At 36.3% G+C, this 144,179-nt stretch overlaps 6 protein-coding genes across 16 annotated transcripts in view; 3 read left to right on the forward strand and 3 right to left on the reverse strand.

The window, feature by feature from the left end:
• Positions 1–1,158: 1,158 nt before the first annotated feature.
• On the forward strand, positions 1,159–4,835 carry LOC132119432 (26S proteasome non-ATPase regulatory subunit 6-like). Its single transcript, XM_059529383.1, has 8 exons — positions 1,159–1,419; positions 2,804–3,009; positions 3,213–3,358; positions 3,442–3,661; positions 3,926–4,034; positions 4,225–4,393; positions 4,473–4,550; positions 4,643–4,835. Exons 1-8 carry the CDS (start codon positions 1,275–1,277, stop codon positions 4,737–4,739), a joined length of 1,170 nt encoding a protein of 389 aa, XP_059385366.1. The 5' UTR covers positions 1,159–1,274; the 3' UTR covers positions 4,740–4,835.
• A 134-nt stretch (positions 4,836–4,969) lies between these two features.
• On the reverse strand, positions 4,970–40,850 carry LOC132119431 (ataxin-7-like). 2 transcript variants are annotated; one of them, XM_059529381.1, is made up of 14 exons: positions 40,624–40,850; positions 34,297–34,395; positions 32,219–32,431; positions 31,992–32,060; positions 17,329–17,433; positions 13,997–14,138; positions 13,588–13,847; positions 13,361–13,443; positions 12,224–12,486; positions 11,874–12,066; positions 11,356–11,477; positions 10,383–11,269; positions 8,001–8,143; positions 4,970–7,899 (listed from the first exon to the last, which is right to left on the reverse strand). In XM_059529381.1, exons 3-14 carry the CDS (start codon positions 32,421–32,423, stop codon positions 7,882–7,884), a joined length of 2,490 nt encoding a protein of 829 aa, XP_059385364.1. In that variant the 5' UTR covers positions 32,424–32,431; positions 34,297–34,395; positions 40,624–40,850; the 3' UTR covers positions 4,970–7,881. The 2 variants fall into 2 exon arrangements, with proteins under 2 accessions (XP_059385364.1, XP_059385365.1); XM_059529382.1 differs by lacking the exons at positions 34,297–34,395; positions 40,624–40,850 and having other exon boundaries at positions 32,219–32,666.
• Positions 40,851–42,022: 1,172 nt separating this feature from the next.
• On the forward strand, positions 42,023–43,780 carry LOC132119433 (THO complex subunit 7 homolog). Its single transcript, XM_059529384.1, has 8 exons — positions 42,023–42,174; positions 42,416–42,536; positions 42,658–42,785; positions 42,886–42,972; positions 43,088–43,145; positions 43,260–43,326; positions 43,410–43,479; positions 43,608–43,780. Exons 1-8 carry the CDS (start codon positions 42,156–42,158, stop codon positions 43,664–43,666), a joined length of 609 nt encoding a protein of 202 aa, XP_059385367.1. The 5' UTR covers positions 42,023–42,155; the 3' UTR covers positions 43,667–43,780.
• A 5,080-nt stretch (positions 43,781–48,860) lies between these two features.
• Positions 48,861–69,376, reverse strand: LOC132119435 (synaptoporin-like). Of its 2 annotated transcripts, XM_059529386.1 has the most exons (6): positions 69,246–69,376; positions 69,049–69,114; positions 52,974–53,098; positions 51,622–51,820; positions 51,142–51,333; positions 48,861–49,711 (listed from the first exon to the last, which is right to left on the reverse strand). In XM_059529386.1, exons 1-6 carry the CDS (start codon positions 69,261–69,263, stop codon positions 49,451–49,453), a joined length of 861 nt encoding a protein of 286 aa, XP_059385369.1. In that variant the 5' UTR covers positions 69,264–69,376; the 3' UTR covers positions 48,861–49,450. The 2 variants fall into 2 exon arrangements, with proteins under 2 accessions (XP_059385369.1, XP_059385370.1); XM_059529387.1 differs by lacking the exons at positions 69,049–69,114; positions 69,246–69,376 and adding an exon at positions 54,885–55,024.
• Positions 69,377–74,933: 5,557 nt separating this feature from the next.
• On the reverse strand, positions 74,934–93,740 carry LOC132119436 (nicotinamide phosphoribosyltransferase-like). Its single transcript, XM_059529388.1, has 11 exons — positions 93,463–93,740; positions 90,946–91,081; positions 87,821–87,924; positions 87,542–87,670; positions 85,051–85,209; positions 80,380–80,510; positions 78,748–78,973; positions 78,351–78,470; positions 77,257–77,397; positions 77,047–77,172; positions 74,934–76,636 (listed from the first exon to the last, which is right to left on the reverse strand). Exons 1-11 carry the CDS (start codon positions 93,511–93,513, stop codon positions 76,463–76,465), a joined length of 1,497 nt encoding a protein of 498 aa, XP_059385371.1. The 5' UTR covers positions 93,514–93,740; the 3' UTR covers positions 74,934–76,462.
• A 4,573-nt stretch (positions 93,741–98,313) lies between these two features.
• cadpsa (Ca2+-dependent activator protein for secretion a) overlaps positions 98,314–144,179 on the forward strand; it is a 119,458-nt gene continuing 73,592 nt past the window's right edge. For 3 of the 9 annotated variants that reach the window (XM_059529393.1, XM_059529394.1, XM_059529395.1), the window contains exons 1-6: positions 98,316–98,609; positions 98,750–99,107; positions 118,363–118,476; positions 123,111–123,443; positions 143,543–143,623; positions 143,769–144,002. In XM_059529393.1, the coding sequence (XP_059385376.1) occupies positions 98,772–99,107; positions 118,363–118,476; positions 123,111–123,443; positions 143,543–143,623; positions 143,769–144,002 (1,098 nt within the window). In that variant the 5' untranslated portion in view covers positions 98,316–98,609; positions 98,750–98,771. Of the gene's footprint in view, positions 98,610–98,749; positions 99,108–118,362; positions 118,477–123,110; positions 123,444–143,542; positions 143,624–143,768; positions 144,003–144,179 lie in introns of all 9 variants that reach the window. The other 6 variants (XM_059529398.1, XM_059529399.1, XM_059529400.1 and 3 more) reach the window with 3 other exon arrangements.

The raw sequence follows: 144,179 nt of genomic DNA on the forward strand, positions 1-144,179 counted from the left end.
TGTTTACAGATTTGAGACAAATCGTGGTCGATTGATTTATATATAGACTGTCCGTATGATAGAAAACGTGATACTTAAATGGCCTTCTGGTTACACTTGATGTTGTTGTTACAAGCAACTAAACTAAACCCTAACCCTATAGTGTGTACACTCTTAAAAATAAAGGTTCTTTAATGGCTTCTATGGTTCCATGAAGAACATTTAACATTCATGGAACATTCCTTTTGCACCAAAGTTTCTTTAGATTATTCAAATGCTCTTCACACAGAATGTTTTACTGAAAGGCTGTTTGAGGAACCACACTCTATGGCATCACAAAAAAAAACCTCCCTTTTGGACATCTTGTTACTCAGTATAATTACACTGCAACAAGCACACTTAAAATATAAAAAAATTACATAAAGTGTAACCTGCTTTCTTAAAGTACAGGAAAAGAATAAATGAAATTCTAGTGCACACTGGAGATGGAGAGCTGATCACTGTGAGATGAAATCCATTCTGAAAAGATCCTCCCATCCCAACACAACGATAAAGAAAAGTGCTTTACTAGCACCAACCTGAAAATACAGACACTGTTCATTGACTATTATTCAACAAAGTCAATACTTTAGATATTTCCCATTAAACTGCAAAACCAGCACAGAGGGGTTTCCTCTTGTTTAAGAAAGAATGACATAAAGCCACATCGTGGAATAATGAGTCAGTTTTGGTTAAAAGTTTAACTCTGCACTTTGTTGAAAGATAAAAAGAAAATATATGGGTTATTTTACTGAGAAATATTACCCAGTAATTTACCAAGTTTTACCATTATTTAGTTGAAATATAGTGAGACGACAATTCTTTAATTGTTCTATACAAATTTCAGATTTCATCTAATTTCTTAGATCTGGCAATATAATTCAATAACATGCTCCTACATATATATATATATATGTGTGTGTGTGTGTGTGTGTGTGAGAAGTAATAAATAATAAATAAAGTAGTAATAAATAAATGTGATTAAAAATACATTTTACCGTGGCATCTAAAAGATTAAAAACCCTTGTGGGTGCAATATAACACTTAGCCAGATGGGGGCAGTGTTATAGTTTTTAATACGTTGTTTGAATTCGATAGACTGTCTTTTCCCTGCGTCATCGTCTCGAGGAAGAGGAAGTGAATCTACACATTTCTTTGATTAGATTTCCCCCTAGTCATCGTTGTCACTGTCATTATCACTCCCAGCCATAACAAAGACTCCCGTCCTCCTGTAAATTGCGTTTAACTCTGCAAATATGCCTTTGGAAAACCTGGAGGAAGAGGGTTTACCTAAAAACCCCAACCTGAGAATAGCCCAGCTGAAGTTTTTACTGACTCTGGATGATCACAGACATGATGCTGAAGTGAAGCGCGAGCTGATGGACGCCATCAAACTCAACAGTGAGTTCATTCACTCGCTCACGCTGCTCGTTTAGCAGATATAATGTTATATTTAAACATTTCTATAGGTACTACCTCAATATATGCAGCTGTTTCATGCACGAGCTTTATAATTTCCCTGCATTTAGTTAGCTAAGCGGCTAAGCCAAGTAGCACATTAGCTAATTAGCTACTAATGTATTTGCTTGTTATCATGCACACACTTGGTCTTCTGGCGCATTTAAATGTTGATTATTCTATAATTTACAAGAGTATACTAATGATTATTGATAATCCATAGGTAAAACGCACTCTTAATGTAAAGAAATATGTTATAATAGAATATAAATCAAAAGGAGAAATGATGCCTCTTAAATGGTGTGCATATGACTCGTGAGTTTACACCAAACAGATTAGATACTGGATTTAAGGACTGGAGAGATAAGGGATGGACAGTTTTATGTAATATGTAATAGAAGATAATATTTTAACCAGCTTTGAAGCACTTAAAGGGACGCATTTACTAGAAACACTTCTACAGATACTTATAGATTCAACATTTTGTTAATATGAAGATGTGACTGAGACCAGGAGAGGCTCAATAGAATCGGTTAGAAATCATATAAATCAGATTTTCATAGAATTATTGTATGCATATCCAAATGTCTGTTAAATATTAAAACACCCATGACTTCTTATATGAAAATAAAATGGGAGAAGGAAGATTTCCTTATAGCGGAGGAGGAAAGGGAATGAATTATATATTAATATAAGAAATACATACTGCCTTACAAGATATCTTTACATGTGTGCTACCCTTTGATAGTAAAACTTCTTTTTTTTTGGATACATACCAAAGGAATGGTTACAAGGAGATAAATACCTATTAAATATACTGTTGGTGGCTGTTAAAAAGAGTTTTACCAAAGAAATTGGTTGTCATAGGAGAGTTCTACCTTAAATGCATGGATGGAAATTACAGTAAACATTTATAAAATGGAGAAAATAACTACATTTGTAAATTAAAAATTGGAACAATTTGTTTTGCACTGGGAAAAATTGACCAAATATGATACATCTCAAAGACCTGATTTTATTTTTTAATCAAAATTCCTATTTAAAGAAAAATCACTCCTATAATACATAGTTGTTTTCCTCTCTTCCTTAATATGTACACAACATATGTAATCTGTGCATATATTTATGAGCACATACAGGTATGTACATACGTGTGGATGTGCATGTGCTTACATATGAATGTATTCAGATATATAATGTCTGGCGTGCATTTTATAGCAGTGTCATGTTATTTAAGAAGCAGTAAATAATTTTTTTTTTTAAGTGAAAATATTTAAGTGAAGCACCTCAAATGTGCATGTCATGATGTTGTGATTGTGTTTTGTAGATATGGCCCCATACTATGAAGCCCTGTGTAAAGAGCTGAAATGGCAGACGGACACGGATCTGCTGAGCAAGATGAAGAAGGCCAATGAGGACGAGCTGAAACGGCTGGATGATGTTTTGGAAGATGCTGAGAAGAACCAGGGAGAGAGTGAGATCAGAGATGCCATGATGGCCAAAGCTGAATATCTCATACGCATCGGTGACAAGGTGCAAATCTGAACAGTTCACGCTAGATAATAAACGGTTTAATATTTTACATTTCTTTTAACTCTTACTGATTACAAACTTTTGAACTCTTATAGTTTGATTACATGTGACATTGGATTTTATTGCTTTTTTATCTGTCCAGCATCGAACATGTATATTTCATTCTTCTGTCCACACTGATAATATTTCTCTCTTTCATTTAGGAAGGGGCCTTGACTGCCTTCAGGAAGACGTATGACAAGACTGTTGCTCTTGGTCATCGCTTAGATATTGTTTTTTACTTGCTGAGGATCGGTCTGTTTTATATGGACAATGACCTCATCACCCGCAACACTGAGAAAGCCAAAAGGTACAGTATAGAGTGCAGACTGACTTAAATGCATCTCTCCCGGGAAGGTTGGCCTGATACTTGAACTCTGCATGTATGAACAGTTTGATTGAAGAAGGTGGTGACTGGGACCGGAGAAATCGGCTGAAGGTGTATCAGGGCCTCTACTGCGTGGCCATTCGGGACTTCAAGCAGGCAGCGGAGCTCTTTCTGGATACTGTCTCCACTTTCACCTCGTATGAGCTTATGGACTACAAGACTTTCGTCACATACACTGTGTATGTGTGTATGATCGCACTCAAGAGGCCAGACCTGAGAGAGAAGGTAAGAAGTAGCCTTAAAAAAAAAACAAAAAAAAAAAACAGCATGTATACACTGCGGTTTAAAGGTTTGGGGTCTGTAAGAGTTTTTTTTTTAAGAAATGAATGCTTTTATGTAGTAAGGAAGCGTAAAAGTGATAGCAAAGATGTTACAAAAGATTTCAAATTCAAATAAATGCTGTTATTTTGTGCTTTCTATTCATCCTAAAAGAATCCTTTAATCCTAATCCATTTTGCACAAAATATTAAGCAGGAACTGTTTTCTCAGGTGATTAAGGGTGCTGAGATCTTGGAGGTGTTGCACAGTTTACCTGCTGTCCGTCAGTACCTCTTCTCTCTCTACGAGTGCCGTTATTCCGTATTCTTTCAGTCAATGGGTAAGTAAAATATTGCTGGAGCATGCTAGTAGCTCATTTAGCCTTTAAAGGACAATTGAGGAAAATGTTATTGCTGAACTAGCCACAGTTTTAAGATTAATGTTATTGATTGAAAGTGCTTCTCCAACTTGGTTCTTGTTATCGTTTCAAAATGTGTGGGTCAGATGTTCCATCTGTTTCTCCTCTGTAGCTCGAGTTGAACAGGAGATGAAGCAAGACTGGTTGTTTGCTCCTCATTACCGTTACTATGTCCGAGAGATGCGCATCCTGGCCTATGGCCAGCTGCTGGAATCCTACCGCTCCCTCACACTGGGATACATGGCCGAAGCATTTGGAGTTAGCACAGAGTTCATCGACCAGTACGCTCCCACATTCATATAAACAAATATCTAAACATGAGGTATTTCTAGGCTTACCTTGGTCTTTTTCTTCCCTAAGGGAGCTGTCACGATTCATCGCCGCAGGACGTTTACATTGCAAGATTGACAAAGTTAATGAGATTGTGGAAACCAACAGGTGAAGACCTTAATATTTGTGTGTATTGGTTTAAATCTCTGTTGGATCTGTAAGCCTACTGTGTATTTCTTGTCTTTTTCTTTCCCCCTCAGACCCGATAGTAAGAACTGGCAGTACCAGGAAACCATAAAGAAGGGCGATCTTCTGCTGAACAGAGTGCAGAAGCTGTCCAGAGTGATCAACATGTAGTCCAACATGTGGCATTTGATCGATACCCATGTCTTTTTTTGTGAACAACCTGACTTTTGTTTTATGTACAGTATATAATAAAAATGAATTGCAGGACACGTTTGAGCTTGTCTTTGGTGTTTTAGCGAATGGGGAAAAAATGAGTCTGACACATTTTTCTTATAAATAACTGTATAAATTATTTTTTTTTAATATTTACAGAAACTTGTTACAAAACAAATATACTATACAATCTTTTCTTTAAATATTAAGTAAATCTACCCTACTGTGTTTGTTCATGAATTACATAGCAGCCAATGCACAAAAGTCCAGCTGATCAAATGATTTTTGAATACATATACAAAAAAAGACCAAAAAAAAAAATCTAAATATACACACTTGTACATAAGTTTATATGTAGAGGCTTCTTCCCCAAAAAGCAAACTGTTTTTATCTTCGATTCACATTCCAAATCTGTGGTGTAAAACCAAACATCTTCACAAAGCTTTCATTATCTGAAAACAGTGGAGTTACAATTTCAAGGTAAACAGTACATTTATCTGCCTAAAACATTGGTTGAAATCACAGACTTAGCCACCAAAATATCTATCCCTCTCGTTTTGAAATTTACTAATATCAAAAGTAGTCATAAAAGAATACAAGGGATAGACAGGAAGCTTTTCTCATGTCATTGTCAAGTAAGTGTTACTCCTCTGCCATGCATTTCCTCAATCAGAGTTACCGCTCTACTTGAAGGGGAAAAGGGCGATGTGTGAGATTGAGGCAGGTTTAAAAAGTTTCTAAACCTTTATATAACATTCAAGTACTGTGAAAAAAAAAGAATGCATGAAATAAAAAGCTCTGCCATAACAACAGTTGATGAGAAACTAATTCAGGCACTTTTTTTTTCTCGTTAAAAGCAAACGAACAAGTAATTAAAAAGCAATGTATCCAATTACAACGTTTGGCAACAATGGTGCACATTTTGCACTGTACAACTGTTTTGTTCCCTCTCCCAGTTAGAAAAGTCCTACAAAATACATCAGCCAGGCAGAGATCTTTTGCACAGTTAGCCAGGCCATTTTGATCCCATTCTCTGACCTCTTGGTTTGAGACGGGGAGGAACCTAAGGGGAAAGCACTACTGACACCTAAAAAATAATACATAATGATTCCCCACTACTGTGGCAACAATCTGTCCAGGTGAACTCGGTGTGTGATTAACTAGAAGCTGTGTTCAGATAGAGTGGCATATTGCATTATCGGCTTGGCAGTGAACCACTTCTAATAATCTTAGAATGTTTCCATTTACTAAATAAATAATAATGATCTCAATTGTACCAAAAATCGTTTACGAAAATGCCTGTGCAAAAATACATCTCCCTATGTACAATTCTTTAACAAAATATGTATTCTGAAATAGGGATAATTCAATATTTGTATTCGGTTTTGTGTACGAAAAAGCTGAAGGAGAAAATACACACACACGCACACACAAAAAAATAAAAAAACCATGCTCTACTCAGCGACCATTGCTGACTGACATCAGTGGAGTTCAGGAATTTACAGGAGTTTTAAAGAGAAGCCCCAACTTACACAACAAAATCCAGCTCAACGTCTCTTATGAAGATCAACGAGTCAAAATAGGATCTATTGCCTTTAGGTTGACAGACCCACATTAAAAATGAGATTTAAATCAGAATGTCCAGCTACCAACCTCTTTAGGGTCACAAAGAACAAAAGCTTGTGTCGGATCCATGCAGAAACGTTCAGTCGCGGTGTAAGGTCTCACTTGTTGAGATGGTGCTGACCAGACTACTATATATGTGTCTCACAGTATTGAGTGTTGTGTAGATGTCTACTCCATTGCTGAGATGATAGTGTGTCTGTAATGTTGGTCTATGGCTCAACATCAGCTAGCCACAAGCCCCTTTCTGAGACTGAAACGGCACATAACGATACCACAGCTAAGGCATCTTCACCAGGAAACACTCTTACAATCATATGAGAGCGAGACTGCAGATTTGAGTACATTAAGATTTCAGCACATGCTTCTTTATGGGTAATTGTAAGAGGTGAAACGTCACCTGCCAGAGAATGTGCTGAAAGGTTTAATGAATCGAGCCCTTAATGTACCTAAAACTAAATATCCGTATTGTCCAAGTTATGGTTTTTAAGAGGATTACAGTATTGTCTTGAGTTTTTTGGAGCTTCAAGAGATGACTGTTGCTCAGAGATTCAGTAAAAACATGCTAGGCTACTAACATAAACCTAAAATTATTCAAATTAAACATGTTGTATGATCAAGTGCTTTCACTAAAGAGCTTGATTTGGGGTTGGATTTTTCAGTAAAAAAAAGAAATTGCAATAATACAGCCTAAAAAAAAAAAAAAAACTAAAACAAATGAAAACTTGAACCCCCCCCCTAAAAAAAATATGGAAAATGGTATATGATAAATATTTTGTTCTGTTTGCTAACTTGTAAACAAAATGTGGTCTAAAAATATTTAGTTTGCATAATCTTTAAGTTTAGGTTGCTCATGTTGAAACTCCACTCCTGCAGTGAGTGGTTTAATCTAATACAGCCTTCCAGTGAGAGATCATGTGTATGATTAACTTAAGTTGATTGTGTGTATACTTTAGGGATGTTTCTCTCCTGTACACTTCCTCCAAGGCTGAGTGGGATTTCAGTTTCCAGTATTCCCATATGTCCACACGCTCAAACTAACATACCGGAGAACACCGGTAAAAGAAACTTATCTTGTTCGTGTCTCACATCCCTCCTATGCTTGGTAGTGTTGGTGAGGCTACGCACCAGCCAAAATCTGTACCCTCCGGCCCCAGCACAAGTGCTCAGGCTGGGCAGCTCATGCTCTACGTAGCAGGCTTTGTACCCAATGGTGCATTGTATAGATTCATCATAACCTCAGACAGTAGAACTATATCTCTCTGGCTTATTATCCTATCCCCGGAGAGTGCCCCTGCATGGCTTTGGGAGGAAATCCCCACGAAGGACATCAATGGGCCACCCAGTATGCATTCCACCCTGAGGATTGTGGGAAGAGTAAGAGAAAAAGAAGGCCTCGTGCAGATTGGCATGAGGGGGCTGAGGGAGCTCTGGGTCCAGCCTACTGCTCAGCACGCTCAGAGCCTCCACACCTGTGTCAGGGACGAGCCTTTGGCTGTGGGAATCACACACACAAGTACAGAAATGTAATGAGTGAGACGAAAGAGACAGTATTATATTCTAAACTAAAGGAATGAATCAGATGCTGTTACTAACCTGATGTATGAGTGAACTGTTAGGGAGCCCTGGTGGACCAGGTGTAGAGCGAGCTTGCTTGCTGTGGATGTTGTTGATTGATGGAGACTTGGACATTTTGAGCCTGCCAGGACCTTGTCCCCCTCCCCCTCCTGCTCCAGACGCTGTCAAAGTCATTGCAAAATGTAAATAGGAGACAGCAGTTTTTTATAATCAAGCAAACAGCATATAATAATTATTCCAAGTTTACAAATTAAATATTATTTAGTGTTATTTAGTATTTAGTGTTTCAGGACATTCTATAACGATGTAAAAAAAAAAGAGATTAGTCAGCCTGAGAGTTCTGTATGATCTGTATGATGAAGCAATAGCAAAATTCTATTTAATCTGAAATGAAAATGTAACAGGATCAAAGTAACAATAAATAATAAAGAAACTGGATCAACACTACAAAGAAATAAAATCTAAACTGGATCATAACTAAATTAAAATGAATCAGAAAACAAATTAAAACTAAAGTATAGAAATGGAAACTAGACTAAATTACAATTAGACCGAATGAAAAATGGACTGAAACCAAAATGAGATGAAATAGGAACTAGATCAAACTAAACTAGATCTAAACAAAGACAATTAAATTAAAAAAAATGGCAAAAAGGCATTAGCCAGCCTGGATTAAAACTAAACAGAAACTGGATCAAAGAAACTCATTTAAATCTGAAATCATATTAATAATAAAGCAAAACAGAAACTGATGGAATTAAAACTGAAATAAAACAGAAACCAAATTAACTGGAATGAAACAGAAACTGAATACTAAAAAAAGATTACTGTAGACAGAAATCTGGATTAAAACTAAACTAAAATTAAATATAAAATTAAGACTTGATCAAAGTTAAACTCAAAATGTAAAAATCTAACCAAATAAAAAAAACATGAAATGAAATAGAAACTGCATTTAATACTAAAATGAAACCGAACCTCAACTAAAACCAAAGTGACATTAGATTCTCAATTACAACTAAACTGAAATTAAACGAACTGGACTGCAACCAAGATAGGATGAAACAGAAACTAGATTCAAATGAAAACTAAATTAAACAGAAACCAAATAAATCTGAAATAAACTAAAATGAAACCACATCTAGATCAAAACCAAAATGAACCTAGGGTTGGGCCGGTAGACGATCCCATCATCCATCCCCGATGGCTGATAGACAACATGATGTTAAGCCAGCATCGTGATTACCCCCCGACCCGTTTTAGAATTCACAATCGCTTTTTAATTTCACTTTCGCGATCACACGTACTCTCTGTTTATAATACGGAGCACACATTTTACAAGATTATATGTTTGTCAGTGGTACTGAGGATCAGTGTTAATTTTAACAGGGATTTTTGATTTAGTCTTAGTCTTTATCTTGAGACGAAAATGCTTAATATCACATTTTAGTCATATTAGTCTTATATAGTTTAAGTCTAGTTTTAGTCGACAAAAGGTCATTGCATTTTTAGTCATTACTTTTAGTCAAGCTGCAGTTAGCAACATTTATTTTAGTAGTTGTTTTCTATGTCTTCAAACAAAAACCGTCATTAATTGTTCTCTCTTTAGACCAAATCAATTAAAAATCATTAACTTGAATCAAGGATTGATTGAATTTGGAAAAACTTGAATAAATGATGACAATGATAATTTTTGGGTTAACTATTCCTTTAACAGTAGTGAAAAGGGAGCAACTTATAAAAATTATAGTTGCTCATATACAATATATTTAATTTACAATTTTTGAAAAAATTATAACAAATATTTTTTTCAGATACATTAGATTTACTTAAAATGGTTGGTTAAAATTGTAATGACACGGATAGGTAGGAATGCTGTCCCTTTTAAAACAAAAGGCATGCGATACTGACACACTTTCAGTTTCCACCCACCTGTTCACCATCACTTAATCCATAAACTGTATTTATGTGAGATATTCTACATGAAAGACATTTGAACTGCTGTGTGTGTATTTGTCTAAGCTTCAGACATTACAGCTATACATCTGATCACTGATTATAATGACTATTGACTGATCTATAGATAAATTAATCTATATTATAGATCAGTGGTTCTGCAGTATTTTGTCGCGTCGCACCATGTCGCTCGCACGGTGTAGATACAGTGTTAGGATTCGTTAGTTGTTTTCTCTTATAAGGATTCATGCTTTGGGCACACCTGCTAACGCCACATCCACCCCCCGACCCCCGCCGTGCTCGCCCCCGCTGATGTCATCGTCCATCACAATGTTTCACTGTAGACATCGCCCGATGCCAAATTTGTAGACATCGCCCAACCCTAAATGACACAGGAATCTGAATAAAAACAAATAAATAAAACCGAACACAAGGTTTTTGCACCTGTGCTGTTGAGGCTACTTGAGCCAGGTGAGCCCTTCCTCCTTTTTGCTTCCAGACGTGCATCTGAGTGGTGATCGCTGCTCTGGTGAACAAATGGCCCGAGGGAGAGGGTGGAGTCGCTGCTGTTCATCACCACGCTCATGCGTTTAATGGACTCGGCCGGGCTGCCTGAAGGAGGGCCACGTCCTGTCGACTCCTGCTTCAGGCTCAAAGAGTTGGCCCTGCCTGGGGTACAGTTTACCCCCACACTGTACACCCCACTGTGGGATGACGACAGCGTTGTTGACGATGAAGATGAAGAAGGGGTGGAGGCGAGCGAGGTGTGGTAGGCACTGCCAAGACTTGAGGAGTTTATCGCACAGTTCTTTTTAGAAGATAAGGAGGAGGAGGATTCAGAGGTGTAAGTGCTGTGGGTGGTAAACAGGGAACTGTTTTTCCGCTTCTTTCCTGAACTGAGGCTACTGCTTGCACTACCGCTGACGCTAACACTGCTGTTAGTACTGCCCTTGACCATAGAGTTATTTAGGCTGGAGGATGGCTCCCGCGCCTTAAAGGACTTTGTACCAGATCGAGATTTGAGGGGTCGGTTGGAGCCCAACGAGGGTAGCGAGGACGAGTGGGCTGAAGGCATCTGGGGTGATGAGGCCGACACGTGTCTAGAAGCGCCACTGTAGGCAGGCTGCTCGGTGGCGGATGCTTGCGGAGAAGAGCGGGCGTTCAGGGTGGTGCCATACGACAGGACCGGCTTGCTGTCATAAGGTGGTGGTGAGGACAGGCTGAGAAACCCTGCAGAAATGGAGGAGGATGAGGAAGAATGGGAGTTTGTGCTTGTCCGGTGAGAGGCTGTCAGTGTTGTTGCAGAGTTCTCTGAGGCCAGAGGGATTTTCCTACAAATTAAATGCAAGAAATCACAATTAGGATTCTGTTTAATGGAAAAACAGCTGATTGTGGGAATGGTGTCACACACACTTACTTCCACATTTGTGAGTTGACATGTTTGTCCAACATGGTGGTGAGAGTAAAACGTACTTGATCCCAGCGCCGGTCGAACGCGTAACAACCTCTACCGTACAACCGACTTCCAAAAGAGCAGTACTGGTAAGAGACACAACACAGACGTGATTAAAATGCAATGGTTGCCTTTGATTGTATTATTTATTGATTTATTTGGATTTGTAAAAATTTCATGTTAGTTTTATTATTTGATAGATTTCAATTTCACAAAGAAATGTGCAGAATCAAACTGAAACCCACTTTAAAGAAGTTGGCTCGACACAAAATTGGATTCAAATGAGGCCATGGATATTCATTTAAACTCCTTTTAAAACAGCTTACTGATTCAAAAATGGGAAATAAATGCAAGTGACTTTCTAAGCAGGCACTTCAGATTGAAAAATTCACTACTTAAAAAAAAAAAAAAAAAAAAAACAACAACAACAACAACAACAAAAAACTCCCTAACACTAAGATCACAAGGTTTCTTGTACTTACAGCTGCTGGCCGTGGGTGGTAACCTGAATAATGGCAGTCCAGTTTCTCCATGGCCTCCTCTCTCTCCTCGTTCTCCCCTTCGTCACTGGAGAGGCGGCTGGTCTCGGGACCAACAGGGGCCGAGTGAGAGTGGTGGGCCTGGTCGTGTGCCACGGCTGGGTTTCCTCCACTGTGAGAGTTACTGCTGTTGAGTCTGAAGATACAGAAGAGCACCTTAACCTTTGCCATGGTTATCGACCACCCGAACAAAGAACAAAAAAAACACAACTGGAGATCTATAATAAATTTGGCGAATGAATCAACAGGAAGCCAGTTTAGAGTAAGTAGTGAGGCAGGAGGAAGCAACTCACCTTGGAAGCCCAGAATTATGAGGTTTGGGTTTGCTGAGGGGCAAAGGCTTGGTGGCATCGGCAGTGCCATTGCCATGGGACACCGGATGAAGGTCTTGCGAGAGGCGGGAGGGGGGAGGGTCCCTGAGAGGGGGTGCTGCGTGTGAGGGGTCCAACCTGAACTGCAGCTCCTTGTCGCGAGCTTTGCTCTTGTGCTCAGCAAGCAGCGTGTCAAAGAGTTGCCGCCGTCCGAGCACCGCCCTCCTCTGACTAATGGAATGTGTCTGTGGTCGAATTGAGGGGATATTTAACAGTTCAGTCCAACAATTAAATGATTGGTTCACATATTCAAAGAAATTTGAACATTAGGGACATCCTATATAGAATACACTGATGGTGACCATATTGATATAGGTCAGGATCATTCTGTTTAAGAAGATATTTAGAAATTATATAAATCTGGGATAATATTTGAACTTTTGTTGGTATAACATTAAAGTTGTATTGGTATATTATTATATTAGAACCAAATACAAAAATAAAATGCAATCTCAACTGAATATTTTGCTGTATTATTACTTCTATATTGCAATAATACTATATTCAAAATAATTATTTACAACATAATATCTTATTATTTTTGCTATATTATTAATGCTATATTGGCATTATTATATATATATATATATATATATATATATATATATATATATATATATATATATTTGTTTATTAATGCTATATTGCTATATTATATTAGGACGAAAATTAAAAAATGAAATAAAATATTGGCGCCATTACAGTGTTTAGTAATCTTTGTTAATTTTAATGTAAATACAGTTGTTCACTGTTAGTTCATGTTAATTCACAGTGCGTTAACTAACGTTAACAAGCACAATTTTTGAGTTTTATAATGTATTGATAAATGTTAGAATCAACATCAACTAAGATCAATAAATGCTGTAGAAGTATTGCTCATTCTTAGTTGATGTTAACTGAAGTAGTCAACTAATGAACCTTATTGTAAAGTGTTTAACAATTCTTCAATACTTATTATTGGTAATAACATTTTAACTTCCTATTTGTGAGGACCATAATGTCCAAAGTGCATTCCTAATTCCAACTAAAAACATGTTTCAAAGTGTAGAAGATACATACCTTGCATGTTAAGGATCTCGTGCATGGCTTACTTGCTGTCATATCCATAACCCCACAGTGGATATCTGGATTAAACTCTCGCTCTGATTTAAGGAAAATAACAGAACAGAACAAACACAGAGTTAAAAAAAGAAAAGAAAAAAAAAAGTTCGATAATTTTTTTTATTATAATTTTTTTTTTTCTGTGACATAAATATAAAGTAGCAGCAGTGAGTATTGGCATTCACCTGGTCTCTTGTACAGTCTTCTGCTACTGTCTTGTTTCTTGTCTTGGGATGAGAGGTGGCCCTTTCCATTAAGGGTTTGACCTGAGGCCAGCTGTGGAACCTTTGGTATGGAGGGGAAGTTATGGCCTGACTTCAAGGTAAAGGGGCTCACAGTATTTAAGGGCGAGGAGGAAGTGGAAGAAGAGGCGGGCACATGGGGAAGTTTGGGTGAGGGTTCCACCTTCAGAAGGTCCTTCTCTCCTTTAGCTGCAGGGATGGGACTGGGAGGCACAGAAATAAAGAGTCTCATACTGTACCAAATGTGGGTGTGTTTCAGATTACATCTTTTGTATTAAGCAAGAATGGGCTGCTTATCTTAACACATTTATCCATTAAATTCACTTACACTCCATCAAACACACATACACACCTCTCTTCTTGCGGCACCCTATAGGGGAAGGGAGGCTTCCAGTGAGGCGGCTTCTCTTTGGCTGATTTGCTGCTCTTATTTCGAGAGTTTGCGAACGCTGCAAAGCTGGATGGGGGCTTGCTGCTGGAGCTGTGTCTTCTCTCTGAGGGGCAAGAAATTTGCACGGTTTTACTCTTTGAATGCTTAAAATGTTGATGGCAAAAGTAAATAAACGCTTAACTTTTGAGGATTTTTGACTACAAAAATCTTCATCTGGCTTTGCATTTTGTCCAAGACATCTATTTTAATGGGAAGCTGACCAAACTTGCATTTAAGCTAAGATGATTACTACTTAGACACACACATTCAGACACTCTCCGCTTCTAAATACACAAATTTGCTTTCTCTCAGTAGTAAATACCAGACACAAATGTGCTAGAGCATTTAGTCAAATGAGTGAACCGCTGTGCTGAACTAACAAATGCTCTGGTCTCTCTGTACTTGCCTGTCAACACCACACACACACACACACACACACACACACTCCTGCTACTTCTGCCTAGCATTCGTCACTAAGCCCTCCAGCAAACACACACTCCCACACACATACTAGCCTGATGTCTCGCCTGTGTTTATCTGTGCTGATAAAACTACAGCAAAAACACACACGACACACTTACAAAATAAAAAATGAAGGACACCAGGAAGAAATCCTTGACTTATTTATTTCTCACAGATGCTTGCAGCTATTTGCTGGGTTGTTGGCACTGCTCTAAGAAAGTGAGCCAACAGTAATTTGAGTAACCAAAGACCCAATCAACAAAGCCCCAATTACAACAAAACAATCTACAATATCATTCCACACAATCTGAGATTAGTGTAAGGAAACTGAACACCAAATACTGCAACCTGACAAATGACTACAAGGAACTACAGACATAAAAACAAGAGCCTTGGCAAAAGAAGGATGATCAGTGTGGATGAAATCAGTGTAGAAATGTACCATTTTGAGCTTTTTTTTTTTTTTTTTTTTTTTTTTAAATGGAGAACAAATCAAGAAGCCAGCATCTCTTCAAAACTTTTTGTGTCTCTAAAATAGTTTGTCAAGATCTTTCATCAGTGATGTCATTTTGCAGTACTAAAAAATATATTTCTAAAATGCATTTGAAAAATGGCAGATGCCACAATCTAAGCACTCTAACATCGTGTATGAGAGTACACATTGTGATGATGATGATGCTCATTTATGATGACAAAGAAATACTGTAACGCAAATATCCCCACTTTTTAAATGAGCTCTTTATAACTGCAAATTTAAATGTCGCTATCATCAATAAACTTTAAATACTACCAATAAAGTGGGCAAAGTATGTCAAGCAGATCCCAGAGAAAGGGAGTGCAATCTTTCTATATACAAGAATATCTGTGCATCCTGAGGTTCAGTGTCACTGCACAATCCAGAAATAACCACAGAAGCATAATTTAGTGAAAGATGATATATAGTCAGTTGATCAATTCAAGCACAGGGGATGTTTTGAGACCATTTTAAACTGATGATCACTAAAGAGGATACAAATTTGTTTCTTATTTAAGAAGGTAATAAAATACTCATAATAACTGTGCAAAAGTCTCCTGCAAAATGTTTAACATGCAAATGTTCAACAAGCAGATCTAAACCACCCAACAGAAATGATGGCAAGATTTAAACACACACACACAAAAAAGGACTTAAAATTGTTACCAATCCTCTTAGAAATCGCTTTTAAAATATACTTAACTTTCTGACTGCAGATTCATATGTTGTTTGCAATACATATCCCTTAGCACCACAGCTTGTTTCAGCTCATTATGATTTATTAATCCTCATGCTGGATAAGCACTTGCCAGAACTAGATTCTTCCCTACGCTATTAGTCAAGCACTTGAGTATGTAAAAGTTTCATGGTCGGTGTAGTAAAACTGCTCATTAATCTTTCTAGAATAAAAGAGTCCCAGTGTTCATAACATTTGTGTGTTTGTGTAAATTGATCACACACAAAAAACAAAAAAAAAAAAACGGCAGAACTGGCTAAGTCGGAGTGCAATAAACAGATCATACTGTAGAATATTAAACCATCAATGCCGTCCTGAAAAACTGATCTTCTGGAAGCTGAACAGAGCGTCAAGCGCACTGATGTCAACATGTTTTGGCTCTTTTGCAACTTTCGCAATCTGCACAAATTCTCAGTCCTGTGACATGTTTTTGGATTCAATTATGGCCACAGGAAATCTTCCAATCACATAACGGTTTAATTTTGGGTCCAGATAGCCTGACAACCGGTGCACAGTGTCATTAATAATTCTTTTTAAAAGAATTGTTAAATTTTTTATTAATAAAAAAAAAATTAATCATGTTTTGAACTGACAGTAATAAAAATATAAAAAACTACCATATGCACTTCACATTAGAAAGGTGTAGATTTTTTTTTTGTATTCATTTATTTATTCGTTCATTCTTTCTGTTGCACTACTTTACAGCATGAAAAAAAGCACCAAATAATTTACCACTGGGATTTAAAGACATTTTGTCTCCCCCTTGTGGTTAATTCTGAAATAATGAGTCCACGTGAACAGCTACTATCACTACAGTATCTTAAAAACGAATTGATTCATCATCTGGTAATGGAGACTTCGTTCAAGCTTAATTATCATGTTCAGAGCAGGAACAAAGCAAGACCTTGACTGGGCCAAGCATTTTCTATATCAAAACGAGAATAAAACTTAACACAGATTTCAGCACATAAGAAAAAGATCCCAGCTCCATTAAGAGTTCTCTCCCACAATACATCCATACGATTAACAGCGCTTTCTTGAAATTTGTAAAAATGCTCAAATTTGAGCATTTTGGCAGAATAATGTGTCACGTTCATATGCTAAAACAAATGCTATAGTATAAAACCACGGCTGACAAGTTTTAAATAGCTTAAAAATAAATAAATCCTCAAGTTATTTTCCTCAAAATATAGATCAGAGTTCTGTTAAAGTGGGAGTGATTTTATTTTTTATTCCCGAAAACTTCTGACGGCTATGGGAGGTTTTACGTGATCTAGATTGGATAAAACAGCACAGACGTGCCAACTAAAAAGAGCACATCAAATATTAACTTGAGGATAGTAAACAGAACTCTGGCGGTGGGTATCAAAGGCTTGTGTTCTTCCCTCTTCATGTTATGATAGTTGAGGGAGAGCAGAGGTGGGTGCAGGAGGGATTTCTGTCTTAGGAGTTTACTAAAACACCTCCATTGAAGACGGCAGAGAGAGCAGAGTTGGAGAAACAGAGAGTGAATCAGCTGTGGAGAGCAGGTGATGTTCTTACCGTAGTGTGCTTGGAAGGCCTGGGGTTTGACTACCTGACTGCAGTGGCTGCACATGACCAGGTAGAAGTCATCCTGGGCAGGACACTGGCCAAAGATGGGCATGTCTGCGAAAACACACACAGACACTCATTAGCCAGTCAAAATGTCTTGTGCTCTTCTGACACAGCATGAGGCCATTGTAGCAATGCAGTTAGACGTAGCTACTTTCAGCTATGCACCACTGTAGAAGTCAATATTATTCATTAGCTCATTAGAAAAAAAGTTCTCTCTCATCTCTCTACAATGCTAATAAAGTCTTTACATGTAAAAAAAAAAGAAAAAAAAAAAGAAAAATAAAATCAATATAACAGAGGAACTCAAATATCTACCGATTCGTTCAAAATAAACTGTAAATAAAACAAATATTTTTTAATGTATTCATTTAAATATAAAAATGTAAATAAAACACAAACCTACAAATAGATAAACATCTAATACTGTTTATTTATTTATTTATTTTTAAATGTAGTTTAGCTAATGAGTTTAAATGTTTAACACACAAATGGACGAAGAAAAGCTATTTGTAAATGCGTCATGAAAATGTAGAAATTTCTTGTTTCGTGTATTAAATGCATTGTTTGTTACACTACCACTAAAACGTTTGGGGTCAGTAAGATTTTTTTTTATTTTTCTAGAAAATAATGAATACTATTATTCAGCAAGGACGTATTTAATTGATCAAAAGTGACAGGAAAGATATTTACACTGTTACAAAAGATTTCTGTTTCAATGAAATGCTGTTCATTATAAATTTATTTTCAGCAAAGACTAGAATGATTTCTGAAGGATCGTGACAATCCCAAAAAAAAAAAAAATCTGTTTTGTCATTACAGGAATAACTTACATTTTAAAATATATCAAAATAGAAAATATATATTTTAAATTGTAATAATATTACAGAATATTGCTGTTTTACTGTATTTTTGATCTTATAAATGCAGCCTTGGTGAGCATAAGAAACTTCATTCAACAAAATAGAAAAATTTGAATGGTAATTGTACAATTAACAACCGGTTTAAACATGAATTAAATAAAACATCAAAATCACACTGCACATTTTTATAGTGTATATTATAGAGCAAATTAGTTCGGGTAACATGTTCTTGTGCAGCGTTCTCTTTCATTGTGAACAGATAAATTACTTCTTGCTAGAATCATGTCACTCCTGATTAAGGTACACAGTGTAATCGAGTGTAAATTGCCTGTAGAATCTGCCCTAACCAGTGAATGGAGCCTGAATTGAAACTTCCTAATCTGCCATCAGATCATACACACACAAAATACCTAAGCACACTTGTTTACACAGTGCACAGACTTAATGAACTGTCTCTATCCGCTACACTTTATCAACAGCCCGGTTCAGGTGAGGCCACCCAGACCATGACGAGGATGTTCCGGGAAAAGTGCCTGGGTGAGTTCATGTGGTGCAGGGTTCACCCGCAGCAGCGCTACTGTTTTCATAAGAAAGGAAACAAAAGCCGCTTTTCCACTGAAATTACCTGGAACAATTTGTCCCAAAAACTTTTTTCCCCCAGACCTGTTGCTGTCAGCATTTGCATCACGGTCTAAAGTACCAAGAAGATTAGGCAAATAGTCTGGACGCAAGTCTGTGCACGTTTCTCAATACAAAGTAACTTGCGCAAATTTTGGACCTGCATCATCGGTAGTTTGGACTGCGAAAGTGTGAACTCCCGTGGCCAGAACGACGCAATTTCGGTAATTCTGCAAAGATAACATCAGTCAGCTCACCTTGGCTACTGCAATTTACCTCAATAAATTTACAATTACTGGTCGACCGATATATCTCCAAGGCCGATATATTGCCACGGCCGATATATTGGCCGATATTTGGCATTTTTCAAATATCACCTGTTAAGTTTTTCTGCTTGACCGATGTGTTCGAGGTGGGACATTTATTTTGACGGCGCTGAGAAAGGCAGCACTTGTTCGCTGTTGTTGTTAACAGTTCTGTCTAATACGAATATAAGTCTGTCTAATAATCAGATAGAACAGTTAAACAAAGGAATTAATGTATACAGAAAGTATTATAACAATTGCTTTTATATTATTAGTAATAGAAAGGCAAACATTATAATACTTTCTCTTTTGTCATCAGCATTAAGCAAATATGCATTTAATTTCACAAACCTTGCAAACTTAGTCAAATCCAGCTGTGAGATCTTGTGAAGTGTGCATTTTTATTCAGCATGATCACGTGGTCTATGTGTGATGATCGGTCCGTGTTGATTGAATGCTTTAAACTTTAAACATGATTTTAAATTATGTTGCGCTTTATGCATTCACCCACTGTCATTTTCATGTCATTTTCACTGTGTGCTGTGTGTAAAATAAGTGTTACCTTGGCTTTATTTGAAAATATGATTCCCAATGCACACAAACTTCCCAGAATAATGAGTGCCCTATTGGTTACAGTGGTTACTTCCTTTTTAATTAAATTTTTCTAAAATATTTATTTATTAGTGAAAAATACTTTGTCATCTAAAGTATGTTTATTTTACACATTTATTTTTTAATCCATTGTCAAATGATTTCAAATTTCTTAATGTGAAAATAGATTTCTTAATATGAATAAAAAATTTATATACATATATACACACATATCGGCTATCAGACTCCCTGCTTTACAAGATATCGGCATCAGCTTCAGCTGTCAAAAAACAATATAGGTCGACCACTATTTAAAATAAGACAAAATATGATATAAACACCACTGCCTCTTTTCAGTTTCATTTAAACATATTAATAGCCGCAGAATGTAGTTCAGGGAACATACATACATTACAATGAAACAAAATATTATATCAAACAGTATTTTTTAATTCTCTTAATTTTCCTTTTAACAAATTTAATAGATTAATTGAATAATACAATAAAGATCAAAGATTACCTGTTAGATTTACCCAAAATGAATTACATCTTTCGCTTAACCACTACAGAGACATCAGAGCCGGGGGCAAATGTCAGAAGGACTAGCCGAGGTGAGGCTGCTCTCATCGGGATACATGAGCACCGAGTGCCCAGTGCCTGGAGCTCACGTCTCCGAAATCAGGAAGCACAATTTCAAATAGGCACGGTCTTTATAAATAAACCACAGATTTGAGTTTAAAACAACTACATTCTCACCTGAAATACTCTTAAAATTACATTTCCTGACAAAATAACAAATTCTTTTTTACAAATTATGCGAATATGGTGGCTGAAATACAAAGAAGCGTGAAATCAACCAATCAGCATGCTCAGTGCCCAAATCCCATCCCCGAAAGTTCCGGACCTTTGAAAAGATACTACCTAGCGAGCAGGTACTTTCTGAGGGGTAAATTTTTTTACACCAGAACTTCATTTAGATCCTGGTTCCTGTGGTGGAAACACACCTAGTACCGGCCCTAGTTCCAGGGGGAAGTTCCTACGGTGGAAACGGGGCTAAATAAGTGATAAGGGATAGCCAGCCACTGCGCCAGCATTTCAAAAGGTTGTATGGGGAGGGGATCCTCCACCGAACGAAGTGTGTGGGAGAGCCAGTGAGGAAAAGAGTAATTGAGTGGGAGAACGAGGAGAAGAAGAAAGCGAGATTGCAGATTAAGAATGGCAGTTGTAAAGTTGTGAAATATCTGCAAGGCCGAATGATTAAAAACAAGCGTGCGGTGGAGAGCAGTGTAGAAAGTGTCATTTGGCTTTCAAAATGTATACTTTCAGAGAGTGCTCTGAATTGACAGCAGAGTTTGTGGAAAACAGTCTACCCAAAATAGATGAAAGCTGAGAAAAAAATATCTGCACATAAAAAAAAAAAAAAGAAGAAGAACAAATTCACTCTTAGTCTCTGCTTTTTAGCAAGGCTTAATGCGGGCTTTGCTACAAATGCAAGTGCAAGTGACAAACCGTCAACTGTCCCGAGCATCTTTCAAGCTGGCCCCGGGCCATCCTTATTGTCGAGCCCTGTTAAGTGAGGGGAAAGAAGGAGCACTATGGTCGTCGTTTCACTGAAGCTCATTCACGCAGAGACACAAGGACACTCCAAAAACATCACTGCCTGAAAAGATGTCATTGAATCGTCAGCATTAGGCCTGTCACGATAACAACTTTTTGTCATGTGATATACTGCCTCATTAAAAAATAAATAAGATAAACAATATCATTGTCATTTTAAAGACCATTTTATGCCACTGAACATATAATATAACAGCATAATAATGCAAGAAGGCCAAAACACTTTCAAATGACAACACATTTTTAATTCCTAAGAATATTTAGATCATGGAAATTCATGGGAATTAAGTCAAAATATGAAACACCTTAAACAACTTGAATAAATAGTAAAACATTTTCTAACAAAAAATGAAAAGAAACAAGTAGAAAAAAAGACCATATTTTCTCTGTAAATTAAGGGTGCACTGTATTACTGAATAATTGATATGAATCACTACATATCAATCAGATGTCCGTATTCAAACAGCATCCCAAGCTTGTAACATACATAATATCAGTCACAGCATATCCTACATGAGTCATGAGTACTAAAAAATACTAAATGTGTATAATTATTTCAAATAAAAGGAAAATAAAGCAAGTTGAATTCAAGCAGCTCTAAAAGATTTGATATTATCCTAGCATCCTTCTGAAGGTGCTCTGTCTGTGTTTGCAGTGTTGCTTTGACTACTTAAACGTTAATTACACAAACAAAATGTTTAACGTTTATGTTTAGCTGTCTCTGGAAGAAATATCAACAGTGACTGATTAGCCTTTATGTACTGTAGACGTTAATACTAAGAGAAGCAAAATTTGCAGAAATATCCATAATACACAGTAAGAGCTCACGGTTTATCTGTCTTGTTATAGTCTGTTACTATAGCAACAGTAGATCAAACAAATCAAACATTGTAAACTTTAGTTATGTCGAGATAACTAGAAAATGAAGTCGTGATCACAAAAAAAAAAAAAAACTTTCATTATGTCGAGATAATGAGAAAATATTCATTATAACAAGAAAACAACTTTAATTATGGTGAGATAATGAGAAAATTAAGTCGTGATGAAAGAAAAATATTAATAATCGATGGACTCTTAGGACTTCTGTAGCATAAAGTAAGGACTTATGATCATCAGAACCAGTATACATTTGCAGAAAAGCTGATAAAGATCAAAATACTGAGATCAGAGGTCTTGTTCATGTCACCCTATTAGCTCATGGAGGCGCGTTAAGCGTCGTTGGGGAATTCGGGAGTGTGATGTAAGAGGGAAACCTCAGTATTACAACTCAGAGTCAGCCAAGCAATGATATAAAAGTTAAGAAAAAAACAAAGCAACCAAAAACAACACGTCTTAGACGTAATGTTAGTTCTTTATATCAGCGTCGGGCAAGATAGCATTATAATCTCCTTTGGAGCTGCTTACATGTGGCTTTACGTCGAAAGGAGTAACAGCGAAGATGCTGAATTTAACGTAAACACAGCTTTTGAGTCTCAAATAGCTTTTTCATATATATATATACTGATCCTGATAATCACAGATTCTGCTTAGTCCTTGCTCCATTTCTGCAGATCGGTTTGTGTGAATGAATTACTTGCTCTATCTGTTGCTTTGGTCTCCATCAACACCCGCTTGCGCCACCTGCTGGTGAGCGACTAACAGCAGATGCAGATCATGCATCGGTACTCTATTGCTATTCCTGCAGTTCCCGGGTGTCACATGCTGAATTTTCTGCCAAATTTGAACCACTGAATTAGTTAAAGCAAACTTGTAAAGTGAAATGAAATGGACTGAAAATTGCCTGTTGATTATTATACATCATAGTTTTTTAAACAGATATTTAACATTACATTATTTATCAAACTAAATTTGACAGCATCTCTCTTGTAATGTCATAGCTGCGCCCTAATGACTAAACAATTCAGTAATGTTCAATGAATTATTTACATAATTATAACATTACATAACATTACTTTTTAATCTCTAAAACAACGCCTTTTCTTTTGTGAGTCCAACTGAATTGTGTTCCTTTTCAAACAAAACAATTAAAAAGAAAGGTAAAAAACAAAAGGAAAGGTCAAAAAGGCAAAATAAATATCACTCATTACACATATCGGTCATGTATATGTAAAAAAATAAAATAAATTTTATGTCAATGGATGAAATATTAAATTATCAATATTCTCACCAAGGCCACATATGCTTGATAATACAAAAAAGAGGTTTAAATAATAATAAATAAATAATAAACATACATACATATATATATATATATATATATGTGTATGTATGTATGTATGTATAATATTGTATACAGTACAGACCAAAAGTTTGGACACACCTTCTCATTCAAAGAGTTTTCTTTATTTTCATGACTATGAAATTTGTAGAGTGACACTGAAGGCATCAAGGGCTATTTGACCAAGAAGGAGGGTGATGGGGTGCTGCGCCAGATGACCTGGCCTCCACAGTCACTGGACCTGAACCCAATCGAGATGGTTTAGGGGTGAGCTGGACCGCAGACTGAAGGCAAAAGGGCCAACAAGTGCTAAGCATCTCTCAGGGAACTCCTTCAAGACTGTTGGAAGACCATTTCAGGTGACTACCTCTTGAAGCTCATCAAGAGAATGCCAAGAGTGTGCAAAGCAGTAATCAAAGCAAAAGGTGGCTACTTTGAAGAACCTAGAATATGACATATTTTCAGTTGTTTCACACTTTTTTGTTATGTATATAATTCCATATATAATTCCACATGTGTTAATTCATAGTTTTGATGCCTTCAGCATGAATCTACAATTTTCATAGTCATGAAAATAAAGAAAACTCTTTGCATGAGAAGGTGTGTCCAAACTTTTGGTCTGTACTGTATATATATATATATATATATATATATATATATATATATATATATATATATATATATATACATATATATATATATATATAATTAGTATTCATTTTACATATTAAAACTAGTGTGTGAAATGACAAATGTAATTTAATTTTCATTTTCATTTTGCACCAAATGTTGCACAAATGTATTGGAAAATGTAAATGTAAATACAGAAATGCGTTGTCATTTTGCATATTACATTCCAAATTGAATATTGCTACCCATATGTTTCCATAATAAACACTGCATTATATTAGAAATAGGGCTGCAAGTTTAACTCATTAATTTGATACAACCAATTATATAAAAAATGGTTACGTTTTTGACATGCCATCGTACAAACAATTAAAACACGACAAAACAACCAAACAAAGATGTCCATCTGATTCATACATACATAGACCTGACTTTTTTGTATGATTTACCAAGAAATTAAAATATTCATAACATGCAGATGTTGATGTAAAGCTGAGTCATCAGTTGGCAAGGTATATTTAAATTGTCAGTAAGTCACTTCTAGACCAGACAGCACAATCTCAACAAGAAAAGGCAGACAAATTTCACACACATTCGAAGTATACAAATGCAAACGGATCATACAAACAAAGATTTATTGGGCCTAAGGACCTATTTTCAGGAGTAGCCTTAAAGGTTACATGCTATATTTTTAACTAAAGCTTTGAGGGATTCCCACAGAAGGAAACATCCATTTCAAAGAACATGAGGAGAATGTGTCCTTTAAAAATTACAAATGAGCTTTCCAGCTTAACAGCGAAACTAAATCTGAGCCTTAGAGCTCCTCCGGATATCAATCCCAACATTAGACAACAACATGCTTATGACAGCATATCAGAGATGCAGACAGGATACGCTCACTCCATCAGAGCCGGGTTGGCTTGACATGAAAACCACGGATATTCTAGTGTCTTCTAATGATGTGTCTCAGGTCTGAGAGGAAGTAGAGGACAGACAGATTGTGCTGAAATAGAGAGAATGGAGATGGGGATGGAAGCGATGGATAAGAAAAGGAAGGAGGGAGAAAAGAGGGAGAGAAAAAGAGACTGTGACAAAGCGAGAGAGACAGAGAGATGGCGATAAGGTGAGAGTAAGAGACAGCGAGAGAGTGAAAGAGAGAGAGAGACTGCGAGCGGATAATTTGACCATCCCATTCATTGTCATTGATAAACGATCTAAGTAGAGAAGCTCTTAGAAGCCCAGCACACGAACACACTCGCAGGTTTAACTCCACGCCTGGTGTGTCTGTGTCTCCTCCCCGCTCGCTTTTCCCCATCTGATGAAGAGCTACAAGATCCTCTCCACACATCTCTCCATATAGTCACCTTTCACTGATCACCCTACAGCAATCGTGCAAGTGCAAGGTTTGGTAATCACTCTTCAGTCACTGATGACAATGAGGACTGGTAATATATTAATGTTATACACCCTCTTCAAAAACTGGCACTGAAACTAATTATCAAAACTTATCTTTTCCATCTTTTTCATATTCAGCAGGGATACATTATACTGATCAAAAGTAAAGTGACAGTGACAGTAAAGACATTTACAATGTTGCAAAAAGTTATTTATTTTCAATTTTATTTTCATTAATTTATGCTTATCAAAGAATCCTGAAAAAAAATTATGTAATGATGCTGAAAATTATGGAAGGCATTTTCTGCCAAATTTAAATAAATAAATGAAATGATTAAAATTAAAATTAAAACCAGATAAACTATTTCATTACAGAAAACTGTACGCAAAATATGTGACAAAATTGAGAATGAAATTAAATGATTTCATTTTCACGGTGACATACCTGTCAAATTGAAAAATAAAATGCAATTGGTGATTTCACATTTCATTTTCAATACAGTCTCGAGGCAAGACTGCCAATATTAAAATGAAAAGCAAACGTGAAAAAGAAACTACACATACAGTTTTAACAAAGCTCTTTATTAACGCTCACGCAATAATAGTGACAATTCAAATTTAAATGTAAATTTTACTTGTCATTTTAATTCCTCTTTTATTTCACTGTTTTCATTTTCGTTTTCATTTTCAAAGACAACCTGCATTCAAATTATATGTTAATGAGTGGGTGTGGCTTATTCAAGTAACGGCGCTAGAGAAAATCGTCGAAGTCTCGTGTTCATGAGTTGAATGGTGGTTGAAACAATGTGTGAAACGACATTAAAATGTGAATATATTGTAATCGAGACATGGCGAATCTGTTAGTGAGCTTTTGCGGGAAGCTGCTGCAGCATTAGAACGTGGAAGAAACAACCAGCCTGACCAGCAAGCGTCAAACCCTCGACCCAATGCAGTTCCTCGGCCTGAGCCTCCACGAGACTCCCCGGAAAATCTGCTGTCTGCTGAGTTTGTGACGGCTGCAAAATGTCCAAGTGTATCCAAGATTAGGGGTGCTCCGGTCGGCCGATCGTTAATGCGCATCTCGTCAGTAAAGCCCAGCGGTTAATTCCATCAGGTGCGTGCTTTCACATATGCTGTTACTACACAGAGCCATTGTTAACTGAGAAGATGCGCCAATAAACGCTGAAAATGAACGTGGATTTGCGCATCTTCTCAGTTAACAATGGCTCTGTGTAGTAACAGCTGCTCTATGTGAAATCACGCACCTGATGGAATTAACCGCTGATTAGAGAACCGGCTTTACTGACGAGATGCGCATTAACGATCGGCCGATCTGATCGGAGCACCCCTATCCAAGATAGATTCAACTCGTAGCAAAATGAAGTCATTATCATCCGAAATGTTTGCTAGCTGGTTTAATTCTGCTGCTATACTGGCCATAACCGCCATTATAGCTCCTCCACGTAACAACGTAATTGAGCCACACCCACTCATTAACATATAATTTGCATGCAGGTTGTCTTTGAAAATGAAAACGAAAATGAAAACAGTGAAATAAAAGAGGAATTAAAATGACAAGTAAAATTTACATTTAAATTTGAATTGTGTCACTATTATTGCGTGAGCGTTAATAAAGAGCTTTGTTAAAACTGTACGTGTAGTTTCTTTTTCATGTTTGGCTTTTCATTTTAATATTGGCAGTCTTGCCTCGAGACTCTATTGAAAATGAAATGTGAAATCACCAATTGCATTTTATTTTTCAATTTGACAGGTATGTCACCGTGAAAATGAAATCATTTAATTTCATTCTCAATTTTGTCACATATTTTGCGTACAGTTTTCTGTAATGAAATCGTTAATCTGGTTTTAATTTTAATTTTAATCATTTCATTTATTTATTTAAATTTGGCAGAAAATGCCTTCCATAGAAAATTCAGCTTTGCCATCACATAAATAAATATTTACAATAGAATAAGTTATTTTAAATTGTAATTTTTCACAATGATTCTGTTTTTACTGTATTTTTTACTAAATAAATGTAGATTTGGTGAGCATGAGAGACTTCTTTCGAAAAGATCTTACCAACCCCAAATGTTAGTGTCTGTGCATGAATTGACTAAATAATCAGTTTTAAATATAATAGAATCTAAATAACAGGTATGTATAAGTCAGTTACCATTGTATGCCACTGAATATATAATCATAATGTAATAGCATAATAATACAAGAAGGCCTACAAACTTCCAAACTTTTAATTATTATTTTTAGAATATTTAGATCATGGAAATTAAGTATCAAAATATTAGATATCTTTAACTTGAATAAATAGTAAATAATTATATTTTCTAACAAAGAGTGCAAAGTAAAAAGTAGAAAAAAGAAAAATGCACAAACAAATGGTATGGAGATTAGTCCTTCTACAGATTTTTCCCTGACCTTCTTTTCTCTGTAAATTAAGGGTGCACAGTTCACTTTTGCTGAAAAACACAATCACTACATAGCAGTCAGATGTCCGTATGCACAAAGGCACAGATCCCTAAACAAGATTATATCTGCAGATGAAACTTTTGTTGTAGAAGCATTTTTTTTTTTATTTGAACTAGCACCAACTACACAATGCTATGTACAAGAAGCTGCAAAAGACACAGGGGAAAGTGGAATGTACAAAACAGTGACAAATTTTGAAGTAAATATAATCTACAACTTATTGCGTCACCAAAAGTTATTGAGGTCATGAACATATATTGCGCGATAAGTCGATATATTGATTATTGAGACAGGCCTAAGTTATGTGGTCAGACATGTCATCGTTCAGGCTTTTTTTTTTCATCTCAGGGCCCTTTTGCAAGAACAGGAGTTAAGCATGCTGGTCAGATTCGTGCATGAAGGCAACATCTATCTGACACACAATTCAAATATACATTTTTTATTTGTTGCATGGTAATGATCAATTAGCTATTCTGGACTTTCTAAAGTTCAGAATCATTTTTGGGGTTCTTTAATAACCAATACTTTCGCCTTCAGAACTGCCTTAATTCTACGTGGCATTGATTCAACAAGGTGCTAAAAGCGTTCTTTAGAAATGTTGGCCCATATTGATAAGATAGCATCTTGCAGTTGATGGAGATTTGTGGGATGCACATCCAGGGCACGAAGCTCCCGTTCCACCACATCCCAAAGATGCTCTATCGGGTTGAGATCTGGTGACTGTGGGGGGCATTTTAGTACAGTGAACTCATTGTCATGTTCAAGAAACCAATTTGAAATGATTTGAGCTTTGTAACATGGTGCATTATACTTCTGGAAGTAGCCATCAGAGGATGGGTACATGGTGGTCATAAAGGGATGGACATGGGCAGAAACAATGCTCAGGTAGGCTGTGGCATTTAAACGATGCACAATTGGCACTAAGGGGCCTAAAGTGTGCCAAGAAAACATCCCCCACACTATTACACCACCACCACCAGCCTGCACAGTGGTAACAAGGCATGATGGATCCATGTTCTCATTCTGTTTACGCCAAATTCTGACTCTACCATCTGAATATCTCAACAGAAATCGAGACTCATCAGACCAGGCAACATTTTTCCAGTCTTCAACTGTCCAATTTTGGTGAGCTTGTGCAAATTATAGCCTCTTTTTCCTATTTGTAGTGGAGATGAGTGGTACCCGGTGGGGTCTTCTGCTGTTGTAGCCCATCCGCCTCAAGGTTGTGCGTGTTGTGGCTTCACAAATGCTTTGCTGCATACCTCGGTTGTAATGAGTGGTTATTTCAGTCAAAGTTGCTCTTCTATCAGCTTGAATCAGTCGTCCCATTCTCCTCTGACCTCTAGATTCAACGAGGCATTGTCGCCCACAGGACTGCTGCATACTGGATGTTTTTCCCTTTTCACACCATTCTTTGTAAACCCTAGAAATGGTTGTGCGTGCAAATTCCAGTAACTGAGCAGATTGTGGAATACTCAGACCGGCCCGTCTGGCACCTACAACCATGCCACGCTCACAATTTCTTAAATCACCTTTCTTTCCCATTCTGACATTCAGTTTGGAGTTCAGGAGATTGTCTTGACCAGGACCACACCCCTAAATGCATTGAAGCAACTGCCATGTGATTGGTTGATTAGATAATTGCATTAATGAGAAATTGAACAGGTGTTCATAATTATCCTTTAGGTGAGTGTAAATACACAATTGTTAATTAGGAAATATTAGTCAAATATTGATCATATCATTTTGGCGAGAAAAAGTACAACTCACTCACTGCAATTGGCTAGATAGCTTTAGTTTGTTATTTTTAAAACTGAACATTAACCTGCGATGATAAACTAGTATTAATATACCTCTAAAAATCAATCAGGGAATACTTAAAGGTGAAATTCTCTTTTCACCTCTAATAGTCTCCCATGTACCTGTCTGTATTTATATGGTTTCAGTTTCAGATGATAACCAAGAGCTGTACAAATTTTAAAATGAGAGTTCACCAGAAAAACATTCTGCTATCATTCACGCACCTTCATGTTGTATCAAACCTGTCTGATTTTCCTTCTTTTGTTGAACACAATAAGATATTTTGAGAAATGTGTTTTTGTCCATACAGTCAATTGTCATTAAAATGGTTTGGTTACCAACATCCTTCAACTTTGAAGTTTGCGTTTCACAGAAGAAAGAATGTCAAAGAGGTTTGTAACACCATGAGAGTGAATAAATGGCTTTCATTTTTAAATGAACTTTCTTTTTAATCAGTATGAATATATTATATTATATATTATACAATACATAGAAGTGAATGTTTTAAAGATATTTTTTTCACCCCCCCCCCCCCCTCAATCATCCTGCAGGCCAGACTGACAACCCTTTCCTGACTATACAATAACATAGTAGAGCACAAGAGTGCTCTTAAGCTAAGGTATAGAAGCAATAAAGTCCACATATAAAGCACAACATATGCTGCTTTCAATACATCCTCACACATAAATATTTTAGGAGTAGACAAAGCTGAAACTGAAACTTAAATCTTAATAAAGATGTGTTCGAAGCTTTGGCTTCTACTCTGACCTGAGAACAGTCCTGCTTAATTAATTCTGGATTTAAATAAAAAAATAATAAAAAAACAAAAACACTGACAACAGCTCAACAGAAAACCAGCAATGATTAAAGTCCACACAGGCAAAAAGGTGTTGTTTTTCATTTTATGTAACCCTAGGGGTTGACATATCTGACAGATTCCTGTGCGACGACTTTGGTCTTTCAAGACGTAACCAATTTACTCTAAATTGTTCAATGGTTTCAATAGTTGATAAATGCCCTGACAGGTACAGTATCTGGTGCTTCCTATACTAACAGAAAAGAGCTATAAAGACGCCTGGCGATGACATTTTTATAAACCTCACGGCAACTAAGTATAAAGATAAGATCTGTTAGAATAATCTATTGTCAATTAAAGAAATCCAAATGTATTTAAAAACAGCCGTGATGGTCACTGTAAGACGTCACCTGCTTTGTTGGGGTTACTAAAATGCTAGTTACACATTTAATTTACAAAAGGTGGGTTAATCTTACTGACAAGTACCTAGATCATCAGTCACATAAAAAATACAGCTGAGTCACTTATATTCATTTAAATCGAAGTAAGATCTAACATTCAGCCAGCTCGCTAAATAAAAATAGGGTGATGAGAACTTTAACATAAAAGACCTAGTTAACAAATATTTAATAAATATAAATGAAATACTGATTTGAGCGTAAATTATTTTATTATAGGAGATGAAAAAAGTCGCTGAGGTGTCCAGGAACACTAAAAAAAATCTCTACATGAACGTGTTTAAAATTAGACTGTATTTCCCTATTTATTAAAAGGATAGAAAATGAGCAAATACTTGGACATTAAACACTTAATTTGAATTTATATATAAGTATTTCAGAGAGTCATGTTATAATATAGTTCTACATATGGTTAAGATTTTATATGTCTGTATCATAAAATGTGTGACTTCAATAAACGTAACCAAAAATATTATGCTTGTTTATTTAAGTTCAAATGTCATTTCAGTGTTTGAACATATTTAAGACATTTCAAACATGACGATTTAATATATATAGCATGTATTATATTCGTACTACTTTCATTTCAATTCAAATTCACAAGTTCCGACATGCAACCCAGACTTGTACAGTAACAAATGTTTCTACAAACAGTGTAAACAGGCATACAAGAGCTTGTTTTTAACGCTTGTAAGTGTCGTAATAGCAGAGTTTTCAGGGCTAGTAATCAAAAATCAGCTGCACTTGTTTCACGGTGAGCCGGTGCGTGAAAAGTGTGCAACACAGCACCAAAACAAAAACACACCTTTGACCAGAGAAAGCAACATTACTTACCGTCTCTGCAGAGTCTCATGGCTTCGCGATTTTTCCCGCACTCTTTCAAACTTTCTTCCAATTCTGTACCTGAGGAAGCGATTTGGATCGTGTTACATAAATTGTTACACTTGCTGGCTTGTTCTCGCGTTTCTTAGTATTTCAAAACTGCACGCAATCGGGCAAACGCTCGCGATCTGACGCGGCTTGCCCGCTGAAACGCAATGGCCGACGGCCGATCAACTCACCGTCGCTCCCGTAGAGTTTCACAGCATCGACCCAGCTGCTCCAAGGCTGTCCCAGCATTAATTCAGGACTAGGCAGGGATCTGCGCTCCGCAACAGTCGCCATTGCTGTGGAGGCTTCTCCCCGCTGCTTCAGCTGCCTGGCCGCTCTGCGCTGCTGCTGTTGCTGCTGCTCCCCCCTGACGTCATCATCGGCCCTTTCCGACATTCTTTCCGCTACAATGTAACAAACACAGCAGTGAGCTCGCGCTTAGGTGGCCGAGCGGATTCCTTCAATGAATGACATCGAACCGAATACGCGGTTCACTCACTAGAGAGCGAGCTTGGCTGTCTCTCGTTCCCCGATGCGTGCCGCACGAGGCAGCGTGTCACGAAACACACGTTAAGAGCAGATTACGGAGATAAAAGTTTAAGGACGACCTCAAAACTTCCTTTCCCTGAAGCGAATTTGCGAAATTTTTACTTTATTATGCTGTCACACACACATTAAAACGAATATCTTAATATGTTTTGATCAAAAAGTTGAATCAATCGGCTTGGGAATTCCCTCATTACATGAAAATACATTTTCTGAGGAATAATAATAATAATAATTATTATTATTATTATACCTACTCCTTTGTATGACTTTGTTTGACCTAGAACAAATGTAACCCATTTAATCCCACTAGTAATATTTGAAAACAACTGAATATAAAGGGTCTAGAATATGTTGCCTATGTGTTTTTATACAGTTATCAAATAGAAATAAAAATGCAGGCTGTCTTGATTCCACGTTAACATTTTTGCTTGGCGAATGTAAATCGTTACAAGACTAGAGCTGTTTCATTTCAGTTTGTCCCTCTGAAAGGAAGCATGTAAAACCATTCATATAGATTAAATGACCCTATCTGAAACATGTTTACAAGTTATATTATATTTAAATGATCTATTATTATTTTTATTATTATTGTATCATTAAAGGGATAGTTCCCCCAAAAATGAGTAAGTCAATGGTTTAGTTACATTCTTCAAAATAACTTCTTTTGAAAAGAACTTAATGTTCAGCAGAAGAAATTCAGAAATTCATACAGATTTGGAACAACATGAGGGTGACTAAAATGATGATAATATTTTAACTTTTCACTGCCACTTTAAGATTACCCTTTCATATTACACTTTTTCATTTTAAACATAGGTTATGTCTGTAAGATATGCAGGGGTTGGTCTACTGAGAAAATTGACAGCAAAAAAATTTTGATATTAGGATTTAATATTTTTTTTTTCACTCCTTTAGTTTATTTTAGTCCTTAAACTGTTTTTTTTTTTTTTTGGACCACTTTTATAATATGGACCTATTCGTAATTTACCACTATAACCTTTTAAAGGAATAGTTCACTCAAAAATATAATTTTTCTGAAAGTGTACTCACCCTTAGGCCATACAAGATGAAGAGTTTGTTTGCTTTTTGGAACAGATTTGGAGAAATGTATGATTGCATTACTTGCTCACCAATGGATCCTCTACTACTTCTATGTAAATTCCTAGAGGAGTCCTCTACCCATAATATAGTTTTCTCTAACAGTCGAAACAAATACATAGTTGGATTTTGATGTGGGAGGACAACAGGGGATGGACTTTTTTTTTACTAAAGGAAGCACTGTTATGAAATATGGACTGAAATTACTTTCAAAAGCAACCGTTTAAAGTTAAAACGCTGGATGGATTTATTTTTCTTAAAAACAGGCAGCTTTTTGCTTCACAAGACATTAACAGATGGACCGGAGTCTCTCATTCTCACGGCACCCATTCACTACAGACGATCCATTGGTGAGCAAGTGATGTAATGCTAAATTTCTCCAAATCCGCTCTGAAGAAACAAAATTGGATGCCCTGAAGGTGAGTACATTTTCAGCAAATTTTCATTTGTGGGTGAACTATTCTTTTAAAGACATAGTAACACCTGTGAGGGACTAAAAAATAATGAGTTGTTAAAAAGGAATATGTTTAGAAACCGCAAAATTAATCTAATATTCCCTTTTTTTTTGAGAAAATAAAAAAATAAATAAAAAACCTGGAGTGATTTTGTTATTATTTCATACCTCGTCAAAAGTAAAAAAATTGTAAACTAAACTGGTCAAGTCAGTAGATCCTCATCGGCTATGGTGATTCCAGACTGCCACACAAGCTGGGAAGGGAATCTGCAGAAAGGAAACAGATGAAGGGACGGATTAATGTTAGCAGCATTATTTAAGTAGTCAGTGTATAATAATCAGAATTTCGGGAAATAGCCGTTTGTTTTTTGACAAAGGAGCCTGTGGATTTCTTCTCTACAGTTTTTTACTAGTTCAAGATCTACTTATGAAGGAGCCCGTCGCTACAGAGTAATCCAATCCAATAACGACTATCCCCGGCTAACCATCTGAGAGCCCTTCAGTTGACAGCCTGATAATCCGTCTCAGGGATATAAGGAACCAGTGAAAACATTTTGACTTTCCAGCATATGCTTAGTGTAACGTCAAATTCATAACCTAATAAACTAACATAATACTAAGCAACATTTTCACTGTATGACTTCATCCATTTAAGACGAAAAATATTTCCGGTATGAATTTTCAAAATAAGGCATTGCAATACATGTCTGAATAAATTATAATTGACTTAAAGGGTTACTCCACCCTAAAATGAAAATGTTGTCATTAATTTACTTAGCCCCATGTCGTTCCAAACTCGTAAAAGCTTTGTTCGTCTTCGGAACACAATTTAAGATATTTTGGATGAAAACCAGGAGGCTTGTGACTGTCCCATAGACTGCCAAATAAATAACAGTGTCTCGGTCCAGGAAAGTATGAAAAGTACTGTTTGTAGACGAAAAAAACAAAAATAACTACTTTATTCAACAATTTGTCTCCTCTGTTTCTCTCCACATCACTGTAGCACCATTTTGGAGATTATGAGCTGAACGCAGGCAGCATATGCTCTTCTGAGTCAGCCGCGCCACAAGGTTGCGCTGTTTTCTTTCAAATCAAACCGTAAATATACGTACGTAAAAAAATTATCCTTGTGGCACTACTGATACAGAAGAGCGTACACTGCCTGCCTTCAGCTCATAATCTACAAAATGGGACTACGGTTAAGTGAAGAGAAACAGAGGAAATGAATTGTAGTAGTTATTTTTTTTTCTTCACGTAGAAAAAGTATTCTCGTCGCTTCATAACGTTTCAGTTGAATCACTGATGGCAGATGGACTATTCTGATGATGCATTTCATACCTTTTATGGACCTTGACAGTGTTATTTACTTGGCAGTCTATGGGACAGTCACAAGCCTACCGGTTTTCATCCAAAATATCTTAAATTGTGTTCCAAAGATGAACGAAGCTTTCACAGCTTTGGAACGACATGGGGGAATAATGACAAAAATTTTCATTTTGGGATGGAGTATCCCTTTAAAACTAATTTCAAAACAGAGGGGAAATAACAGATATACATGAAAAGCATCATTCTGATGTTAATTGGATGACTGTCAGCCTGTTGCTTGTGTCAATGGAAAGTGATGAATGCATTACGCATCAAGCATTGGCATGAGTGAAACGGGAGGCTAATTTATGACTTATGATGTGATGTTCTTTGTGGTGTCAAAGATTTCCCCTTCAGTCTGCGATCATTCTGCAAAACTATATAAGCATTTCAGTTTGCAGCACAAACACCCACTCTTGATCAACACCTTACAGGAGGTGCATATTAGTTAAACTGAAAACAATTAATATTCTAAATTTAGCATGCACAGCTGAAGCCATGATGTACAAAGCTTGCTTATTACAATTTCTTTGAAGAACTGTGAAAACAGCATGACACATTAGATTTTAATTTGAAGGAATAGTCAGTTTTATATGTAAAATGATTTTTAAAAATATACAATCAAGTTATTATACATAATATAAAATTTTATACATAACATGCTTAAAAATATGTATGTGTATGGATGTCTATACAGTGGTGTGAAAAAAGTGTTGGCCCCCTTCCTGATTTCTTTTTTTTTTTTTTGCATGTTTGTCACACTTTAATGATTCAGATCATCAAACACATTTAAATATTTAAATACTTATATCAAAGATAACACAAGTAAACACAACATGCCGTTTTTAAATGAAGGTTTTTATTATTAAGGGAAAGCTAAATCCAAAACTACATGGCCCTGTGTGAAGAAGTGTTTGCCCCCTGTTAAAACTGTGGTTTATCACACCCGAGTTAAATTTCTCTTGCCACACCCAGGCCTGATTACTGCCACACCTGTTGTAAAAAATCAAGAAATCTCTTAAATAGGACCTGCCTGACAAAGTGAAGATGACCAAAAGATCCCTTAAAAGCAAAATAAGAAAGAAAGTAATTGAGATCTATCAGTCTGGAAAAGGTTATAAATCCATTTCTAAAGCTTTGGGACTCCAGTGAACCACAGTGAGAAACATTATTCACAAATGGCAAAAACATGGAACAGAGGAGAACCTTCCCAGGAGTGGTCGGCTGACCAAAATTACCCCAAGAGCACAGCAACAACTCATCTAAGAGGTCACAAAAGACCGCACAACAACAGCAAAAAGATCAGAAAGGCTTGTCTCAGTTTTGCCAGAAAACATCTTGATGATCCCCAAGACTTTTGGGAAAATACTCTGTGGACTGACGAGACAAAAGTTAAACTTTTTGGAAGGTGTGTGTCCCATTACGTCTGACATAAAAGTAACACCGCATTTCAGAAAAAGAACATCATACCAACAGTAAGATATGGTGGTGGTAGTGTGATGGTCTGCTTCAGGACCTGGAAGACTTGCTGTGAGAAATGGAACCATGAATTCAGCTGTTTACCAAAAAATCCTGAAGGAGAATGTCCGGCCATCTAGTCGCGACCTCAAGCTGAGGCGAACTTGGGTTCTGCAGCAGGACAATGATCCAAAACACAACAACAAGTCCACCTCTTAATGGCTGAAGAAAAACAAAATGAAGACTTTGGAGTGGCCTAGTCAAAGTCCTGACCTGAATCCTTTTGAGATGCTGTGGCATGACCTTAAAAAGGCAAATTTTGCTGAGTGTGTTGCACTGCAGGACTGCCATGGACAGCGGATTCTGTGTGCTGGTCAGTTCACAAGGATTGACAGAAAGTAATCTTTTCCAACAAGTTTTAAATTATTTTTACCCTTCTTAGGCATGTTTACATGTGTCAAATTCTTACATTTAATCAATAAAGTCAATTACAAAAATAAAATATTTGGGGCTGTTACCAAACAAATAAAATCATCATCAACTAAATTCATGCAATGCAGAGGAAACACAGAAGCTGCATCTGAAGTAGCATTTAGATGCATGCACGGTTTAATGCAGGCATGAATGCTTTAACCTGCAGTTACAAATTCATAAATAATGTTTTGATATTTTAATCCTAAAATGCTGAATAGGCCTACTGATATTTGAAATGATTTTAAATAAATAACTAAAAAAAAATATATATATATATATATATATATATATATATATACATATATAAAAGGTTACTTCAAAATGTGAAATTAAAAACTGCCAGTAGGTGGCAGCAAGTCACTGTTAATAAGTGAGTCATTGCGATTGAATTGAATCATTCAAACAGTTGAATCATTCAGGAACGTAACACTGGTAATGTTTTTCAGAGACGCAAAACAGGGGCCCGTTCTTCGTACGTCGCTTATTACATCCGAGATCAAATGACACATCCAAGATGATATCATCGTGCTAATCATGATCCGGCTAATTGGGTTCTTCGAACACACCTGTTGTGTATGATTAGTATCGCTGGATTGAGTAATCTGAGATAATTGCGCGTTCATGTGTTGGCTTAAAAGGGGATATGTATAGATACTCGAAACTATGATCAGCAGTGCAGCGATTGGCTGGTGGCAAGACGGCAATGTAATGACGTCATAAAATTTAAAACGACACCCGACGAAAAACTTGACAAATTTCTGGACTTTTATAAGGAAACAGCCAAGCAAACAAAACTACATAAATGTTATAATAGATACATGAAACAGATAATAGATGCATGTTTTTATTTTATTAGAATTGTTTTCATGATTCCCAATTATTTATATTCACAATTTATAATAGTTGTACAGTCTTTACATTTTTATTTCAATGTAGAAATTATCTATTCATTTCATTTTATATTTGGACAGATTTGTTACGTGACGGCATTAATGAAAGTTTCTTAAGGGTCAATATCATGTTATCTGCATCTCCTGCGCTCCATCAAGCCACTCTTATAATAGCAGTCATCACTCAAAATAATGCACGACTCTATTATCTGTATAGCATGTGTGTAAGACTCTAATACAATTATGAAGTAATAATTTTATGACAAATAAATAATAAATATTTCAGTGAGTAAAACTGGCTGTGTCTATAGTAGGCTGTTATGGACTACACAGCATTTTTATATTATTTTTAAATAATTTTTTTAATGATTATTATTTTAAATTATTGTCCCTGGATCAGTACGATACACTTGTAATAAAGTAGCGGTGGTAGCAGACATATTTTGAGTATCAGTTCTGGTTGAAAAGAAGCGATCTAATCCTGTTTACATTAAATAAGCCTGCTCCCGAGCAGGTTTAAGCTTATGGACCTGTTGCTATGACAGCAGCTCTGGGATGAGCTTCGAAGAACCAAATGATCCAAGACCATGCCAAATCGTCAACATTCAAATCCAGCTAACTGAGTTAGCGACGTACGAAGAACGGGCCCCAGTGCTGTGACTTTGTTTGGAACCATTTTGTTGGCGAAATAGAGCAAAAATAAATAAATATTGGCAATGTGGTGACTAAAACATAAGTCTCTTAATATTAACTTTTTGTTTATTGAACTGCTGTTTAAAATCAATTTCACATTTGTGATTTATGCGAAAAAAATTGCACTTTTCATGTGATATTCAACTTTTCTAAATTATATATATATATGTGTATGTGTGTGTGTTTTGCCCCAATATCTTGAATTTTAGGAGCATTCTAAATGCATTTTATTATACTGAAATCATGCAGTGAAAGAACACTAAATTAGTATTTAGTCTAGCTAGTGTTTAAGCACTCATAACTCCTCTTATAATCAGTGAAGCTGTCCATACAAGGTATGACAAATTAATCTCTAACTTACATCATACAAACTAGGGCTGCATGATGTGTCGTTTAAGCATCGATATCGCGATGTACGAATCCACGATAGTCACATCGCAGGATGTGCGATGTAGGCAGTCGTAGTTGATCCGTTATTCATTAACTGTACGGGCCAGCTGCTCCCCGGCCCTTTATGAATGTGATTCGCGGAGAACGCGAAAGAGAAAGAGAGCGCTAGAGACTTAGAGAGAGCGTGCGAGAGAGAGAGCGAGAGAGAGTGAGAGAGCCCCGGCAGCACGCTCACCGTCTTCAAACAACACGAGCGCTGTCTTGCTCTCTCTCCCTCGCGCACATTAATCAATTGACACGATGGTGTCAATGTTTAAATCATTTAAAATGAGAATGTAAGTGTGCTCACCCCATTTTTGTTTGTAAGAAAAAATTTGATCAGATTTCATATCGCAATATATATCGCAGAAAAATAAAATATCGCAATGTCATTTTTTCCCAATATCGTGCAGCCCTAGTACCAACATCTGCTCTTTGTTGTTTATGATGAGGGAATTTGCGAGTTTCACTCTGAACAAAACTCTGGTGTTTCAGTGATGACACATCTGAACGCCTCTGATTGGCTACTGCATTCACAACCTCAACAGAGTCGTGTGTGATTGGTTATAATGAGCAACCCTGTAAAACGTTAAAAATAAAATATGTAGGCTAACATAGCCAGGTCTAACTATAATACAGCAATCGAAACTTCTTCTGAAGAATTCAAAATTTTTTGAAGAACCAAGGGACCACCCAAGTATTATTATTATTTTTATTAGTATTATTATTATTTGGGAGGTGGGGGGGGGGGGGGGGGTGTTATGGGGGAGACCCTTAATGCTTATGTGCAGTCCGGGACATCCCCCCCCCCCCAAATTCGTAAGACATTCATTTCTAGCGTTGTCCACTTGTTTGCATCCACTAGTTAACTTCAACTAACCAAGTGCACTTGGGAAAGTGAAAGCAATAATGGCAAGATCCACAATGGCTTCTACAATAACTTTTCCTTAAGGTCTAAACATAGCGGGTTTGTCACAAAGCGAAACGGACAAAGTAAACTTGAGTATTGCGTCACCAAAATAAAATGTTAGACACATAAGAGGGGGAGGGGGACGACAGCACGTTTAGCTTCCTCGCTAACTGAGCAGCTCAAACCAGCCATTGGTGGCACTGCTGTAGCATGCAACTGGCTAACTGGCAGAACAGACATTAGCAGCTGATCTCGATGTCATCGTTGTTCTCTTACCAATGCCCTGGACTTCAGAGGTCCTGGTTGAGCTCCAGAGAGAACAAAAGCGCAGGCTTTAGAGTGTATTGAAAATTCAGTTCAATCAGTTCAAAGAGCGAGTGCAGTGCTCAGTGACTGTGGAGGTCTTCACCAGGTGCTTCCATGTCTGTTTACCAGGCAGCATTCTGGGACAAGAACGTCACTGGCTGATTCCAGCAGCACGCATGCACCGAGCACGCCTGTCAATGCACAGTATGGTGGTGTGTCATAAACGAGTTCGCTGCCTGTCTGGGCAGCATTCCTGGGCGTAGTTCGCGGGCTTGTTACGCTCCAGTGCGTTTTTTTTAGTCATTTAGTTGGGACGCTTTCACAACAGCTTTTCGAGCGTCCCAGACGCGCCCTCTGAGCCCAAATAGACTGTCTAGGTAACGTTAGGCGGCTCAGTGGGTTTTGAAACACAACCTGCTGCTACTGCACTTCGGTTATAACGCTATTGCGTCTGCTGAACTAAAACGTACTAATCAAAGCCACGCGCAGCCGTTACAACTTTGAAATGACTTTGGCGATTTAATAATGAGGGGGGAAACCTTGTCGTTCAGGGATGTACTTTCAGATTTGTGAATCTGAGTCGGGTTTTCAATGAATAAGTTTACTAAGCCGCTCCGACTCGCAGTGCAACCGACACTTTGAACATGAATATGAACATATGTTCGAAAATGTCAAATTCGTAATGAGCCAAGAGTCGATGAGTGACTGAGCTGATATAATTACATTTCTTAATGTGAATGCATATTTTTATCGATGTTCTAAATTACTTCATGCTTTATGAGCTGACTCGTGGCTACAGAAAACGGAACTTCTGATACGGACTAAAAGAAAGGCTGAATCGGTGTTTAAAACGGTTCTTTAAAATAAATTAATTTGAATGAACCGATTCGCATAGCTATACGACGTTCAAAAACTGAAGCGAATATTTGAGTCGGATCTTGATTAACAATGGAACCGACACTTTGAACCGAGAACAGTAGATTCTACGTCAAATTCGTAATAAGTCAAGACCCGTTAAGTAACAGGCTGTACTAAAACATGACAAACAATCTTTGTCAATAAATTTTAATATTTTTAATGTGAATACATATTATATTTATGTTTAATGACTTTCATTTTATATAAATGACTATGTTTTTTCTAAGCTAAATCGTGTTTTTATTTTTTAAACTGTTCTTTGAAACGAATTGTTCTAATGAACCGATTCTCATAAATGAGTCAGACTTCTCACCACTGTCAAAAACTAATGAATTGTTTACTTATACTGGAAGTCACGCGAGTAGTTTAAACGTTTGAAAGAGTAATTTACCCACAACTTCTAAATGACTTGAATAACGATGAAACAAAACTTTATAATTTAGTAAACTGCTGTGAATCGCACTGTGGCGGTCGGCGGCTTCGGCTCATTTGCTTCGCAACAGAGGCGGGGCTCTGATGCTCTCGTGTGTCCGTGTGCGCATGTCAATAAAGTTTTTCAAATAGCCCAGTTAGCTTGTTGGATAATGGGTAGCATCACTGATGGTAAGGATTTCCTTGTTTTGGTGTATATTTAGTTTGTGTTTGTTATTTATGTGGCATATCAGAGTGATTCATTACAATGGTGGCCGACTATGTGTTTTTGTAAACTAAAGAAACTCACTTTAAATGAGATCAATATGAGGAGTCATAGCTAGTTAGCCATGCGATATGCTTCATATGGTTTATGTGTAGGTAGCTTCAACAATACTTCTGAAATGGCATCTGTGTCTGTATCGTTTCACAGATGAGGTCATCCGGAAGCGTCTACTCATCGATGGAGATGGAGCTGGAGATGACAGGCGCATTAATGTGCTCATGAAGAGCTTTACCAAATGGTGCCATTCCAGTTTCTCACCAGAGGAAGGGTAATTTTAACTATTATTATAATTTGTGATCTGTCTAATTCATTATGATGTACCTTATTTCACTGATTAGTTACCATAGCCTTATGTGTAATGACTTGCATGCGCGTCTCTGTTGCTGCAGGTTCTCACAATATCAGAGGATGGTGACCTCTTTGGCTCAGTGTGAGTTCTCCATGGGGAAAACCCTGCTTGTGTATGACATGAACCTGAAAGAAATGGAGAATTATGAAGCAATCTATGCAGATATTGGTAAGACCTCCAGTGGATGTGCATGTGGGACTTTGTCGGGTTTCATTACCGTTAGTTCATTTACTAAGCAAAATATTCTTGTTTCTTCTCTTCAATGTAGAGAAAAGTATAACATCAGCCCATGATAAAATTGCAGAGTGCAAAAAGGAAATCCAGAGAGCAAAAAGGATACGAAAAAACCGCCAAGGTTCAGTACAGCTCCTTTGAAAAAAAAAAAACGGACATTTTGTACTTTTAAGGTTTTTTTATTTTATTTTTTTATCACTAATTTCTGCTCTCTAATTTAACGCTCTTATTTATAGAGTATGATGCTTTGGCCAGAGTTATCAAGCAACATCCAGACAGACATGAGACCTTAAAGTAGGTTTAGGTCAAATCGCATATATATTAACATTTATTTATTACCTGGTTGACTGTGTATTAAATCTGTATTCTGTACATTCTGTAATTCCTTTTGTGATCTTATTTCTACAGGCAGCTTGAGGCTTTAGAAAAAGAGCTTCAGCAGCTTTCACACATCAAGGAGAATGTGGAGGACAAGGTAAGGGAATGCAGTATTTCTTGATCATTCTGTATACTTCGATATTCCCTCTGATCTTCTCTTTTCTTTTTAACCATGTTTAGTTGGAACTTCGTAAGAAACAGTTCCACGTCCTTCTCACCACGATTCAGGAACTTCAGCAGACTTTGGAGAGTAAGAAGTTTAACTGAATAAAGAGTAAAGGATCTGCTTTGCAGTTGCCAAAATTAGTTTTCGTCCTGATCAGGTTGTAATCTTATGCCTGTGTAATGGTCTAAATTTGTGTTTGGTCATCTTTTTAGATGATGAGAAGATGGAAAGTGATGATACCCAGGACAGCCCGATGGAAAATGGAGACTAGATTTACATTTGTCCAGTTTTTCCTGAAGATTTACGTACTACCCTCTTCTCTCATTTTAGTCTCTTTTTTTCTTTAAGTTGATTATGTACAGAATTAAAGTGATTTCTTTACCAACTGAATCTAAGTTGTTTAATTTTAGCATATGGCACTTTCTATATGTGGTTTTGTTCTTAGATGAGGTAAATGTTCAGACTAAAATGAATTAGAATAAAGATGCAACATTAAATCATTTATTTATTCATTATTTAACTATTTTTTTATTGTTGAGTAAATAAATCAAGACACTCATAAAATGTAAAAAAAAAAAAAAAAAAAAAACACTTGCAATAATGGTAAATCTAAATGTATTTCAACACCTATGCAATACTTGGAAATAACTAAATATGATAAAACATCAAACCAAGAAGCGTTTATTTTAAGGAAAGTTGGCACAACACTTTTTAAGGCAAGATATTTGTGCCGCTTAACCAGCAGATGTCGCTGTTGATACAATGTTTGACATTACTCACTGAAACTACACAACTTTGAGTCCATAGAAAATGTATCAATCTGTCCGTAAATGTTGTAGTGTTCAACTCTACTGTATGTATTGACAGCATGGGATAAATGCTCAGAGCTGCAATATATCCCTCATAAATGCAAGGTCAGCGTGAGCAGATCTTGCAGGAGGACTCTAAAGTGCAGTGTGTGAGTGAGTTTGATGACTTCAGACATGCAGTGAGGGAACAGTGTGGACACTGAGGCTGTTATTATGCTGTGCAGATGTATTCCACTTCTCTGACAGCAGATCAGAAGTGACATATAGGCAAAGAGTAGAGAAAGAGCTGCGCTGCTGTCGTCATTCACAGAGCTCCCACTCAAGTCAGAAGACTAGCATGGAGTCACATTATCAGTCAGAAGTAATGCAAATATAAAAAAGAATACTGCATGTTTTAACTTGAAGGTCAAGTTTAGATTTTAGAAATAAATATAGACCAAACTCCTAATTATTAAAGTAGCTATGTACTGTGCTTTTGGCATGCATTTTGTATTTTAAAGGTTTCAAATAGCATGCTAGAGGAAAGGTTATTCTTTCCACCAGTTTGGGGTTGTTTTAATCAGCAGTGTGGTGGTGCACACTGAAAGACAACATTTTACATATATGCAGTAAGCAGATACTTTTCTCCAAAGCAACTTATAGCGCATTCAGGATATACTTTTCTTTATTTTACCAGTATGCATGTTTCTTGGGAATTGAACCTACAACCTTTTGCACTGCTAACACAATGCTCTACCACTGAGCCACAAGAACAACACGTGCACCAAGGTCATTTGTGTTGTGCCCTCAAATCAGCTTCACTGACAAATAGCAGAACTATTGTGCCTGCGACTGAGAGGATACTTACAAAATCACACACTTATTTACCATTTGAATCAAGAGTTAAAAAATTCAAGAGTAAGCAAAACCAGAATATTTGAAAGGTTACAAAAAAGGTCACATTTGGCATATTAACACTACAGACATCACAATGGTTTTACGCTTCCAAATCACTGATATTGGGTGCATCTAAGAAAAATAGTTAGGGATGCAAATTAGATTTTTTAAAAATATTTTCTTTTGTTTTTAGGATCGATAAGAAAAAGAAGAGACAACTGGATTTATTATTATTTTATAGAGGGTATTGCCTGAATACAGGCATTGAATACCGGATAATTCAGTTAGTCATGCAGTTATTAAAGATGGTAATTTTTTGACATTAATTACATGAATACCAGAATCACTGGACAGAAATATGAATTTTTTCACACTGCAAATATAATTTTCATGATTTTGTGTTAAAGGAATCTGGTAACAGAAAAAATACTGTATCTGTGTTTTCATATCCTTAGATTGTTTATCTAACCAAATACATATGACATTATATTGACTCATCTGCAGTTTTACTGTAAGAGCCAAATCTCCGTTATTCGGTTTATTCTACACAGGTAAAGGCTTCCCTGCACATGATGTCTGATTATTGCCACTGACTACAGCTGATTACAGCTGAGCTGTGCTGCTCTGAATGCACACAGTGAGATGTGAAGAACAGCAGAGTATTACGCATTCTGCCACATCCTATGAACAGTCTTGAGGAATCCCAGCAGTCAGCTGCAGTGATTCTAATTGGGTCACTGGTTTAAAACGTCTACAGTCAAATTCCCTTTGGAAAGGAGATGACACAATGTGAAAATCTGCATTTGCATCCTGAGATAAACTACATATGCTGATAGAAATGTGTTAAAGCGGCACAACTTTTTGTAGTCAGTTATTTTAAAGTAATTTAAATGGCTAGAGGTCACAGAACTAATCTATCTTGTGTCTGTGTTTCTGCATGTGTTTCACTGTCTACTTTTCTCCCAGTAAATGCAACTCCAGGTAGCCCTATTCTTCCTTTTCTGAGAGATAGAGCTTGTCTCCCTGAGAGTGACTATAACATGCCATGACACATCTTTCCATCACTATGGTAACGGCACTGAGGTGTACATGAAAAGAAGTCAAACCAATGTGCTGTAACACAAGAACATTAGATCAGGACTAGGTCAGAATGGCCCGCTATTGGTGATCCATTCACTCACCAAGGCAGTCCGATGGACAATGACACTCACTTTAAGTTGTCTCTCTGAATAAGTCACATTTCTGAGCTCGAAATGTTGCAGCCTGCATCTTTTGCGAGTAAACTTCTCAATTCGCTTTTTTTACTAGTTGATAGCAAGGTGATTGACGTAAGAGTGTCCACTAAAAGATTGTAATTTTTTTTTTTAAACACATGAGGAAATTTCTAAGAAATGTGCTTGTTGTAGTCATTTTAGTTTTATACTGATTTGTCTTTTATGGCATTTTCAAGAAAAGGTAATAGTAGATTTAAAAGATGTTATGAATTAGTTTATAAATATAATTTGGTTATAAGGGTGTCACACCACATCACATCTGATATATATCACAAACACACACACACACACACACACACACACACAGTGATTAATGTGATACATTTTTTTCTCTAAGAAATAATAAAATATTGTGCCTAAGCAATTAATAACTAGTCAGTTTTTTTTCAAGATTTTCATTCTTTTTAATGAGCTTTTCTCTTCACTTTTATAGCATGACAGTTGTATCACCCTGATATTTTGACTTCAATCTGACCCCCCAAAATATACAAATATATTTGATTAAGAATTAAAAACACGTTTATCATAGAACCATGCACTGCATATATAAACTGAATACTTAACATATTTTTTAAAGACATTAATAGATCCTGGCTAAAAAAAACCTAGGGATCTATTCATCCTGAATGCATGGATTTTAGAAGACTGTGCAGTCGCAAGCTGTCCAATTTCTTATCCAGTGAATATTTCTCAGTATAGGTTTAGTTTTGAATGTCAATTTCTGTATAGACATAAACCTGGCTAGAAAAAAAAGAACTGTGATCACAAATCTTATATAAGCAAGGTCAGTGAGAAATCAGACACTTTTATACTGCACTTTCTGAGCAATTGTCTGCTCGTGATAAATTTAGATTTGATTACTGCCGTTGTCTATTAACTTAATGGAAGTCAGAAAGTCATCAGATTCTTTTGTATAACTCCATATTATTGAAACAGCTGATTCATTGTTGAGGACTGAGGATTCATCAATACGATAATGGCTCCTAGAACAGAAAACACTGCAGTGCGTTCAGTCTAGAGGAATGTACAATAACTTTATTGCCTTGCACAAAATGCATCAAAGCATTCACACCCACTGATTGAAAATGCAATTACTGTATATCAAGACAGAAACCCATTCACATTAAAATGCAACAGCAATCAGAACATTAACGTATTGACATTTTTTTGTTTGTTTGTTTTGCTCTATAGCCTTTGTGGTTAATAAAGCCTCATGCATTTAAAAAGACCAGTCGAGGAAGAAGAAAATACATAAAAATGTAAGATAATTAAGTGTTGATTGTATTTCAATCACCTTGTGATCATAATAAAGGTCACAGAACAGATGATATGACCCTGTTAGTGAGGAGAGAAATTATATACAAACTTAAACCAGATTAATATGGCACAACTTCATGCAGTTCATCAATACAGTGCAAACATTAAAGAGCCATATAAATGTGGAAACACAGTAGTGCAAACACCAAGCCAACGAGCACTAGCATGACATTATTCTGGGGAAACCAGACAAACAGTAACTTAACATCTATACTGACAAATGAAAACAGAAATCTGTTATATACTGTCAATTACAAACACCTGCGTCATACCATTAGGACAGGTACACTTAAAGGAACAGGTCACCCAAAAATGGAACATTTCTGAAAACTTACCCTCAGGCAATCTCAGATGTAGATGAATCTGTTTCTTGATCGGAAAAGATTTGAAGAAATTTAGCATTACATCACTTAATCACCAATGTATATGAATGGGTGCCGTCAGCCGTCAGACAGCTGATAAAAACATCACAATAATCCACTAGTGATACACACAACTCAAGTCCATTAATTAATATCTCGGAAAGCGAAAAGCTATGTGTAAACATTGTGTAAGTTATAAATCCATCAATGAGCTGGTTTAACTTTAAAGCATTGATTCTGGCCAAAATACCAGTCCATAATCCATAATAAAACTTGAAAAAGTCAATCCCTTGTTGTCATCTCACATCAAAATTTCACTTGTAAGCGGTGGTTGATCTGTGCATATTTCTCTCCTGATTTTTCCTTTTCATTTAATTTCATAAGACGTTAATTCAGTCGTGTGGATTACTTGTTGATTACTGTGACGTTTTTTTATCAGCTGTTTGAACTCTCATTGTGACGGCACCCATTCACTTCTAAATAATGCTACATTTCTCCAAATCTGTTCCGATAAAAAACAAACTCGTCGACATCTTGGATGGCCCGAGGATGAGTTTTTTGCTTGAGCTATTCCTTTAAAAATCAACATGAAATCAAAACAGACCGTATTTACTTTCTTAATGCACAATTATGCTCTTATTATGAATGATTAATCTGTAAATGTTATTTAAAAAAATAGTTTGAAAAGGTTCGTCTTAGTAACTTGGATGAAAATGGATGAAAATGTTATTGCCTCTGAAACGACTTTCCGTGTTGCTCAGTAGTGGATGGGTTTAGCCAGTGACTGAATAGCTGTTATTTTAGCAACTTCATATTCGTCATGGCTCCATTATGTCAAATATGTCACATTCTGGAAGTAAATTAGGTTGCAAACATCAATTCATGTTGATTCTAAGGGCGCCTACACACTTGAAAAAGCTCTGACGAATAGGAATCATTTTAAAGTTGTGGAAAGATACGGTCCAGCAGGATCACTATTTAAATTACATATGGAGTGTCTCTTAATACGTTTGGTCTAAGTTATGTTATGTCACTTTTGTAAACTCTTCATTATTTCTCGTCCTTCAGGAGCACCATTTCCATTAAAACCAATGGATTTGCAGTGTTCTTTGCAAGAACTATTGCATTGCGTCTCACATTTGGATGTAATGACTTTTGTTCAGTAAAGTGATATTTCAGTGACATTTACAGACAGTTAAATTAAAAAACCATACATATGAAGATCCTTGTCATTCGTTTTATAAACATTAATATTCTGGACAAACAAGCCTTTATTTATTTATATAATCAGGAATAAAGGATGCTTATTGATCTATCAATTAAACTAATCTTTTCCTTCTTCTCATGTGCTCAGTGTTGAACTTTGCCCTAAGATATGGGTCCCCTGTATTAAGGGATTACAAAGAGGCAGAGGTTGTTACTGATTGGTGTAGGAGATGGGCCCACCATAATTTCCCACCTGGCTGTACTCTGATTGGGCGAAATCCCCTGTTCCAGTAAAAGCACCTCCTGATTGATCAAAGCTTCCCTGATTGTAGACCTGTTGGTTGAAGGCCGTGGCTTGTTTTTCTGAGGATGAGGCAGGGTATCTTACTGCACCTCCCTTGTGCCATCCAGTCTCTTTAAACACAAACCAGATGTTTCCAGCCCAAAGCACGAAGTTCAAATAACCGAATACCTGTGCAAAAAAAAAATGTCTTGATGAATACAAGATGAACATAGTTTTATTCCAAAGCCTTTTGAATAAAATTGAAGCACTTCAGCAGTTTTGCAAAATGTTAAATATTTAAATATTATTCAAATGTATTAAATTATTAAATGTGTTAAAGATTAAAATGTTAATATTGCATATGATCATTACAATTTACATTTAATATTTAAAGTTTTTAAATATATTTTTCACACAAGCGTTCAGAAATCATTCTATTGCACTGATTTGGTTCTGTTAAATTCTGTTACAAACAGTACATATATGGACAGTACAGACCAAAAGTTTGGAAACATTACTATTTTTTATGTTTTTGAAAGAAGTTTCTTCTGCTCATCAAGCCTGCATTTATTTGATCAAAAATACAGAAAAAACTGTAATATTGTGAAATATTATTAGAACTTAAAATAATAGTTTTCTATTTGAATATACTATAAAAAATGTATTCCTGTGATGCAAAGCTGAATTCTCAGCATCATTACTCCAGCCTTCAGTGTCACATGTAACATCCAGTCTATCACATGATCATTTAGAAATCATTCTAATATTCTGATTTATTATGAGTGTTGGAAACAGTTCTGCTGTCTAATATATTTGATGAATAAAAGGTTAAAAAGAACTGCATTTATTTAAAAAAAAAATTCTAATAATATATATTCTAATAATATATTTTCTTTACTATCACTTTTTATCAATTTCACACATCCTTGCTGAATAAAAGTATTGATTTTATTTAAAAAGAAGAAAAAAAAAATTACTGACCCCAAATTACTGACCAGTAGTGTATATTGTTATTACAAAATATTTATATTTTTAAAAAATAGCTTCTTTTTTTTTACTTTTTATTCATCAAAGTATCCTAAAAAAGTATCACATGTTCTGAAAAAATATTAAGCAGCAGAACTGTTTCCAACTTTGATAATGAATCATCATATTAGAATGATTTCTAGAGGATCAAGTGATAATGATCCTAAAAATTCAGCTTTGCATCATAGAAATAAATGATAATTTAAAGTATAATACATTTAAAAACAATTATTTTTAATTATAATAATATATCACAATATTTTAAAAAAATTCTGTAATTTTGATCAAATAAATGCAGGCTTGATGAGCAGAAGAAACTTCTTTCAAAAACATTAAAAATAGTAATGTTTCCAAACTTTTGGTCTGTATTGTATATATACATATATAATTGTTTGTAACAATGTAAACGTCTTTACCGTCACTTTTAATCAATTTAATGCATCCTTGATACAAAGACATACTTTTTTTTTTTGTCAAATAGTTTAACACATGAAGCATGTGGTTATTACAGGGTAGCAAATGAAAGATTAGACACTGAAATACAACTGATATATGTGGCTCGGTTGGTGTAATCTGAGTATCTCATGCCTTACCACAGATGTATTCAGGCCAGACCATCTGGGTCCATAAACTGAGCTGCACTTGTTGGTCTGCACCTTACATGCAGACATGAGCAGAACCACCTCATCTGGATCAGTTGCCGCCTTTACATCTGAAAGACCTTTTGCCCAGGCAGAGGAGCTCACCAGCCACATGAATGAGAACACCACCGTCACTATGAAGTCCTGCAGAGCATCAAGATGTACATGTGTTGCATGTATTTCTGGTCAAATGTATATATGAAGAATAATATGAAGAAGAACTTTTTTAACATTTAAAGAATTACACACTTCAGCTCAATTACACTCAATTACAATGATTTGCATGCAAGGATGAATTGCTCTATGCTGAGTAGGACTACATTTAATGTGAGTGTTTTACAGTACTAATAGCTCATCATCTCTAATTTCGAGGCTTTGACAGTCCACAAAGACTCAAGCATTTAGCTCGTCTAAAATAACACCAGGGCTCACAATGAGAGGTCCACGGTTGTTTTCGCGGTACTTGTTCTGGAAAAAGATGTAGACCACAGTGGCCATCAGGGAGTACAGAAATGAAAACACAGCGATGGTGACGAAGAACTCGGCAGAGGAGGAAAAGTCTCCAATCAGGTATAGCCGCTCTTGCCTCCTTCCCTCACACATCGGTACGTCAAAATCCACCCGGTTCAACCTGTTTCATGTCAGGCACAAAAACATCATACTTTTTAAAACAATTTGCAGTTAGGTAAGCTACTCTTCAGTGTCAGTCTAGCATAATGTTATAAGAATAAGCACACTGGATAGTAAGATATTTAGTTTCTGTCATAAGGTTACTTTAGTCCCTGTCTATTTCTGCCTTATCCTCCTTTGATAACTATGAAGTTGAAGCTCAGCTCTAGAATACAGTGAGACCTAAGGGCTATTCAAAGCATCACATTGTTGTGGGCATCTTGTGTGTGTGTGTGCGTGACCTTTAAGGGCAAAACAACAACAGCAACTTGGACACATAGAATTTGAGACTAAAAAAAGATCCAGTCGGTCAAAAACATTTCCAGTGTACGCAAAATTATATTGGTGGTCCGTTCCAGAACTCTATTGTCTTCTGTTCTTTAGATTGACAACATATGACTGTATGTAACTTTATTGCCACAATGGATAACAATGAAGACAGACCTGATGTGTGATTCTGGTGTATGTGTCAGCCATTTCATTTATTGAGCACAAATGGGTGAGTGTGATTCTGTCACTCAGAAATAATTTATCATCTCTGACATTGCTGAATAAAATGTATATTTAAAACAGTACTGTAAGAGAATGCTGTGAGATACTTGAACTGGAAGAAAATATGATGTCAAGAAAACGCTGATTGAACCACTCGATTGACTGATTCACTGCAAGAACTGATTCAATATTGTTTCCTTTTTTATTTGATAACTCTCTCTCTCTCTCTCTCTCTCTCTATAATGTACCAGTAAATATGATTACATCAGGACAGAATGTCACACATAGCAACAGAGGTGAATCAGCTTTGACATGTGTAAGAAATTATGGCGAATTAAACAATATCTAAATATTATACTGAACCTGAACATCTGTCCAGTTAGCACAATCAACTAATAAAAAAAATAGCTCTGATGCTGAGAGTTTCCATTTAAAACACTGAATCCAATGGTGCTTACCAAGAAGCAAACTTGTAACTGATAGCACACATAGAGAATATAAAGATAAACCATTACCACATATTCAAATGCTCCTGCCTATTAGAGTATTGAATTAAAGACAGGTAATTAACTCTCTCTATTGCTCTGCAGAGAATATGCAGGGGTGCTTTAAATAAGCCTTACCTGAATGGGTAAGCGAAGTCGATGCCAATACTGAGGTTGCTGTCGGACTTGTTGATGCAGTCCACACTAACCCGCAGTTGCCCAGAGTAGCCTCCACATGTTGCAAATGCAAAGATGGCAAAAAGCTGAGGGGATATAATATGCACAACTGTTATTATTTGTAAGAATGGTGATATTTTTGTTTTTCATCAACTTATGAAATTTGCGGTGCATGAAAAATGCAGGTTTCTGCGGGTTACATTAATACGTCAGTAGGTGGCGCCAAGTGACTGTCTTAAGTGAGTCGTTGGTCGGTTAATTCATTCATTCAACCGATTCTTTCAAAACCACTGATTCATTCAGGAGCAAAACAAGTGACTGTATTTGAGTTTTATTTAGAAACTGTATTAGCTGCATTAGTGTGAAATTGATCCATTTCAATTTAGTCTGAGCCACTGTAAACAACTGATTAATTCTCATTCGGTGTCAAGCAAAGGGTGCAAAAGATGTTTGCCAACACTGAGTGAAACTATGATGCCTGAACAGTTTTCTCTTTCTTTCTGTGTCATTTATCTCTTTTAAACAACCTCTCCCGATACCTTTATACCCCCTGCATCTGTCCCATTCCTTCTCACTATTTTTCTCTCTATATGTCCATTACCCCTTTTTATTTAAGCCATGGATCTATTGTGAAGTCTTATTAAGCACATGCTCAAGCTGTCTGAGAGCTAAACGGACTAGCATAAAACACATTTCTGTGATACCGATATGAGAATGGGCTTTCTGTAGGAGGTAATACATCTCAGTGAACCCATATAGGCTCCTACAAGTCATTCTGCAGATATGCAATAATGAAAGCCAGAAATAAAGAAAAAAAAAAAATCAATGATGAGAATATATTCAAAATTCAAGACAGAGCATAATGTGAAGGAATGAATGCACACATCGATATAGCACTCAAAATTCATTATTTATTTATTTATTTGTTGTAATAGCATTCTAAGATTCCTGTGACAAAAATACCTTAATGATGCAATGACAGTGTCAGTCGATGTAATAATAATAAAAAAGAAAATCCAGAATACAAACTTTTGTGAAATGTGTAACTTATCGCCATTACTAACATCTGTTTTCAGACAGGTTTCCTCAAATACTCTGCACAATCTGTCATTGGTCATCTAAAAAGGCGGTCCTGTAAACTCAACTGGTTGTTTCTATATCAGGCCACTCAAATAAATAGAGCAAAAGTGTAGGATATCAACATTCAAATGGCATACAAAAGTGACAGGGAAGGGACATTTATGATGTTACAAATTTATTCCTTTATTAGTATAGTTTTTCATATTTTTACATTTTAGCTTATTATTTTAAAAGTCTATTCGGGGTACAGGTTTCAAACATCATATCTTCATAACAAATAATAGCCAGAATGTCACCATGTGACATAAAGATAGATATACAGTGATTCTCCTCAACCTGATCACTATTCAATTACAGTTATACATTTTTTTTTCTAGTAAGCCTAAAAAAGCTCACAATAGCATAGATTCAGTGTGAGTTCAACGACCTCTAAACATCTACTATGTGAAAAACAGTGCAAACCAAATCGCCTTTATGCACCACTATCATTGATCGTAAATAATGACTCATTCATAAGCTACCAGAAATAGACATTTTTACTCATTTGGAATTACAAATGATTCAGTGGAATGATGAGAGCAATGTCGGCACCTAAAGGTCTGATGAATGGGATTTTGGGAGATCTGGAGCCTTACTGTTGAAGAAACTGCACCACAAAACTCATAAACCTCCCACATCTTACAACAAAAACTGCCATAGAATATTACTAATATAAAGTCAGTTTAACTCTATGAATATGTACCACCTGATGACTGCTACCAGACATACAGAGATTCTGAAGCCAGGACTTACCGGAGCAAATATGACCATACACATTTAAAAGCAAAAGAGATATCCAGCTTCAGAACATATTAGATGTATCTTGTCGTCGTTTCTCTCTGCTCTGTCTGCTCGTCTTATAGAGGTGAAGGGGGGAATGTGAGCTCAGGAGAGGGCTGGTGCTTCTGTGTGGCTCTCTAAGTATAACCCTGCACTCCCTCTTTTGCTCGGAGGATGGGGGCTGCTTCACAGTCACAGACACACATGCCTGAACACTGAGGGTCTCCCCAACTTCATATCACTTCACAATGAAGTCACGTGTCATACTTTTACATTTAATTCAATATCAGTGACAAAAGATACCAATGTTTAACAAATAGATAAATGTTTAAGAAAGTAAATCATTTTAGAGTCCATATATCGATTTTGCTCATGTATAATAATCACCAATAGTCTCAGCTACATAGATTCGCTATATAGATTTTATGTAGGTCTACTTATCAGAAATGTCTTTAAAAAAAATAATAATTATGCTAATATAGTGAACGCTATTTTGTTTAAATGTTTAGTCCTGCACCTTCCCAAATGTTTTTTGTTGTTGTTCTTTTTCAGTTCATTTGTTCTATCCATCCTGTTATGCAGGAGTTTTTCAATCACAGTTTGATAATATCAACAATTATTAAGAATATTTCTGGTATGAATTAGGGTTAAGTTTGTCCCTCAAAAAGGTTGTGCACATTTGCACTTTTATCTTTAAGGGTAAACTGTAAAAATGTGATTTGTATGTTATGAAGCTGTTAGATGGCATACAGATAATAGTTTTAGAGTTTATTGTCAAAGCCAGTGTCATGATGTAAATGCTTATTTCAGATCTATGAAAAATGCCAGCTCTGCTAATAAACAACATGATTAATTGCAGCACTGGCCTTTCATTATAGCAAAAAAAGATGCAGTCTCAAGGCTAACCACAAAATGCCTTCTCACATATCAGGCCAAAGCAACTTGGAAAAACTACAACCCTTGACAATGAAGCTTATGTCTAGATAATGGGAATACGAATTAGAATCTCATGATGTGCATTAGAACATCTCAACATAACAGAACTGGTGCTGAATTTCACACATTCAGGATGTTTTATCCCAGCGAAAACTTTCCAACTTTCCATAATAAGATGAAGTATTTCGCAAGCTTTAATACTTTTAGTATCATTAATATAATGTTTATTGTTAGATAAACATATTGTTAAAACTGCTGTGTGTTTCTGTACTTTTTTATTAAAAAAATATGTTTATATATAATTTTTATTGTCTTTTAATTTTCAAAAAGCTTTTAGTTTATTTTGTGTTAGGTTATTTTAGTTTTGCTTTATATATTTTATTTTATGTAATTGCTTTAGTTATAGGTTCATTAGAAAAAACATTTATTAATTAAAAAGAATGTATTTATTAATGTGTGTAAAAAATAAAATACAAATGAACTTATACGCTTATACATTTATGTTCAATAAATGCTGTTTTCACTGGGCAGTAAGATCACTCAAGTTCTGAAAGCTACAGTATGTTTTCATAAAAGTTAAAGGAAAACTTTATTCCCTTTATTTTCCCTTCCAGTGTTCAACAAGTTTTAAGTATGAGGACACCCCAGTGTGGGTGTCCAGTCCAAAAGCTGAGATCCTATTGTGACGGATTTATACACTCACCACAAGGAGTCCAAACCTGTGCTGATGCAATCGAATGAAAGTGTGTCTGACAGCAGTAGAATCACATTCCACTTTAGCTGAATCTAATGGACAGGTGTGAGAAACCCATGGGAAACCGCTGAGCAGTGCGTGGGAGCTCGACAGCCAATAGAAAAGATGCTTCTCTCTCAGTGACCCATATGTGCATAGCACCTGTTGAGCTGGTAATGAGGAGAGGTGTCCCCTGTTTGTCTTTCCCTACCAGAACAGTTTCTAACCAACAGAGTAACGAGACGACTTCAAACTGTGTCAAACAGAAACTGTGTCATGCTTCCATCTTCAGTGGAGGCTGTGGGTGACCTGGGGTTTGGGGAATGCCTCACTTCAATTTTAAGATGAAGAGCTTCCACAGAAATAGAAGACCTTCTTGTGAGGTAAAAGTTGTGGGTACCAAATAGTATGTGCCTGTGGCTTACTATATACAACCCGAATTCCGAAAAAGTTGGGACGTTTTTTAAATTTTAATAAAATGAAAACTAAAGGAATTTCAAATCACATGAGCCAATATTTTATTCACAATAGAACATAGATAACGTAGCAAATGTTTAAACTGAGAAATTTTACACTTTTATCCACTTAATTAGCTCATTTAAAATTTAATGCCTGCTACAGCTCTCAAAAAAGTTGGCACGGGGGCAACAAATGGCTAAAAAAGCAAGCAGTTTTGAAAAGATTCAGCTGGGAGAACATCTAGTGATTAATTAAGTTAATTGATATCAGGTCTGTAACATGATTAGCTATAAAAGCTTTGTCTTAGAGAAGCAGAGTCTCTCAGAAGTAAAGATGGGCAGAGGCTCTCCAATCTGTGAAAGACTGCGTAAAAAAATTGTGGAAAACTTTAAAAACAATGTTCCTCAACGTCAAATTGCAAAGGCTTTGCAAATCTCATCATCTACAGTGCATAACATCATCAAAAGATTCAGAGAAACTGGAGAAATCTCTGTGCGTAAGGGACAAGGCCGGAGACCTTTATTGGATGTCCGTGGTCTTCGGGCTCTCAGACGACACTGCATCACTCATCGGCATGATTGTGTCAATGACATTACTAAATGGGCCCAGGAATACTTTCAGAAACCACTGTCGGTAAACACAATCCGCCGTGCCATCAGCAGATGCCAACTAAAGCTCTATCATGCAAAAAGGAAGCCATATGTGAACATGGTCCAGAAGCGCCGTCGTGTCCTGTGGGCCAAGGCTCATTTAAAATGGACTATTTCAAAGTGGAATAGTGTTTTATGGTCAGACGAGTCGAGGCGAGGAGGGAGACCTTCCAGCATGTTATCAGCGTTCAGTTCAAAAGCCAGCATCTCTGATGGTATGGGGGTGCATAAGTGCATACGGTATGGGCAGCTTGCATGTTTTGGAAGGCTCTGTGAATGCTGAAAGGTATATAAAGGTTTTAGAGCAACATATGCTTCCCTCCAAACAACGTCTATTTCAGGGAAGGCCTTGTTTATTTCAGCAGGACAATGCAAAACCACATACTGCAGCTATAACAACAGCATGGCTTCGTCGTAGAAGAGTCCGGGTGCTAACCTGGCCTGCCTGCAGTCCAGATCTTTCACCTATAGAGAACATTTTGCGCATCATTAAACGAAAAATACGTCAAAGACGACCACGAACTCTTCAGCAGCTGGAAATCTATATAAGGAAAGAATGGGACCAAATTCCAACAGCAAAACTCCAGCAACTCATAGCCTCAATGCCCAGACGTCTTCAAACTGTTTTGAAAAGAAAAGGAGATGCTACACCATGGTAAACATGCCCCGTCCCAACTATTTTGAGACCTGTAGCAGAAATCAAAATTGAAATGAGCTCATTTTGTGCATAAAATTGTAAACTTTCTCAGTTTAAACATTTGCTATGTTATCTATGTTCTATTGTGAATAAAATATTGGCTCATGTGATTTGAAAGTCTTTTAGTTTTCATTTTATTAAAATTTAAAAAACGTCCCACTTTTCCGGAATTAGGGTTGTAGGTCTTCAAATCCCTAGAGAAACTCAGATTTAAAAAATTGATAATAAGTTCTGGTGTCTATCCACAAAACAATGAAACCTAATTTTCTGTAACATTCTTTTCAGGTCATTTCTATTGCAATCATTATGCAAAATGCTTACATTTTTGGTAGTCCTAGAACGGCTGTAAAATAAAATTAAATATTTAAACATGTTTTAAAATAATTAAACACTTTAATTGAACCTAAAACATGCAATATTATTTAAGACATAATTTATAAAGAACAGAACAAATAGACATTTAGGTTATGACCTACTGTATATCAGGATAACTCATCTCAGATCAATGGTAACAGATGCATTTCAATGAAGAACTCATAAAGATATAGTATGTGCACCTACGCCACAGTGTAACTGCAAAGAGCTCTCACAATCCCTTATTGGTCATTCAGTTTCACTGCACCAGAACTGGGGCTGTTAAACACCTTCAGATACTTACTTGACTCTCACACAACCACAGGCACAGATATCCAGAATCAAACAGACTCCCAGAAAGCAACAGAACAAACTGAGCACTGGACTGATTTCGCTGACAATGATCCATATCATTGAAATCTATTGCAGGGATGCAGAAAATCTACTTCTACATTTAGAGATGCTACATGCCGGAATGGACATAAAACTACCTGCTGTTATGTAGTGTACAGTAAATCATTATGAACAAAACCTGTCTGATGGTTTGTGGTGTGATTGAAATGTTACATGACAGAGCTATATTACAGCAGCATTGGATTCGAATGAGAGGGATCTATGACATGAACACACTGCACTGCACTGAGTAACTCCATCAAACTCTGTCATTCTTCATTCCTCCCTCTTATTCACACTTTTTTGAGATTTACATGTATGTATTTATGGATATGGATGCTTCCAAGGATAATTGGTGGATTCTTAATTGAAAAAATTGATCATTGGATGGCTTTAAAAATGAATAAATGAATGAATTATAATAGATTATAGATTATATAGTATATAAACATTATATATAATAGTTTTAAACATTAAAAAAGAATGTTAAAATATCAAATTTTCCCAAAAATTGCTTTTGGCCCCAAACCAGGATTTTTACTTCTCCATAATACATTTTATCTTAAAATCTTTTATAATATTTTACTGTATCAGGAAAGGCCTACTTTAAATTTTTCCCTATGGACCTTTATTATTATTAAAATTATTTAAATCATTATTTGTAATGACATGTTTCCAGTTTATGGACTGGAAATTGTTGGGCTTGCTAACACAACTGTTAAATTATATTTAAATAAATTTAACTAAAAAAAATAAAAAAAATGTATTACAATTATAATACTTAATACTACAAAATACCATTATTATGAAACAACATTACCATTATCAAACACAATAGCAAACATCCCAATACTAAAAACCAGGTTTAACATATCTTTATTCCAACACATGTAATACTTGTTTATTGAAAAAATTATTTGAAATCAAATTTTCCATGATTTCAATTAGTCAAAAATTAATAAAATTGTGTTGCCTGAATTTACAGTCGAGCTTGGCTGGTGTTTTATTGTTAGAGCTTTGGAATCACACAGCCTTTATATTTCACAGCTGAGTGTAGGAAAAGCCCTTTGAAACCGTGCTTGAAATTAATATCTCCTGTGGTTAGTATTGAGTTACATAGGGAAGTATTTATTTAAACCTTAGCCTGAGAGACTCAGGGAATCCAATATCTCATTTATGGGAATCGGTAGAGCATGGCAGAAGAAGTGGCCCTGTATCGACAGCGCACTGATGGTCATCAGAGAACTCATTTGTTTTGAATGTGGCTTCAACATTGAGCTCACTGTAATGGAGGCCACTAGAAAGGGGCTACAGCTCTCTGTCTAAGCAGTGTAAAACAGGTTGAAATGTGTCATGGATTACTTTTATGGTACTTTTTTGATGATTTGAAACCTGACCACCCCAGTCACTATTTTGTTGTACAGAAAAGAGACATTTTGATATCATATAGGTTTGGAGCAGGATTCTAAAAGTAAAAATAATTTGAATAAATAAATAAATAAATAAATAAAATTTGAAATAAACATTAAGTGAAATAAAATAAAATATAAACATCTTTTTATTTTATGTCAGCTAATTATCAAGGCATTTCTCAGTTTCATTTAGTTTAAATGTAAGTATGACATAACTAAAACTAAATGAACTTAAATGAATAAAAAATATTTTTAAATAGACTAACAAATGTATCTAAAATAAAACAAATAAAAAAACTGACTAAAATAAACATAAAATAAACAGGCTGGACACATTCACACACATTACATATTAACAAATACCACAAAAGATATGATTTGAAAAGTTACTTTTTCTTTTTTGCTATTCTGACATTGTCATTTCTTTAAGGCCTCTTCAAATGAGCCCTTCTGGTGCCCTCATCTGTTTTAGTTAGGAAATACAAGCCTGTAAAAAGAATCTCCATCATAAATATTATAAAATAAATAATAAACAATATCATCGCATTTGGGTGCCTTACACTTACACTTTAACATTTTAAGAGACTATAACATTTAAACCATTTCCATTCTAAGCAACAAAGTAATATTTGTTAAATGGGTAATAGCACCAGCATAAGAAGTTTTAAACTTTAACCCTGTAATAATTAACATAACCTTAAAATTTCTAGAAAAACAAGCTATATCGTAACTAGTATTCTGCCTTTTTGTCTTTCTGCCATTTAGATTGTACTGTAAATGAAAGAGGATGCTTATGTAACTGGATGTGATAACTTGAAATGAAAATGAAGCAATAAGCTCCATCTGGTGGCAGCACAAAGATGAGCATCTAATAAAACGCTTTGATTGAGCAATTACACAGTCACCAGGGGCGTAGCCATCTTTTCAGAAGTGAGGGGGACAGAAATTACAATACTATATATATATAATGTTTCTATCTATATAACCTGTCAGCGGTTTTTAAACAGTACGATTTTTAATGTTTTCAAAGAAGTCTCTTCTGCTCACCAAGCCTGCATTTATTTGAAATATTTTTACTATTTAAAATTACAAAATAACAAAATAATAAAATGTATAGTTAAAGCTGAATTTTCAGCATCGTAACTCCAGTCCTCAGTGTCACATCCTTCAGAAATCATTCTAATATGCTGATTTTCTGATTATCAATATTTAAAACAGACGAGTAAATTTTTTTCAGCATTCTTTAATGAATAGAAGGATCCAAAGTTCAGCATTTATGTGAAATAAAAGCTTTCGCAACATTATACACTATTACATTCAAAAGCTTTGAGTCAGTATAATATTTATTTATTTTTGGAAAATAAATTATAGAAATTAATACTTTTATTTAGCAAGGATTCTTTCAATTGAACAAAAGTGATGATAAAGGCATCATTTTACAAAATATTTCTATTTCAGATAAATGCTGTTCTTCTGAACTTTTTTATTAATCAAAGAAACCTGAAAAAAATTATACTCAGCTTTCAACATGATCATAAGTTCAAAAAAACTGTTCAAAACTTTTGACTGGTAATGGATACTATAGGCAACTTTAATTTTTCTCTAATTTCTAGCTTTTAATTGGCTTATAAATCTATAAATGCGGGACAATTACAAATAATAATGATTTGTTTATATACTACAAACACTTTATCACATAATAAGGCAGAATAGTTTGTATACTGTAATAATAGCATTTTTCATATATTTAATTATCACCTGCTGGAGAAAAAAACACATATTGTCGCAATCGTATGTTTAATCTCTTCGTGTTTCCAAAAGTGTCTGTTTTTCTCATTGAAGGTTTTTCTGTGAAAACAACTCGGGGACAGGTCCCCCGCGTAATCTACGCCCCTGACAGTCACAGTGATAAGTTTGTAGGTGATCTTCACTACAGTTCATTCTTACTGTTGCTTAGAAATAACTTGTCAAATATTCTGGTAAATTATACTCAAAATACCAAGTCAATAAGTGTGGACTGTTCACATAACTGTATTAGAGAGTTTGCACTACAGAAAATTTGGACTTGTGGGATCTAGTCAAGACCCAGAAGGGGCAGGTGAGTCACAATGATGATGCTTCAGTCTGTTCCTGCTTAAGCTACTGTCACTTACTCATTTATCTCATCAGCAGTAATTTAAGCAGAGGAACTCAGCTCACATTTGGTAATCACATAATTTTAAAGGTTAATAAGCTATTTTTTCCGCTCTGAAGTCATGTTAAGAATTACATTGCTGACATCTTGAGGCAATTGAAACAGTGAGTGTTTTAATATTTACAGCAGTGGTGTTATTGTTATCTAAAACTAAAACTCTAAAATATATATATTTTTAAATACAGTATAAATATTGGATAAAAAAACTTAAAACACCTAATTGAAAATTAGGAATACAATTAAAATGCTCAAATTACTCAAACTGAAATGTAAATAAATATAAATAAAAGCTAAATAAAAAATAATATGTAAAACAAATATATATATAACACACCCTCATGTCATTCCTGACTTATGACTTTATTACTTCTGCGGAGCACAAAAGAAGATTTTTTTTAAGAATGTTGGTAATCAAACAGTTTTGGTGACAATTGACTTAGTATGGACCAAAAAAAAAAACCTTTTGTGCTATACAGAAGAAGAAATATAAAAATAAAATATAATTCAAAATATTTTATTACATTACTATTATATCCTATAAATAATTCCAAAATAACATTGTTTTACAGATTGACCCCATTAACTTCCACTGTAAGGGCCTCACTGTAACCCAGTTATTTTGTTTGTGGTATACAACCTTATGCCACTAGTGTCAGTATAAAACAATCAAAGTCAAAGTGTCCAGCATGTGTGTGAATATGTGTGGCATAATAGTGTGAGCCAGTGAAGCTCACACCACTGCACTAGATGCACACTCTCACAGTTCTCACATGAATGAACACACGCTTGCCCAAACAAACAAGCACACATGCACACATACCCCAAACACACTTGCATCAAGCTCTGGAGACCCACCCCCTCTCCCCTCATCCGTTACAGCTGCATTCTCCTCTCCATCCCTCTACTCTCAGTTTCTATCTGCCTCTCTCTTTCTCACATGTGCACACTGGTGTGACTACGAGCGGGTGAGTGTTACGATGCCATGGCTTGTTTATCAAGCTTTCCCAGCTGTGCTCTGCAGGGCAAGGATGAAGAGCACAGAGAGGAGGAGAGAGGGAGAAGATTACACCAACACAGACCCACTGCCTTCACAGAAACACAGCAATTCTGAATGAGAGACCGAGAGCAAGAGAGACTGATGGAAAGAATTTTTATATTTTAGAATATAACAGCTATTTTAGAAGATTTGGACTGATCTTATGATTTAATTCACGGCCCTACTGGTGTTTAAAGTACTAAACAACTTAGAAAGTATGAGCAATATCACACGGGTAGCAGTACGATATAGCTGTATATCAGCAAGGCTGTGATTCAGCTGTAGGTAATCACAGCATGTTGATATACAGCCATATCGGACAGCTACAAGTGTGATATTGCATTTATATAACAGTCTGACGGCATAAGTGTGTAAATAAAAAAAGAGACAACAACAAGGTGCCTTTAAACCTCTTTTGTGTGGAACTACTATCTTCTGCCATGGATTCAAATCTCAGTTTGCCAGTAACAGTTGAGCCCAAGCCTCTGTTACTTATTCGAAAACGTCACTTTAGAACTTGTAAAAAAGGAACGTTGAGTTGCGTCTTTGAAAGCTTATTGTATTACTAAAAGCTCACTGTATTTTGTAGAGTCAAATATTACGAGAGAGAGATGGACTGAGTGTGATTACCTGTATCTGATACAGCATTCTTCACCTCAGTCTCATATTCACAATAAAACATGAGTTTGAATGTCCAGTGAGGAAAGCGATATCTTTATCATACTGTCCTTTCATCTGTTAAGGGTGATTTCCAATGACAGCACTGCTCACTGCTTTTGTTGGCTGCGTCTTACAAGGTGTTGCTGAAAGTAAAAATAACTTCCTTGTTTATAAACCTGTTTCAGTCTCTTTCAGTATAAAAGTCTTTACTGGTTCACTCATTAAAACCGTCATATACTGTTTTTAAATATTACTATTATTTATATAAAATATTATTTATTGAATAATAATATTTCATTAGCAACAAGAATAGCCATAATAAAAGTGGCTTAGCCATTCAGTCAAAAGTACAAAGGCAGCACTCCGATAAACAACATTAAAAGTTAAATAAATTAAAATGAAACATTATTAGACTTTGCCCTCAGCCAAAACTATTTGCTCTAGAACAAATAATAGATTAATCATACCAAAGGATACCCGTTAGATTTACCAAAAACAAATTATATCTCATGTTTAACCACTATAGACACATCAGAGTCAGCGTTTCTTTCGATTAATCTTTATAAAAAACCGCATATTTTAAGTCTAAACAACTACAACTGGGTAACTATACCAAAGTTGCTATTACCATAACTATTACCATCTGATACAATCACTGCACTGCATGGATTTTTTTAGGAAAGGAGAAAGGAAGAACTAGAAAAGTTACTACAGCAGTTGATAGAGTACTGCAGAACAGATGTAAACTCTAAAGAGCAATGTCATCCTATTTACACTACATTTAAAATGATTTTGTCATTTGATATAAACTATAATGCACCTGTGTCACATTAAAGCATCGACTCATCCCTTAACCACGGGTGATCACACACACACACACACACACACAACACATGCTCAAGAGCGATGCATCTGTGTACCTCTCCACTTTCATCCTGTGTTGAACACTTCAGCATCTCTCTCAGACAGCAGAACACTTCCTGAATATTTCTGGTAGGTGACTAAATCCTGCTGAATACATACACACATACACATATATAGACACACACATAAAAATGCTGCCATCTTTTCCATCCCCCAACCGCTGCATTCATGCCACGCTTCATTTCAATGATTCCCAGTATGTGGTGGTAATAAAATTATCCCATGCTCCCTCACAGAAGTAACAGCCACTTCTTTCAAGATGTCAGACTGGTTTAACAACAGTGATTTAGCGTTAACCAGATAACCTGATGAAAGGAACACAAATGTCTTTCTGACCATTTTCAATGCAAGTGTCTTTTCCTTTGTGGCATTGATGGTTTTATGAAGAACTTTTATTATCCATGTCTCATTTCAGTTTATATATATATATATAGTAGGAAAGTTTCTTCATATTACTGAAATATTCTTTAACCTATATAAAAAAGGTTATGAACTGTTTGAGAACTATTCACTGGAAGGTTCTCTGAGGAACCCAAAATGGTTATTCTAGTACATCTCTATGAAAACCCACTTTTGGTCTTTTATTTTATGAGTATGTACATCACTGGAAAACATTTCTAGCTCCCAGATGTTCTTGGAAACTGCAAGTAGTGTTTAATGAAATAATCTGTCTTGACATGAGTAGAACACTCATTGGATGGTCCCAGAGCTCATTATTCGTCTGTACAATGCGCTCAAGCCTAAAACAGCCAGTGTGTATCTGGGTGCTCTTTGTATGCTTCACTGATCACAAGTAGGCATAAAATCTCTGACCGACTAGGATGCAATCCGACTGTATATTTGAGTATGTGTGTGTGTGTTTGAGTTTGATTATATTCATGTAGGTTGTTGGAGCTTATGTGTTGACACTGATAGCTCTGGATTTTGTCATGAACTGATCACAAATCTTGTAAAAGAACTGGTTATTCAATGATTTTACCAGAAGATTTTATCGTTTTCCAGCTGTAATACTACTATTTGTTATATTTTATTGTACATTATGTCACAACTTGGTTTAGCTCTTTAGTCTTTCCGCTGTTGTGTTTTATCTATGTGACAATAAGGTGGCTCATGAAACAGGCACCTCATGCTATTGCAGGCTCAAGATCAAAAAATGGAGAGAAAGCCAAACTTTCACAGATGAATTTTTGCACATCTGCCCACAGCCAGTCAGCCTTTGCAGTAAACTGACAGACATTTCCATATAGTCAACCATTCTTTCTTCTGTGAATTTGTAAAACATGCCTCCTGTCAGTCAGCTTCACCTCAGTGAATCACACGTGTCTGCTCAGTCTCTCAGTGGTCTGTCATCTCTGTTGATATTCTGCCTATGAGCACTTTTAATATAATTAAAATTAATATAATATAATATAATATAATATAATATAATATAATATAATATAATATAATATAATATAATATAATATAATATAATATAATATAATATAATATAATATTCATCCAAAAATACATCATTTTGCATATTTTAATATGTGCCACTGGTCTCACTGAGTAATCTCATTTCAACAGCTCAATAACTGGTTAATTATCACAAATAATGGCTTTTAAGAGAATGAGTGAGGGCAAATATCAAGAGGACAGCTGTGCAGGTATTAAATAAAAAAATACAGAGGCAGAGACAAAACCAAAGACCTGCAGAGAGAGAGAGAGAGAGAGAGAGAGACAGAGAGAGAGAGAGAGAGAGAGAGAGAGAGAGAGAGAGAGAGAGAGAGAGAGAGAGAGAGAGAGAGAGAGAGAGAGACAGACAGACAGACAGACAAAAAGCCACTGTGTGACCAAAAGTGATTAAGACTGCATGTTTCCCCAGTGATAAGCTTCTCCTTTTTTCATTTTTTTATTTTTCCAGAGGACACTTTAAATGGAGAGGGGGGAGATTCATTTCCTCAGGGGAAGATGCATCGCATCCTCCAATCCCCCAGCATTCAATTGCAATAATTATCCAAAATGGCATTGCCACTTATGCCTGCCTCACATTTGCATAGCTCAGAGCCATTTATGGCTGGTGTTGTAAATGTGTTCATTTTCACCTCTCCATATATTTGATGATGGAAAAGGGGTCTAAGCAATTGGCCTTGTGACTTGTGCAGTAGCTTTGCTGAGAACAGGGGACAGCACTGGAGAGTCTTATATATATATATATATATATATATATATATATATAGTATATATATATATATATATATATATATATATATATATATATATATATATATATATATATATATATATATATATATATATATATATATATATATATATATATTATTTTCTATTTTATCATCTGGGAAAGAGATTTTATCAGTGAGTCAGGTTGGGCAAAGTCAGAACACAATAAATTTTCCATTATAAAGTATAAGTCCAGGTGAGTTTTTTTTCTCTTAGCACAGTAAAGTAACTTTAATAGCTACAAGCTCTCTGCACAAATGTCTTGCCATGTGCTAATGATAGCATCCCATTTCAAAAGACTATTTCCTGAAAATTTCGCTTTCTGGGATTCCTGCTTGTGTTGTGCAAAGTGTCTGATAGGGCACACAATCCACATACCAGCACTAACAATGCAGAAAGCCTTACAGATGGATGCACATACACAGAAGCTGGACATGTCCTCAGAGATCAGATACTTTCAGAAACAGAGTCTCATCAAGCAGATTATGTCAGAGCAGCAGAGTGTGACACCATGGCAAGTCGAACACACACTTCCCTGACACACTCATCAGATAGTTCTGGGAAAACACATTTTAGAGGTTTTCATACTAGAGGCTATACTCAGTGGCAAGATAGTCATTTCTATAGTTTTAGGATATTTTTTAAAAAATAAAACAACTTCAAACATCTTATACTGACATTTTTTTTAACTGAACAGGATTATTTGATCCTAATACATCAAGCAGGATCTCCAAACGATTAAACCTATGTTCATGGCACATAAAGTATAAAACAAGTGACACGTTATGAACTCTTCCCTGTACACTTCTTTCATACTGCATGAACCAATATTGGGTTAGACACAAGGAATAAATAAATGTAAGGAATAAATGTATTTACACAATTTCTTATGTAAAAAAATGCTAAATCTTATATCACTAATTATATATTAACAGTTTACATTCAGTTCAGAAATAAAGTTTGGGGGTCTTCTTAATATTCAATCTATTTACATTTACCGATTGCTTCTTTACAGCAGTGAAATGTGAGTTCAGCAAATCCATGAAATGAACTGAGTGCTGGTGCATTATATAAACCCGAGCACCTCCGTTCATGTATATGGGATTGATCAATAGAATCAAAAGAATCTCACTTACACTTATGAGGAGTAATTTACATGTTTAAAATATATATGACATGGTTATCAAAACTTAGATACGTATCTGTTCAGTATGCCCAAATCCGATTCTATTTATAATTGATATAGGCTACGCAAATGGATTGGGTCCTATTATAAATATGGCTGTGCCACATATAGGCTACTTATTCAAAACTGACTACAGCATATGATGGTAATAAAAGATAGTAAAACTCCCCCACACATGCCTGGACCAAGTTTATTGAGCCAATTGAGAAAAGTAAAGGAACGAGAGTTCGAACGAGAAAAAGGTGACAGGAAAAACGCATGCTTTACGCACACTTACCCATTCCAGAACGCGGATAAATCCCAAAGGTAATTTAAGCAATTGGAATGTCCCAAGTGACACAATCTGCAATAACAAATGATCATAATCAATAGCGTCATTTAATGTAGTTTGATTAGGCACATGTCAGTAGCTACATTTTACATATTTCTCATCTTTTACATTAGATAGTCAAATGCACAAAGGCTATTTTCTACCTGATTAGCTGTTTCCATTTTCTTGTTTGAGAGAAATGAGCTTGTAAGTAGGATAGGTCAAGACCAAAACAACACTAAATGAGTGATGTGCCAGAGTCGCGAGCGCGGAGCGGGGAATCGGCTGCAATCGCTGCTACTTACGGAAAGAGCCGAGTAACTTCGGAATTAATCGTTTCGCGATACGAAAAAAGCCGAGAGATCTCGGCTTCAATCAATCCTCTACACCGGAAAAGCCGAATACCCTTATCATAAACCGCTCAATGATAAGGAAGTGTCCGCAAGTGTCTTCGGCAAAAACCGCTTCTACGGAAAGAGCCGAATGTGTTCGCCTTTAAAGACGCTCTGGAGCTCCATGGAGACAGACAGGGATTGGGTTTGATAAAATGAACCGTGGCCATAATATTTTTTCTTCTGGACAGTATCTGATTACAATTTATTTACACTATAAAACAGAGCTTTGTCAGTCCAAGAAACGGGTATCAAATATTGACTGAACATGTTTGTTTAGGCTACTCATTCAAATTTAAGTGGGAATGAAGCAGTTGTTACTCTCAAACTCATCAGCTTGCACAAACTATTTTGGTGTAGACAAGATAAAACCATTAGGCTATTTAAATGTGTAGCATAATTATTAGGCTATATTGTGTTTTATTTTAATTTACCATTTAGCATTTTGTAGGAGTAGTTCTATGTCCAGGGACATTTGCTTAGCTCACTCAAGTGTGTGCAACACAGTACAGATTCTAACTCCGCTACATTACATAATCATGATCTCCTTTAACTCGACCAAGAAGGCTGGGCAAAGAATCAGTGCACACTAAATGTGTCCATTTATTCTTCACATAATACTATATTAGCCTATCATCATGTACATATACAGTATACAAAGTCAGAAAAATGGAATTAAGTCACCAAAGGCATTTTTTTTTTCATCTTGCTTGCAACATATTCTGACATAACTCCTTTCACTTAGATCATATACTGCTTAAAGGGACTCAAGCAATCACTGAAAATGAGGAGAAAAGACTTCAGGAAGTGTAACTGTCAAAATGAAGCTTACAGGGACATGAGATTTTTTATTAGACACTGTTCATTTAAAGTTCACCGTGTATTACTGTGTGTTTATATCTGTGTTTGCCAGCCATTGCAAGGTCAAGTCTAGCCCGATCAATGTCCTTTCAAGTATGATAAACACACCTGATGCCATCTCAGCTGTTGCCCTCACCTTTTCAAAAGAAGAACTCTCGGGATCAACAAACGTGAAATGTCACAAAACTGTGGTAATGTTGTTTGCATGCATATTTGGTGATACTGAAGTAAGACTAACAATATTCCTTACAGGTGCGTGACACAGACAGGTGCCACACTCGTCACAACCTGATACTGCAGAACACCTGGGTTCAGATCCAGAGTAGTACACTACTGTATTAAGATTATTTTTTTAAATAAATTAACATGTATAGTGACAATAAACACATTTATAATGCTTACAGTGGGCACAGAAAATAAACCGATCCCTGCACAAGCCACACTTGTGGCATGACATTTGCATTAATTATTTGAGCAGGGAGCACACAAATGTATCCATACCTTAAATGCACTATAGGCTGCTTTGGATAAAGTGCATACAATTGTAACTTAATGAATAGCAAGAGCACATATACACCCACAATCATTTCAAGCACTTGTAGTGTACTATAATAGGTGAATGATGTTATGTAACACCCTTTTACTGTGGAGCAGTTACATTTGAATGTGAGGTGGCATGGTGCCACTTGTCTGTCCTAATTTCTTTGCCTGGGAAGAGGCTAGATGTGGCATGACTGGCATCTGGAGTAAAATGTGGCACAATAGCATAGACATAAGCCTAGGGAATGCACATGTATGATGGAGCGACCTGGGGAACAATCAACATCATTCTGTTTCACACCGCTGCTCGCTCACCAAGGAATTATGGCAGCGGCCAAGACAGTCACTTAAGAGTCTGAGAGGCACAGCGCAGCTCTCAGAACAATTACTACATGCCTGGATATTTTCCTCCAGTTGTGCCAACAGTTGCCACATTGAATAAGCATGCAACTCCCACAAAAAAAAAATCCATATATAGTGAGGATAATATGGTTTAAATCTTTCCATGTTGGTTAACTGTGTTAATGCGTCACCATCATGCTAAAATGTGAATGCAAAACATATGTGACCCTGGACCACAAAACCAGTCTTAAGTGGCTGGGGTTTATTTGTAGCAATAGCCAAAAATACATTTTATGGGTCAAAATTATTGATTTTTCTTTTATGCCAAAAATCATTAGGATATTAAGTAAAGATCATGTTCCATGAATATATTTTGTTAATTTTCCTGCTGTAATATGCATGGCTAAGAACTTCATTTGGACAACTTTAAAGGCTTTTTTTTTTTTGCTCCCTCAGAATCCAGATTTTCAAATAGTTGTATCTCGGCCAAATATTGTCCTATCATAACAAACGATGCATCAATGGAAAGCTTATTTATTTCAGATGATGTATAAATGTTTTGAAAAATTTAACCTTATGACTGGTTTTGTGGTCCAGGGTCACATAATCATATAGCAACACAAGTATGCTTGACAAATTATAAAAGGGAAATTGTCAAATTTTAAAAGATCTATCAGTTCTATCATTTAAAGAACAGGATATTTCACCCAAATCGTAACATTTTGTCATCAGCGTATATATTTTCAGTTTTTATTTTAATTTTAGTTTGAGCAATTTTTTAATGTGCTTTAGTAATTTTTGTTAGTTTAGATTTCCTGTCTATTTAGCTTTTTTATTTCAGTTTCAGTCATTTTAGTACTTCAGCTTATTTTAGTTAGCTGCGAATTTTAATGTTTTTATAGTAAATATGTTTTTAGTTAAATATATATATTTTTTATATTTATGGTTTCATTTCAATTATCATTTTTTAAAATAAAAATGTAAACATCTATATATTTTTATATTTTAGTTAACAATAACAAAACTGCTAGCCTACTCACTCTTATGTCATTCAAAACTTCCATGATTTTCTTTCTTCTGCTGAACACAATAGAAAATGTATTTATTTATCTCTTACAATGAATACTACTGGTGTCCAAAACAACACTGGACCCCTCTGACTTTGATTGTATGGGGCGAAAATATAAATGTATTTTGTGTTCCATGGTAGAATTAAAGTCATACTAGTTTGGAATGACATAAGTTATTCAACTATAAACTAAACAGTTATCCATCTAAAACTAAACTATTTTATAACCATTTTATAGGGCTGAAGACGAACCTTTGATGTGCTGCTGCAGTGTTGAACCCTCTGGCTGCTTCTGAATGAGCACTTCTTCTTCCGAATTTCAGAATTAATTTTTTTTTTTGTTGTTGTTTTATTTTATTTTTGACAGCCATCTATATATAAATGGAGATGGTGAAAAGTTCAATTTGGTTTCAGCTCCATTTTCACACCAGGCTGCTAAACCAATCACCATGCTCATACCAAAACACAAAGAAAATGAAATACGCTTAAATATAAAAGACAAAACGTAAACTTCTGGAATTGTGCTGTGTAAATGCATTATCCCTCCTCTTATTCTGCACCACTAATCTGGCGGAAATAATCAGGATTAAAATTTGCATTCCGGGGGTGAAATGAGAACAAATGAGAGAAACCAAATAATGAGCAGACGCAGACACAATTAATGCAGCGGTGCACAGCTTACGATTCGCTCTTCTTTGTTAACGTCGTACAAATGAGCGAATGCAACTGACTGTTGTTCGTCTGCATGTCTACACAAATGCGTTCAGTCTATAATGATGCAGCGTCACAAGAGACGCTGCGCACGCGCTCGCCGACGACATTTAATATCGCAATTGTCAGACAGGTGCGACACAGTCGTCCTCGCGCATCCTGAGCTGAAGTGTGACCTCCGCCCTCACCCTGTTATCAGTGGTCAGCAGAACCAGAACATCTGAATCCAACACGTTTAACAAATAGGTTGCTTAGCAACTAATCCTCAAAGCGCCGAGCGGCCTATCAGTAGTGACATTAACAGATACTTTGAAAATGCTTTCCTTCCTGCATGCCATTTACTCTCTGAGACATGCTGATTTATAATTTCTGACTGGCATTAATGGACAAAACAAACATTAGCAGCCTTATTGAATTATGTAAGCATAGCTCTCATTTTCTGGATTCACTGAATAGATTGCATACGCAACTGGATTAATTATCAATTATGAGTGCGAGCATGTGTCGGATGAGATGTACTGATTGGTACGTCCACGATTTTAAGTTGGTCCTTCTGGTGTCGGTGGAAATTAGAAGTGCACTTTTCAAAATGATCAATAGAGGGCCCTCTTTTTATTCTGAAAAAACATCCTTAGCTTACATAAAGAATAGTGTTTTTTTTTCTTTATGCAGAAGTTTTGGATTAGACGGGAAAACCCGTGCCTTAAATGATCGAAAAGTTGCAGTAATGACATTTATAATGATACAAAAGATTTATATTTCAAATGAATGCTGTTCTTTTGCAGTTTGTCCATTTTTTTTTTTACTGTATTTTTGATGAAATGCAGTCTGGTGAGTATAAAAAAGTACATCCTAAACCTTTGAACAGCAATTTAAGATTTTAGAATGGTTATTATTTTAAATGTTTAAAATGTCTCATACTCACATAAGCGTGTTGACTAAACCCTTGTATAAATTAAAAGTGTGTGACTATTTTGGTCAGTGAACAAAATTGCATTATACAAATAGGCTGCACATGGTCGACTGAAAAAACCTCACCCAAACTCTGCAGTGATAAAACCATGGCTCTCACATCCTGCTCAACAGACAAAATAAAAACTAAATTCTCAGGAAAAAAAAAAGATACAAAACTGTCACTGCGGCGGTACCCCTTTAAAATGTTTTATGTACGTACACTTTAGGTCAGGGGTGGGGAACGTTGATCCTGGAGGGCCTGTGTCCCTGCTGAGTTTAGCACCAACCCTGAAAAAAAACCTACCTGTATTCTGAAGACCTTGATTAGCTTTTTCAGGTCGGTTTGATTAGGGTTGGAGCTAAACTCTGCAGGGACACAGGCGTTCCAGGATCAACGTTCCCCACCCCTGCTTTAGGTAATAAAATAGATTAAGGTACTTATATGCACTAGGGGTAAACAATGGACCTTTTATCTTTTGTACCTTGGGTTACCGTCCCAGCGACAGATTTGTACCTTTTTTCTGAGAGTGAAGCGTAATGACAGTAGGAGCTTTGGGATGCCAACTAAGATGTGTTCGAGAAGTAAATTTCATGTGAATACAATATATTTGTATACAACAATAAAACATGATGAGGCAAACCATCTTCTGGGGTATAAAAACTCGAGGATATAAACCATTGTCAAGTTTCACTGGAATTTGGAAATACAGACATTTCTATTTTGTTATGCACAACCCAAAGCAACATGCAGAGCAAAATAACGCATAACAGTTTTCATTCTGAAAGCCACATTCCTTTCCTTGGCATTCCATTCCCTTTCTGCTAGGGCACAATGTTTTTATCCAATTAAAAACTGGGACAGAGTCCAGACATACTTGGACCATCATTATTTTTGGTATAGATTCTGTACAATATATATATATATATATATATATATATTTCAAAATTGCCAAAACACCCCCTTAAAGAAAGGATCAAACATGATGAATATTAAGACGAAGAGGTTCAATCTATGTTTAATAGATCTTTTCTGTTTGCTTGTCTTTTTGTCATCCAAAATATAACTTTTGGAAAATCAAAAAAATGCAACAGGGACGCTAAAATTTCAATACACATTTTATCATTGAAACTACCATTAAAGAGTATTTACACAACATAATAAATGCTATTTAAGTGTAATTATCACATCATATTATTATACAATTTTATTAGTTTAAAAAAAAAAAAAAAAAAAAAGAGGTAGGGCGAAACTGCTTCATTTCAGATGTTCACAACAACCCAGAAATGAGTCATTTCCATGATCCAACAGAAAGATGACACAATGATCAATGTACACTGTAATTAAACCCACTGCACATCTCATTGACAGAAGCTTGACAGCAAAAAAAAAAAAAAAAAAAAAAAAAAAAAAATCACTGACCATTCATATTTGAGTCACAGATTTAGAGCAAAGGGAAGGATAAAAGAGAGAAACCGAGCGTGATGAACAATATGAAGTGTAAAAAATGAAAAGACAAAAGGACAAAGCAAAAGAAAGTGACCGGCACTGAGGTCGGAGAGGTTTTTAAGGCACCATCAACAGCTGTATGGAGACAGACTATTGGGAAGTGTTTGTATGATGTGTTTTTTGCATCTCAGATGGAAGTCTAAAACCAACTCGACATAAAATCACACTATAACTATTATCAGGAAAACTTTCTATTCGTTTCTATGCAGCATTTACTCCACTGAGAGTGTTTATAACGTCAGGATCAATTTGCTGTTCTAAGAAAACCACTTATCTCCAGAGAAGACATTTGTCCATTTTTACCAATGAAAGTATTATTCTGAAAGGTCAGGAAGCAAATTTAAGTGAGCTTTGTAACAGCGAGAAGACAAAGTGGGTGGATAATCTTCAAGTCTGCCATCTCTATGTTGAACACAACATGGGAATAGCTTAAAACAGGTTTCTTTTGTAGTAAAAAAAAATATAAATGTATAAGCGCTATCTTGGCAATAAGGGTATCTTTTAAAAAAATATATATTAAAAAGAACATTGAGAATCCTCCAAAAATTGAAATAGCTAGTGTTTTCTAAATCTAATTTTTGCATTTTCAGAGCGTCTTATTGTACGAAACCAGGGTCATGTGCAGAACTGCTTGTTCAGAAGCCCAGATACGATCATTAGATCACCTCAAATGAAGTTTCCTTCATCTATCAATGTACTGCCAGGTAATGCTTTAACAACATTACTATCAATCGCACGCAAACTCTGCTGAAGCACCAACAAAGATATTTGGAATCTTAAAGTGTGGTAAAATGAAGGAGGAACTAGTAAAAAAAAAACTCTGGCAACCAAATGAAGCTGGCAACCAAATCCCAAATTTAAGGATTGCCTGAAAAGTCAGATGTGATGTGTATTTGTATAGGGTGTTGTAACACTGTGTTCGGTTATATTGATGAACATCTAAGTGTTGTGGAATAGGACTGTGTTTGGTCTGTAGGGTGCAGTGATGAGAACAGGGTGTATAAATTAATGCACGCCGTTCATTATGCATTTCTGGTGGATCTCCAGAGTAGTGCTGTCCTCTTCATTGTGCTGGGAAGGGCTCACATCTTCCTCCCAAAGCTGAGCAGCTTTTCGGATCTCATCCAGAGTGTACTCCTGCAGGATGGTACCGTTTTCAAACACAGTCACCAACATGTCCTACAAAAGATCATCATATTAATGAGAATCACCAACAAGGATCAGCCATGTTTATATTTTTACATACACAACGGTTTAAAAATGAATACTTTTATTCAGCAAGGGTGCATTAAATTGATCAAAAACTGACAACAGATTTCTGTTTTAAACTAATGCTGTTCTTTTGAACTTCGTATTTATCTGTAAATCTAAATTAAAAGGTTCACGGGGGACATCAAAAATATTAAGCAGCACAACTGTTTTCATCACTGATAATAAAAAGAAAAAGTTGGGGGGAAAAAGTTTGCAAAAAAATAAAATTATATATATATATATATATATATATATATATATATATATATATATATATATATATATATAGGAAAAATAATGAAATAATGGGTTAAGAGCAAATATACAGCTGATCTGACCTCCTCTGGTTTGCCCGCTCCTCTTTCCACCGTCTCAATGAAGCCATCGGAGTTTCTCCTCAGAGAGAGACGACCACGCTTGGATCCTTTAGATGGGTCCGTCACTGGCTGCTTATAAACGTCCATCTATGCAAACACAAATGACATGATAGTCAAAGAAACAAATAGCAAAACAGATCAAATTTACCTTTTGCACTTGTTTAAACTCACGCCTTTGCCATTGGTCTCCACATAGCTGCACTTAAATGCACAGTTAAGTGTGTCTCTGTTGATTTTCTGCAAGAGTGCGCTTCCACAACCGAAAAACACATTTTCGGCACTCCAACCTTCATCGCTCAGCTTCTCCAGAATCTGCGCTAGCCAAAAAACACAAAGAATATTGTAATACTGACCAGAGTATGATCACTGATTTACCTCTGTGTAAACCGTAATGTTTAGAATCAAGCGGTCATGAATAGCCGATAAACATTCAGAGCCAATATCACGTTATCCCTGTACTAGTCGAATGAGCACACCTACAGTGAGGTCCAAAAGTCTGAAACCAAAGTGTAAATGCTTCTAATTTGCATTTCTGTAATTTGATACATTCATTACTTATAACAACTTTGCTTGCATTTAATTTGTAAAAAAAATGTGCATAATGTGTGTGCTAATTGAAAAATGTACATGTTTTAGTTGTTTTGCTGTATTGGTGGCAGTGCTCAAGTTAGCTTTTTTTTGTAAATCCTAAATAGATTTATAGAGGATTTGATGCAAAGAGCATCTTGTGCTTCAATGAAAATAAGAACATTTGACTCTCTGGATGAAGGAGTTCACATGACCAATGTCACAAATTTGATAAGGGTCGTTTAAACAGTGCAGAATCTTTAAATATTTGTTAAATTCTAAATTTCAGACTTTTGGACCCCACTGTAAATCACACAGAAACAAATATTAATTATTGAAGTACATACACTATACCGTTCAAAAGTTTGGGGTTGGTAAGAGTTTTTAACAATGTTTCTCTCATACTGATTTGCTGCTTAACACATATCTTATAATAATAAATGTTAAAAACAGTTATTATTAAAAACATTTTTGTGAAACCATGAGACTTTTTTCAGGAAACTTTGATGAATAGAAAGTTCCAAAGAACAGCATTTACTTGAAATAAAAATCTTTAGTAAAATTATAAATGTATATACTGTCACTTTTAATCTATTTAGTGCATCCCTGCTGAAAGAAAGTATTAAAATAATCTTACTGACCCCAAATATTCGAATTGTAGTGTATGTTTGATCTCTCTTGGTCTGAGGTTAGTTTACCTCATTAATTGAGTTCAGATCAATTCCATCCCCCTGGATAATGCGCAGGTATGACGGGAGCACCTTGTAACCAACTGAATTCAGAGAACATCCAAAACACTCCTCCAAAATCTTTATCACCTGAAAGTGAAACAGAAGAAACAAATGTGGACCGAGTTTGGAGAACCCTGTTCAAAGGCATTGCTTCCATACACACATCAAAGCAATGGATGCAATCTGCAAATCCTACAAGCCCTGTAAGTCACAATGTACCACAGTGCTGGAGACTGCTTTAAGCAAACCCCTTTGTCTGAACCTTTACTTCACTAAAATAAAGTTCAATCACTGAAACGGCTGCATTAGGGTCTGTAGTGAACGCTACTCCACTTAGAACACAATTGATACATGATACACACACCTCTAAGAGTGTCTGAGCGGGGTCCCCAGAGTCTGGACGAATGATAAGGGCAGAATCCTCACTCCTCTCCATCACTCTCTCCTTCAGCTTGTCCCCCCAGATGTGCTTACAAGCCTTAAAGATGTCATAACTGTCGCTAACCACAGCTACAGGCCCAGAGGGAAACTGGTCCAGCAGACACTCAAACGCGTCTTTCTCTCGGCTCTTGCCCCAGGAGATGATAGTGCTACAGAGACATGAAAAACAAAGTATTACAATCCTTCATCAAATGTCCAACAACACTAATTACTGAAGTCCCGCCCACTCCTGCTTTATTTAGTTTGAATGTGCATAAGGCTAAGACTAAAATTAACCAGTTTCACTTTGCTGAAGAATTAAAAAGAAACATTTGCAGCAAAAGAGTCTCCAGCCGTAGAGCTATTAAAGCAAGTGATTCACAGAATGGTTGAAAAATGGAATGACGTCACAGAAGTCATCGTGTGATTTTAAAAAGAGTCAGAGCTATACTGGGAAATGCACTCAACCATACAGACAAAAGGCGCTACAGCTGCAAGATGCATGAATGTGTAGCTACTAATAGAACAAATTAGAAATCAATGGAACAAATGCAAATTAACACGCAGGTGTTTAACGTCAGCGCTGAATTTCCAAGACAGAAGCGGTCTGAATTTGAAGGCAGCTGTAGTGTCTGACTGACTCACTGCCCAGTCCGTCTTAAAGGGAAATTCTGTACTAATTTCCATGCAATCACAATGAATATGATAAAGCTTTCAAGCTACTAAAGAACACTAAAAAGTGGTCCATACAAATTGTTCACTATATTCCAAGTCTTTTGAAGCCATATAATAGTTGCATGTGATGAACAGACCAAAAGTTAAGCTGTTAATGACTCAAAATCTTGACGTCTTATCCAACGCCCCTTGGCAGGTTCAAGAGAGTTCAGGAGATTTGTGAATGAATCATTCTTTTGAATCCGATTAATCCGGTTCTCCATTTCAACTCACCTAATCTGGTCACAATGAACAACAGCTCATGGAATGGAAACAATGAGTTAAATTTCTCTGTTAATTACACAAACTCTATATTGTCATGAGGTTTCAGACTTGAAATACTGCACATGATCACATATACCTCTTGTATAATGTTTCTGTGCTATTCTTTGAAGTTTTGAAAGCTCCAGTCACCCATCCATTGTAATTGCATTGAAAAAAGCAACCAGTATAATCATTAAAATATTTCCTGTTTCAGGGAAGAAATAAAGTCTTACGGATTTGGAGTAATAAAAGGGTAAGTTGCAAGTGTAAATGGGCAATGTTTTTATAATTTTTAAATGAATTTATTTTATAAACTAAACTAGAATGTGTCAAGTTTAACAATCTAAAACTGTTTTGTTTTATTATATTTGTATTATATAGTATAGAAATTCCATTTATACTTTTTCTTTTTTCCGTTTTCTTTTTAATTTTAGTTAAAGTTTTAGTATTTTTTTTTTGTGCTTGTCATTTTTATTAGTGTTTGTTTTTATTATTTGGATATAAAAAATAACAAATTTTCAGCTCAGCAGATTTTAGGCAGGATGAAATTTGTTCATGCCTGGACAAAATAAGTGTGAAATAAGTACATGTGCACTACCTGTGTTCTGCAGCAGGGATGGAGAATCCAGCCATAGGACATCCGTAGTATCGCTGTGCCATCAGCAGACCTGCCACTGTATCTGTGCTGCAGAAATTCACCAGATGAGCAGCTCCACCAAGTGCTGCCGACTGTTTCAGTAAAGAGAGAAAGAACAAAGCAGAAATGAGCCAATGAACCGGTTTAATGTCAAACCCAGTCCCTGAAGTCTTTATTGTACATTAAGGCTCATAAGTCTCCAGTGGAATCCAAAAGATCAAATGTTGCGATTTCTCTCAAACCATTTAAAACATTAGACAATGCCCATTATGTTGATCTTATTTTAGTAACTGAATTATAGACACTGGCTTTTAAGAAGCAAATCATAAGAAAGATTTTGACTGTTCAATTGTGTGCCCGTTTAAAGCCAAAAAGACATTTTCTATATTCCCCTGATTTAATGCTCAGAGTACTGAATCTGTCTCAGTTCATTCATCGCAAGGTCACAGTAATCAGGGGAGATTTGCCCTTTAGTGATGGTCAAGGGAAGGATGTTGCTCTAAAAAGTGAACCATTCCAAGTAAAATCTCTTTAGCCCCCTGAGGAGAGTGTCAATATTTCTTGCTCTACTACAAGGTGTTCTATTTTGCTTTTCTTTCTTCTTCTCTCTTTTTTTATTTTAAGAACTGATGAGATCTGGGCTTGATATCAACTCGGGGAAATCAGATCCGTAACAAGGCTTTAGTCTGCAGCGGTGATTGGAGCAAGGATCTAGGGACCTCATGTGATTGTCAATGCAGAGGGGCACAGAGCAGCACAATATGATGGATCAGCACAAATACCAGTGTTATTTTAGTATTATTTATATACTATTGAATATTTTTTAATATATTTTGAAATCGCTTTCATTTTAAAATTTTCAGTTTTCATTTTTATTTCAGTTTAAATAATAGTCAATTTGTGCTTTTGTCATTATATTCTACTTATTCTATTTAAACATGAAATATAGCACACGACTTGTATGGAGTAATGTTTTTAAGGTACTTCACTTTTTCTACTTGAAAACAAAAGTCATATGGGTTTAAAAGGATTTAAGTGAATGATGACAGAACTTTCACTTGTGAACCACTCCATTCAAATCCATCACTGCTTGTCCCTTGATCAGAAGAGAGTGATGAAGGGGAGTGAGCAGGATCCTTGAGTATCAGAGGCATTAAACTCTGCTTGGCATCATTAATCTCCTCTTGAAGCCATCATTAATCCAGTCAGCCACATCCTAGAAAATACACTATCAATATCCCTCTGTCCCTAATGAAGACTCGATAGTTTTACACAGCATGGTTCAGTCTGTTTTCAGCTGCTGAGGGAGAATGCTTTGGGCTTTCTTAAATCCCACACTGATGTTCTTTCCCTACCAATTCATTTGGTTTTTTCCTTTCTTCAAAAATTTTTGCACTTACTTTCCCCACAAAGCCCCATATGAGAGTGACAAGGAAATATTTAATGTAATCACCAGAGATCAAGCACACACACACACACACACACACACACACACACACGCAATATTACATTGACAGTTGGCAGAGAAATATGCCACAAAGCTAGATATAATGTGGGCCCTGATTAGGATGTCCAGATGGATGGCTTTTCATTGGACAGTCATGTGATCCGACAGATACAATTCTATAGGATATAACTGATTGTTGAACTGATTGTGAAAAAATAAACACAACTAAATAAAAAAAAATATTAGTGCAGTGGTTTCATATTTTCCAATGAGGTTATAAAGGTTGCAAGTTCAAGTCTCTTAAATCTCTGCTAGTTAAAAAAAAAAATCATAAAAATTAAAAAAAAATCTTAAACTTTTTAGAATAGCCATATTACATTTACAAGTTCAAATTTGCAAAACCTTGCTTATTTTTTAAGTTACAAATGCAATTATTAATCTAAGCTTTTTAATCAATTTCAGTACAGTGGTATTATATTTGCTATGAGCCTACAAAGGTCACAAGTTCAAATCTCTGCTAGTTACATTTTTTTCAATTAAATTATAAAATAATAATAATAATAAATCATCCAATACATTTTTTTAATCAAACCTTTTCAGTGCAGTGGTATTATATGTGCCATGGAGTGGCATAAGTTGCAAGTTCAAATCTCCGAGGAACTATAAACTATGATTACTTTTAACAAATATAAAAGGCAACTGCATGTCAGTCAATATATATTAAGAGTCAGTGTCCTAAACACTGTGGTTTGCCCTTGAGTTGAGTCTAACCAGGTCTAGTGATGACGGGTCTAGCATCACTTCACATGAACCTTCTATAAAAAAAAAAACAAAAAAAAAGAAATATTAAGTCTAATAAGACTTAAATGTAAAAAGCCAGCCTGTGAAATGACCTAAACCTTAAAGCGTATTTTCAATGTTAATGGAAAATGCACCTTTTCTAATAAGTCAGACTGCTGGGTTGATGTATGAAGTCTGCGTCACCATCTCCAGTTTTAGATCACGGCACACTGGTCTCAAAAGGGCACCACATAGGGCTTGTCACACCTCATCAGAATCCAGTGGTCTCACTTTCACACACAGACACACACAAAGGTCTCCTGCACTAAACACATCCAGCCAATCAGTAACTGACTCACTGCTTATCACTAGTCACCCAACACCTGAACCTGCCACTGTGTGATATAGATGAAACCTGGCAGAGGTGACCTTTACACAGCAGACGGGCCGATTCAAGAGCCAAACGGTCATCTTTACTCACACAACTCTTCAAACAGCACCACCCGATGACCCAAAACCCATCAGCGCGACAACCTCACTCAAACACAGCCAACAATCAGGGCTCCTACCTTTGAGAAATACAGAAATCATAAGCATTTCAAAAGGTCAGGTCTGATCTCCTTTTGATTAAACGGAATGGCCTTGTCTCATAATGAATCGATTTTCTCCTTTGACCAAGTAATGTCTGATTTCATTTGCCCCAGATGACCGAGCTTTCGTTAAAAAGCACTGAAAAGGGAAAGACCACGTTTGGCTCGAGCTTTGATTTCAAAGCTAAAAAAAGAATAAAGGTAGAGATTTTCACACCAGAAGCACTTCCTGTTTAACTTAAAAGATATTTCAGTGCTTTGGATGATTCTTTTTCAAAATGTGCAGGGAATGGCTACAGAAATGAGATCTTCAGGGCAAAACAATATCATGTAATCAGTAATACATGAAAATCTGTTATTTTCTAGTTTTCTATAAAGCCTCTTATAGTCAAAACATATAAAAGATTGTTTTTTGTAATTATCAAACAACACAACACAACAGACTAGTCGATTATGAAAACACAAAGATTTGCACATCCAGAATTACAAGCAAGGTACCATGCATGGTAAAAAAAAAAAAGCATGGTACTAGGGTTATGTTTTTAATCTCACACAATACTGCTAATATTCACTGTGCTGATTCGCGTTCATTTCATTAACGAAAACTATGACAAAAAATGTTCATCAACATGACGAAAACGAGATAATGACGAGACCATAATAAGGTCATTAAACGATAACAGACTAAATGAACATGCAATATCGTTGATGAAAAAAAGATGAGACTAAAATGAAGTTAAAAGAACAAAAATGGAGTCAAAACATTTTAAAACGGATACGTACTATGCCCAGCTTTTCACTTTATGCAATCTGGCAACCATTCACAGGCCCTCTCTCTGCGGAGGCGCCGTGATCTAAAAACACCGACATACAGTACCGTAAAAGTAAGCTGGAGTTCAGTGATCTCCGTTTGAGGTATTCCGTTTAAATGAAGGTGTCATTCAGCCAGTCTATGTTCTGTTATGGATCTCAACTGTATTGTTTGCGCTAGTGGTTGCGGATTGTAACATTACTTTGTGCAGCAATAAGTCTTTTTGCCATGGTGGTAAAACAGAAACATTAGCACAATTTGGAATTACTATTAGGAAATTCTCAGTTATAATATTTGAGAGCAGGTTTTTGTTACACACGTTTTCATAACGTAGACAGGACGAGTGTATATCTAGTCCATAATTGATATCCTGTTTTAAATCTTTACACTAACGTTAAATTAGTTAAAATAAAGCAAGCATACGAGTGAATATTCTATTGATTTGTGCTTGTAAAAATAAATGTCCCAAATGACAACAATCATTGCAATTAAAATAGAGCAAAATAATTTTTTTCTTCATCATTTTAACCATTATACAGTAATTTTTCACTAAATTTCTAAGACATGTAGTCGAATAAAACTAAAACGGGACAAGTTGACTAAATATGATAAAAGCTAAGTTACATTTGACACAGGACTAAGACTTGGACTAAACAAAAAAATATCTGACAAAATTAACTCTAGTGCTGATCCAGTATTATTTATATTTATTCACTATTATAATGTTTATTAATATTTTACCAGATCTTTTATTTTCATTTTAATTTTAGTTTACATTTTAGTAATTTAGCTATACGTGCTTTTATGAATGTATTTATTTTTTAATATTTCTGTATAGCATCAATTATTTATTTCAGATTAATTTACAAATTTTACTGCAGCATACACATTACAGTTAGTTACCAAGGCCAACATATATATTATATTTTTTATATAGTTTTTAGTTAACAATAACAACACAGTCCTGAACAGGAAGTGTAATTACTGATCCATGCCCATCGTACCTCTTGTGAGGACACCCCTCTGTAGCCAAAATCGTGCAGTTTGCTGTCCAGTCCCTCCAGGCTCCCTGACGTGGCCTTCAGGTGCTTGGCCAGAATCTTTTTGAACTCCCTGGAGATTGTTGCTACGGTGATGGGGTACCACATTTGGACCAGCATCGTCTGCAGGGACAGAATGTACACACAATCACATGTACGTCAGAGAAGACCAAAGATGGCTTGTAATAGCACTCACAATTTTTATGGCCCTGACCATTTTAATTGCAACACATTGGTCTGTAGCCCCTTTAAGGATGTGCACGTCAGGAACTGACAAAGAAAAAGAACTCTGTACTGTTTGAGTGGTGCTACATGTTTTTATGTTATGCATTTTCTCACATCAATTAATAAACTTTGCACACTGATTAAGCTGACAGAATGCCAATAAGGCAAATAAGGTTTGGCTTAAATTGTTCATGATATATTGAATAAAAGGACACCTTTTTAAGGTATTTCCATGTTGTTGACATACTAGTGCATATACTATTGTCACATTCTAATCATAGGCATAAATGTCATTTCTTCTGCAAGTTGTAATCATTTAGCAGGCTATTTTATACAAAGGAACAACTTGCAGTACCTTACACAATCCACCTAGAGGACCCTGGGATGAAGTGTGCTGCTCAAGGGACATCTATATTACGTTTACTTAACAGTCTTTTTTATCTAAAGTGACCTATAAATGTGGGACGTCACTGAGGAAGACCAATGTATCGTACAAGAACCAATAATAGTGTACTGTGCAGTACTGCAACGTCAAGTTTCAAGAGAATGGCAAGTAAAAGAAGTGTCTTTGATTGTGGTTGTTGGCAGTTTATGTGAATTTCTTGCAGAAGAAAAAAGTGTTTTTCTTTTCTTTTTAATTTTGAAGATTGTGATGGTCTTAGGAAATCAGTTTGTGTTAGAAAGCTTGTTCCAACTGAGGATCAGAGAGCGAAGGATCTGGAAAACTACTTTGCATCTCATTATGATGGAACCGTAATTATCAGGAACATTATCAGGAACTGTAATGATAACATTTTCTATACCACAATTTTCCAGTAGTACAGTAGAACAAGGCACTTTCAGTGTCAAAGTGATGGGCCTGATTCCGATAAAAATGATAAAATGTATGGATAAAATGCTTGGATAAAATGTTTAGATAAAAGCTTGTCAAATGCATGAATAAATGTAAATCTAAATATTCAAAAGTTATGGTTTTAATTCTATAGTAAAAAAAATGAGTCCGTTAATGTTCATCATTGATTACAGTCATGCATCTCCAGACCTGGTAGCAAAAAGAAGGAAAGAAAGATTTGTCTACATAATGACAACAGTAACAGCGGTTGTGTGAGTCTACAGGGCAGAAGGCAAGGTCAGTGCCTAACGACCTCCTGTCCTAACCTCCCTCAGTTATTTTGTCCAGGATCAGCAGCTAAGAGCATGCTGGAAATCAAAGCATACTGTCATTCTGAACAACAGTACATCATCCAATATTAAGTAATGTGCCACACAATCAGGTTTACGGACTGTGCTAACAGTCAGACATTTATGGGGGCTTTGTGTTGCTGTTAAGATTGCTTTAACAGAGAGAGAGAGAGAGACAGAGAGAAAAAAAAAGCTTTTGCAAAGTTTTTTTAAGAAGTATCTTATGCTCAACAAGGCCAGTGTTGGGGGAAGAGCATTACAAGTAACGCGAGTTACATAATCAGATTACTTTTTTCAAGTACCTAGTAAACTGCAATAGTTAATAGGTTAAATAACACAAACATAATTTATGCATTTAAACTAATTTTATTAACCAGTGACTTTGCTGCTGACTTTCAATGATCCAATTCAACTATACTAATAAGCAAAAATTAGTTACGATAAACATAACATTTGTGTTTGCTTTTTTTATTGCTGAAAAGAAAAAAAATAACGCAAAAAGTAAAATAACATTACTTTCCATAAAAAGAAACCAAGTAACACAATTAGTTACTTTTTAGCGAGTAACGCAATATTGTAATGCATTACTTTTTAAAGGTAACTTTCCCCAACACTGAACAAGGCTGCATTTAATTGATCAAAAATACAGTAGAAACAGCAAAACATGATTACCTTTTTAATTTAAATATTTCAAATTGAATTTATTTGTGTGAGGGGAAAGCTGAATTTTCAGCATCATTAGGCATTTCCCCTTATCAAAAAGTTGTACCTCTTAAATTTTTGTGGAAACCATGATGCAATTTTTGTATTATTTTATGGACAAATATGGGAAATATGATAAATATGATTTATTTCATAAATATTTATGTATTTGTGTACTTCCATTAATATTCGAAAATAGTTTTTGTTCTTATTATTTTTTTAAACTTTGATTTGGACATCTCAGAAATTATGCTTTTGCATTATCTGCATAGGCCATCTTAAAAAAAAAATAAAAAAAGGGAAAAAATAAGGAAAAAAAATTATGATGAAAGAAGACAAGTAATACCTCAATATAATTGGTGAGCCAGAAGAAATCTGGATCTGTGTTCTCTACAGTGAAAAGAACGTTCCCTCTGGGAATGATCTTCCCCTCAGGAACTGCTTTGATACGGATTGGAAGACGGCCATCATATTTCTGACAACACAATAAGGGAGAGGAAGAAGGCGGGTGGTCGTTATCTCCAATTATATTCATCTCCGGAACAAAGTACGCAGACTTCAAAGTCATGCAACGGTGAAATATCTGAAAAGAAACTTCGACTTTGATATGAACTTCTGTTTGTACCTCTAAAACTTTCCTCCATCCCTCTTCATCGAACACTGCCTGTTTAAAGTGCATCTGATAAAAGACTTTCGCCTCCTGAATCTTTTCCTCCGTGATAACTGGACCTGCAAGATTTATATAAATACATGAGCTCAGAGATATAATGATGAGCACATATATGGAAAACAGACTATTGTTTGAGTTGCATTTTAAAGATCTTTATATAAAGCATATGCTCTTTAGAAAATGTCCAATATGTAAACAATAAACTGGCAGGCCATTTAATGATACACTGACATGCCCATATAATGAGACAATAAATGCACAGATTTGTTTAGCAAGATATCACATGGCACGTCTCTGTAGTTACAAATTGCAAAGTTTACAACAGCCATGGCTTCAGGGAGAATGCAATACCAGAATAATTGTCTTAAGATTCAATGAAATATTCATTGTATAAAGAGCGAGTACAAATAGTTTGGTTGGAAAGAAACTCTAAATCAGTGGAGACATAACAAAACTAAACAAAAACACATGCTGTCGCTCACACATTATGTTCATGATTGCAGTCTGAAACGCAAACCACAAAATACACACTTTCTGGGTTAGAATACTTAAATGGGAAGCTTAAGGAGCATCAGCCTTATGTAACTAGAATGTTTTTTGGGGACTTAATGTATTCTGCTTGTTTTTACTTTCTCTAACAGGGCTGGCCTGTGTTCATGGCCACTTTTATATAAAAAATGAAATGGGTAAAAGCATTAAAATGGCCAAAAACAGACTTCTACTGCATGTAAAAAGATGTGTTAAAACCTTGCAGAGATGATAACAGAAATCATTAGCAGTGTTGGGAAGGTTACTTTGGAAATGTAATAGGTTACAGATTACAAGTTACCTTGTTTAAAATGTAATAGTAGTGTAACTTTTTCAATTACTTTATTAAAGTAAAGTAACTAATTACTTTTGAGTACTTTTTGATTACTTTTATAAATTTGTGAAAATTAAAGAATAATAAATAAAAGCATATACATCAACTTAAATACAGTTATCTAATAAGCATGTGACGTATTCTGTGTAATAAACTCCTGAAACATTGGTGTTTTTTTGAAACTGCTGTCTCTGTATATGATGATAGTTTTCTCAAAATAAGTAAAATGCACATGAAGTGACACAGAGCAGTTCTAGAAATTATGTTTATGTGCTCGTGTACTCCTATATTGAGGCGGCAGAGGTTGAAAACACTGCGAGCTTCAGTAGGCCTACGTGTGATAAATGAAACCATGTCTTTGCCATTCATTTACAGGAGGGGCAGACTGGGAAAAAAATTCAGACTGGAAAATTCAGACTCATACAAACAAATTCATGGACAAAACTATTTTTTGTATGGACCTGACAAAAAAGGTTTAAATCTTTAATTTGGGGACATGCAAAATAATTAAAATTTCTCTCCTGAACTGCACCTTCACTTCCATTTTTCTCTTCAGTCTCTTTATTTTGCCCTGTTATCCATCTCTCTCATGACTTTAATACTCAAGATTGAACAAAACTATACTTTACAATACAATACTCTACAATACTACAATATCTTTATAGAAAAATCCTAATACTGTACACGAGTCATGTTTTTCCCTTACAAAAGTTAAACATGCTTTTATTAGCCTATATAAAAGTAAAATAACATTATTTTTTTTTGCAAATGGATTTGTATTTATTTTTAAATAAATACATTTGTAAAATAATTTTACATTTTTGGTTACCACAGTTAACCAATAGTAACCATTTTCTCTGGATTTATAGTTAAATATTAAAATGTTAATTTTCGTAAGGGTTGTGTTGTTGTCTGTCGTAGCTCCCCCTAAACCTATAAAAAAAAATCTGATTTTTTTTCAGCTAAATTCCTACTGTAACATTACAACAGATAATAATGATGTCCTTTATATAGTATTTTGAGTGATGACTGATGAGCAACGTGCTGCTGCTTGATTAAATAAATAAAAAAAACAATGACAAAAAAGCATCTTTACAGATGAAACTGACCTGAAACCCGAACAGGAGTTCTGCTTCTCTGCTTCTCTGCTCCAGTCTCTCTCTCTCTCTCTCTCTCTCTGCTCCAGTCTCTCTCTCTCTGCTCCAGTCTCTCTCTCTCTCTCTCTCTCTCTCTCTCTCTCTCTCTCTCTCTCTCCCTCCCTCCCTCCCTCTCTCTCCCTCTCCCTCTCCCTCTCTCTTGCATTGATTACTCTGAGTCTGATCCAAACCGTTTGGCGGAGGCGCGGAGAGCGCGCGCGTCATGACTAACACTTCATGATTTATTAGAGATTTAATTATCAAATGGCGGATTCGCAAATGATCGCTTTAGTACATTCGGCAGGCAATTATACAATAATGATATTAAATAGTGGGGCAAAATCGGCTGCCAGGACTCCGGGAATTGTCCCGGTTCTCCCGGTGTCCAGTCCGCGCCTGATTTCCACAGACACGCAGAATGTGCAGGAGTCATATATTGCATTTTTGGGGCTTTATATTCACAGACACTTGTCCATGTCATGTTTTGATTCAAGTGTACTGACCTACTTTTGATTTAGTCATCCAAAATGTGACATATTCCGTCCGCGTTAGGCATTCCGTTTTTATGACTGGATTCTACGAACCAGAATCAGAATAGTCAGTGCAATTTGGGAAATAAATCAGTTAAATCTGTATGTGGATGTGTGTAAATATTCAAATGTAATCCCCTTTGTAATCGTTAAAAATTTCATAAGTAACTGTAATTTAATTACTCATTTTTTCTTAGTAACTGTAACTAATTACAGTTACAATAATTTTGTAATTAAATTACGTAACGCCGTTACATGTAACTAGTTACTCCCCAACACTGATCATTAGTCATTTATAATGACATGAGAGAGAGTGCATGGCTCACAAATATCATTTTTGAATAAACTATGGGATAGTTTCAAAGCCGTATGACCTTCTTGAATTGTACATTTTTAACCTCTTGCAGCTTGTTTTGACTGCATGACTGTCCTGTACTCACTTTTCCATTACTCAATCAGGGGAGTGACATCAGATGGATAAACTCAAAAACAAACAGTACATCCTTGTGATCACCACAGGAGTTACACAATGATGAAAGCGGTTAGAATTACCTGCTAGGTATTTCTTCAGGAGATACTGGAGGCCAAAAAACACCACCTCATTAAACTGTGACCCCTTTTTGCGCCGACACTCAAAATAGGAGTACACCTTACTGATATTGGGTGGGTATTGCTTGTAGTGGGTAATCTGAAAGAAAGACAGTTTTTAGTATTAGAATTGTTTACACACTCTCAAAATCAGTACTTTTATTAATAATACACTACTGGTCAAAATTTTGGGGCAAGATTTTTTCAATGTTTTTGAAAAATTTTAATAAATCAAAGCTGAATTTATTTGATTGAAAATACAGTAAAAACAGTAATATTGTGAAATATTATTGAAATTTAAAATAACTGTTTTCTATTTCCATAATGTATATTTCCATTATATTATATATTATATAATTTAATTTATTCCTGTGATGGCAAAGCTGAATTTTTAGCAACCATTACTCCAGTATTAAGTGTCACGTTACCCTTTAGAAATCATTTGAATGTGCTGATTTGGTGCTCAAGAAACATTTCTTATTGTTACCAAAGTTTAATTTTGAGACACATTTTCAGGATCCTTTGATGAACAAAGTAAAAACAAAAACAGCATTTATTAACTGTCGCTTCAGATCAATTTAATGCATCCTTGGTAAATAAAAGTCATTTAAACGTTTAAAAAAAAAAAAGTTGTTTACTGTACACTCATACTGTAAAGCTACAGCTGGGGTGGGCTGAAACAGTGTCTTGATTTAAAAGCACAAACTTGCCATTATATCTTTATTTAATTTTACAAAAGGTCTGGCCTTGAGTGCCCTGAGACACAATCTCTGCATAAACATCACGCGGCCACTTTCCTGACCCCCAAAATAGAGGACATAGTTGTGTGTCCTGTCTCCTTCAAAGCAAAACAAATTAAATATATTTCTATCTGCTACTTAAGAAACAAATAAAGGTCTGTGATGTTCCATTAGTTTGGTTGTCCAACGTGTCCAACATCTTTTATGACATCAACCCTGAAAGTCAATTAATTTTGCTTATATGAAGACAGAAATAACTTCCATATGATTTGTAAGAAATGGAAAGACAATCTGCTGTGTAATCTGATGACTTTTGCAAATTCTACATCACCTGTATGTGAAACATTTTATGAATGCTGGGTTTTCCGCATCACAGGAAATCTGCTTAGTTTTCAGTGGAATTCTGAGTGGAGCTGAACATCAGTCTAAACCTGATTCACTCATCAATGATCCCTGGTACAACCTGTTTAGAGCTAGATAATAGATTTCTAAGTAGCCTTCGAGGAGTGTTTTTGTGACATAACAACAGTGCATTCATTCTACATGGCCAGCCTGGCCAGGTATCAAAATCTCATAAAACAATTAGTTATCCTATCATAAAATCAAGATCGCATTAACATTTAATTTTTGTCGGGTGAGATTTCAGCATAGATCCAGATGGGACTTGCAGCTGGCTGTTTTGTCAGAGGTCAAAGACTAATGAGAAGCACAAAGATCATTACACAACCTTGGCCATTCAGCATTAGCCAAAATGGAGATTTACAGTGGTGAAATTCCTAAATCTGTTTTAAAGAGCATTAAACCCAACTAAGGACATTTAATAAATAGAGTCACCTTCCAAGAAGCTTTGAGCATTACATAATATAACATTATATAGATTTTAAAAAAAAATGCATAATGAAACGTGGGGTTAATTTTTTTATTTTTTCAAGTGTCATATTATGCGATATTGGTAGTTTAACCAAATTGTTTTGTAATACTAAATATATCAAATCATGCTGCTTCATGGTAGCTAGCTGCATCTTTCCTCATCTGGACCTTTGACGGAGTCAGACTTTAAAAGTGATATTAAACAGCTCTAATCATGTGACTGTTTACAACAGCTTTACAAAAAGTTCACATAAAAACAATACACTCAGAACTTTCATTTATAGTTAATGACTCTTTGAGAAACACGTAGCTTCTGATTACTGATATATTACAGGTGGCGTTAAATCGGTTAAAGCCCACTGTTACTATCTGACTGGATTTCTAGACTGTGATGTTTAGTTATTTAGATTGTATTTATGCTTACAGGAACAGTACATGTACAACAACATGTAGTCCTTTTGAATAAGTTTGTTTCTATTATTTAAAAAATTTGGTTTTCTATAAAAATGAGTTACGTGACGTCACGCGCAGTGGCCTTCGGCGGAGCTAAGCTGCACGAGGTCATTTCGCATAAGCCCCGCCTCCCGCGCTCCGCGTTCAATGAGTGGGGCATTTAAAACGAACATGAACTTACACCGATTTCCTTCAACAAAACGAGAAGAAAACGCAATAAAAGCGATATTGTATTATCTATAGGTTATTCTGAGTCATGTTTTCATTTACATTTCATCGATTCACAAGGTCAAAGTTGGTTTTATCCGCACATATACGTGACGGCTAAAGCACAAAGGGCTACTGTCAAAACAGGCAAAGTGCTGTTATGTGTCTCCGTGTTTCTGGTGTTGAACCGCTAGAGCCAGATCATTCTTACCTTATAAGAGTCCGTCGCAAGTAAAAAATTGAAATCCTGAGCTGCCATCATCGAGGACAAAGTAACGTTAAAAGCGAAAGGTTGTCGCTTCTCTCCGCTTTGTATGTGATGTACGTGACACCAATAACCTTCTTTTCCGATGCCTTTCGGGTATATGCCAGAAGAAAATGTAGTGAAATACGATCAGCTCAGTATCTTGTATATGTGAGGGCGCGCACGGATAGGTCGCATCGTCCAGAAACACAACGGGGTGGAAAGGGGGCGGAGTCAGGCTAAGACGTGTTAAAGAGAAGCGGGCTACGTTTATTGATGCAAAAGTGGGCGGGGACATAAACTCAAAAAGCTTCTGACTATCCGAAACTAAAGAGCTGCTTTGCTGGCTGTTGCGTTCAAAGTTTCGTTTTCTTGTAAAGGGTAATTAATGGACGGGACGTGGCATTTTAAGAAACACTTTTGGTTTTGTTTTCCTTTAAAAATTAAATAAATTAATATTAAAAAAGCTAATTTTGTTTTGTGTGATTTTAGAGAGGTTTTGGACACTTCGCCAGATTAGGAGAGAATTTTAGATCATCTTTTGACACATCAACAAAGAAACTTTGTAAGTGTGCTTCATCACAAAATATTATTTTATTATTATTATTATTATTATTATTATCATTACTGCATAGTTTTTATGTAATGTTTATGTTAATTGTGATAGTAAAAAGTGAATACGGATCCAGCAGATCTACATGATATTTATAATTTACATTGGAAAAACAGCCTCAGGCAGATGTATCTAATCTCTTTTCATATAATAAAAGCTTTTAAAAACAACCCGCCTTTGTAGGAAACAGTTTAAATACCATAGTGATTAACATTCAAAAAGATGCAATTATGCTGAGAGTCACTCATGCTTAGCCTGCATCAAATAAAATATTATAAAGATTCTAGTGTTTTAATCATCAGGCATGATAGTCAGACATGATGTCAAATTTTAGGCCAACCCAGAGGGTTCAGAAAGTTTCTTCTTAAGTTTCATTTCACTGTGTGTGGTTACATTACTTGAATTATACCCCAAAAAATTGAGTCATACTTCCAACATGCATTTTTAAGCTGCTGTGTATTTATATATATATATAATATATATATACTGATGATTTTGGCATACAGCTCATGAAAACCCAAAATTCCTATCTAAAAAAATTAGCATATCATGAAAAGGTTCTCTAAACGAGCTATTAACCTAATCATCTGAATCAACTAATTAACTCTAAACACCTGCAAATGATTCCTGAGGCTTTTAAAAACTCCCAGCCTGGTTCATTACTCAAAACCGCAATCATGGGTAAGACTGCCGACCTGACTGCTGTCCAGAAGGCCATCACTGACACCCTCAAGCAAGAGGGTAAGATACAGAAAGAAATTTCTGAACGAATAGGCTGTTCCCAGAGTGCTGTATCAAGGCACCTCAGCAGGAAGTCTGTGGGAAGGAAAAAGTGTGGCAAAAAACACTGCACAACGAGAAGAGGTGACCGGACCCTCAGGAAGATTGTGGAGAAGGACCGATTCCAGACCTTGGGGGACCTGCGGAAGCAGTGGACTGAGTCTGGAGTAGAAACATCCAGAGCCACCGTGCACAGGCGTGTGCAGGAAATGGGATACAGAGAAGCAGCACTGGACTGTTGCTCAGTGGTCCAAAGTACTTTTTTCGGATGAAAGCAAATTTTGCATGTCAATCGGAAATCAAGGTGCCAGAGTCTGGAGGAAGACTGGGGAGAAGGAAATGCCAAAATGCCTGAAGTCCAGTGTCAAGTACCCACAGTCAGTGATGGTCTGGGGTGCCATGTCAGCTGCTGGTGTTGGTCCACTGTGTTTTATCAAGGGCAGGGTCAATGCAGCTAGTTATCAGGAGATTTTGGAGCACTTCATGCTTCCATCTGCTGAAAAGCTTTATGGAGATGAAGATTTCGTTTTTCAGCACGACCTGGCACCTGCTCACAGTGCCAAAACCACTGGTAAATGGTTTACTGACCATGGTATTACTGTGCTCAATTGGCCTGCCAACTCTCCTGACCTGAACCCCATAGAGAATCTGTGGGATATTGTGAAGAGAAAGTTGAGAGATGCAAGACCCAACACTCTGGATGAGCTTAAGGCCGCTATCGAAGCATCCTGGGCCTCCATAACACCTCAGCAGTGTCACAGACTGATTGCCTCCATGCCACGCCGCATTGAAGCAGTCATTTCTGCAAAAGGATTCCTGACCAAGTATTGAGTGCATAACTGAACATAATTATTTGAAGGTTGACTTTTTTTGTATTAAAAACACTTTTCTTTTATTGGTCGGATGAAATATGCTAATTTTTTGAATTTTGGGTTTTCATGAGCTGTATGCCAAAATCATCAGTATTAAAACAATAAAAGACCTGAAATATTTCAGTTTGTGTGCAATGAATCTAAAATATATGAAAGTTTAATTTTTATCATTACATTATGGAAAATAATGAACTTTATCACAATATGCTAATTTTTTGAGAAGGACCTATATATATAGTTGTACAATTAATCAAGCAGGTAAACACACCTAATTTTATTTAGTATCTTGTTAGCTACACAACAACTTTATAATACATTGCTGAGGTATTTGTTGTTAACTCCTAAATCCAAAACCGCTATTCTAAAAACCCCTAAGAAATCACAGCGGTTCTTTTGGCTTTAAAGACTTCTACCTGAACATTTTATTCTTATTCACAGAAACAAATGGAAGACTTTGACTTAATCTTAAGTAAATCAAATCAAAGTTATGACCTGAAGTAATAAGTTTATTGCATTTTCAACTAATATATATATACTGTATATATTCACCTTCTTCAGCGATCCTACACACAGGTGAATGACTGCTCACACCAACATGAGGGAGTGTTAGGCCTACTTTTCACGCTGCACACAACCTGAGGGATTCCATCTTTGACTAAACATGAAAACCTCACCATACCATTGGAATGATATAATCGAAAATTTTTGTGGCTCTGAAACCATGCTATTTTTAAACCTGTTATTGGCCAATACTTGTCGCCCTGGCCACTTGAGAGTACGCACAAGCAACAGGAAATAAGTGACAATGACTGAACCAGGTCTGTTAAATTCCAGTGCCCTTAATGCCATATCCACACTATCTCTAATAAAATATCTCTTATCCTCCAATGCAGCTCTGAAGCATAATATCCATCATTCATCATGTTAAGGAACTCACGTGCACTTGAAACACAAGACATTGAAGTAAAATTTCCAGTTAGATATTACATATACAATACAAAGTACTCTACATTGTATGTGCTTTTTATCACTTATTTAGAAGCACCACAATTAAATTGTGATGTCTGTTACATGGGAACTGAACAGACATTTAGAGGTTCATTGTTAGGAACTGAAGATCTAAATGTGTAAATGAAGCTCTGTACAAGCTTTACAGAACTTAAAGGATTCGTTCACTTCCAGAATACGAATTTCCTGATAATTTACTCACCCCCATGTCATCCAAGATGTTCATGTCTTTCTACAGTCGCAAAGAAATTAAGATTTTTGAGGAAAACATTCCAGGTTTTTTCTTAATATAATGGACTTCAGTGGTGGCCAATGGGCTGAAGGTCTAGACCTCAAAACTGGCCCACGAGATTCACTTTCCTGCAGAGTTTAGCTCTAGCCCTGACCAAACACACCTGAGTACGCTAATCAATTTCTTCAGGATCATAAGAAAATCACAGGTCAGTGAGTTTGATCAGGGTTGGAGCTAAACTCTGCAGCTCATTGGCCCTCCAGGGCAAGATTTAAGGAACCCTGGCCTAAACTGACCGCAAGTGAAATGATCGGTCATTTTCTTAAAACATTTAAAATGAATATACTTTTTACAGCAAATACTTGTCTTTTTTTTTTAAAGGTAAAACAACGATGTCAGATGATTGTGAAGTTGGAGGAGAAAATGAGATGAGTGTGCATGGAGCTAGTGCAAGATGTGCATTTGTAGCTAAAAAGTATATAATAATATTTTCTTTTTTCATTTTTTCAGAAAATAACCAATCGTTTCGCTAGATAAGACCATTATTAATTAGATGGAATTGTGTAGAGCCTTTCAAAGCTGCACTGAAACCGCAATTTGGACCTTAAAACCATCTGTTCATTTATGTATGCCTATTGTATGGAGTAAAATCCTGGAAGAAAGAAAGATCTTGGAGGATATCGGGGTCAGTAAATTATCAGGATTTTTTAATTAATTGTATTATTATTTTGGAAGTGAACCAATCCTTTATTTATTTATTTTTTTCACTGGGTAATCAAAATACAAACTTGCGGTCTACACACCTATTTTAATACTTGGTCTAAATACCAGAAATATGTCATACAAACAAGTGGTCAAGTTCAAAGAGTGCAAGTGTGGGTTTTGGAACAGGCCCAGTGACAGCCTAATCATAAAATAATATCATACAATCTATTGCAAATGACAAATAAATTAATTAAAATTTAAATGGATGGAAACAAATTTACTATAATTTACTATAATTTTTTTTTTTTAATTTTTTTTATACAGTGTTACTGTTTAGCCTTTTTTTTAGTACCAGTGATGCTGAGCAGGTTTGGAAACCAAAACACAAAAAACAGACAACAATGCATCTGGGTTGGCCTAAGTTAAAATCAGTAAAAAGGAAAATAATAATATTTTTTTTTAATAATAAATTCCTAAAGTTCTATACTCTAATACGAAAAACAGAATTGGTTTTCTAATGTTTCAGGAAGTGCTGTAGTTGTTAACGGTTGATTAAGCGTGGTGAATATCGTGAGCGAGAGACACAGCGATAGTGCTGTCACGGAAACCACGTCAATGAGCCCCTCCCCCTACAGCTTCAGTTCAGAACCACGGTCAGCTCTCAGCGCGCGCTGATCTCATTGTCACTAAATAGTCGGTACCGTTCGGTACTAAATCGAAAGACTGCCAGAGGAAACCAGCAAAACAGCAGCAGTGAATTGTTTTTCCGACACTCCCCGTGTTATCTTCCATTAAATCCGTTATGGTAAACGGAGAGTTAAACGAAAAAAACACGTAAGCAGCAACAATTTAAATCGGTGGACGACTGCTGGCTGTTGGAGCGGCTTTTTCTCTCGCGCTGAGGGTAAGAGACACTTTTGATGTCGCGTTTGGATTGTAGACTGTGGAAAAATAAGCGTCTTCCGTACTTTTTCATCCTCTGAAGCGAGTTACAGATGTTTTGTTACTAAAAAAGACCACTTGATTTGTCTTTTTTGATTTCAGAGAAGCAAGAACTTGCGTTGAAATGTTGGACCCATCCTCCAGCGAGGAGGAGGCGGATGAGGTTTTGGAAGAAGAGTGCAAAGTGGTGGCTGCGCCCAAGGCTGGTGGTCCTCGGGTGTCTCCAAGCAGGACCAGCGAAAGCTCTGGTGGTTTACAACCAAGCCGAATCGCTAATGCCCGACCAACGAGCCCGAGCCCCTCAGTGGCGATCGATAATGAAAAGGATGATTTGGAAAAGATGCAAAGGGAAGAAGAGGAGAAAAAGAAGAGGCTTCAGCTTTACGTCTTTGTGATGCGCTGTATTGCCTATCCGTTTAATGCGAAGCAGCCGACCGACATGGCGAGACGACAGCAAAAGGTGAGAGGGCAAAGTCACATGCAACAGCTTGTTGTTGAAATGAAGAATTGGTGAGCAACACTCTTCTAGCTGTGCAAAAACACAGTTGTAGCATGTGGTAGAGATGATTGATTCAGTCCTTAAAATGCATCAGGAAATGTATTCCTATTTTCCAACGCAATAATCATTTTGTAATTTTTAATAAAAAAAATGTTTCTAAAAATAAATAAATAAATTATATATATATATATATACAATAAAATGTAAAAAACAATATTACCCATCTCGCATCTTTTCTGGTACTTAAAAAAAAAATCAATCTTAAGGTACATGAGGGTAGATAACAGGTACAAGTTGCTACACAGTGTTAAACATACAGTTTTGTTTAGAGTGCCGTGTCATTTTTCCTGAGCACTTGCAGAGGTGCCCTTTTCAATATTTTTACTGAGAAATCGAGACCATCCACATATCAAATGCCTTCACCATGATATCAGAATAATAATGATTGTATGTGTGCAAGACTCTGCGTAAAATCAAACAGACTTCCTGAAAGAAATGTTTATAAAATGATCTGAAAGTTTCCTACAGATACAAGGAGCCATAAATGTCATATTTTCACTGCAGACTTGTTTGCAGCATGTTGAAGAGGAAAATGGAGTTATAAAATACAGATTATCATTATGTTTAAGAAGTCTTGCTGTGTTTGAGGATGAACTGGTTTAGATTAAGTGGTTACGGGACTTTAGGTGGCGTGTTATTGTGGCCAAAAAAGATTAGCAACCAGATAATCTTTTACTATGATGGAGTCTCACACTTATGCATAGGCTACTTGTTTACTATTGTGCTTTAGGAAAACCATCCAATACATCCAAGATATATCCTTTGTGTAACTTTGACTGCTTTTTTAATGTGTTTGCTGTCTAGGGATATCAAAAAGATGCATAAATCGAGATGGTTTTTGAGAGTTCAGGGCAATGTTGCTGACAAGTTGACTTTATGAACATAGTGGATGTCATAAACATGTCAGTGGTCTGTTGGACAAACTGTAAAACCACCATCGAAGCATTTAAGATGGTAGAAAACAGTTCATTCAGTGCAACATTGCTTCCAGAGATTTCTATCAAAAAGGGTGTATGTATCCCTTGTGAAAATAGTAATACCACAATGCATTCACTCAGATCCTATGAGAAAAAGTACTTGATTGTTATTCAAGAATGATGAAATCTGTCTGACTATTTGTCATTATCTCTCCTTTGCGATGTAGAGTTGCATGCAAAACCTGCTTCTGTCTAATATGAGTTCATTTAAGACATTTTGCTTATCAAACATAAGTCAAAACCAAGTTCTGACAGTATTTAATCTCGAAAAACGAACAAGGAGGCAGCTGTACCACATTGGCACAATGTTTGAGAGATTGAGAGTTGGTGTTTGAGACATTTTCTCCTGGCTTGTAATCAAAGGCAGAGCTCTGGCAGAATGAAGTTGTCTTTTATGTCAGAATCTTGAATAATTTATGTGTTCATCATATCCATGAGTGCCTTATTCAAAAACGTTTAGCAAATATAGTGGCTTCAGCTTGGATAATTTACAACTGTGAAGTGGATATTTGAGAGCCAGTACATTACATAATGTTTGAATTTCAGCTCCGCCTCTTTTTAAGACTCACTGTGAGTTTCATTTCATACAATCTGAGGTCAAAAACAAGTCTGTCTGTCTTATTTGCTTGTGCCCCCAGGGGCTTGTTTGCTTGCTGCTATTCTCTTCGGAGCCAGTGCCTTGGGACAATAAAAAGAGTCTCTGTGGGAAGTTATTCTCTAGCTGTTGTTGTGTCCGCACAAATAAGACTCATGTGAGATCAAGAACCAGCAGGTTTCCTTAGATATACAATTGAGTTTTTGTTACACTATATATTCCTTGTTGTTATAGTTCTTTAATTATTAAATTAATAATCATTTAATCATCTCAAGACTTGGTTTTCTCAATAAAAGGTGCACTGGTCAGTCATATCATACATGTTGTGATGGTTTTCCTTTGAGAGGAGATGGAAATTCAACACAACTCTGTGCTCAGAGATAATAGTCTACACTAATCATTATTCAGACATCTTCAGCGAGATATCTGCCAGTGTCACACTGAGAAACCCATTATAATTCTTCAACTGATATTCATCTAAGGTTCGTTCACACTGTTTACCATTGTTCAGCAAATTTTCTCTGGTGAATTCCAGTTATTTCAAAAGCAGTTCATGATAATGAAAGATTTCCGCACTTACATTTCATATCGAGTTCAAGTTGCTCACTCAAGTTTGCTGCACAGAACGAAAGATGCTAGGTTTGAAAGTGACTTCTGTGTAATTGGTTCTGTTACTTTGGTTGTTGTAAGTATCGCGGCAGTTCAGAAAGGAAAGGTCTGGTGAGTGGTACTAAAATGTTAATGCTCTATCACGTTTGAACATAACTAAACCTAACTAATAGTATTAACAAAAGCAAACATGAGATAAAAATTCACTGAAAAAAACATGCCATTTTAGTTTATTTTGACAAGTGCTTTTTTATTGTGCCTTGTGCTTCACATAATGTAAGAATAAGCCTTTATTACTTCATAATCTGCCCTGTAATAATTTGTGTTAAAATGAATAAGAAATGTTAGTGTTTTGATGCAGCTAGTTTGTATTTCAACTTGAAACTGCAGCGAATTGCATGTTCATACAGTCTGTATTTTTCTAATGAGCCTATGTCGTGTTGTAGTTATGGATATGGAATATTATATAATAAATATATAAATTATTGAGTATACTCAAAGCAACAGTGCTGATTCATGCTGGTTATTATTATTAATATTCATATTTTTTATTGTATAAATGAGTTAGATGTGAGGATGTAAACTTGACCATCTTCTCATGTTATGATGTCAACCCTCAAAGACAGATTATTAATACCTCTCTGCAACTTCAATTATGCACTTTCACAAAGTATATGCGGTTAATGTCGTTAAAGTTTTATAAGTCCACTAAATTTTACTAGCTTTGCTGTATAATACAATACTGTGTGTCATCATTGTTGTTGTTATTAAGTACTGTGGAAATATCAAATTAATATTAGTGTTTGTTTACCTCCCCTCCCTCTGTCTTTGCTTTAATTATGATGCAGTGACATGCTTATTCACCCGTCTTATGATTGTAAGCAAGTCTGCTGTTTTTATTTACGCGGGACCAGCTCATGCCGCCAACTAAATATGGAAACGAACTGTTCATGGTGCTCGTTGCTGTCTGCTTCAGAAATGGTAGTATTAGTCATCATGACAAGGTGCACACTGTCACATACTTAATGATCAGTAGGACCATGTCAGATGTCTTACACTGCTGCCGCTCGCTGTCTCCGGCGTGTAGCCACCCACACACTGAATTGAGAGCCTAATTAAGAAAGCTTTTAACAATATATCCTACAATGTCTTCTCTCTCTCTCTTCCTTCCTTTCTTGTTAAAACTCTCTCACACACAAACAGACAGACCAGCACAAATATACATACATTTAGAGACAAACAAACAGGCACTACAGAAAGTCTTTTCAGAGAAGGTAGTTACAGTGAGCACACTTGAACATCTAAAGTCCAGTCAATTATGCCGCTAATGACTTAAAAAGTATTTTTTTTAAGAGTTATAAGTCATGAACCAAACCTACCCGATCACGGTGAATCGCACCATTACAAACTTTGATTTGAAGCAAAACATTTTTTTTATTATTATTCAGCATGACCTTTCATAGAAGTATATTGTAACATTGGACAAAAAATTAGAATAATCGAAATTGTAAGCATGTAGCGAACGTTGCCCTCAGACGATCCTTCGAGACATAAGCTGCTGGCTGTGCAATATGATGCCCTTACAAGAGTTGACTGTGTTATTGTATGACATCATTTACCACAATCTACTTTACAGAGAGAATAATAGCACCATGATACCACACAGCAGCATTTTCAGAGGTGATATGATGAAACTAATCTGTTGTGTCTGTCTTGTCAAGATGTTCAGATACAATTATTTGCTCAATTTCAATTGCAGGGCCTAGATGTGGAGTTAATTACAATCCTTGTTTTTAAAAAATGACAGTATTGTTTCCACTTTTTGTGTCTTGCATTGTTATAAAAAATACCTATTTTATAGGATTTAGTTATTTCTGTTTTTTGAGGCAGAGAGAAAGGAAGATTATTCAAGCGAGTGTATTGATATATCTCTCCACAAATCCATTTTCTTTTCCACTCCCTCACTGAGCAAAGAGGCAATGTTCAACGCCCTTCTTGTGCTCGGGAGGGCAGAATCTGAAAGGCCATTGTGTTAGAGACAAACCATAACTCAGATAAGAGCTCTCTGTCTGTGAACGGTCTGCTGAGGTGCCTCTTACAGTTAATGTATAGTGTAGACGGATGCACCGAAAAGGCCTTAAGAGCCCTACTAGTGGGATAGGCCTGATCTGAGGTCAGCAGGCTTTCATTGTGGGCTGAAGATCTTGGCGTGTAGGCGGGGGGAAGATTGCTATTATGATAGCCATGATGGATGCACAATCAAATGCTGGCTGATCTTGGGTCAGCTGCAAGTATGAGAGGCACTTTAACTAGGTTATTGAAAATCCATGCAGAAAAATTCTGGAACTAGCTGCAACTGAAAAGGAATTCTTGAAACTCTTTTGATATGAATAGATGTTTAAGTATGTGGTGGTTCTTGTTGTAAAAGATAAATGCCATTCATACTTTTGCTAATTCAGGATGTGCAAAAGCACATTATTATTTTTTTATGTTTGCAAATGGTTTGCTTTTTGAATTGTATTATTTTTTAATGATTTCATTAATATTTGTTTTTATTTGCAAATGACCTGTTTTTAATACATATGTTTTACATTATTTTTTTAATTGTATCGTTTTTTTTTTATTAATTGTTATTTTTATTTTATTATTCTTTTTATTTATGTAATCATGAGTATCACATCACATGCACTAAACGCTAGATTACAGGTCCTCTGACGAATGCATATTAATTGCATTTGATTACACTTTTATGTTTCTATTTATTTTTTTAATTTAAGTTTTTGAAACAAACTGTACCAAGTGGAAACATTTGTGCATACTTGCATGTCAGGATTTAACAAACATCTTACAGTAGTAATGAGCAAACCACACACAGATATATGTGTTTCCATGGTGAGTGTGTTTATTGTAGAAACGGGTGTTTGTGAACATGTGCTTGAATAAAGCAGCGCAAAGGTGGTGGGAGGATGACCCTTTCATGTGCTCTTTGTTGCTTGTTTGTAATCTGGGATTACACATTCATTTGCCTTCTGTGATCTGTTACATAACAATCTCTATGTGCACAAGAGTTTCAGTGTGAATTCAGAAGGTTTGAAGATACATTTACACATATATGTGGTAAACAGCAGTGTGTGTTCAGATGTTTTAGATAGTTTAAAGGTATGAAAAAGTATCATCAGTGAACTAGATTTCAATTATTAAGTACTACTGAATTAAGAATGACATCCTTTCCAAATGGGTTCAAATTAAGGGTGTCTGAAACTATTACTTTTATATTCATAACAATTTGTTGATTATGAAACAGTGGAAGCCTGTTTTTTTTGCATCAGTGTAAGAAATACATGCGATGTAAAAGTTAACTGTGATGTAGTTTAAAAGTGTCAAAGTCACAGCGTGAGACATAAAGAGACAGTTATGAAGTAATTGTAAGATATTACATCACGATTGTGAGACATAAAGTTCAAAATGTGAGAAATAAAGATGCAAAAGTGAAATATGAAGTCACAGTTGTAGATATTAAGTCAATTGTGTGATATAAAGTTGCAATTACAAGAAATAGATGCAAATGTAAAATACGAAGTTGGTATTATGAGAAATAAAGATGCAAATGTGAAATATGAAGCCGCAATTGTAGGATATTAAGTCTAAATTGTGAGAAATTTACAATAATGAGAAATAAAGATGCAAATGTAAAATATGAATTCACAAATAACTTTTTTTCTCTCTCTGAAAGCATAAACAGACTTACATATAAAACTGTCAAGTCATAAACAAAGAAACAAAATGGCAAAAAGTCTGCTTTACCTTTCATACAAAGGTTTCAGTCAAAGTTTGAATCCAAAGTTTTCCAATCATCAAGGTATACTGTAGGTATACACAGGCAGCATTGCTCATAAACTGAAATAACATCAAGAAGACATGAAAAGAAAGACAGAGAGAGAAAGACAGACAGACAGACAGACAGGCAGAGACTCAAGGGACATGAAAGCAGTCTGTCTCTCTACCTCGGGCACTGATCACTAATGGGATCCTTTCTCAGAGAGAAACCCCAGACCACCATTCTCACGCAATCAACATGAGCCCAGTGGGCACCTGGGGAACACAGCACACACACACACACACACACACACACACACACACACACACACACACACACACACACACACACACACACACACACACACACACACACACACACACACACACACACACACACACACACACACACACACACACAAGAACATTCTATCATAAAGGCAAAAGAATGCACAAACAATGACAGGCAGTCTTATAAGTGCACAGAGCATAAATAAATTAACGTTGCTAATAATACTACTAAAACAATAATACTACTAAAACAATAATAATACTAAAACAATGTTGTAGTCTGAATGTACAGACTACAACATTGTTTTAGTATTATTATGACCTGCATGTATTACGGTTTGTTGTATTCCAGAGTTAAGTTATTGTCCATGGCTGAGATGTTTGGTAGACTGCTGGTGCCTCAGAGTAAGTCAAGCCAAGTCAAGTCAAGTTTGCTTTATTGTCAATTCTTCCACATGTACAGTACATACATACAGAGAATCGAAATTGCGTTACTCTCAGACTCCCCATGCATACAGATAACACTAACAGTAGAGCCTAAAAATCTAGATCAAATATAAAATATAAGATACAGCTATACAATAAGGGAATGTAAAAAAGACATACAATAAAATTAGAAATAAAGTTAAATAAAGCAGCGCAAGGTACATGGCAGATAGAGTGCAAATCAGTGAAGTGAACAAACAGTGCAGACAAAAAGCTTTTTAGTGCAAAAAAAGCTTATTATGTCTGATTAAAGTGACAAAGTGACAAAACTACAAAAAGGTGGAAACACATTTAAATGTTTTGGGTTGGTAAGATTTTTAAACCATTTACATATAAACATATAAAGTAAAATAAAACAAAATAACAAACATAAAAAACATAATATTGTGAAAAATTAATACAGTAAAAAAATACTGTTTTCTATGTTAATATATTTTGAAATTAATTTATTATATATTTTACTATATATTTTGTTATTTATTCCTGCGATGGCAAACATATATTTTTAACATCATTACTCCAGTTTTCAGTGTCACATGATCCTTCAGAAATCATTCTAATATGCTGATTTGCTGCTCAAGACAAATACCTTATTTTTAAATCTATTTTTAAAAGCAGTTGTGCTGCTTAATGTTGTTGTGAAAACCATCACACATTTTTTTTCCCAAATTTCTTTGCTGAATGGTGTGCAATTGTGACTTCCAGGTTTATCTCACAGTTTGACTATATATATATATATATATATATACAGTATAGACCAAAAGTTTGGACACACCTTCTCAATCAAAGAGTTTTCTTTATTTTCCTGACTATGAAAATTGTAGAGTCACACTGAAGGCATCAAGGGCTATTTGACCAAGAAGGAGAGTGATGGGGTGCTGCTCCAGATGACCTGGCCTCCACAGTCACTGGACCTGAACCCAATCGAGATGGTTTAGGGGTGAGCTGGACCGCAGACAGAAGGTAAAAGGGCCAACAAGTGCTAAGCATCTCTCAGGGGACTCCTTCAAGACTGTTGGAAGACCATTTCAGGTGACTACCTCTTGAAGCTCATCAAGAGAATGCCAAGAGTGTGCAAAGCAGTAATCAAAGCAAAAGGTGGCTACTTTGAAGAACCTAGAATATGACATATTTTCAGTTGTTTCACACTTTTTTGTTATGTATATACAGGTCCTTCTCAAAAATTAGCATATTGTGATAAAGTTCATTATTTTCCATAATGTAATGATAAAAATTAAACTTTTATATATTTTAGATTCATTGCACACCAACGGAAATATTTCCGGTCTTTTATCGTTTTAATACTGATGATTTTGGCATACAGCTCATGAAAACCCAAAATTCCTATCTAAAAGAATTTGCATATTTCATCCGACCAATAAAAGAAAAGTGTTTTTAATACAAAAAAAGTCAACCTTCAAATAATTATGTTCAGTTATGCACTCAATAATTGGTCGGGAATCCTTTTGCAGAAATGACTGCTTCAATGCGACGTGGCATGGAGGCAATCAGTCTGTGACACTGCTGAGGTGTTATGGAGGCCCAGGATGCTTCGATAGCGGCCTTAAGCTCATCCAGAGTGTTGGGTCTTGCGTCTCTCAACTTTCTCTTCACAATATCCCACAGATTCTCTATGGGGTTCAGGTCAGGAGAGTTGGCAGGCCAATTGAGCACAGTAATACCATGGTCAGTAAACCATTTACCAGTGGTTTTGGCACTGTGAGCAGGTGCCAGGTCGTGCTGAAAAACGAAATCTTCATCTCCATAAAGCTTTTCAGCAGATGGAAGCATGAAGTGCTCCAAAATCTCCTGATAGCTAGCTGCATTGACCCTGCCCTTGATAAAACACAGTGGACCAACACCAGCAGCTGACATGGCACCCCAGACCATCACTGACTGTGGGTACTTGACACTGGACTTCAGGCATTTTGGCATTTCCTTCTCCCCAGTCTTCCTCCAGACTCTGGCACCTTGATTTCCGAATGACATGCAAAATTTGCTTTCATCCGAAAAAAGTACTTTGGACCACTGAGCAACAGTCAAGTGCTGCTTCTCTGTAGCCCATTTCCTGCACACGCCTGTGCACGGTGGCTCTGGATGTTTCTACTCCAGACTCAGTCCACTGCTTCCGCAGGTCCCCCAAGGTCTGGAATCGGTCCTTCTCCACAATCTTCCTGAGGGTCCGGTCACCTCTTCTCGTTGTGCAGCGTTTTTTGCCACACTTTTTCCTTCCCACAGACTTCCCACTGAGGTGCCTTGATACAGCACTCTGGGAAAAGCCTATTCGTTCAGAAATTTCTTTCTGTATCTTACCCTCTTGCTTGAGGGTGTCCATGATGGCCTTCTGGACAGCAGTCAGGTCGGCAGTCTTACCCATGATTGCGGTTTTGAGTAATGAACCAGGCTGGGAGTTTTTAAAAGCATCAGGAATCTTTTGCAGGTGTTTAGAGTTAATTAGTTGATTCAGATGATTAGGTTAATAGCTCGTTTAGAGAACCTTTTCATGATATGCTAATTTTTTGAGATAGGAATTTTGGGTTTTCATGAGCTGTATGCCAAAATCATCAGTATTAAAACAATAAAAGACCTGAAATATTTCAGTTGGTGTGCAATGAATCTAAAATATATGAAAGTTTAATTTTTATCATTACATTATGGAAAATAATGAACTTTATCACAATATGCTAATTTTTTGAGAAGGACCCGTAATTCCATATATAATTCCACATGTGTTAATTCATAGTTTTGATGCCTTCAGTGTGAATCTATAATTTTCATAGTCATGAAAATAAAGAAAACTCTTTGCATGAGAAGGTGTGTCCAAACTTTTGGTCTGTACTGTATATATATACATACGTATTTCTCTCTCTGATGGGGAAACTGGCTTCCATAGAGATGTGCTTTAAGAATGAGTTTCATAAATATGCTAAAAAAAGCTTTGTTTTACAATCTGCTCACTTTTAACACTCAGTCACAATATCAGTTGAAGTCAACAGGAAATAAAAATTGATTGCGCACAATTTGTCTATTTAACTCACAATAATTTTTGAATTTAATTTATAAAACAGATAGTTTAGATAGCGATTGGTTAAGCAGTGTTCGAAAGGCATTGTAAATTACTCTTTAAACCTGTAAACACCATAGATATGTATAGTGTCAGGGATCTGCAAGAAATGGGACCCAAATGCAAAATGAGCAGACAAGGGTATTTTATTAATAAAACGTAGACTGGAACAGCTGGGGGAATTTGCAGTGAAACGGTTCAAACAGATGGGCAGGGCAGACAATACGGGCAGGAGGGATGACCACAGAGACAGTCCAAGATGACCACGGGCTCGAGCACAGAGGAGGCAGCTCCAGAGGAAGGGCCAGGCAGACACAGGAAACCCGTAGCTTCAAGTGAAACTCAAATGTCACCAGTCTAGTTGCCAGGTAGAGACTCACGAGACTTGACACATGAGAGAGGTGAGCTGCTTCCAGGCAGTGGGGTTCAGTGGCCAGGAAATCTGAGTGGGGCAAGACAGGACAATACACGAAAACAAGACTAGACTCAAAACGACACACAGACAATAGAAAACAAAGAGTGAACAAAAGGCAAAATAACCAAAACTATCCAAAGAATTAAATCAGTTTAAAAACAAAAAGCCAGGATCCAAAAAGGAACTGCACTCTCAAACTGAGAAAATTAAACCCTAAATCAAAAAGGAAAAAAACAAAAACTAGATTAGGATGTGCACAATCAAAAAACAAGAACTAGATAGAACTAAAAGGCCAAAAAGGAACCGAAGATATAGAATAACTAGACAAGAGATCAAAAACAACTTGAGAAAGATCAAAAGGATAAATTCTGAATTCTGAAAATTCAGAAACAGGTAAACACCAAAAACGAACCAGCAGAGACACAAGGACAGATAACCCGATATATAGAGCAGTACACATGAGGATCAGGTGAAAACAATCAAGCAGACAAGGGCTAAACAAGGGGGCGTGACCAGGGGTAACAAGGAGGTGGGACAAGGGGAGCACGTGGCAGACACGAACAAAGACAGAACCATGTGCTTAGCCACAAAACAAACAAAGAAACATGGAACAGAGACAAGATGGACAGGACTGTCAGGGCAGGATCCTGACATATAGATGCCAACGGCTCCAGGCACGCCATCTTGGAATGGTCAACTTGACGTCATTCATCATACTGTAGGTTCTCACAGAACCATTGAGCCGTTTTGTGCAGGATTGTGGCATCTTTTGAATATTCAGTGATTACTATGGTGAATGTCGTCAAGTTCACCATTACAATACGACGAATGGCTTACATATAGTGGCCCATAGAAACAGACGCTTATGAGGCATCTACGCATTGTGATGACATTCCATCAGTATTACTGTGCCACTGTAGGTGCGTTCCATTCGACCGAAAGAGGACTGCGAAGTGGACTTCACAGGGTATTCCACCATTTTAAGTTAGATTCCATTCCGAAGGGAGCGAACATGTTTGAAGGGCACTGCGAATGGCATAGGGAATAAGAGAACATCGATACATCACTTCACAGGAAGTGGAGAGGGAAAATCACCCAACTGTCATTGCACACTGCGTCACTAGTCAGAATTAATGATAAAGCAGAGCCGTTAGAAGAGTTTTTTAAAGGCTCTTCAATATGAGGGGTTGCAATAAATGTTGTTATTATACAAATAAGAGTATTTATGAATGGTTATGGCTGTTAAATTTGCATATTGTATTGTATAAATAAGTGAAACTGAGTAAAACCAGGAAGAAAGAGCTGAGGCTCTGTCATTTTTTTATTTCACTTTTTTACTTCAGGAGAGTTAACTTTGGGGCTGTGTGTAGGAAAGAAAGCGCAAGAGATGAGACCAATCTGTTGACAGTCTAAACCTATACATTTTGACTAAATTTATTAGATACATAATTGTAAATGTATTATATATGTATTTAAATTTGAAATAAAATAAATTACGATATTTATTTGTTATATATTAATCTGTAAGACCCCATCATTGCCTTCCTTTGATGACATTCCAGGGCGTTCCAAATGAGCGGAGCAGTGAGCACTGCGTAGGGATCCTGTCAATCGGAATGCACCTTTTGTCTCTGTGTTGCTTGGCAACCATTCTTCTACTAGAATTACTGCACCAAAGAAATTGTTTAAAAATTAATTTAGTAAATTTTGATTTAGTGAGTAGTCTAAGCACATACTGTTTTATAAAAGCCATGAACTCTGTGAAGCCTTAATTTACAGTGAATTTACTCTGCTCCACATCACGTCTCCAACAACGGCCCATAGTTGTTCTAAATTCACTTTATTTTATCGTAGGTTTTTATGTAATATCTTTGTAACTTTCCAAAATGTAATAATTTGCTCTGTTTTTGAAACAAATGTCCTTTTTGTGTGAACATCATCTTTCGGTTCCTTCCCTCCAACTGTCTTGCCACTCTAGTAAAAAAATCAAGTCCAACAATTTTTTTTCTCATTGAATATTCTGTTTTACTTGAAAACATGTATTATTAGTGAAGTAAAATGGGTTGTGAATGACATATCGTGTTGACTTCAAACAACAATGACACCATTTGAAGTAAAAATGTGTTGATTTGTTAAGAATTATTAAAGCACTCAAATAGTTAATTGCAGTATCTAAACCAACAAGTGGTTTGCTTTCAACAGTACTAAACCATTTGAAGTAGCTGCTTCACACTTGCTGCTTGATCTATGATCTTTATCCAGTATATTTTAGATCATGTTATATGTTCTTTGAAATGTTTAGCTGTCTGCGCAGCTATACATATTTGAATTTATATCATTTTGAAGCCCCTAGTTCTACAGTAACTCAAACAATACATTCTTGCATTCTGACTGAGTGACATTTGGAAAGCCTTTCTTCTATCCCACGAGCTCTTTTGCTCATTATTGTCTTCATCTCTCTCACTGGTAAACAGAGGGAAAAAAAGCCATGGACATGGGATGTTGACTCTCACTGTCGAACAAAACCAGATGCAACGCTCTGTTGAGCGTGAAGGGAAGCAGAGACACTGCTCTGTGAGAAACAGCTCTCTGTGGAGGAGCACTTGCTGGAATTGTGCGCTTCCAGCATCCACACTAGGAAGTCACATCAAGGACTGGCACTTGGATGAGAGGATGCACTGTAAAGATCAACAGTTTATACAGTCCATGTTGAAAAACTCTCCTAAACATATGAGGATGCGATTTAAATGTGTAAACCTCACTCTTATTTGAGTGCAGAGATTAGGTCAGCTCTAATGAAGTCAACAGGAGTCTGTTTTAACCTCTAGCTTAGTGATTTTTTTCATCCCTTGTACATGAACTTTTTCTAGTTGTCTGTTCAATCATAGAAGCTTATCTTCCCCCTCCCCATATGTCCCAACCCCCAATCCAGTGGAGGAAAGCACTGGGGATGCAAGTGATGTTTTAACAGACTAATACAACCCAGGCCTCCTGTCATTATCTAGTATTCTAGTTAGCATGTGCATGTGTCTGTGTTAGTAAATTACTACACGTGGATTCAATGACAAGGCTCTGTGTTTTGTCAATTGCTATAGTAACCAGCAACAGGCAGGTGTGCGGTGGATGTGAGGTTGTATGTACAGTATGTAGCCGGTAGCGGTTTTACTGTTAGCGCATAAAGAGGCTGTATAACAAAACTGGACTACTGTACTTTATGTAGCCTCTGTGGATCAGAGTTTCACATAACAGCTGATGAACAGAGAAAGGGAAGTGTCTGAACGGAGGGCGTGAGAGTCATTAGCTCTATTTATTGCAGTCTGGGCGCTCCAGCTGCACCAGCGTGTGCCAGCAGCAGTAAAATAGCCATAACTCGAAATTTAACAACATGATAGTTGAATCTTTACAGGGCGGAAATTAGCCATTTCCAAATAATTAAAGAAGAGGAAATGACTGACAGGAAGGAATGAGGGATGGAGGAGCAGAGGTGAATGATTCATTAAAAGTTTCCAATTAAATTCTTCTCAATCATTAATTCCAACAACATTAGTTGACATGAGTCTCCAGTGACAGGCTGTTTGTTTATTACACTACACACTTTTGATATTCAACACTGATATGATTTTCAATACGTCATGCTTGCTATGCCAGCTGTGGTGTTGAAAACAAATTGCATTAGATCAACAGTGTTTAGGCTCTCTGTTATATATATTTTAGGAACAGCTGATGATTTGATATGTATAAAATATTCAAGCAAAAACTGTGGCAAAATTATCATTCAAATGCTATTTTTCTTAATTGCATTAACACTCACAGTCAAGACACTTACGATTGCATTTTCATTCAGTGTCCCGCAATGAATGTAGCAAAATTCAATGTGCACATTGAAAATGCATTCCGAGCCGATCACGTCTCCGCCCCCTCGCGCCATGTCAATCACTGCGTGAACAAGGCGGGGCTTGCAGAAGGTCCAGAGACTCAATACTCAAGAAGAGGATTCAAGTGAGAGAACATGAACAAGACAGTTGGTCTGTGTACGTTTTGATCATTTCGGTTTATGGCTCCAATATTTCATTCGCACTTGTGGGCGGAGCTGAAACACTGCTTTCATCTGATTGGTCGAATCGCTCCACCTTCAGCTCGGGTCTTTTCATTCTTTCAGACAGAATAAGAGTCAGTGCGAGTGAAGCACTGTAATGTCTGAAACTACACTCACTGTAAATTATTATAATATTTGAATCAGATGTAACTGGGCACATAATTCGTGCTGCTGAGCTGCTGCAAATTATTTCTAGGTTGTAGTATTGTATAAATATTGTCCCACTGATAAATACAGTGCAAATAGTTCTGTCTCCTTGGATAACAGTAACATGCTAGTATATTAGAATCCAGTTAGTATACACAGAATACTTTCAGCTGAATTTGGAATAGTATGTTGCATACTACTCTCATTGTTTCTGCCATATATGGCACAAATAGTAGGAGTAATAGGTTAGTATGCTATCAGTCATGAGGTTAGCAGTGTAGGAGCCTCAACACTGGCACACATTGTCATGGTGACATAGAGAGAACATTACGATGAGTGTTTAGAAGATACACTTTAATTGCTCTACATCAACCTATCCACTCTAATCACTCCTGCGGTTACCACGGGAGTAATGGAGATAATGCAGCTGCCTCTCATTGTTATGAGGTCATACTGTTGGATAACCTGAGAGGGGATAATGGGGTAAGGGGTGTGTTCATGTATACTCAGTGACCATAGCAACACATTCGATGAGGAGGAACACCTGGGATTTTAAAAGGATGTCCAGCATTCACATAAGCACAAACAAACACACAAACACTGATCTCCATGCTGAAAACAGAGACCATATGGTTTGAGACCCTGGAGGTGGGCGCACTAACATATCAAAGGCCTGCTGCTGTTTACCAGTCAGATGTGACAAACAAAAGAAAACTAACTAAATGCAGCATATCATTGAATTAAATCAATGGCAAAATTAAAAGGAAATCATGTTTACCTTGAACCTCTGATTACCAGTTCACAGTGTGCATGTGTTTGTATTTTAGAAAGACCAAGAACATGAGCAAGAAACTGCAAGCAAGCCATTGCACAGCATCTTTCAAAGTCAATTAAAAAAAATTGTTGATGCGCATTATACTATATATATATATATATATATATATATATATATATATATATATATATATATATATATACAGTACAGACCAAAAGTTTGGAAACATTACTATTTTTAATGTTTTTAAAAGAAGTTTCTTCTGCTCATCAAGCCTGCATTTATTTGATCAAAAATACAGAAAAAAAATTAATATTGTGATATATTATTACAATTTAAAATAATTGTTTTTAAATTTATTATACTTTAAATTATCATTTATTTCTGTGATGCAAAGCTGATTTTTTTAGGATCATTATCACTTGATCCTTTAGAAATCATTCTAATATGATGATTCATTATCAAAGTTGGAAACAGTTCTGCTGCTTAATATTTTTTCAGAACATGTGATACTTTTTTAGGATACTTTGATGAATAAAAAGTAAAAAAAAAAAAAAAAAGAAGCTATGTTTTTAAAATATAAATATTTTGTAATAACAATATACACAACTGGTCAGTAATTTGGGGTCAGTAATTTTTTTAAAATAAAATCAATACTTTTATTCAGCAAGGATGTGTTAAATTGATAAAAAGTGATAGTAAAGAAAATATATTATTAGAATATATATTAGAATTTTTTTTTATTTTGAATAAATGCAGTTCTTTTTAACCTTTTATTCATCAAATATATTAGACAGCAGAACTGTTTCCAACACTCATAATAAATCAGAATATTAGAATGATTTCTAAATGATCATGTGATAGACTGGATGTTACATGTGACACTGAAGGCTGGAGTAATGATGCTGAGAATTCAGCTTTGCATCACAGGAATAATTAAAAAAAAAAAAAAAAGACTATTCAAATAGAAAACTATTATTTTAAGTTGTAATAATATTTCACAATATTACTGTTTTTTCTGTATTTTTGATCAAATAAATGCAGGCTTGATGAGCAGAAGAAACTTCTTTCAAAAACATTAAAAATAGTAATGTTTCCAACTTTTGGTCTGTACTCTATATATATATATATATAAACCTATATATATAAAAGTTTATGTAATGATTAATTATATATTATTTTTTTGGTGCCACTTACATCAAGGAAACCCTGGCCAACTGCCAAACTAACCTTTGTTACAAAGGACTAAGTGATGAGTCACCTATGGCTATTTTCAGTATGTTATATTATTAATAATTCACATTTATTTAATCAACAAGGTGGATTCAATAATCCATAATAAATAATCCATCCATCCATCTGTCCATCCGTCCATCCATCCATCCATCTACTGTATAAATATCAATTCCCTGGCTCTGTCATGAGACAAGAGATTCGGTCTGCTCTCAGCCTCTTAACAATTTGTGTGTTGTAAATATTAGTGACGTGAAGAACATGTCAGGGTTACTGAGGGAGAGGACCCAGATGCAGAATGAACAAGGGATGTTTGACAAAAATAGACAGAGCACAATAGGAGGGAGTGGCTTGCACAGTCCGGACAGTAGGGCAGGGCATACAACAGTGAAAGTCCAACAGGAGGGGGATACTGGGGCAATGACTGGATAGCTGAGGGTGACGACTGGAACCAGCATAGGGAGGCAGCAGCTAGGACCGCTGCTGGGAGTTGGCAAGACCAGACAGAAGGTAGATAACCAGGCGAGACACAAAGGAGCAGAGAATTGCAGCTTGAAGATCACTTGCCAGAACTGACACAGCTGCAAGGGTGAGGGAACCAGTTGTCAGGGAACCACAGACGGCCAGGCCGGGCTGGAGGGGGAGAACACAACAGATAGAGACAACACAAGACCGGACAAAACAACCAGCACACTAGACAACACAAGCAATACAGGGAACAAGAAATTCCTTCCCAAAAACAGGGAAAAAGTAAATAAATAAATACCAAGAAACTAGGGGAAAACACAAATAAATAAAAGGTTAGGCCCTTACAGGTAAATGCTGAGGGAAACAAACTAAACTAGAGACTTGAATCTAGCAAAAGACTAGAAGGATACTCTGTGAAAATAAGCTTAAACTAACAAAAGGAACTAAAAGAGAAGACCTAGGGGAAAAAATAGCTCTTGGAGAACTCAACTTGGAGGCTCAACAGGAAAGTCCAAAAAGCAAAAACTAGATTTTGACAAGAAAAACATTAAACTGCAAAACACACGTTAGGCAAACATGCAGCCAAAAACGAACCGGCAACTACAAGAGGGAAGAGAGCACAATAAGAAGCATACAGCGACATGAGGAACAGGTGACAACACTCTGACTAATGAGGACTAAACAAGGGGGCGTGAACCGGGAAAACAAGGAGGAGGGACAAGAGGAGCACGTGGCAGACACAAGAGACACAACCATGTGTTCAGGCACAAAATAAACAAAGACACATTGAACAAACACAGTACAAACAAGGTTGTCAGGGCAGGATCCTGACAGAACACCTTAGAGTTGCAAATGGAACATGAATAACGGCTAAGCAGAACATAAAAAGAGCTCTGATCATTATCATTATCATCAATGATAATTAAGGAAATAAGACAAGGCTTAACTGTTGTCAAGCTTCCAAACATAAAATGCATTGTTTCATAGCCATATGAGCAAAACTCATTAGTGTCTGCAGCACTCTGTGGGCAATCAGTGTAATCTGGATGCTTGTTTCATATTTCTTCCGAATCGAGTCTCTATCCAGATGGATGAGAAGTGTTTCAAGATGGACAGTGTCTCTCATTTTCAGTTGTCTAAAGGTTTTATGTGGCCTCTTGGCTGAAATATGATCTGTTTTTGCAATTTGAAATTAGCAAGAGGTCTAATATTTAGTGGGGAAAAGTCTGTTGCTATTATGTGAATTCAAAGTTCAAAGGCCACATTCACCTCTTCATCAAAAGTCGATTATAACATTGAAAATGTTGAAATTGAAATTCAGACCAATCTCAGGTCAAAGTAATGAAAACTTCAGGTTCTACTGAATGAGACAAAAGGAACATTTACAGAGTAATTCTGGAGCTGGATTCACGAAACAATCTTAAAAATATAATTCTTAACTGTTAGTGAAGTGAAGTGACATACAGCCAAGTATGGTGACCCATAATCAGAATTCGTGCTCTGCATTTAACCCATCCAAAGTGAACACACACACCATGAACACACACCCGGAGCAGTGGGCAGCCATTTATGCTGTGGCACCCGGGGAGCAGTTGGGGGTTCAGTGCCTTTCTCAAGGGCACCTAAGTCGTGGTATTGCCTCGAACCCACAACTCTAGGGTTAGGAGTCATACTCTCTAACCACTAGGCCACGACTTCCCATATTGTCTAATTATCTTACTTTAAAAAGTTAAGAATATATTGTTATTCCAAAAATATGATTGTTCTTAAAATAAAAACTTAAGACATTCAAATAAGAAAAAAACAAGAAGAATCTTAACATTACGACAACCTCCAAATATTCTTACTGTATATCAACAAAGATAAGCAAGCATGTTGATCAGCAAGTGTTTAGTTAAAACTGCCAAACATGCAGATAACGCTATGCAGTTTTCTTCTTAAGAAAAACATTCTTACAAACTTCTTGGAATTTCATCTTGACAAATTTTCCTTTTTTGTGAATCCAGCACCTGGTCACCAAATAACTACATTGCCACATCCATCATTTCCTCATATGAATGAAGATGCTCCAAGCTAGAACAGATGATGTTAACATCTGAAATTTTTCATTTTTTTGATGTCACATGAATTGAAAATGCAATAATATATTTAAATTTCGGTCTTCTTGATGTTTTCTCTTCTCAGATCAGCAAGCAACACCTTCAGACAGTTAAAGATCGTTTCCAGGCCTTCCTGAGTGGAGATACTCAGATTGTAGCCGATGAAGCCTTCATCAATGCTGTCCAAAGTTACTACGAGGTTAGGCTCTTTTTTATTTATCAGTGCAAAAAGTCAGGACTTGCACTTGCAATGGATCTCAGACTAGCTCATCTTGGCATAGACCGCAAAACATAATTTCTTTCAAAAAAGAAAAATCTTACTGATCCTTGATGAATACGATGTTTATGTTGATATTAGATTAACTTTATTTGTTTAAATATCTTTCTGTTTGATATAAAAGGACAAGGACCTATTTTAATGAAACAAAGTGCTGGTGCAGACAGATGAATTCTTATCCACAAGAGAAACTGAACTAAAACTAGAATTCTCCAGTACATTCAGTCTGGTATTTGCAGCAATATAAGGTGATTTTCATAATTTAAAAGTAATCTTTCATACATAAATAAATATATAGTACTTTTTTGTATTGTTCATGAAAGTCTCTCTGATATAATAAGTCAAATCAGGGACATATTTTACACAAGAGTGGTCTGCCATGTTGATATTATGACATCATGACCAGCTGATCACTGCTCATTTTATCTTGGTAACCCCTGTATTAATTTATAGCGTAATAAAGAAATCCCAGCTGAAATGTAAAATGAGATTACAGACTAAAAATGTTTTTCGTGATGTTGCACTCTAATAAGTGCCATTATAGATCCCAAAGCCAATTTGTTGGTTATTTAAAGCTAAATGAGAGTTAACAAAACACAACAGAAGAAATGAATTGGTCTACCTTTAACCCTCTGAGTTCTAAGGGTATTTTTGGGGCCCGGAGAAGTTTTGTCATGCCCTGACATTTGTGCTTTTTTCAGTTACTTATAAACATCTAATGGCTAAAGTCTAATATCAGCACAAACTGGGCTATAATAATATGTGAGCATCATGTATGTACATGATTGTGTTTTTGAGAAAAAAAAATGTTATGCGTGGTTAGTGAAAAAATAAAAATGTTAAATCACTTGAATAAGGCAAAAAAAAAAAAAAAAACATACAGAACATTGGTTCCCATTGGAACTGGAGCTTGTAGCCTAGAATTTTTCTTTCTAAATTATATGAAAATCATCTTGTTTACTCACTCACAGAAAACAACATATTGAGACACTTTTTGTTTGTAAAAGTCATATGCGAGTAGGCGTCAACTATCATGAATATCATTGTGATTTACACCTGAGAAGACAAAGGCCTGCATAATGAGCTGCATAATGAGCCTTTCTTTCAGTCAGCTATGCCACTGAGAGGGAAGAGTTACAAGAAAGAATGTGAGGACAAATAAATGTATAGATTTTATATTTGTAGTTTATTTAGAATATATTTAATTATCCCACAACATAATTTAATATTCACTTGCGAGTACAGTTAAACAGTTTATTAGGAACGATCAAAGCTGATTTTTTTTTTCATCATTGCTCCAGTCACACAATCCTTCAGAAATCCTTTTAATCCTTTTTTTCTACAATAAAATATTATTATTATTATTATTATTATTATTATTATTATTATTATTATTATTATTATTATTAATAATATTGAAAAGAGCTGAGAATATTTTTTTTCCGTTTTTTTGGGGGATAAATTGAAAGAACCGTATTGTTTGTTACATTTGTTACATTTATATTATTTACATCAAGCTTTTGAATGGTATAGTATTGTATATTGTTATTGAAACTTCATAATGTTTCACTTGATTATACATTTAGTCAGGAATTATAGTTTGGAAAAAGTCTGTGTTGTTTTCTGTTGTGTGGGCGTATTCAAGGCGCGCGCTTCAGTGAAACATTAGAATCTGAATAGAGCATTCAGCGCGGGGGCGTGGTCACATATAATGAAGGGAGACTTGAAAAATGGACATCGCATTATTTTCATACGGATTACTTTATCACAGAATATTTGTTGACGCATTTGTATATTAATATTTGTATATTAATATTTGACGCATTTGTAAATGAAGACAAAGGCTGCAGACAGCACACCTTGTTTGTTATCTTTATTTTATAAATGCACAAAGTTTTGTTGTTATTATGTCTTTATACAAGAAAGTAGACCCTTTACAGATTTGATTGATGTATTGCTCTTATCTGTACGATCAAAACTGAAAGTGTAATTTAAGTTCTTTTCGGGGTTATCAGGAGAAAATGCCTCATACCGCGTATAAGCGTTAATATACTCCAAAGGGTTAAGCTACATTATGCTTTTGCAAATAAAAGTACTTTTGAATGCTCAGCTAGGTACCATTACTTAACTTTTGGGGACATTGTCTCTCCCATTAATATAATGCATTGTAAAGGGGATTGTTTAGAAATGTTAAGCTGTTTGTTTTATGCTGATTTGATGAACACTGAACAGAGTAATCCATGTCTTTGCATGTATTAAATACGTAAGGACACAGTTGCAGTCAATCTGTTAAATGTTTGAAGTGACTTCAGCTCAACATGTTGAAGGTACTAAGTCCTTGCAAAGGATTTTGTGAATCTACACAGCATCTACACTGCTACACAGGCTTGAGTTTTGGGTGAAAAGGAGATTGTTCTCAGAAGGGGTGGTACAGTAATTTAATGAGGTGAAACTAATAGGCGAAATGCCTTTGTATTCAGTCAAAGCTAAAGTCAGGTTTTCAATTCAATTAAAATCTGATACTCTTATTGAATATGTGCTGGATGTTCCCTCTCTGTCAACTCATCTCCCCTGCTTATCCAGGCATGTTAAGGGAATCGTATCAACTGGAGAGAGATACAGTAGGCCGAGATAAAAATATGAGAGGTGAATTGTGGGAAAATACAGAAAATAAAAAAGAGTGAAAGAACAGATTCTTAAATAAATATAACCTTAAACCCTACTGCAGATTGTCAGACAGATTGTGCACTGCCAGATTTGCACCGATTTTTGTCAGGTTATGAATCAGGACTCTACTGTGCACTTTATGACACAGGGAAAATCTTGTCTAATAGGACAAAGTATTTTTCAAGTGTCTTGATAGCCATTTAACAGGGTTGCGCTGACCTGTGGCCAATGTTTTTTAAACCAGAAAAATTGCTTGGAATTGATAGAAGCAGCCTTGGCCTTGATTCTCTGAGCTCATCTCTTCCTCTGATATAATATAATATAATATAATATAATATAATATAATATAATATAATATAATATAATATAATATAATATAATATAATATAATATAATATAATATAATATAATATAATATAATATAATATAATATAATATAATATAATATAATATAATCTGTTTTTCAGCGTCTAATTTTTATTCGCGAACATCTCTTTAGCTTTCTGTTTACTGAAACATTTGAAATCCTACTTGGAATGTGTATACTTATAAACAATTACAAGGGTATAAAGTGTATTATAATGCTCAAATGTTTGTTGGTCAGTAAATGGAAAAAGTAAAATTAATTCATAATTTAACAATTATCCTAGCCAAAATAACCATTTTATTGAGTAAAGACATTTATAATTTTACCAAAAAATCCTGTTTCAGATAAATTCCGTTTAGAACTTTCTATTCATAATAATATATATATATACATACATACATGCTTCTGTGCTTCTGTGGAATGGTCTGAGCAGTTCAATCAAACAAAGTGTTAATATGTTGCAATTTAGAAAAAGGTACAAAAGTTTTATGCTTGATAAGTATAGAAATGGAGAGGGTGAATGATAATTCATTATGGTGTGAAAGAATGCTTGATAATGGTTTTTGTATATGCTTTTTTCTTCATCTTAATATTAAGATAACGCTTTATTTAATTTAGTATTTTTTTTGTTGTTGTATTATTTAAAATGTTATGTTAATTTTTCTTGTTAGATTGTGAATTGGTTTGGGTAGTTACTGGGGGTAGTTTTTGATAAGCCTAGGGCTTCTAACTATCCCTTTTCGAACAGGTTGATTATTATATTATTATGTTATACATGTTTGTTTATTTATATGGATATTTCTTATGAATTGCTGTCATTTTTATTTTTTATTTTTTTATGAATTGTTCGAAATAAAGATTAATTCAATTCAATTCAACATATATATATATATATATATATATATATATATATATATATATATATATATATATATATATATATATATATATATATGTATGTATATATATATATATAAATATAAAAAAATTCTGTTTGTTGTTGAAATATTTACACAGTGGCTCTTGTAACTGATTTATTTAAACATACATTAATTTAGACATCACTAACAGGTAAAGTAAAATGTAATGAGTAATATTTCTCGAAATGTTCTTCATTTATAGTGCACTAATGAGCTGTGGACGCTGACTTGCCTGAAATAAATATATATATATATTTCTCCTTTTTTTGAACTGAGGCGTTTATATAGCAATCCATCAAAACGGCATTTATTGTTTGAATTGCTTGGATAAAATGTACATAATTTGAAAGATGAGACTTTGTTTTATTATCAAAGTTACAATTTATTAAACCGGAAGTTTCCAATAAAGTTCCTCTCATGCCGTTTAAAACAATGTTTGTTCAATACACATGCGTAACGTAAGACCAATATCACATTTTTTTTTAGATACGAATACGTTTACCGTTACATCACTAATATATGTATAAAACAACTGTATGAAATGAATACAATCTTACCAAGCACACATTTGTTACTGCAACAAAAATTTTCTTTGATCATAGGTGTTCCTTAAAAGCGACCGTGTGTCTCGTATGGTCCAAAGTGGTGGTTGCTCCGCCAGTGACTCCCGTGAGGTCTTCAAGAAGCACATCGAGAAACGTGTTCGCAGCCTGCCAGAGATTGATGGTTTGAGCAAGGAGACGGTCCTGAGCTCGTGGATCGCCAAGTTCGATACCATCTACAGGGGAGAGGAAGACCCACGCAAACACCAGCAGCGCATGACAGCCAGCGCTGCCTCTGAGCTCATTCTCAGCAAGGACCAGCTGTATGAGATGTTCCAACAGATTCTTGGCATTAAGAAGTTCGAGCACCAGCTGCTGTATAATGCTTGTCAGGTAAGGAGGGGACATTTATGCAAGTCTGTTCAGTGTGAGAGAAGCACTTGTGTCTTCTACAAGACATGGAAAATGTAGAGATATATGTGATTATCTGAGTCCAGTTTTGGCTCAGTAATCAGATTTTTGCCATGCTTTTCTTTTTTTGGAGGAAGATGACTAAACCCAAAGAGCTCTGCAAGAGTTGGCTTGAAAGAAAGAGTAATTATGTGTTATCTCAAAAGCTTAAAACGGGTTTAGAAAGCATCTGCAAGGACCAGAAAAACATCTGTCAGGCTTCCTGCAGCAGGCTGAGGAAATGTGACAGTGCCTTTACTAAGGAGGTGTGAGTTTGCAAATTATGCTTAAAGAAGTCACACTCTGTCTACACAGTATAGATCTTTTCAAAATCATAAGCTCTGCTCCAAAACCCAGTGAGTTGCCCATGGAGGCAGTATTTTAAGACCATTCCAAAAGGTATGCACCTTAATTAATAAAATAAAAAATACAAAATGGAGGGAAAGATGAGAAGAAAGAGACTTACACACTTACACAGCCATTGAAATGTTTGGGGCTATTTTTAACTTTCTGTTCATCAAATAATCCTGAAAAAAGATGCATCACAGTTTCCTTAAAAATCTGAATCGGCACAACTGTTTTCAGTGTTGATAATAATTAGACATGTATTTTGAACTCCAAATCAGCATATTAGAAAGATTTCTGAATGATCATGTGACACTGAAGACTTGAGTAATGATGCTGAAAATTCAGCTTTGCCATCACAACAGTGGTGGAGCCAGGATGTTTTCACAGGGGTGGCCAGGGAGGGGCCAGCAACCAGTCTGGGGTGGCACAGAAATTTTCATTATTTCAATACAAATATGTGTTTGACTATAATGTACAGGACTGTTTTAGTACCTAAAACACATCTGAGTACAATTACAGTAATTTCTACTTAACTGTAATTGAGATATTTTAATAAAGGGGCTAACTATAGCTTTCTTGCCCATTCAGCTTCTCAAAACTCCCAAATGCTTGCTCTCCAGCATTGCATACTCATGGATGAGACATGCAGATAGTTATGAAAATTTGAGAAAGGTTGGAAGTCAACAGTAGACATAAATGCCAGGAATATACAGGTGCATCTCAATAAATTAGAATGTTCATTTATTTCAGTATTCAACTCAAATTATGAAATTCATGAATTAAATAAATTCAATGCACACAGACTGAAGTAGCTTAAGTCTTTGTTTCTCTTAATTGTAATGATTTTGGTTCACATTTAACAAAAACCCACCAATTCACAACAATCTCAACAAATTAGAATACTTCATAAGACCAAAAAAAAAAAAACAATTTGTGTGAATGGTTGGCCTTTCTGGAAAGTGTTAATTGACTGTACATGTACTCAATACTTGGCAGGGGTTCCTTTTGCTTTAATTACTCCCTCAATTCGGTGTGGCATGGAGGTGATCAGTTTGTGGCACTGGTGAGGTGGTATGGAAGCCCAGGTTTCTTTGACAGTGGCCTTCAGCTCATCTGCATTTTTTGGTCTCTTGTTTCTTATTTTACTCTTGACAATAGCCCATAGATTCTCAATGGGATTCAGGTCTGGTGAGTTTACTGGTCAATCAAGCACACCAACACCATGGCCATTTAACCAACTTTTGGTTCATTGTGGGCAGGTGCCAAATCCTGCTGGAAAATGAAATTAGCATCTTCAAAAAGTTGGTCAGCAGAAGGATGCATGAAGTGCTCCAAAATGTATTGGTAAACTGGTGCAGCAACTTTGGTTTTCAAAAAACACAATGGATCAACACCAGCAGATGACATTGCACCCCAAATTATCACAGACTGTGGAAACTTAACACTGGACTTCAAGTAACTTGGGCTATGAGCTTCTCCACCCTTCCTCCAGACTCTAGGACCTTGGTTTCCAAATGAAATACAAAACTTGCTCTCATCTGAAAAGAGGTTTGGACCACTGGGCAACAGTCCAGTTCTTCTTCTCCTTAGCCCAGGTAAGACGCCTCTGATGGTGTCTGTGGTTCAGCAAATTCCTTGACACGTCTGTGTATGGTGGATCTTGATGCCTTGACCCCAGCCTCTGTCCATTCTCAAATTCTTGAATCAATTTTGCATGACAATCCTCATAAGGCTGCTGTTCTCTCGGTTGGTTGTGCATCTTTTTCTTCCATACTTTTTCCACTCAACTTTCTGTTATCATGCTTGGATACAGCACTCTGTGAACAGCCAGCTTCTTTGGCAATGAATGTTTGTGGCTTACCCTCCTTGTGAAGGGTGTCAATGATTGTCTTCTGGACAACTGTCAGATCAGCAGTCTTCCCCATGATTGTGTAGCCCAGTGAACCAAATTGAGAGACAATTTTGAAGGCTCAGGAAACCTTTGCAGGTGTTTTGAGTTGATTAGCTGATTGGCATGTCACCATATTCAAATTTGTTTAGATTAAATGTGAGCCAAAATCATCACAATTAAAAGAACTAAAGACTTAAACTACTTCAGTCTGTGTGCACTGAATTTATTTAATACACGAGTTTCACAATTTGAGTTGAATTACTGAAATAAATGAACTTTTCCACGACATTCTAATTTATTGAATGTACAATGAGTTATTTTAGTTTAATTTTCTCATAATTTCTAGTATAAGTGCACTGTGCTCCCATTTATTTGTGCATTAAATTACAAATAAAAAAATACATATCTGCTCGTGCCTTATATTGTGATCTCGAATTGCATATGTTTTATATTTTAGTGCAGGTCATGCATTTGAGAGACATTCTTGTGTGCTGCGTATACGTGCACAGTTTGCAGCTTTAATCACATTTTTGGTAATTTCATGACTTAGCTGACGACAGAGCTAGGTACGTATGCTCATAGTTTCTTGTGCAGGTTATTTATGATGACGTGATACAGAACGTGCACCACATATTTGCTTACTGTTGACGTGTGCGCTGTGAGCACAGTAAAATGGCTGATTAGACAGGAAAGTTGTGTTTCACTGACATATAGTGTGAACAACATCTCATCAGACCGCAGTTCACTGTTGTTTTACTGAAGTTCATTTGGCTGCTGTAGCTTTTCTGCGCTCGTTTGACTCACACCTGACATCATCCATGAAATACCAAAAAACTATCAATTAAATGTTTACATTTAAATAAATACTTTTTGGGGGTAGACAGCTTATGATTTAACATGTCCCACATTCCACATATTTTGCACAGAACAATAACAAAAACTTCTATACAGGGTCCAGAAGTCTAAAATGACATTGAAAAACTGGGATGGAGTATTTAACTTATACTTTAAAAATTATATATGTAAGTAAATAATTAAATAAAATGGAGAAATATGTAAGAACCTACAATAGGACTCTTGCCCCGAAACATTAAAAAATGACATCTTTTTAGACCCCACTGTGTTCTATGGATTTGTGAAAATTAATACACAGTTCAGCTGTATGACAATTGGGATAAGAATGGGAAACACCTTTATACAGAATTTCATAAAGGCTTCTACAGATTTTGGTCAGAAAACAAAAGCACTGGATCCGGAGGAGGTGTCAGTGTAGGAGTCTGCTATTCAAAATTTTTCCAATGTCTGCGTTCACATTGGAGCCAAACGGGCTCATTTGAGTGTGTGCCATTTTGATTATCTTTCTATTAGCCTTGTGAATCCTGCTTACTGTGTGGGAATGGTAATATTTTAGTAACCATAGCAACGGTGGACACGCCGACCAAGTCTTACCTCAAATCAAACCCAGCGGCACCCCAGTCCTGTGGTTACAAACGCTGCCATATTTGTCTCTTTCTTTCTCTCTGTCATTCTCTCTGCTATTTTATGCAGGGTGCTTAAGTCTTTTATTTTTCACAGCAAGTCATTATTTCAGTTTTTCCACTGGGACTTCCAAGCCCCATCCTGCTTTTTAAAGTAAATCTTGTTGATAGGCAGAGTCTGTATTAAACAGCTGCGTGTGTGTGTGTGTGTGTATAAAAGCATTCAGTATCAGTGCATTGGCTGTCTCCTGGGTAGTAGGAGTTTAATCCAATCTATCGACTATTTCCTGAGGGCATTTCAAGATACTGGCTGTGGATGCCAAGAGCCTAACAGACAATTAAAACCGATGCTGGAAACACAGATCAGTCAATCAGTGGAAATCAAAAACTTATTAATTTTGGGCCCTCAACTCACTCTAATGGTACTTTAGCAACTCTTGTGCAACTGTTGCTTATGAAGTTAATTATATATAATTATTAGGGGTGTTAATTTAACATTAATTTGTAATTAATAAAAAAAAGCCAATTCGCATTTTAATTATTCAATAAAAATAACATATGTTAAAATTGAATGAAAAGAAATGTAACATTGTATCATGTGCTTAACAAATGGATCATCTGCAGTGAATGGGTGCCATCAGAATTCAAACAGCAACATCATAATAATCCACAATCTCAATTTACAATTTGTGAAGTAAAAAAGCTGCGTGCTTATAACCAAAATAGTCAGTAATCCATAATAATATTTTCTCCAGTGAATAAGTTCATCCCCTGTTGTTCTCTCACGTTTTTGCTTGTAAATGGTGCTTGATTTGTGCATATTTCTCTCCTGATTCAGAAGAGACCCTTTTTTTCACTGGCGAAAGCAATATTATGGATAGAGGACCTCTATATTAGCTAGATGCTATGCTTTGTAGTTGAAAAAGGCTTGATAATGATGATGATGATGATGATTATTATTATTATAACAAACATGTTGTTTGCTTCACAAAATTATTAAGTTAATTAATGCTAATTAATGGACTGGACAAACTCATCTACATCTTGAAAAAAAAAAAAATATATATATATATATATATACATATATATATATATATATATATATATATAATTTATTTATTTTTAATTCAATTCAAATTCAACTAGACAGATGTCAGAACTTCAGAAAGCTTAACAGTGAACACAAAGCAGTAGCTTGATGCTAGTCTCCTCATATGCACATGGTGTACAGTAAGATCAAATTCATTAATGGTGTCCCCTGGTGAGGGCACAGTTATAGAATGATGCATCCACCTCACAGAACACAGCAGGAACCTTCTTCAACTCCATGTCAGTCATGACCTGAGTGCCACACCGATGCCACACTAGGTGGGAGGTCTGACCCTGGGAATCTCATCAAAAGAGCCCACTGCTGGCCTACAGTTTTTCGCTCTTTCCTCTTTACTCTTTCTTTCACTCATTCTCATCGTATTTTCAACAGTACATATTGATTAACAAATGCATTTTACCCTGCAATGATGACATAAACTGGAACAAATTGGATTTCATCCATGCGCCCAGGATATGCGATTTGGTGTGGGCGTCCTGATGTAGGAAACATTATTCTGTTGAATGAGATTTGTCTTCCTGGCTTTGATAATGAAAGCCCAATCTGATGTAATTGGCATGAATTGCAAATACAAGAGGAGCAGCAAGCTGACTTGACCGGGATGTGCGCTCTCTGGTTGATTGCTGTTAAGTGAATACAAACTAAAGACAAATCAGCAGCGGTTTTGTACACGTACACATGCACTTTAACAAATGGTGCCCTTACTGGAACGCATTCATGACAGAGACACTCTCCGTATTACCAAAAGTCAACACAGAAATGGCTAAACAACTACAAAAGCATTTTCACAGGCTTTTCTTTAGATGACGCTTAAATGAGCAGACATTGGTAGGCTGGTGCAGTGAGAACAGCTGTTGCTACTCATTTACTCTCATCAAACCTCGTTGTGCTATCTGCGTTTTCTGAAATTGCAGCTTTGAAAGCTCCGAAAATAAATACCATGCACACATTTATGTCGTGCTTAGATGAATCCCTTTGCGACTATTATGTGTGTGTTTTGTGGTGCGTTTGATTTCCGCAGTGTGGCTGTGCATTGGTGAGGGTCTGTGCGTTTAAGCCACTGGTTTGACAGAAATCACCTCAGCACCCTTTCTGTGACCTGAGGTAGTTGTCATGGAGACCATGAACACACAGAGCTTTTAAACACTCTCATGCCCATCAGCTGTTCTTCCCAGGCCTTTGTTGAATTCTTAATTCTGATTGGTTGATTCGTGTTGATTCATGTTTCATGTTCCATGATTTAAATTGTACAGCTATGAAGTAGTTTTAGGTTTTCTTATCGCATTGTAGTTATATATAGGACAGTAATTACCTTATCGTGGAGCCTTTTATTCTAGTAATGCCAGACTATACTGTTATACAGCCAGATATTTTATTGGTGGCTGCAAAACACTTTTGATAAACATGAATTTATAAATGCAGTGTATCACTCACGACTGTCGAATTATTGCAATGTCAGTGCCCACCTGAGGTTTAGCTTCCTTTCCGAAGGTTTCTTTTTTCTGATAGTAAAAAAGTAGAGTAACCATTGAATGTTTAGAAATCCATTTTGGAAAAGGACCCTTTTGACCATGGCAGTCATTTGCTGTAGCCACAAGAATACCTTGTCACTAGGGATTATTTGGTGAAATGTACAGTAATGATATAATAGAGCTGACGTGAAAGCAGCAAAGCCTTTGCTTTCTTGCACTCTGACACAGTCTATATTGTGACCTGCAAATACATGTTTTCTCCAGGCAGGATTATGGGATCATGTGAGACTCTAATGAGTTGTATTAATTTAACATAGAACCCTTGTAGCTCCCATATCTCATTAAAAAAAATATTTATAGATCTAGTAAATTAGTTGTCTTGGTTATGTACTGGACATGTTCTGTGTGTTTCTCCCACCCATGTCTGTACATTTCCGCTCATCTGCATGAAAACAGATCTGTCTGCTCTCTTTCTGTATCTCAACAAGCTGACACTCCTGTGCTGATTGCAGTGGTAAAGAGTAATTAACTGAGGAGATAGAGAGATTGTTTAGAGTGTGTTATCTGCACAGTCGTCAGCAGAATCTGTGTCCAGAATAATGGGATTGAATTGGTTAGTCACTATGGCAGAACTACAGTAAATACTTACAATATTAAAAATTGCCAGGTAAGCTGCGTAGCCGACAGGGATTTCACATGGATTTGTTGTGAAAAAGGACTGTGTAATGATTTAAACCTTCATATTCATCCGGAAGAAGGAGGCGGGCTCCGGCGGACAATCAAATAACATTTTAATAATACAAAATAAACACAAAACAGCGCACCAGCCCCTCACGGACGACTGGTGTGCTCAAATAAAAACCAAAATACAACTAAAAGCCCAGGCTTGGTCCTCTCTCGTCCTTCAATGTCGTCGCTCCAGTTTTATATCCTTCCATCTCCTATGTGGGACTCGAGACTGGTGGTGGGTCACAGGTGTCGCTGATTTCCCAATCACTCCACCGGCCTCACTCGTGTTCCCACATCCTCTCGACCCTCGAGACTGCACTCTACTCCCCCCCCCGTTCACGGGGACCTGCGGGAACCTGGGGGTAGGACAGACGAGGCGAGAGAAAAGGAGATGGAAGGAGGAGCGACAGAGACGAGAGAGGGGAGAGAGGAAAAAAAAAATTCCGGTTCCCAGCCGCACTGCTGCTCAACCCTCCACCGGCTGGGTGATCTCCTCCACGGTGCCTGGCGGTGGCACTGGACGGCCCTCTGCGGACGGCACGACACTCCTCCGCTGCCCGGTGGACGGCGACTGCTCCTCCGGTTTTGGGCAGCCGGCAGGAGTACCCCGTTCCCTGCTCCTCCGGATTCCTTCACGGAGGCAGCAGGCTCCGGCCCCCTGGCGAATGGCGCCGACTCCTCCGCTCCCTCACGGATGGCAGCCGTCCCTCCACATCGCGGGCGGCTGGCAGCGAGCTCGCCCATCCCCGGCAACTCACTCCAGCCCACCGCCTCGAGCGTCCATGGTGGCACACTCCCTCGCCTGCTCGATGGCACCGCGGATTCACCACAGCGGCGAGGGATCTTCAGTAGCGCGTCCCTCCTTCTCCCGGGCTTCGGCACCACTGTAATGATTTAAACCTACATATTCATCCGGAAGAAGGAGGCGGGAATCGGCAGACAATCAAATAACATTTTAATTATAAAAAATAAACACAAAACAGCGCACCAGCCCCTCACAGACGACTGGTGCGCTCAAATAAAAACCAAAACACAACTAAAAGCCCAGGCCTGGTCCTCTCTCGTCCTTCACTGTCGTCGCTCCAGTTTTATATCCTTCCATCTCCTATGTGGGACTCGAGACCGGTGGTGGGTCGCAGGTGTCGCTGATTTCCCAATCACTCCACCGGCCTCACTCGTGTTCCCACATCCCTCGGCCCCGCCCCACTCGTCACAGACTGAAATACAAATGTACACTTCATATTATAAAGTTGACTTTTTGGCAATTAATGGTTAGGGCGAATATAGACATAAACATTATTATTGTCATATTATTGGCTTCTTGTAAGTTAGGACTCCCACTTAATAATAATAATAATAATAATAATAATAATAATTCCTTACATTTATATTGTGCTTTTCTAAGCACTCAAAGTGCTTTACACTTAGCTCAATAGTGCCCTATCATAATACAAAGATACATACAAGTGAACAATTCAAATAATTCAATTCAAATTATCCATTATTAAACATAAACATAAAAAAATACAATAAAGAAAAATAATAGTTAATATATATATATTTTGTACTGTTTAGCTATGGTACTTATATACTGTATCTCCCAGGTGGTTTTTATGTATTAGACACTGCACTTGATTTTTTAGTATGTATGTATATATATATATAAAGTACAGACCAAAAGTTTGGACACAACTTCTCATTCAAAGAGTTTTCTTTATTTTCATGACTATGAAAATTGTAGATTCACACTGAAGGCATCAAAACTATGAATTAACATAACATATATACATATATACATAACAAAAAAGTGTGAAACAACTGAAAATATATCATATTTTAGGTTCTTCAAAGTAGCCACCTTTTGCTTTGATTACTGCTTTGCACACTCTTGGCATTCTCTTGATGAGCTTCAAGAGGTAGTCACCTGAAATGTTCTTCCAACAGTCTTGAAGGAGTTCCCCGAGAGATGCTTAGCAGTTGTTGGCCCTTTTGCCTTCTGTCTGCGGTCCAGCTCACCCCTAAACCATCTCGATTGGGTTCAGGTCCGGTGACTGTGGAGGCCAGGTCATCTGGCGCAGCACCCCATCACTCTCCTTCTTGGTCAAATAGCCCTTGATGCTTTCAGTGTGACTCTACAATTTTCATATTCATGAAAATAAAGAAAACTCTTTGAATGAGAAGGTGTGTCCAAACTTTTGGTCTGTACTGTATATGATGAAGGAGAGGATGGAGATTATGCCGCTGATTATATCCTTTCTTCAATATATATATTATCTCATTAATATTGTGTAATTATTAATCAAGTGTTTGATCAATATTTAACCTCCAAGATTGTTGTATGATGTGACTAAATGAAGAAGCCATCTATATACCATAGATTGATGCATGCCTACTCAGAAACATATTTTCTCTTCTTAGAAGTGTTCTTAGAAGTCTTAGGTTTTACATGTCGCGAACATGTGTGAGTGTATTCTCTTTCCTAGGGTCACAAGGTCAGCCAAAAGGGACCGGAGGAGGCCTCTCCTCTATGTGCTACGAGGGAGACATGCAGTACTATGACATGTCTAAATGTATACTAGATATTAAGAACTCTGTTTTATCCTGTATTTCTATTCTTCAAGATTAATGTCAGCCTGCTATGTGTGTGTAACCAACCATAGTGATAAGAAGACTTGCCAGTACTAGAGAACCTTGGAAATAGCAGATAAGGGTTGTGTTTTTGTGTGTGTGTGTGTGTGTGTGTGTGCCCATAAGAGATGCAGCTGACATCGCTGGATTTTAGACCTAAGATGAGGTGTCTTCTTCACCCGTGCTGACGCCTGCTACAATCACTGGAGATATGCTGAAGATGTATATGTCCATATGTGAAGATTGTCTAAGTTTATCTAGGTTTTGGAACCAATCATATTGCTGCTGACCAGAGCTTTGACGTAGTTAATTCTCCTGTCTGGAGTATAACTATGACTGATTTTGTATTGTACGGGGGCGGCCTGCGAACTCCTGCAAGAGTGTTGAAGCTGACTTCTGCTGATGAAACTGCAAACTATTTTCTTCAAGTAAAATTATTATTATTAATTGAACTCATCTCTGACTCCTGGTCTTCATTGCGACAACATATCTGGTCCTTGGGTTTTAACTGTTAAATAACCCCAACAATGATATGCTACCATTGGTTAATGTATCGAATATATATATATATATATATATATATATATATATATATATATATATAGAGAGAGAGAGAGAGAGAGAGAGAGAGAGAGAGACACACACACACACACACACACACACACACACACACACACACACACAGTATATACAGTGTATGCTGAAATGCAGAATGTGTAAACTTATTAAACAAAGAAATAGATGTGAAGGTAACAGCAGACTGCTTCTAAAAATCATTTAGATAGGGCTGTATTACAAGAGACTCTGTGTGTGTGTATAATGTGCTTTCTTGCCCATAGCCATATTCCTCTTGCAATAACCCAGGCTTCTGTAATTGTCTTCATGCATGGATTCATCACATGCATTTTTGATGTGTGGACGCCAGCCATTTGCCCTCTTTCATCATGGTAGAGCTTGGCTAGTCAAGATCCACTTTACCCCTGCCTGTGCTCAGTACCAGAATGGATCACTTCTTATTACCCACATCCTCACTATTGATCAGGAGCAGAGCCCTGGGCAATAAGACCAGGTTTTTTTTTTCCTAAAGCTAGAATAATTTGGTCGAATCATTGGCAGGGGCGCACAGGGCCCTTGCATGGTGCCTAAGTCCACTACTGGTCCTTGGAGATCCTGATAGTGTTCTATTCTCTGCTTCCCTTCCTCTGTTGGTTTTTCTCAGCCTGTAATAGTGATTACATCCGTGACCCTGTCTTAGATTATCTCCCTGCCCTCAAAAACTTGCTGAAATTGGAATATTGGTTCAATTATATTTTCCATTGATTTGACTATTGCCCGTCTCTCCATTTTCTATATGTGATAAAGATAAAAACTAACCTAGACTTTCGCTGCCTAGTGGTTGAAAGAGCAGAGACCTTTACTTTTTCCTCTGGTTTGTGAAAGATTGTGGTTGCAGATATGTGTACACTAAAACTCTGTATGACTTTGCTTTAATTTTTCAGAGTTATTGTGGGTGTAACACTGTGCCTTGAAATCAGAAAAACATGAAATCAGATGTCTATAAAGTTCACCCCCTGCTAGCTTTGTACGCCTTCTCCATCATGCGATGTTGGATGATAATCACGGTTACACCTACGCTTATCAGCGCTCTACTTAGTTGTCTCTGTCCCAGAACTAACTTCACCAAACAGACTAAATATTTAACTACCAGAGTTTAAGAAGCTCTCTTGATAATGTGAAACAGCAGGTCATTTTAGGTTTATCCCTGGAGAGAGGGACTGTGTTGTCAATGTGCTACAAAATACTGTGGCAGTGCTATGGTACACTGATGACAAATAATTGCAATAATATTTTTTGAATTGTATGTCAGTCCCTACTTTAACCTACAATGGAAGCTACATATAAAGAGTCAGTTGTTGCATCTTGACATATAGCATTATTGTTTGCTGCATTCAGATTCATGAATTATTTTCTTGACAAATAATTTTCTTGTTGTATTGTTAACAAAAAAAAAACCCCATAAAACTAAAGCTATTAAAAATAGTTTTCTGTAACTGAAATAAAGCTAAAATAAAATAAAAACACTATATTACATAAAAAAATCTAAACTTAAAAAAACAAATGAAATTAAAACTGTTCCTAAACTTGCAACTAACTGAAATAAATAAGTTTAAGTTATCTAAAAATACTATAATAATAACTATAACTATAACTATAACTATAATAATGATAATAATAAAGATTATTAAAAAAAAAAGCTAAATAGAAATATAAAAAAGGCAAAAGCATAAAATTACTAGAACTAAAATGGAAAACAAAAAAATTTAATTGAAATTACAATATTATTAAACATTATAATAGTACCAAAATAATCCTGAAATAAGACTGTGGGTAACTGAGTGCTGAATTGGCCTACTTAGCGGAGTTCGTTACTTTGGGAAAATAGATAACTACTTTAATTGTCTTTAAAAACATGAAGATGATATGTCTTGGGGATGTGAATCTGTATTGGGATTGAACCTTGCATGACAATGACATTGTCATTAAACAGAAGAATGCAACAAACAGCATGTTTATTGGAGGTTTTGACACATACACATGGATAGCAGGTGAGTGATTGTTCAACAGAGCAATGCAGACATATTGCAGTAAATAACAGTCTTATCTTTCTAGGTCTGGATATACTGGTGTTGGTGAGCCGGATCCAGAGGTTGAATGCAAAAGAATATATTTAAAACAAAAAAGAAAAGAAAGAAGGTAAGTCCATGCAGGTAAATGGTCGGATAGCATTTAGGAAGGAACAACAAGACCAGACAACAGTGAACTGAGGTGAGTGGTTAATATAGTCTGACAAATGCAGGCAAAGAACTCTTGTGAATGTGAACGAGTAGGCAGAGTGAAGGGGTCTGGTGCTGTGGATGTTGTTGACTCTGTGACACTACCCCCCCCCCCTATTCCATGGGCAGCTCCTGATGTCCATGCCAGACGACGACAGGAGGATGCCTTTGCCTCTTGGTGCTGGATGATTGGGAATTCAAGTAGCAGAGATGGGTCTAGTATGTCATCACAGGCAACCAAAGATCCTTATTCTGGGCCGAACCCCTCCCAGTCTACAAGGTACTCTAGGTGACAACCCCATCATCGGGAGTCTAGGATGGTGTTGACTCTGTAGATGTTCTTCTCCAAACGATCCTTCATCATCAGGCACATTTAAGCACCAGACCCTTGAGAAGAAGGAAGCAGAGGATCAGTATATGGTTTCAACAGGGTTACATGAAGAGAAAGTAAAATTCTGTAGTGAGGAGCAAGATTTAGACTGAATGTGACTTAGTTAATTTGCCTCTAGATTGATAATGGACGACATAGCGGGAACTTAGCATGCAACAGGGCAGTCAAAAACAGATGTCCCTGGTTCAGAGCTCTTTTGTCTCCGAACTGCCCTCTGCAGCTGGATGTAAACTAAATCCCAAACCCTCTCGCTCTCCAGGAACCACAGCTTGAAACAGGGGGAGTTGGTAGCCGAGTATACACTGGAAGGATGTTAACCCAGTGGTGGCTTGATGCAGGGAGTTCTGTGCATACTCGGTCCATGGTAGGTAACAGCTCCGGCTGTCTTGATGTTCATGACAATTTGACTGCAGGTATCTCCTTATTTATTGTTTCTTCCGCTCAGTCTGGCAATTAGACTGTGGATGATATCCCATTGTTAAGCTGCTCCGGAGATTAATTGAGGTCCATTGTCAGACACAATGTGTTCGGGGATCCCAAAATGACAAAAGACTTGCTGGAAGAGGGTTTCAGCAGTTTTAAAGGCAGTAGGTCGTCCTTTAAAGGAATCAACTTGCAAGCTTTGGAGAAGCGCTCTACAATGATGAGGAAACATGTGAGTATCTGAAGAAAGTAAATCTGTGATTAAATCATTTCCAATGTGTGACCATGGCCTGTTAGGTTAAGGAAGGGGGACTAACTTTCCTCAGGTATGTGGAGAGGGACCTTGGATATGGCACAGACTGAACATCCCTAGACGAAGTGTGAGATGTCCTGGACCATATTGGCCGACAGGGTTTGCTGGCTCCCTGGGTGTCCAGAGCTGGGTAATGTATGAGCTGAGACCATGAGGGACAGATGGAGATGAGTTGGCACATAAATTCATCCCTTAGACAGCGTGGCTTCCACAATCTTTTCATCAATAGACCACTCAATCAGGCTGACAATGATGGCTGGAGGGAGAATGGGTTCCAGAGGAGTTGTCTCTGAGTCAGGGTGGTAGATATGTGTCCACTTTCTTTTTAAATTCCCTGGCCAGTAAGTCACAGTGAAATTGAATCTGGTGAAGAAGAGAGCCCAGCAAACTTGAAGGGTGTTTAGTCTTTAGGCTTCCCGGAAATACTCAAAATTGCATTGGTTAGTGATGACCTCATAAGGATGTTTAGCTCCCTCCAGTTAATGGCACCACTCTAAGGCAAGTTTAATGGCCAGCAGTTTGCCGATGCTCTTTCACCCCTCCTGAGTGGTTCCCTGTAGCATTGGCATAGAATATGCGGGGGACATATTCCCCAGACTTTTAATAAAACCTAAACTCTTCCCCTGCACTTTTTGGGCAAGTGTGTCCATGTAGATGTCTTCAAGGTCCAGTGTATTGATTAAAATTTAAAAGAGACAAGATAGTCACATCGTTTTGGATACGTTTTATTCCTATCCAAAACAATGTGAATATTTGACATTTCTGTCCCCCTCACCTCTAAAATGATTGCTATGTTTCTGCCCTGTAACATAACTGAATAAAAAACTATATGCTGTGTTATCTTCATTTAAGAGATCAAATAGGTGGCTCCACTTGAATTTTATTCAGTGTAAAAGGGGCCAAAATGGCTCTTTTGATGTTATAGGGTTCAGACCCCTGATGTAGATGTTGACAAAACGATGTAGGAACTCCCAAAACACCTCATTCATAAATCCCTGGAAGAATGAGGGTGCGACGAGATATTTTTAGTGGCCTGTGTTATAAAGATACATGCTTCCAGTAACTGCTCCAGGGATTCTGGGACCAGAGGAAGAGTGTACTGGAACTTGACCATCTGGGAGTTGAGAGAGAGAGCACAGTAGTCGATGCAGGTTTCCAATGAAAAGAAACTTTAAGCAGCAGTGAAAGTGGATGGATGGATTGAATTCTTGCTTGAGAGCCTCCACAACGTACTCCTCCATGGCCTTTAATCCAGGATGGACAACGTGTAGACTTTACCTCATGGTAATGAAGCCCCAGGCAGCAGGTCAATCGCATAGTTCCATGGCCGATGTGGTGGTAGTTTGGTTGCCAGTTGCTTACTGAAGACATCCTGGAACACCTGGTATTCTGGAGAAATCTCTTGTGGATTGGAGGTGTCAGGACTCTTAGTTCTCACTCCATTGTTGCACATCACCTGTTTTCCAGTTCACAAGGGTAGCATTTTCTAATATCCACTGGCGGTGGTGTCGGCTGTAGAACCCTCCAGCACCATAAATGAGATCCTTTCCTGGTGTAGACATCCAATGCAGAGGGTCACAGTGGGGGAACAATGATGGATGTAGCCATGGACCAGCATTTTTCCCAGTATGGAGTGAACGGTGAACTTGAGGACAATGTTTCCTCAGGAGATAAAGCTTGCGAAGTAGATTGAATGAGATGAAAGTTATTAGAATAACATCTGAAAAGGTAGAATTTGATGAACTGGTGTTGGTGAGCCAGATCCGGAGGTTTGATGCAGATGAATATTGAACGAAAGAAGGTAAGACAGGTAAGACATGCAGGTAAGTGGTCTATTAGCATCCAGGAAGGAACTGAGGAGAGCGGTTAATATAGTCTGTGCTGATTGGATGTGACAGGTGCAGGCGATCAGAACTCTTGTGACTGTGAAGGTGTGGGCAGAGTATAGGAGTCTGGTGCTGTAGGTGTTGTTGACTCTGTGTCAGACATACAGTGCTGTATAAAAAGTATTTTTATTTTCTTTCATATTTGTCACAATTTAAATGATTCAGATCATCAAACACATTTTAATATTACACAAAGATAACCCAAGTAAATACAAAATGCAGTTTTTAAATGATTACTTTTTTTAAAGGGAAAAATGCTGTCTAAACTTGCCTGGCCCTATGTGAAAAAGCAACTGCCCCCTAAACCTATTAATTGGTTGTGCCACCCTTGGCGGCAACAACTGCAATAGATTTTTTGCATTAACTGATAGTGAGTCTTTCCCAACTGTGAAGGAATTTTGGCCCACTCAAAAACATTTGCGAATAAAACACCGTTTCCATCAAACGAATCAAAGAGAACAAAATCTTCACTTCCTGATAAACTGGCCCTATATATATCTAAAGAAACTAGGAGAAGCCACTGATTATAATAATTTTCATATGTAATAAACTACTTGCGCTTTAGAGAGAACAGACGTAACCCAATGTTTTGCTTTTAAAGGTGGATGCCTGCTTTTTGGGAATGCAGTCATGTAATTATACAGAAATGTTTTGATGACAGGGACATTGGTCCGCTGCTTAGTCAAGTTATCCCGTCTCATAGCGCAAAGTCACACAACTTTTTCAGTGCGTATTGTGGAATTTATTTGGTAAATGTGTTTCCATCATAGTTTATGCAAAAAAATGTTATAGGATAAAACGTAAGATAAAAAAAACTGTCCAATCAGTTCTGTATATAAGTTTTTTTGTGCATTTGTAGAATTCATGCTCATCTTGGCGTTTCCATTCAGCGTTTTTTTTTTATTCAATAATCCAAAATGCGCATAAAAATAGATGGATGGAAACAGCTTCTGTCTGACTCTCAGTTTGTCTCAACTTTTTATCACGACACACACACACACACAGGCCAGAAAATCTTTCTGTCTTGGCTGGCTTAGATCAAGTACACTAATTTTATTACACATATCTTGTTTGCACCAAATCAGATTATCATCAGGCAGTGACATCACAGGTTGCTTCCTTGCTGGTACATAATAATCTCAACAAAGTTATGAAGTGTCATGGCACTCCTGGTTATTTATTTATTGTTGTTCATCTGAAGGCCTTGTTTGGCACAACCCATCTTTTACATTTATCAAGCTCCACTGACTTGATAATAGCCTCTATAAATTCCAAAGGTATCAAAGGTTTCACAATAGAACAGTTGATTGCTTACAACAATGCCATCTGGTTTACATTCATTTTCACTTTAATTGCAAGTGCAGATATCTAAATTGGGAACTAATTAAAAGTCTCACAGAGCAGTTAAATGACTGTGGTGGCAGTTTCTTTTATGTTAGCAGGCTTGTCACCGCAATGTCAACACAGTGAGAGAGGCAGCTGTGACGTGAGGCATTTGTGAGAAAGACTGAATTCTGATTCATCTTTAACATTGACTGGCTCAGTCTACCAGAGCAGCAGGAGAATAACCATGCTGTGCTGCTTGGTCTCAGCTTGAAAAGCTAATATCACAATCATTGGATAGTGGTCAAGCCAGATTTGTTTGATAGATAGGATAAATCTCTGATTATATATTTCAATGGAATGTATTTTGTAATATTTTTTTAATATTTACTAAGTGTATTTTTTTTTCAGAAGTAAATTTATAAATAATTAATGGAGCTACAAGAAAAAAAGTTTCCACTAACATTCCCAAAGATCAAAAGTGTTTATTTTAAAAGGCAGTTGACAACATAAAAACTTTTTCATTTTTGGATTTTGAACAGCCAAAACTCTAGTAATGTCTGCTGAAAATTCAGCTTTGCCAATACAGCTTTAAATTACATTTACTGTATTTTTAAGCAAATAAATGCAGCCTTGGTGAGAGTAAGAGACTTAAGAAAAATTTTAAAAATACTTACCAAACCCAAACTTTTGTATGGTAGTGTATATACTTGCTTTGTTATTTCTGTTTTGAAATTGACTTTGTAGCGGAATCAACTATATATGTGCCAGATTTTCTGCCACATTTGATTAATATCATGATTAGGATCTCATTGACTTTGATTTGGAACAACATCATCCTATAAAACCTGAAATTGTCAGACTAGCAATCATATCACAGTTGCATTCTCTGTGGAAAGTATTATTGTAAGTATATTGAAGATTAGGGTTAATCGGTGTCTTGGACACCCATCCTGTTATTATGCATTAACATTAAGCATTTCATTATAAAAACACCCACATATTGGCACATTGCAGTTGAGTGTGTGTTCAAATACTGTATCTGTGGGACAGAACTTCATGGGCACATGAATTCATGCGTGTGAAATGGGAGCATGTGTTTTAATTGTGTTTCATTGTTCTGTGTGATCAATGTGTATGTGGCAAGTGCATTGGTATGTGTGTGTTCACTTGCTTGTAAGAATCCTCAATGGAAGGGTGTAGGTGTTTGTAGCTATTTGAGTACTGAATTTGGCCCAGCTGGAGTCAGGAACGGGGACACCATGGCCACAGCCTGTCCAGATGGTCCTCCACCCAACCATGCAACTGACTGGCCAACTCTTCCCACATAAGGCTCTGAACTCACCTTTAGTCCAGAACCCTTTAGTACAGAACATACTGGGAATTTAAAGATGCATCGGCAACACTTTATTTTAATGACCAATTCTCACTATTAACTAGTTGCTTATTATAAATCACATATTAATACCTTATTCTGCATGACTGTATTTTAGATCGCTTAATTCTACACCATACCTAAACTAAACAACTACCTTACTAACTATTAATAAGCAGCAAATTAGCAGTTTTTTTTTTCAGGGAAAACTCATTAATAAACTTCATTAATAGTGAATATTTGTTCCCTATTCCAAAGTTTTAACAATGCATCCTTTGGTGTTATTTTTCTTGGTCTTGAATTGTAAACCAACAAGTTTGTTGGATGAAAGTGATGTGCTGTTTGAGTTTTGCAGCAAGATTTTGAAACATTCAGGGCGTTAGCTGATAGTTTCATTATTAGGCTGGGCATTGAATGATGGAAATTATGAAGAAATGATGAGGTCTGTTCTATTCTCAGCAAGGATGATTTTTCTAGCTTGGAGAGCTCAGTGTTAGCTAAAAAGAATAGATCACCCAAAAATGAAAATTTACTCACCCTCAGGCCAACATAGAAGAAGTTGATTTTGAGAAATTTACCATTACATCACTTGCTCACTAGTGGATCCAGTGAATGGATGCCGTCTGAAAAAGAGTCCAAAACTACTGATAAAAACATCACAGTAATCCACACGACTCAAGTCCATCAGAATATTGTGAAGGAATAAGCTGTGTGTTTTTAAGAAACAAATTCGTCATTAAGAAGTTTTTAACTTCAAACCATTGTTTCTGGCTATCTCTATCCAGTTCTGTATATAGTTCTCTATCCATAATATTGCTTTCTCCAGTGAAAAAGATGTGTTTGTATGAATCTGATATACACAGATCAAGCATCATTTATAAGGATAAAACAGTTCAAAACAGATCTTAAAAATATGTCGTTGGACTTTGGTGTGAGAAGGCAAGAGGAGCCAGATTTGTTTTTTTTTTGCACTGGACGAAGCTATATTATTGGTTAGGGACTTGTGCTGTATTTTGGCCAGAAGCAACGGTTTAAAGTTGCAATATCATAATTTCTTACTTATAAACACACAGTTTTTCACTTTACAAGATGTTCATTGGACTGGAGTCATGTGGATTGCTTGTGGATTGTGTTTTTTTTATATTAGTTGTTTGGACTATTTATTCTGACGGCACCCATTCACTTCATAGGATCCAATGATGAGCAACTGATGTAATGCTAAATTTCTCCAAATCTGTTCTGATGAAGAAGTAAACTCATCTTCATTTTGGATGGCAAGAGAGGGAGTACATTTCGGCATAATTTCAATTTTGGGTGAACTATTCCTTTGAACACTTCTAGATATATGTGTAACATACATGTCAACAAATTTATATGCAATTATCTGTGTACTGATGTATAAGCATTTATATTTTGTCATTTTACAAATTACAAAATTAGTTTTAGTGCCATGACTGTACATTAATCTTGTTTAATTAACATAAAACTGTATCAGGATCAGAAGTTAATGCTTCAATTTTTAACAGATTCGGAAGTTGCCTTCTCATAGTGACATGATGATAAATGGCTGATCTTCTTTTGTCCCTAATCTAATAACCGCCTTGGGCTGTCAAATGGACAGAGCTGTGCATGTATTGGATGAAAGCTTGCAGAAAGCCATGTGCAGGCATTAAATATTGAACACAGTTTGATTGAGGTTTATTTGGCATGGTTGGTATGATTAAAATTATGAAATATTTTAGCACTATTTTTTCTGAAGATCAGATATTGGTTGATCTTGTGTCAGGAATGAAGAGTGATTGGGATGTCAGTGTAAATGCATTAAAATGTCTTTGTCTTACAGTTGGATAATCCTGATGAACAGGCTGCCCAGATCAGAAGAGAGCTGGATGGAAGACTCCAAATGGCTGATCAGTTCACAAAAGTAAGTAATCCCATTTTAAACAATTACACATGAAGCATACTGTAATTTTCAGGTTTATAGAGTAGCCTATCCTAAGAACCAAATGTCCCAGTATCCTATCTTATCGCTCTTGGTCACAGTTGTTTGTCTCTAACTCCTTGAATAGGCTGGCAGGTTCCCTAAGTTTGTGTCCAGGGACATGGAGGCCATGTACATTGAGGAGCTGAAGTCATCAGTGAACCTGCTGATGGCTAATCTGGAGAGCATGCCGGTGTCAAAAGGAGGAGATTTTAAACTGCAGAAGCTCAAGAGAGGCCATAACACCTCCATCATGGACATGGGCCAGGAGGACGAGAATCAGCTCTCCAAGTCTGACGTAGTTTTGTCTTTCACACTGGAGGTACTTCTTTTTGTTTAATTTTCTTAATTGGATCAAATTATGTTATGGTTATAAAACCTCTTGCCACTCTAAATAGCCATTTGGATTGGATTAATTTTCTGAACATCTCTGGGGACTGCAAGTCATTTCTGTATCAGACTCTCCTTGTTGATATTTTTTTTTCTTTGTCTTCATTTA

The sequence above is a fragment of the Carassius carassius genome, chromosome 38 (genome assembly GCF_963082965.1).
Source record: "Carassius carassius chromosome 38, fCarCar2.1, whole genome shotgun sequence".
Lineage (NCBI taxonomy): Eukaryota > Metazoa > Chordata > Actinopteri > Cypriniformes > Cyprinidae > Carassius > Carassius carassius.

What these genes read in the sequence shown, in the direction of transcription:
- LOC132119432 (XM_059529383.1), top strand. Translation starts at nt 1,275, where the DNA reads ATGCCTTTGGAAAACCTGGAGGAAGAGGGTTTACCTAAAAACCCCAAC. An exon ending in TCATACGCATCGGTGACAAG is followed by an intron (nt 3,010 to 3,212) that starts GTGCAAATCTGA and finishes TCTTTCATTTAG; the next exon opens with GAAGGGGCCTTGACTGCCTT. An exon ending in AACACTGAGAAAGCCAAAAG is followed by an intron (nt 3,359 to 3,441) that starts GTACAGTATAGA and finishes ATGTATGAACAG; the next exon opens with TTTGATTGAAGAAGGTGGTG.
- LOC132119431 (XM_059529381.1), bottom strand. Translation starts at nt 32,423, where the DNA reads ATGTCGGAAAGGGCCGATGATGACGTCAGGGGGGAGCAGCAGCAACAG. An exon ending in CGAGATCCTTAACATGCAAG is followed by an intron (nt 12,487 to 13,360) that starts GTATGTATCTTC and finishes ATTCGACCACAG; the next exon opens with ACACATTCCATTAGTCAGAG. An exon ending in ACCACCCACGGCCAGCAGCT is followed by an intron (nt 11,478 to 11,873) that starts GTAAGTACAAGA and finishes GTCTCTTACCAG; the next exon opens with TACTGCTCTTTTGGAAGTCG.
- LOC132119433 (XM_059529384.1), top strand. An exon ending in GACAGACATGAGACCTTAAA is followed by an intron (nt 43,146 to 43,259) that starts GTAGGTTTAGGT and finishes TTATTTCTACAG; the next exon opens with GCAGCTTGAGGCTTTAGAAA. An exon ending in ACTTCAGCAGACTTTGGAGA is followed by an intron (nt 43,480 to 43,607) that starts GTAAGAAGTTTA and finishes TCATCTTTTTAG; the next exon opens with ATGATGAGAAGATGGAAAGT.
- LOC132119435 (XM_059529386.1), bottom strand. An exon ending in ACAACCGTGGACCTCTCATT is followed by an intron (nt 51,334 to 51,621) that starts GTGAGCCCTGGT and finishes GATGCTCTGCAG; the next exon opens with GACTTCATAGTGACGGTGGT. An exon ending in CTGGCCTGAATACATCTGTG is followed by an intron (nt 49,712 to 51,141) that starts GTAAGGCATGAG and finishes TTTTTTGCACAG; the next exon opens with GTATTCGGTTATTTGAACTT.
- LOC132119436 (XM_059529388.1), bottom strand. Translation starts at nt 93,513, where the DNA reads ATGATGGCAGCTCAGGATTTCAATTTTTTACTTGCGACGGACTCTTAT. An exon ending in TTGCGACGGACTCTTATAAG is followed by an intron (nt 91,082 to 93,462) that starts GTAAGAATGATC and finishes TCTTTCTTTCAG; the next exon opens with ATTACCCACTACAAGCAATA. An exon ending in CCGCTCAGACACTCTTAGAG is followed by an intron (nt 78,471 to 78,747) that starts GTGTGTGTATCA and finishes TTTCACTTTCAG; the next exon opens with GTGATAAAGATTTTGGAGGA.